Raw genomic sequence first — 139,213 nt, 5'->3', positions numbered from 1 at the left:
GGGGTGGGGGTGGGGGAGGTCATTTCAGGACTCTGGAAATATGCCAAAAACAAATCACAACTGACATATATTGAGGAAAAAAAAGTACTGAACTTTGGGAAAAACAGTGGGAGTCTATAATATTCTTGCCTGGGTATCCACTTGCCTGGTACCAGTTCAGATGATACGGTAGTTCTGCTATCAGGGCTGGCTAGCCAGGAAAACCAGCACTTTGACTGGGGGAGAGGGTGGAATTTATTTGAAGTGGAGACTGGAAAAATCTCACCCACTAGCAAACAGGAAAAGCCTACAGCTCTACTGGTCTAAGGTTGCAATTCCTGTAGGGACAAGTAGCACCAGAAGACAAAGAAGATATTTAACAATGAGACAGTAATTGAAGTAGTTGATAAACATTCAACTCGTCTCTAACTGTCCCGGGGCCTGTGTGCATGTGCGTTTGGGACCTGAGAAGGCCCCACAAAAAGTGAAAACAAGGCTGACCTAAAAACTGCCCAGACTTTGCTATGTGCCTCACACCAAACAGATTCACCAGCAGAGGGGGAGGGGAAGCATTATGGGCCGGAGGTGTTTGACCACATCTTTGTTTAATTATTGACTGACTATTAAGTTTTGCAAACGTAGGGTTCACTTCAAGGAAGTCTGGTTTTAAAAAATGTGTATAGGAGGAAGAATTTTTCCTCTACCTTTTTAGCTGGTCTATTAATTAAATTGATTTAAGACAAATCTGTCTTACAGGAGAAAAAAACAAATTTAATTGCACATATATGGGAGCCTTATTAGACTACGAGACCCACAGGCATTCAGGTAATTGAGGCTTATATGCCATCTTGAGCTAAGGAGAAGGGACCAGGGTCTGGAGCTTCAAAGGGAAGGAGCACAATTTACAGAAATATGGGAAGAGCAAAAGTTTGGTAAACAAATGTTTGCCATGCCATGCAGAGACAATGGGACACAGGAATTTTATCTCCATGCCCTACCGGAGCTTCCCCCCAGTTTACCACAACTAGCTTGTACTTTTTTGTAGTTATCTCTGGTGATAGTTCTCTTCCTGGGCTAGGTTTTCTTCTAAATTCCTCAGGCAGTTAAGGGGGAGGTAAAACCTTTTCTGAGTCTTTTAGGCCTTGATTGACTTCATCTCAAAGTAATCCACATGTCAAGATGACACATTTTGGGGGAGCTTGTTCTGAACCTTCTCAAATATAAATGAACAGATGTGAGCAGTCTCATACCACATAGGTGATAAATTCCTTGGATTAAGTCCAGGTAAATTATTTAAAACAACAACAACATCAACAGTCTAACAACAAAAAATATCAAGGAAAAAAACCTTCAGAGAAAATAAAGAAAAGAAAGTCATAAACCAGAGTTGCTAGAATATATTATCTAAAATGTTTAGTTTTCTACAAACAAAACAAAATAAAACCAGGAAAGTGTGAACCATGCTTAGGTAAGAAGTAATCAATAAGAAACTTCCTCTGGCTTGGCTCACAGCTTGGGTTTAGCAGAGACTTTTAAATTAGTTATTATAAATATGTTTGAAGAATTGAAAGTATCAGAGCATATAGTTAAAAATGGAAGGAAAATATGTTGACAGTGGTTCAAAAATGGAGAATAAAGAAATAGAATAGAAATAACTGAAGAAAGAACTGAATGGAAAATCTGGAGTTGGAAACTATGCAAATATCCTCGGGAATGTTTTTTATACTAGCCAAAAAAAAAAAAAAAAACAAAAAACAAAACAAAACAAAAAAACTGGAAGCAATCCAATTATCCATCAATTGGTGAATGGTTAAACAAAATGTGATATATCCATACAATTGATTATTATTCAGCAATAAAAAGGAGTAAACTTCTGAAACCCACTACAACAAAGATGGACCTTAACAAATATGCCAAGTGAGAAAAGCCAGACACAAAGACAATGTACTCTGTAATTCCATTTATATGAACATCCAGAAAATTAATATCTCCAGGGACAGAAAGAGAAGCAGTGGCTGCCTGGGACTGGGATGGTAAGGGGGTTGACTGCAAATAGGAATGAGGGAATTTTTCAGAGTGATGGAAATGCTTTACAATTGGATTGGGGTGATGGTTGCATGACCTCAGAAATTTACTAAAAGAACCATTGAATTCTATACTTGCAATGGCCAAATGTTACAGTATGTAAATTATACTTCAGTAGGTCTATTTAAAAATAGAGGGAAAATAGGCCAGTAAAGAGATCATGGGGGGACTGGTGGCTGAAGTGATGTGTGGCTCTTCCAGGTAGAAGTTTAAGAATCATCATCTGATTTGTCATGTCACTTTTTCTTCTGCCTCAGTGACTAGACAATAATATAGTCAGGGGCTGCTCTGTTAACCTTGGCCTTAGATTAAGACCGAAGCATGGAACAAAGTCCCAGCTCATCTGCAACCAATATGAAGCATGAACAAGAAATAAATCCTGTTTTTTTAAATCACTGATATTTGGGGATTACTTCTTACTATAGCATAATGTCACCCATTCTGATGTGTACATATTCCTTAAAAGATATTACAAACACACAACGAACCCCTTTGCCTCTATTTGATTACTCCTATAGGGTACTAACCTACAAGCAATATTGTCGGTCATTTTCCTTTCTAAAGGTAAGTTTTTAAAAATGCTCTTTATCTGTGACACAGATAGCTGAGTGGTGGTGAATTGATGTCTTCCCAAATCTCAGACCATCTTCATCTGTAATGGGCTACCTGGAATTAGCAGAGTCTGGATAAAGAGCCACCTGCTTGGGTGTGGTAGATATTAGGGAACAGACACAGCTGTAAGTTCTGGAAGAAAGTCTAGTTTAGTAGCAGAACATGTCCACTGAAGCAAGTTTCTTAATTGGTAGAAGTGATGAGCTATAGATGATTAACTTAGCATACCTAGCTTTCAGGTCAAGCATGAAGAAGCTGGAGCTTCTGGGCTGAGTGTATCTGTTCATTAGCCATTTCATCCACTAGCCCTATTTTTCTGTTCAAATATAACCACTTTATATGTGTGCTGTGATGTGAAAAAGATTGAGAAACACAGCTGTAAAGGATAAAAATAATCATATTTTAATCAAGTAGTTTTGAGGAGAGAAGAAACACAGGAAAATAGGGGGAGTATTAATTAAGGAAACAGAATGTCTCAATGCATGAATCCTATTAGACAATGAATTGCTAGCAATTTAGCACCTGCCACCAGTCTTAGCATTTCAGTTAATGCATAATCACATTTAGTCTCTATTGTGTGTGAGGAAATTGTTGCTAGTAATATTTTAAAGATGAGGAACCCAGAGCTTAGAAAGAATAAAATGGCTGGTCCAGAATTAGGAGTTTGCAAATGTGGAGAATGGAATTTGAATCAAGTTGTTGGACTGGAACTCTAAGTCATGGAATCCAAGAGCAGGTGATAATATGGACAGGATGTAGGCAGGCTGGTTGCCAATATCCATGAAATCTCTCTTCTGGCAACAAGACACTGTCACTGGCTTTGGGGTTAGTATGAGCTCCTAATAGGGGATAAGAGGAATTGGCATGCATCCAATAGGATTATCAATTCTAAAGGGACCGTAGCATTAAAGTGGGGCTTAGTCATGAGAGGAAAGGTAGAGGCTATTATCAGAACCTCAATTTGAGATCAGGACCAGAATTGCAGCTGAGGGAAGTGTTTTTAACCTTGGAGTGTCAGTTAGGTTGGAAGTTGTCAAGGTAAAGCATAAGAATTAGGAGACTGATGAGCAATCAAGTGGAGAGGATAGGAGAGCCTAGGAATCATCCAGCACCCAACACAGGGAACTTCAGGCTGCATTAAGATTAATTTTATAGCTTTGTCCACACTTCGTTATCCTGACCTTTGGAGAATTTTTGATGGCTTTTGTGAATGTCTTACTCATGTTAAGCTCAATTGACTAATGTTTGACTATGGATATTTTCAAGACTACACTTTAATTAGTATTTCAAGCTTCCTTAATGACCTTAATCTAGCAGCAGTTTCCAAACTTGAAAACACACCAGAGTAACAGGGAGTGTGCTAGAATAGACTTCTTGGGCCTAGCTGATGAAATGAATGAGAATATATCTGATAAGGTAGGAATCTGGAATCTGGATTTTTTATGGATTCCACAAGAGGAATGATACAACCACAAAATTGAGAGCAGGTATTCTAATGTGATTAAAAATGATAATCAAGTTTTTCGTTGTTGTTGTTGTTGTTGTTGTTGTTGCTGTTGTTAATGTTCTCCAATCATTTTCTTTCTCCTTAAATTGGCCCAAATTTACCAATGTCATTCCTTTTTACTTTTCTCAATTATATTACTCTCTTAAAATCAGAATTAAGCACACTTTGTCAAACAGAATGAAATATTTTATTCAGAAAAAATTATTTACTTACTTTTTAAAAAAGATTTTATTCATTCATTCATTCATGAGAGACACACAGAGAGGCAGAGACATAGGCAAAGGGAGAAGCAGGCTCTCTGCGGGGAACCAGGTAGGGATTCGATCTCAGGACCCCAGGATCATGCCCTGAGCCAAAGACAGATGTTCAACCACTGAGCCAGTCAGGTGCCCCTATTTACTTACTTACTTTATTTATTTATTTTTTTTAATTTTAAAGATAGAGAGACAAAGGGGGGGGGGGAAGGGGTAGAAGGAGAAGGAGAGAAAGATAGAGAATCCCAAGCAGACTCCACACCCAGTGCAGAGCCTAACTTGGGACTTGATCCTGTAAATCTGAGATCCTGACCTGAGGTGAAATCAAGAGTTGGACACTTAACTGACACTCAGGCCCCCAAGACTTTTTGTTTTTTTAATGAGACATGAAAAGAGGACAATATAGACTGTCATTTAGTACTTGTGGCCAATTTCCTTCAGGCCAGCAACTTTAAATTATTGATTGGAGAATCAGTAATTATTGATTGGAGAATACTTGGGTTGGCGTACTTTTTATTGCTGAGGATCATCCTTTTACAAAACTCTGGTACCATGGATGTAGTCTTTTATTTTGTTTTTGTTTTTAAATTTAGGTAAATTCTTAAGAAGTTAAGCTGTTAAGCTCAGACTAGGACATATGTAAATGTCAGTCATTCTTTCTCCATTGCTATCCTCGATATTAGAGAGTAGTCATGGGCTTGCTCAGTTTGATTTTCAGCCACTGTTTTGGAAAACTTAAGTAATGTTTATTCAGTTCCTATAGACTCTGATCTAGATAATTTATATCTTTATTTTAAAATAACTGTATATTATTTTATCATTTTCACTTTATATGTGAAAAAACTGAGACTTAGAAAAGGTAATTTGCCCAAGGTTTATAGAATACCAGAGTGGTGAAGAATTTGGACTTAATTTCACCCTTCATCTTGCTGGCTTAACTACTGTGCCATAGACTCATTAGTCTGGGGAAACTTCATGGTAATAACTAAACATAATGGGATACAATTGGGCTCTAAACAGTAACAAAAAAGATAAAAAAAAAACAGTATTTCAAACATTATTATGCTAGAAAAGATTAGAAAGGCTATCTACCCTAACTTCCTAATTTGAGAAAGCTGAGATCAAGATATGTTAAAATAAAGCTCAAAATCATACTGTTAGTACAAGACTAGATAAGCCAGTTCTCCTGATTCCTAATGTAGTTTCATTAGGATAATACTAACGCAAAGTAATACTTAATACTGTTTCAACCTAGCAACTTAGATATGTACAAGGTAATCAGTGTTCCATAGGGATAAATGGATGCACCTAATGAAGAGCTTTTGATTGTATAAATCAAGTTTGGTCGACATGTTAATGAATAAAGCAGATGTTTAAGGCCAATATGCATGTGATGGCTCAAAAAAGATATGAAAATTTCATGTTTTCTCATGGGATGTCAACAGTGAGAAAGAGCATCACATTCACTCTTACAACAGTGACACAAAAAGTCAAACTATAAATTCATAACTTTACTGTGAATCCATGAGAGGGCTAAGGTCTTAGGGCACCTAAATTACTTATAAGAGAAGTAAAGATCAACAACTTCGGGGAGAGAAGGATGTGAGCATTTGTTTACTTGGGCCAGATGCAACCTCACATTGAGAAAAATCTAGCTAAGAAGTTCAATTAAGCAACTGATGGAAGCTCAGTGAGCTGATAGATTGTAGAGCTTCCAGGGTCTATGGATATAAGGAAAGTTTGCACCCTCTTGCAGGTTCTTCTCCAGGAACCTCACCCAATTCTCACAAAAAAATATTGCTGAAATCTTGAGAAAGCAGCCTGATGGCTGTGGGGAGGGGAATAGCAGTCTCCAGAGAACATATGAAGCCATGTGTAGATCCTTCTTGCTTATCTAGCTTGTGGAATAAGAGTTTGGCACTCATGGCACTGGGAAAAACTATTCTAGCTTCGTATAGGGAACAGAAAAACTCTCTAGCCTTGGGGAATAGGCAGGTATATGTGTGGAGCCCAGCAACTAGAGCTTGTACATGTGGCATGAGCACCAAGGAGGCCACATCTTCAAGATCCAGGGACAGAGTACTTGCATACAACTGAGTGCTTGCATTTAACCAGAATAACAGAGACTTTCCCCCAAGCTAATAGCATTGAACAATGGATAACTGTGAGATCATGCTGGGAGAGCTGCAAGAGTATGGAGAGACAGACCCTCTCTGAGGCATAGCAGAAAGGAATGACCTCAAGCTAAAGGTAAAGCAGATATTAAGGGAAAAAAACCCTTTGCAAACACAAGGTACCTAAATACAAGATATCCCCAAAAGAATTTTTTTAAGATTTTATTTCTTTATTTGAGAGAGAGAGAGAGAGAGAGAGAGAGAGAGAATGCACCAGCAGGGGGAACAGCAGGCAGAGGGAGAGGGAGAAGCAGGCTCTTTGCAAAGCAGAACCTGACATGAGGCTTGATCCCAGGACCCTGGAATCATGACCTGAACCAAAGGTACCATCTTAGTCAGGTGACTGAGCCACCCAGGTGCCCCTCTCTAGAAGAATTTTAATGCTGTGGTATACTGATTTTAATAATAGCAATAACAACAAAAAAACCCAGACCCAACTCAGTTCCTTCCTAGACTGACTTCATTCTCCAATATAAATGTCTAGCATAATGAAAGGCATATGCAGACAAAAAAGCTGTTTGCCTCAGTTTCTGTTCCTATAAAAAATGTCCAACTTTGAACAAAAAATTGCAAGGCATACAGAGAGGCAAGAAAAAACAGCAAATTACCAAGAGAAAGGCAATCAATACAACCAAATTCAAGTATATAAAACTGTCAGAAAAAGAATTTAAAATAACTATGATTAATATATTGAAGGCTCTAAAGGAAAAGATTGACAACATATAAGAACAGATAGGAAATTAAAGCAGAGAGATGGAAACTATAAATGGAATAAAATAGAATTGTTAGAAATGAAAAGTATAGTAACAAAGAAGAAGAATTACATTATAAGGCTCATCAGGGAATTTGATACACTGAGGAAATGGTCAATAGGCTAACTGGCATTAGGTCAATAGGCATTACCCAAAATGAAGCACAAAGAGATCCAACTGTACTTCTCATTTATTGCTAGTGAAAAACACAAAATGGAACAACCACTTTGGCAAACAGTTTGATCATTTCTTACAAAGCTAACTAAGCATATACTTACCATATGATCCAAGAATCCCACTCTGAGCATTTACCCAGGAGAAATAAAAATGTATGTTCAGACAAAAATCTGCACATAAATATTTATAATGACTTGGTTTATTATTGTTCAAAATTGGACAAAACTCAACTGTCTTTCAATGGATGATTGGATAAACAAACTATGATCCATCCATACAATGCAATAATATTCCACCATAAAAAGGCATAGACCTGATACACACAAACATGATTGAATTTTGAAAGCACTTGGTAAGTGAAAAAAGCCAAATCCAAAAAATTACATACCATAGGATTCCATTTATATGACATTCTGAAAAAGGCAAACCTACAGAGTTGGAGAACTCATCAGTGGTTGCTAAGGGATGGAAAGGAGAGAAGGACTTTATCAGGACAACATGAGCAAATTTGGGGGGGTGATGGAACTATTCTCTATGATAATTTTGATGATGGATATAGAACTTAATGTCTTGTTCAAAATGCTCAAAACTCAACACCACAGAGAGTACATTTTACTGTGTGTAAGTTTAAAACTAAAATTTCTAAAAAGAGGTGAATTGTTTGTTTCTGCACCCAGCTTTTGCAGGTGGAGTAGTTTTTACAGCTAGCGATGTTTATCAAACATAAATATAATTCAAATTTGTTCTTATTTCTTTCTTTTTTTTAAAGATTTTATTTATTTATTCATGAGAAACACACACACAGAGAGGCAGAGACACAGGCAGAGGGAGAAGCAGGCTCCATGCAGGGAGCCCGACGTGGGACCCGATTCCGGGTCTCCAGGATGACACCCTGGGCTGAAGGCGACGCTAAACCGCTGAGCCACCCGGGCTGCCCTATTCTTATTTCTTTAAATGTCTGAATGATTTCAGGGTGAAATCTCAAGATTGCACTTTCTCAAACAGTGCTCCCTTACGAAGAACATTGAATTAGAATTTAAATAAACTCTCTTGCCTGTGACTCAGTCAGTTTCAACATAATGTGCATTTTAAAGTTTACTAATTTAAAAAATAATTGTTTCTTAGCTACTTAACATTTTGATTAATCTTTTTTTCTTCTTTACAAATATCAATCTCACTCTCTCCACATCATCTTAAGGAGGCATCAGATTGTTCATTCACTAAAGAATGCTTGTAGGCGTGTTAAAAAACTGTGAGGTATGTTGGAGACATATCGCCCTTACATAGGTATGTTGTTAGGACTATCTTCTGCTAAATAATTTGCATAAATCACATGGTTTAGCTATTCAATTTATATTGTCATGTTCTCCAAAGGAATAATGATGATGGTAATTTGTAATTATAAACAGCTTTACTTACAGTTCTAAAAATCTTTTGAAATGCTTCCTCAGTTACTATAATAATTGTATATACAGACAAAAGAATTAATAAAGTGATGAAAACTTGAAGCACTGTGGGACCTATTTTTCAACAAGTGCTCATTTTAGGATTCACTACTCAGAAATAGAGTTACCCTACTATCACTGATCAATAGCCTTGAAATTATTTTAGTCACTAACCTAAGTTCACCAAAGATATTAATGTAAGTGTTCCAGGCAAAGTATGGAGGAAGTTAATGACAGGGACCTGAGGTGGGACTCTTTCTTTCCCAATTCATAACATACTATTGTTACCAATAAGCTTTGAGAGAAAACCCCTCTAGCTAATATTTGAAGCCAAAGGAAATCATAGAAATCACTAGAAAAGGGTTTCCAATGTGCCAATGAGTTTCTGACTGATTGGAGCATAATATGGTTCTCTTTTTAATACAGAATCTGGTGTATAATACTTAGAATAGACATACACTTTTAAAAATTGAGATGATTCTTGGATGATTAAAGCAAATTTATAGTTGCTTAGCTCATTCAGTAGGCATAAAAGGACATACCAGTAGTACTAAAAGCTTGTCACATAAAAAGTAAGGATAAATTAGGTTAGAGCTGTATGTCCAACGCAGAATTTCTATCTTTCTAGATCAAATGTTCTCTTTACTGTTTTCTCTTTGTGTTACAGTTGCCTTCTAATTCACTTAGGCTTAAAGTCATCCTGTCTTTGACTCTCTTTTCCCTAGTTCCTTCACCACTGCCCCTGTTATTAATTTGTACTACTTCTGTATCTGCAGTATCTCCTCAATGAACCCATTCCTTCTGGATGCTCCTCCTGCCTCTATAATATCTGGCTCACAGTGCTTCTCACTTCTCCACATTAAGCTTTGCCTTGGTTTCTTGCAAACCAAGTGTGTTTTCTTCTGGAATCAAGGGCTTGCTAGACATCTTAGTTCTGATCTTAAATCTGTTCGTGTGATTGTTCTCCATTTCCAAACCTCCCCTGTAATATTAGCATAAAGCTAATCTCTCTAAATGTAAAGCCTGCTTCCTGATGCCTCCAACATCCACTCTTTCCTTCATCTATTACTGGCACTTCCATCCTCTTCATGACAAAGACTAGAAACCTCATAGTCCTCAGTGGCTTTACTGACTTTATTCTATGACCACTTCAGATAAATATGACAACATAAAAACTGGATCTCATTTTTTAGAGTTTCTTTTAATGCTAGGGTGAGAGGTCTCCCTTACTTAAGTGGCAGTAAAAGGATATTGGTGTTTTGTTTGCTTTAAGTAGGAAGGATATGCAGAAGTATGATGGCTGGATTTGGACAGAGACAGAAAGAGAGAATTACCAATCAGAAGGACATTATGATAGTTGAAGAAAAAGGTGGTGAAGCCCTGAACTAGGGTGGTGACAGTGGAAAGGGTGGGGGGGAAACCCCAGCAGACTGAAAAAATGTTAAATAAATAAAAATCTACAAGATGCTAGCAAGGACTTGTTTAAGGGGAATGATGAATAAGGAGGGACCACCGATTACTACAAGGTTTCTAGTCTTTGTGATGAAGAGGATGGAAGAGCTGGTAATAGATGGAGGAAAGAGTAGATGTTGGAGGCATCAGGAAGCAGGCTTTACACTTAGAGAGATTGGCTTTGGATCTATTCCTGGTACTTAATCCCATATGATAGCAAACAAGCATCTTCCTTTCTTTCTGCCTTGGTTTGAGCAATTATACATCATTGGTGTAAAAATATCTACCTTAAGAGGATGCTTATGAGGATTGAGCAAGCAACTACATGAAGGTCACCTGCCACACAATGAGTTTTGGACCAATAAATAGAAGTTATTGTTCTCATTATAATTGTAATTACTGTAAGAAAATAAGTGCCATCCTAATTGCTAGCCAGTAGTTAGTGATCATCTGTCTGCACTAGAATGGACATCATACAGCATTTACATGAGACATTGCCTGACTAATTAAGAGGAGCTGACCTAACTAATTAAGAATCTAGCAATCCATTCATGTAAGATTATCTGTCTTTGGGAAGAGACTTCCAGGATGTTTACTCAGGCAATCTGGTTTGTGATTCGAAGTAATTTGGAAAGGATCCATAAAAGGAGAAGGGAAATGCAGGAAGACGGGTTCAGCAACCTAGTCGGGAGCTGTCTGCGGAGGAGTCAGGAAAGGCACATGAATGAGAGGCTTCTTTAAGGTAGAAGCTGGGGAGTTGAGGGTTGAAAGAGAGAGGATTGCTTATGCCAGACCTAATACACTAGACAGGGTGTGGTAAGTGAGCTGTTGGCTGAAGAGGTGCAATCACCATAAAAAGAGGGAGGTGCCTGGGAAGGGCAGGAGGGTGGACACTGGGAGGGGCAGGACTGGGAAGGGACAAATGGGAAATTGCTGGGCCTACTGGGGTGGGTGTCTCCCAATAAATCATTTGCAGTTGTTGGAACTGGCTTGGGTGTCTTCCTTTGTATTGCAGCTCTACTAAAAGGGCAATGCTCCCCTTTCTGCGTTGGCTTTAGTCACTCCATTACTCACCCAGGACAGCTTGAAGGTTTCATGCCACCTGGGGAGTGAGAGGCACCAAGCAGTAGAGTCTGTTTCACTTGAGCAAGCAGAAGCAGGATTGCACATCTCTGGAACATGGAAGATGGTATCAGAAATGGGATAAGCATAATATTAGGGTGGGACCGAATTATTACTTGAATTAATTATATTGCAAAAATGTGTTGCTCATGAAATTATGCGCATGATACATACCTAAATATATATTTAGATTTTTTAGGATTTAAAATATTTTTTATTCAGTATTTTAAATAGTAATCTATAACACTGTGTGGTTGATATAGAAACTAGGAAGAAAGAGAAGACAGGGTTATTGGCAGTGAAGAACATGGCTTTGGTATATGCTAGAACTGGTTCAAATCCCAGCTCTGCCACTTAGCTGTGTGGCTTTCCACAGATTGCTTAACTAACCTCTTTAGGCTCTGTTTTCCTTACCTGTAGAGAGTGAAAAGTATACCAATCAAAGGAGTGTTATGGGGATTAAATTAAATGTACAGTGTAGCCAGACATAGTGCATACTCAACAAATGATAGCTGTTACTACTTATTATGTTCCATGTTAGGCGGGTTGTTGTTTGTTTAGTTTGTTTTTTTTTTTAATAGTTATCTCACACAGACTTCCAAAGTCATTGCGAGGCAGGAGTGAGATTCCAGTTTCACAGAGGAAGGGAATGAGGCTACACCAGTTAAGCTATTTGCTGGAATCATAGAATACTAGGTACCAAAGCTAGCATTAAAGTTCAAGTCTTTGAACTTCAAGCTCAATGCCTTTTCCAAAAATGACATATAGACACTATGAAGTCAGAATTAAGGCCAGTGGTCAGCATTTGCTCAGCCCAGTGCTTTATTTCACAGTGCATGGTGAAAAGTGCTCACGTATTCTATGTCTATGAAAAGAAGCAATATAAGTTGTGTTGGGTGGTGGTCATTTTGGCTTGAGAAGCTTTTTATAGATCCTCTTAACCCTGGAGCGCTGAAGGTCCAGAATGATTCTCCCACTTCACACACAAACAGAAGGGTGCCTCGGCAGACAGGCATACAATAGAAATGGCTGAAGACAAGCAATGGTGGGAGGAAGTATGGGTGGGTTGGGCTGGCAGTCAATAACTAGTTTGAAAGCAGATGGCTGCCTACAAGTATGCTTTTCATTTTTCTTCTATGAAATGACAGCATTGACCGTAATCCGTGTATTCTAACAAAGACATCCAGAAGGGTGCAAGGCAATTCTGTGAGGCCTCTGCATATATGGAAGCATAATCTGTCCTAAGAAGTTGGACATCAAAGTGGGCGATGATGGTTTCTAAATATCTCTTCCACCTCTACCATGTTGTTATCTTGCCCTTAGAAGAAAGTCCAAATTTTTTAATATTGCTAGAAAAAAACCTGCAATCCTGACTCTTCCTTAGCTTTTCATCCTCAGCTCTTGGTACTCTCCACCTCACACTTTATGCTCAGGCCAGATCAAACTTCTCCCAGGTTCTTATATGTCTCTCAATGTCTCTCTTGGAGACCTTCACACACACTGTTTCCTCCACTCTTCCCCTTTAGTTGGTAATTCTTATCCTCCAGAGAGTAGCTTGAAAGTCATTCCCAGTAGCCAGCCTTCCCAACCTTCTCCATGAAGTCTGTGTTGGGGTCCCTGGTGTGTGCTCCCAGGGCCCACTCCCCTTTCCCTGCTCTGGCCTCCTTCACACTTATAGTGGTGTTGTTTACTTAACTGCCCACCTCCATGAGACCCCCAATCCCAAGAGCAGAGCTCACAGCTCTCCTGTTCATCACTGTATCTGCAGAATTGAACTCTGTTTGGCACACGGCAGAGCAGGCTTTCCATTAGGTATTCGTTGAATGAATGACAGTATGCATAGAAGCATATTTCTACAGTTTGTGAGACCAGCTTCTCAGGAAGAAAATGGGGTTTATGGGCACAGTTTTCCAGCAAATTGTATTTAGTCATAATACTACAAACATGCATATTATTATCTCTACATTTCTCGGTTTTGAATGATAATTATTTTTGCTTCAATATGTGGAAATGAGCAATATTAATTTAAGCATGATAGTAGATGGTTACTGTTTAAAAGTTATGCCAGTAACATTCTAGAATTAAAGGGCTTAAGTGGGGACTTCTGTTTTAAAAATAATATAATGTGGAACAAGCAAGGAATTATTTTACCTTAAAAATAAAGAGTTAGGTTCATCTTCTAAGTATAAATTTAATGAACATTCTGTTTGGTTCATAGATGATTACATTTAGAAATAATTGTAAGACATATTATTGAGAAATTGATAAAATGCCAGCTAGGTAAACTTAGGGGATGTACCTTTTCTGGTTATAAAATGGATTTTTTTTCCCAAAATGCTCATAATTTGTCTTCTAAGATAATTTTGCTTCAGAAGAGTGTATTTTAAGTCAAGGTGGCTGAAATATTACATTCTTGCAATGTCTGAGATGAAAATCAGTTAAGCAAGTGTCATATCTGTCTCACAAATCATCTACCTGAGTCCTTTAGAATAGAGGATGGAGGGATACCAGTATTCATTGACAGAATGACTATGTTGGAGGAATTTCATATCTAATTTATCTTCTTGACAACCTTGCAGAGAGTGCCATGTCCATTTTTTATTTTATGGAAAAGAACACTGACACACAGAACAGATGAGTAGCATACTCAAGATCATAGTGTGAGTTTGCAAAAGTCAGGTTGGTGTAAGCACTTTCAGTCTTTCCAACACATCCAGGATATAGCAGTTGCCTCTCTGTGGGCTGAGCCCAGATTCCTGAGTCCCAGCTTATTTTTCAACACAACAGACTGTGTCTGCTTTATTCACGTAAGTACAGTTGGCTACCAGCAACATTTTTTCAAAATGGCATATTTCTAAAAGCAAAATTCTCTGTCCAAATTCTGGTTCCATCTTTTATTAACTGTGTAAGTCAAGCAAGTGATATAACCTCTCCCTACACTTCACGTTCTTCACCATGAAATAGGTGTTCACTAACTCATTGGGTTCTTCTGGGGATTAAACATCATAATGTGTGGAAATTGTTAAACCCTGTATTGACCACATAGTAAATGCACCTCAAAATCAGGTATTTTTCATGTAAAGCTTGATCACATGTTTTATTTATCCGTCATTTGTAGTTTATTAAATTGCATTCAAATAATATTTTACTGAAGAAATAAAAATAACAGATTTGTACATGCAGTTGACTTATTAAGTTACATAGCATGAAATGGAAACTGTGGGCTCTTGATTCAGAATCATTGATTGGTTACTGATACTTTAGAAGCTGCAAAATTGCATATTAATACATTTGCCATCTTTACAGTTTAGAAGAATGTTCATGTGAGGGATAGGAAGATTAATATACTGTTTAAGACAATGATATTCTATTTACAATATCTTTTGTTAAAGATTTTATTTATTTGAGAGAGAGAGAGCACTCGAGGGAGCCTAGAGAGGGAGGGACAAAGGGAGAAGCTGACTCCCCCCTGAGCAGGTAGCTCCATCCCAGGAGTTTGAGATCATGACCTGAGCAGAAGGCAGATGCTTAACCAACTGAGCCACCAAGGTGCCACGATAGTATCTTGTATACCTTTCATCTCTCCTTCCTATTTTCTAATGGAATCAAACAAAAATAAATGTTATCTTATCTTTCTTGAGCTACTTTTTCTTTTCACTGTGCATGCTTTGACAATTTTAATTCTGTGACCACAATACATAGCTATTAACTTAAGCCTAAATCATAGTAATTCCTATGAATGGTTCTACTTCTCAGAGTTTGCATACTCATCAAGAACCTCTTTCTATGAGATGCTGTGTATTAGGAAAGGTAAAGTAAAAAAGGACTTTTTTTATTCCTCTCAATTGAATTTTATATATAATCTCATTACAGGTGACTTAGATCCACTCAAAGAAATCTTATTTTACCGGCGGCCCAGGTGGCTCAGCAGTTTAGCACCACCTTTGGCCCAGGGCGTGATCCTGGAGACCCGGGATTAAGTCCCATGTCAGGCTCTATGCAGGAGAAGCTCTGCCTTTCTCTCTGAGTCTTTCATGAATAAATAAATTTAAAAAAAAAAAGAAATCTTATTTTATGGCTCAACACATAACTGAAGGCAGATAAGCATAGTTAGAAATACTTCTTCCAATGGCATCTGCAAAATTGAGTTTATTCTGAAAATGTAAAGTCAGAGATTTTAAATAACCAGATAATCTAGTTTCATTTTTAAGAGAAGTAGGGATCCCTGGGTGGCGCAGCGGTTTGGCGCCTGCCTTTGGCCCAGGGCGCGATCCGGGAGACCCAGGATCGAATCCCACATCGGGCTCCCGGTGCATAGAGCCTGCTTCTCCCTCTGCCTGTGTCTCTGCCTCTCTCTCTCTCTCTCTCTGTGTGACTATCGTAAATAAATAAAAATTAAAAGAAAAAAAAAGTAAACTTCTGTAGTTCAATACCTAGTTTCGTCACAAATAAGGTAGAAAGAGGGCTGGGTGAACTTGTTATTCACTTATAAATTAAATTTTCTTTCTATAACCTATTCTCAGATTCTAAAATGGTTTGTATCTGATGCTAGTAAGACACTGAGTCTTGATGCCTAGTCCATTTGCCTCACTTTTCCACCTGGGGGAAGTCTAGCCACTGCTAGAGTTTTCATTCAAGCTTTCATCGTATTTCATAACAACTATCTGAATGAAGGCAGCTCAGATATATTCATAAGCTAGGACAAATCCACGAATTTAAATTGAGAACAACAGCAACAAAAATAGCTGAAATAAAAATGATGTAAAGGCCTGGTTTTCCTTTTAATTTTCATTTTGAACTGATAAAAGTTTATAGATGTGTACTCCTTCAATAGGCCATGGACTTCTAGCACACAGAGAACTCATAACATAAAGGCCCAAAGTTTCTTCAGGTGGTGGAAGAGTCACAAATGGAGGTCGCTTCCATGTGAGCTTTGCTTGCTGTGTATTTTCAACTTCACTATCAAGCATTCTCATATAGGGTCTGTTTCCTCCAGGAGACAAAGAAGGAAATTTTCTCTGCTAAACTATTGATGAAAGCTAGTGTAAATAGAACTATCAAAGTCTCATGATAAGAGACTTCCGGAAGTTCTCAGAGCTTAAAACTTTCAAGACAAATCCAGTAGTGTCAAGGTAAACTTCAAGGCTTTTGATATGGATACCAATCTCTAGGAAGCCATTCTGGGATCCCTCAATAATAATGATTAAACCACCACCACCCAGCTGAGAGCTTGCAAAATGCAATCCAGTTATTCCAGATTAATCCAGTTATTCCAGATTATCTCAGCTAGCAATCAGAACTTTCACCTGGGTTTAGTCTGACCTCAGAAGACTAATGGGGCAAGCCTCAACAGGGAGGAGCTGTGGATTGGGTACAAGGGTGGAGAATTTTCAATGGACGGCTGCACAGAAACCACCCCTAGCAGGACACCTGGAGGGACGTGCAAGTAGAAGTGATTGTTGCTTTGCTCTTTAGACAATGGATACTGGCAGCAAGCCAGAAATATAACCTGTGTTTCTCTTCTTAAGTATTAATCACATGCCCAAAGCTTGCACATATGCATGTGCTATATGCATGTGTCAGATATTTTAACTTTTGTAGAATCTAAGTGCTATGCTTCCGGAAGGATCTTTACAACGTGGGGTATATTTAGGAAAAGTGCATTTTGATTCTGACCAGACTACTAGCTTTAAACTTCAAAGTGGGTTTTAATGTGCCAACAGAATATTTTTTGCTAGGTGAGAGATGTGACCTATTTTGCTGACCTGGCAACCCTGGATTTGTCACCACTTCTTAAGCCTCATAATGAAGTTAATCATTGATGAAAGGAACACCAGAAGTCAGCTGGAGTCTTGGATGAAAATCAGGTTTTGTCTGCTTGTATAAACCTAAAAGTCAGTGTTAGATTTCTGAGTTCTTCAGAACAGAGGGATATTTGGACTTGAAGAATAAAGACCCAAGAGATGAAGAAGAGAGATAGTGATATTAGAGTTGCTCTGATGTCACCAGAGGAAATCTTAGACCTGTACAGAAGGATCAACAGGCAAGAAAGAACATTCCTATGTGATTATCTTATTGAAGGCAATTTATTGCCAAAGTCCAAAGTTTAATTTTCAGAGGGGAATGTGATTCTTGTTGCATGCTTCAAAAGATGTGACTTTGACTCTCATTCAAAGTAAATGAAAATTAGAGGCAACATAACCAACATCTTGTAGAATTTACTTTGGTAAAGTTAATTTACCCTAAATAAAACACATGGCTATTTCTCTTCTTTCTTCCCCATTATGGGATTGATATCTGTACAATAACATTAATTAGCATAAAATGACAGTATGGTACTGCTGTGTGTTATTAAGGGTGCAAGAAAGAGTAAACACAAAAATAATCTAAAAGTTGTTTAAGAAATGATTTGTAATATTACCACCTGAAACAGCAATCACAATTTGATATTTAATTTAAAGCCATTTCCCAATGGGACACAAAGTAAATATACATATGGTACAATTTAAGACATCAGAGAGCAATACAAAAGTTTAGTGCCTTTTATCACAGATAATATTTTCAGGTTGAAGACAGTCCAACCAATACAAGGTTCTGGGAAATTACATGTGTTTCCAAAATAAGATCTTTCTTTTGAGAATACCTTAATTTATAGTTTGTGACTTTTATCTTTTCTCATGATGATAACCGAGGGAGAGACCAAAGAAAGAAAAGCAAATGTATGTTTCAGTTGAGAGTATGCCAAATACAGTGACTCACAGCGTCCTAATCAGATAGGCGTAACACCTCACTAAAAAAAAAAAAAAAAAAAAAAAAAAAAAAGAAAAGAAAGAAAAGGCTCACCACACCCACCTTGGAAACTTCTTTGCCCAAAGCTTAGCGTATTGACAACTACTTTCTAGACATGTCACTAGGCTTTTTCTGGATCAGCAAGGAAATTATATGAAAATACTGACCAAGGCAGATTAAATCATTATATGACTCTAATTCTGGCCTCTTGGACTCAGCTATGAGTATGCGTATTTTTTTGATTCAAGAACTAATCTATTTATGGCTTTTTGATTTGTTCTACATTTTCCAGCATTTTTACATAACCCATATATTTTTGAGAAAAATTGTAATAAATATTTCTATTCACATTTCTTTTTCTCATCTAAAATCCTCATTTTATAGACGAGCAAAACAGAGGCCTTTTCTACTGTCACATAGGATTGGGTTTTTGAGAGGACAAAAATCTAGTCTTTAAAGAAGTATTAGAAATACTCTGATTAAAAAGAAAAGAAAAGAAAAGGAAGAAATACTCTGATTTTGGGGGTGGCCTGGGTGGCTCAGTGGTTGAGCATCTGCCTTTGGCTCAGGTTGTGATCCTGAGGTACTGGGATTAAGTCCTACTTCAGCCGGCTTCTCCCTCTGTTTATGTTTCTGCCTTTCTCTGTGTCTCTCTTGAATCAATCAATAAATTTTTTTTTAAATAAACAAAATGTTTTAAAAAATACTCTGATTTTTATTTTTTAAAAAAAGATTTTATTTATTGATTCACAAGACACACACACAGAGAGAGAGAGAGAGAGAGAGAGAGAGAGAGAGGCAGAGACACAGGCAGAGGGAGAAGCAGGCTCCATGCAGGGAGCCCGACGGGACTTGACCCGGGTCTCCAGGATCACGCCCTGTGCTCAAGGCAGCGCTAAACCTCTGAGCCACGCGGGCTGCCCAAAGTACTCTGATTTTTAAAAACAGATCTATTTCATGAGTTATATAAAATGAATACACTTTATAAATTATTGCTAATGGAATCTTCAGGAAGATTAGGCATTTGCGTTTAAATTCATGGTTTCCAAAAATGACAGTGCTTCTGAATCACTTGGATAATTAAAAAGAAAAACCAACAACATAAAGTACTCAAGAGACCAAAAAACAGATCTACTGGCTCAGAATCTGATAAGGTTGGCATTAATATATTTAAAAAGTCTTTATAGATATTTCTCAAGTCGTAAGTGTAGATCAATGTTAGAGAAATAGCGGATGTTAAATGTGGTTCCTTTCCAATAGGGTTCAATAGAGAGTAGGCTATAATATTTAGCTAGAGTAGGAAAGTATCCAGCCATTTAAAAGAAAGCAACTGTAAAATTTTAATTTGAGGAAATCCCAATAATTTTCAATTTCAAGCTGTTTCTTTCCAAGATTTTGTTGTCACTATTTCATTTATGGCATATTTAAGAGAACCTCTGAGTTTCATTAAAAGGCATGACCACTTAATTTTTATCTAGAAACAATTGACTCCATGATCAAAGTAAGTGTTGGATGATTTAAAAATGAGAGCTCAGTGTCTTGATTTAATACTGAACAAATGCCCAATAAGAATTAATGAAGGCTACATACTTTTTATTATTAATAGTAGTTGTTATAGAAAGATGTTTATAGCTGATTGGTATCCAAGAATAGTATAAAAAAAAAGGAAAAAAAATACCAGAAGCCATGGCATCTTAGGCCATGTTATAGATCAAATGGCATTATGGGTGTTGGGCAAAATCAGGCCAAGTTTCATATGCAGAGTATACATTTCATATAGGATTTTATAAACCCCAATATTACAAGACCTTTTCATTCATTCTTTTTTTTAATTGTACCCTGATCATCACTTCAACAAGCTATATAATTAAAGGACCAAGAAAAATGTTTCTGATGGTGTCATATTTTGATATTCCAAATAGGCCAAAGTCAGACACCTTCACCTGTATTAAGGCAATTATTAGTTATAGAGGACAACTCTAGCATGCTCTCCTTAGCACTCCCCATTCTCCAGGGAGCAGCACTCCCATTCCTTTGGGAATCCATCTCCCTTTCCTTTTGTGCCTATATTTTCAGAGGGATATCTTAATTCTGATATCCCTTGAACCCGGCCACACAGGTGTCTACATGACTCAAGAACAACTATACAGGGTCTTCTTGGGATTAATTCAAGTGTCAGTTAAAAAAAAAAAAAAAAAAAAAAAAAGCCTCTCATCTCTGCTGGTGAAGGCACAAGACAATGTTCTGTAGAAGAGAGAGAAGGTGAATGGAGGGACATATCACAGGGCAAGGTAGAGAGTCCTGGCAGTGCTGGAGTCCCTGTCTTATAATCCCATGAGCCTCCGACCCCTCCTCCCTGCGTCTAATTCTTTGTTTTTGTGAATCAATAAGCTTTTCTTCTTGGCCTCAAAACCCAGTTTGAACTGGGTTTCTATAACTTGCAATCAAAAGTTTTAATTCAATAAAAATTCAAGATCTCTTAGGTTTCATATGCCATTTAGGAAAACTATACATTATTTGACTCTCTTATATAATGTACTTATGGAGGAGAGGGGATAGTAGAGGCAACTTTATTGCTGGATACTCTCTGGAAAACAGAGAGCTAAGATAACAATAGCTTCTTAGAAAAACTTAGGATTAAGCCAAGAGAGGGAAAAACAGATATGAGAGCAGATTTCAATAGTTATTACTAAATATATTTTATATGTATTATTTTAAATAAATGCAAATACTTGCACATCTCAATTTATTATAGGCTAAATTTAGCAGTGTATTTTAAGTTCAAAATACCAGTGATTTTGAGTCTATGTGTTGTTTTTTAATTTTTTAAGTATGTTCCATGTGTAACATGGAACTCGAATTCACAATCCTGAGATTGAGAGTCACATGTGCTGTGGACTGAGCCAGCCAGCTGCCCCAAATTACTAGTGATTTTGGAAAAAGCTTCCCAAATAAGGTAAATTTACTGTTCATACATTTGTATGAACATTTGTTCTGATAGTATATGAGATATATTTTTCTCCAGTTTTAATAGATTTTATCCATTGGCTAGTATATTATTATAACAAAATCTAGGTGACTTGAAATGATCAATGTTCTTGTGGGAAACTGTTAAGTTCATCTCACCTTAACTATAATTGTAGTTGTGGTTTATATTTGGCCTAACATATTTTTTTATTTTTTTTTTTATTTTTATTTTTTGGCCTAACATATTAAATAAACATTTTCAGGCTTTCAAACAACAAACTATTCCAAGATGTTGTATGTTCTGAATAACAATTATAATTATTTTTCACCTACTTATATTTTTTATTAGCTGGTCAGGCTTCCCTTATAGTAGTTACCATAATGTTAGTGTATATTTTGTTTATATTCATCATCAGCTGGTTGACACAGCCTTTCGTAGTAGTTTCAGTCTCCAGAGTCAAATGTTTGAGTCATTTTCAAAGGGTCATTGCATTTCTAGAGTTTGCTGAATGCCATGTTTCTTGCCTCCTGTGAAGACATGAAAAACACAATGTGTGGCCACAGGTGGTGCTGACTATAGTATCAATCTTTATTTATGGTGAGTATGGGGAAATCTTTGTGGAAATGTGTCTGCATTTCTAGTCAGGAAGTACTAGTTGACCAGTACTTGTTGACTCGTTTAGTGCTCAGCATTTGAGATAAAAATTGTAGAAGAGTCAAAATGAGTGGAGGGCATGGTCCCTTTGAATTAATATACTTGAAAAGGCCAAGGACTAAATTCTATATCTCTTGGAAAATATAGGAACTGTACAGTACTAAAATGAGTGATGTGCATAGAGAGAAACAAAGGAGACATTCCCAGTACTGAGTTAACACTTTCTGAGGTGGAAGCCTCCTGCATAACATCCCAATCAGATGATTAACCCACCTATATTTGTCCTCCTTACTGGCAAGACATACTGTACCTTGTGGGGATACTAATCCCATTTCAGTTTAATCAGAAGTTTCTTATGTTTACTTGAGTTTAATCTGATCTGACAGCTTTGGCCTCACATGGTAGCTGGCTTGCAACCACCTGCAGACTGCTCACACATTCTGATCCCATGTCAGGAGGAACTGACCCCCTGTCTTCTCATCTTATATTCCTCCAAAAGAGGAGTGTTAGAGACCTTGAGGCTTCCAGAATCATTAACATTTCTGTGCCACTGATGACTCTATAAGGTGAAAAAGATGCTCTCACTTTCCCACATGTCTTTGACTAGAATCTACCCTAGACTTCTCTCTTGGTGTGATAAAGGACAAAGGGAAATGAATGGACTGAGACTTGAACTTCTTGAGAATTTACCATGGCTCTTCGAGGATGTGTGTGTAATGGGCAGGGGGTACTTTATTAAATTACATTTCGTCCTCAGAACAACACTGCGAAGTGGGTATTATTATCCAAATGCTGTATGAGAAATTGAGGTTTAGGGAGAAGGAGCAGAACTAAGCATTCTCTCTTTACACACTGTGGTTTTCCATTTCTTTCTTTTCAGGAGAGGTCTTTAACTCTAGAACAATGCACCTAAGGTGATCTTAGTGATCATCTATAGATTCTCATCCAAACTAAAACACTTTTGAGATTGACAGGGATCAATGTTATAATTACATCCCAACCAAAAGTATAAACTGGGATTGTCTGGGCAAATCTTGACCTTTGGTCACTGTAACTTAACATCACTCCTCAGCTACCAGGAGGTCTTGGCTTGGAACACTCTAACTTAGCTTAGGGTCTTGATAATAGTCATTGCATCTTTAGGACCCTGTATCTATGCACAGTATTGAGAAAGTATCTTCCTATATCAACATCCACTCAAAAAGTTTTCTGCTTTTATAAGGGTTATATTTTCAGCTAAATTCACTTGAGTTCTTGACAAAATTCCAAACAAAGGAGGACTTACTCTAACTCTTCCAGGACAAAAATTGAGTCAGAGCACTGTCTTGCATAGCCTTGTGCCTGCTACTGGTAGGATATGGGCTCACAAAAAAAAAAAAAAAAAAAAAAAAAAGAAATGGGCTCACTTGGGGCCTCCCATCCACGTAATTTCTCAAGGCTTGAACAGGTTGAAGCTGCTCTCCAACTCTTTGCTCAGTACTGTGCGATTGCTATCCCTACATATCACAGGAGAAGGTGAAATTAGTGATGTAGAATCCCTTTTGAGATCCTTGATAAAAAGATGTTTTGACAGTATAAGATATTATTATGGTAAACAGACCCCAGGATTGTGTCCTTGAGGTTAGAAATGATACTCTCTCAACATGAACCTGAGAAGAGATGAACTTCAAACATCCACTTGGTAGCATCTTTTAATGATTTCCATTATTTTGAATCAGCAAATGTCTTCTCAATACACGGTGAGAAATGTGTGTGGTTGTTACTTAACAAGAAACTTAAACTTGTTCTACATGCACAGATAGACTGACTCACATTTTGAGTTGGGATAAGCACTACAGGTAGAAACTTGTTCAATTATATGCCTTGGAAGAGCCAACTACCAAACAGAAGAAAATAAATTTGTCAGCATTATCCAAAATGATTCAAGATTGGATAAAGCCAAATTAATGGAATCCTGTCCAGTTTTAGTTTACTTTCTCAAAATCTGCAATTTGTAAGAGGAATGCTAATTGTCACTTTATGTTAAACTAAAAATCAGAGGTGCCTGTGTGGCTCAGTTGGATGGGAATCTGCCTTCAGGTCAGGTCATGATCCCAGGGTCCTGGGGTCAAGCCCCACATAAGGCTCAATGCTCAGAGGAGGGACTGCTTCTCCCTCAGCTCCTGCTCTCTATCCCTCCCTCTCTCTCTCTCTCACACACACACATTCTTTCTCTTTCTCTCTCTCAAATAAATAAATAAAATCTAAAAAAAATAAATAAAGAACAAGGCAATTGAAGCTGACTATACTCTATTAAATAAATTAATTATCATGCAGTTTAAAGACATAAAATTCAAGGTGGGAAGTGATTTGATTACTCAGTTTGCCTCTTTTTCTTAATTCGCATCAATTTACAGATTTGGGACATCAGGTTTTTGGTGCAAATATATTTTGGATGATCTGAAGTGTCCTGGTACTGTAAGTAGTAGAATTATATTAGCTTAGCAACAGATAATTATGCTTACAAATATTTTTCATAGCTTGGCATGTGAAAATCTATTTTATGCCACAATGCCTATTTCAAAAAACAAAATACTTATTTCAAGGATGTACAGTGAGATACGTACACAAACATTTCTCAAATGAAAGAAGGGATATACGTAGGGCATCTAGAAATACTAGCAGAAGCTATTGTAAGAGTAGACTAATGATTTTTTCATTTTGTAAAGATGTCTGCTTATAGATTTATTAGTGTTAGGTTAGTTATACCAATCTTTTTAAGGTTTAACTTTGGCTCTCTTTCCCAGGAAAAGAGATTTTTCATTTTGCAATCTGTTAACCACATCAAAGGAAAAATGGAACTATGAGGTAAACAAGCTCATCCTGTTATCTGGTCCTCAGGACTGCAAAATCTAGGAAAAGAGAATCGCTTTGTAGTCATTTCAGTACTGTAGACCAACACCAAAACTGCACACGCAGAAAAGTTATAAAGCAGCAGTTTGCAAACTTTGGTGTGAACAAATATTACCTGCAGTTCTCGCTAAACGTGCATTTTCCTTGATCCTTTCCTTCCTCCATCCTGGGACAGATTCATCTAGACTGGAACAAGATCAGGAATTTCAGGTTTGCCGAACACTTGGGCGGTTGTTTCCCAATGCTGGTAATCCAGACGCCACTTTAAGAACACTTACCCAGATTATCGGGCACCAGAACAACGGCTGGAAAAGTGGAGACAGGCGTGGTAAAGGTAGTCGTAGAATGTTTCTGGTAGCCTGGTCTGGGGACATAGTGAGGCATGGATAGAAGCCAAACTATCAAATCGCATTTTCCACCATTTCACTTTCTTATCAATTTCTCCCCCAAATCTACTCTCTCTACCCCATCCATCCTTCAGACTAGACCTTATTTCTCTGAATCTTTCTTGGAGGATAACTGATAATGAATTTACAGTGAGTTGCTTTTCAAAAGGAATGGTTTCCCTGTAATAGTATACTTCTGAAATATATTTTTCACTAACTGCTCCTTTCTCTGTGAGAAGAAATTTCATGTAGTGGTTACAGCCAGGCTACCTGGATTAAAGTTCACCTCTATCATGTAGTCACTATGTGCTTTTAGACAGTCACTTAATGCTTTAGGTTGTGCTAGCCTTCAAAAGGGAATAATACTATCTAGGTCATAGGATTGGTGATGATTAAATAAACTAACAGATATAAAATAGCATGAGGAAAATTTTAAAGCTATATAAATATTATAAAACTTGAGTAAGGTTTGAGTCTTGGGTTTTTTTTTTTTTTTTTAAGATTTTATTCATTTATTCATGAGAGACACATAGAGAGGCAGAGACACAGGCAGAGGGAGAAGCGGGCTCCCCATGGTGAGCCCAGTGCGGGACTCAATCCCAGGACCATAGGATCACACCCTGAGCCAAAGGCAGATGCTCAACCACTGAGCCACCCAGGAGTCTCGAGTCTCGGGTTTAAAGGAAACAAGAACATTCTTTTCACTAGTCTTCAGGAACCATTGGCTTCTCCATACAAACATAAATACATAAGCAGTCATAATAACCAAGTTAAGCATGAGAGAACTGTGAAAACCAGAAATGGGACTTCCATGAATGAAGCTGAATCTCTCGTATTGATGCGTGCATCAGTAATAAAAAACTGTTTTTTGAAGATACTCAAAAAGCCAGTTGACAATTTGGCATCTCTCCCTAATAACATTATTGCCATTATTATTTTCTTTGATCTAGGCAGAGAAGCACATTGTGCTAACATTTACAAAGTTCTGCAGCCTACCCAACAAGCTCCTATCTGTCTTATTGTCCTAATCAGGGTCCCTACAGGTGTTTGACAGGTGTGATGATGTTACCTGAGTATCTGGCACCAGAGCTTTGCTTAAAGAGAAAACTGTCATTGTTTAGGGAAATACCATGGTATGGTTGGTGATAAAGCCTGAGGACTTGGAAGCAAAGACTGGATGGAGATGAGGAAACAGAGAAATGGAGAGATCAAATTATATTAGAAATAAAGATGAATTTTTAAAAAATATTTTATTTATTTATTCATTAGAGACACAGAGAGAGGCAGACACACAGGCAGTGGGAGAAGCAGGCTCCCTATGGGAGTCCGATGTGGGACTCGATCCCAGGACCCCAGGATCATGCCCTGGTCTGAAGGCAGACGCTCAACCACTGAGCCACCCAGACATCCCAGAAATAAAGATGAATTTAGAGGAGAAGAGAGAAGAAGGCAGGACAGAATGGGAGAAGTGAGGGAACTCAGACGGCACAGCATGGGCCAGGGCCCGAGCATCAGAGGCTGCTAAAATATTCTCATCACTTGGTTGGGTAGATTACTGTGGGGTTTTAAGAGGAGGTGTTTCTAATATTATAATGTTTTGTTTTATTTTATTGTTTTTGCTTCCTAGTTTCTATCACCCATTTGCTCATCTCTGTAAACCTCCAGTGAAGCCCAGTATGCTTATGCCTTGTCCTGACTGGGGGGAGGGCAGGGTCACCTTTTCCCTTCCCAATTTGGTAAATGTTACTATATATTGAGCATATACTACATGCTGTGCACTAATTATGTACTCAACTCATATTATCGCGGAAGCCTCACATGAACCTCTCAGGTGAGACTACTGTGCCTTTTGTGCAGACAAGAAAACTGAGGCAGAGACAGGCTAGTTCACCTGCCCAAGATCCCTCAGCTAGTCACCAGCAGAGCCAGGTTGCGAAAAATGCTGGATCTAGAGCAGAGCCCTCTTAACCACGATGCAGGAACACTTTGATTGACTTTAGAGATGGAAGGTTGATAGCTGGGTTATCCTGAGAGCAGCAAAGTCGAGAGTTCAATTTGATGACCTGCGAGTGGAAACCCAAGTAACAGTTGTAAACAGGAGGGCCTCGCTGGGCACTGAGAGCTGGTGGTAATGGGAGACAGCTAAGACAACAACTCTGCGAGTGCCAGAGACAGAACCTTGGCTCCCGACTTGGATTTTGCTGCTCCACGTAGAACGATGTGTTCAAAGCCCTGTTCCATTTAAAGCATGTTTTCATAGAGTAGAAAATACCTCACAGTGAAACATGGCTTTTCCATTTAATTCAGAAAGGAAAGAAAAATGCTGCATCTCACTATGACTCAACATTATGCTTACAAGTGTGATATAATAGAAAAAGAAAATTGGAAAGGATTAGAAGAGAGTAGAGAAGAACGGTTGCTGTTTGTACATAACATTTTAATCAAAGCCTTACTGAGCTTGAAATTAGTAAACAACTAACAGAGGGTTGTTTATTGGTGCTTCCAGGAAACTTTGTGAAACACATCCTTATAATTTATTTTACAGAAACATTTATGGTAAGCTGACTACGGTTCCCATTATAGAATATAGGTTTAGTTAGTCAGCTCTCACCTGAGTCACTCTTATAAATTCTTTTGCCATCTTTAGATGTTTTTGAGTTTAACCCTTAAGGTATTGTTAACTATACACACAAGGTCTGGACAAGTCAAAGTACCAATGCCCAGAAACTAAGCAGCACCAACTAGTATTTCTGTCCTGGTGGACCTTTGTTCAGAGCAAATGTGCTAGGTCTCAGAAGAAAATGTAAAATATTGCTTATCGAAGTGGTGAAAAGGTAAAGAAATCTGTAAAAATCAATATTTTAAAATATAAAGAGGACCTTATTAAAACCCTTCTCTCCCCCCTCTCCCCACCTCTCTCTTTCTCTCTCTCTCTCTCTCTCTCTCTCTCACACACACACACACACACAAAGACATAGAGACTATGAGGTAACTCTCCATGAAATAGAAAAAGAAGCTCTTTCTTTTAACACACACACAGCTTCGTACCAGGGCACACACAGCTGATGTGAGTAGGCTATGCCCAGCTTTCACTGTTTGCTCACCTTTCCCTAGCGGCCTTTACTCAGGACACAACTCAAATAAGCATATGTGGTAAATTTTTGGAAAAAAAACTTATTAGCAGCAACAACAATATCATATCGTATCATATTGTATCATATCATATCGTACTGTTATGCATTTCTGTGCATAATTTCTATGCATATATCTTACCTAAGTAAGATATATGCATAGAAAATTGCCAATATTTACTGATAAATACAAGACAATAAATTAAGAGTCATAGCTTGTAAATATCAAATATTGTAAAGACATCAACTATCTGTGCAAATATTTACAGACTTTGGAAACTTTTGTGTTTGGAAAATACTGTGTTCTGTGGCAAAGTCAAGGTGGGGGATCCAGGGGTGTTTCTTAGAAAACTCATTCCTGAACATGCCACAACCCCACAAGGAATGTATGTCCTCTTCAGCTTTCCAAGTTTGTATAAACAACACTGGCTCCCTGATGGAGAAATCTTATTTATGTTTAAAAATTTTTTAATCTATTTATTTGAGAGAGAGAAAGCATAAAAAGAGGGAGGATCAGACAGAGAGGGAGAAGCAGACTTTCTGCTGAGCAGGGTGCTGGTCGCAGGCTGATCTCAGAACCTCGAGATCATGACCTGAGTGAAGTCAGACACTTAACTAACTGAGCCACCCATGTCCTCCCCCAGTGGAGAGCTCTTACATGCAATAAAGAAAGAGGGAAGAAAACTGAAAGGCTAGGCATTTATTACAAATAGATAGTTACTATTCAGAAGATAAGATGGAACTAACATTAGCAAGTGTATCTAAGTAACACTGTTTATTTTTACCACAACTATCACCATCCTCACTACCTTCCATCTTGAATTTCCCCAATCTTTTACTCTTTTTTTTTTTTTTTTTTTGAGGACTTTGACCAGTCAACCCCATTCATCACTGCCATGAGTTATAAATCACCATAATTCAGGCCACTTCTTCCTTCGTACAACATTTAAAAAAACCAATATATTGTTCTTGGATTTTCCCATTGGGAGAAATTTCCCTTCTCTATCAGCACCACCACTGAGTGGGGCTATAATATGGCAGCAATCCACTTACAATTAACCTCAACATATTGTGTTGACCCATTTGGGAGCCAGGGACAGGTTTAGTTTCTATTTTGTTCTTCCCTACCTCATCAATCTATCATAATTGCCCCTGTGAGGTAACATGGGTTAGTTGGGGAAGAGACATGAATACAAAAGAAATAAGTGCCACAGGAATCTGCATTGTCTGGTGATATAGTGTACTTATATCTTCCGGGCCTTCTTGGACCCAATTCCAAATATACAACATTTATCATCTAATTAAATTTTTCATGCTCTCACAAGTGAGACAAAGATCTTATGTCTTGGCATATTTTATAATATCCAGACCATGAGGGAAAAACTGCTGCATTACGGGACCCTTCCTCAGGGAGAGCCAATTTACCCTTCAATCAATGGATTCTGCATCTGTAAGCTTACTTGCATCTAAAAACTGGACAAGGAACCATAAATATTCTGTTATGATGGCTATTAGCCTTTTTTTGGTCACCTTTTGATAAAATAGTACCCTGATGGGAGATCATATATCTCTACTCTTAGAACACCATAAACTATTATCTATCACCACAGATATTACTGGGTCCAGGCACCTTAATTGCTACTCCAGCCTTGCTACTCATTATAATAACTATGTCAAACTTACATCTGGCCTCTGCCATCCCCAAATCTCATTATCTCCATCACCAGTAGGAAGTTGTGGCATCATTGTTTACTATTAACTCCAACCTATAGAGGATGATTGCTATCAATTTCCTTGAAGTGCAAGTGTACCTGCACCAGGACATAGCTCATTTCCTTAGTTTAAGTACTACACTCTTGGGCCTCTCAAGAAACATAATCAGATGATCGGTTCTAACATCTCACATAATAAGTTCATTAAAATATTCCCACTTCCCCAACCTTGCAGCCTCCAACTTTCAGCATCTCCACTTCATTTACTATAGACCATTTCCACGTCCAAATTTCAAGGAATATTCTCAGCAGCATATTAGGATCAGCTCCAAGGACACTTCCTGGACATTAAATCTTTGGTCAAAGAAGAATGCTCTCAAATCAGAAACTTCTTCCTTATCCAGTTTTATGTTCTGTCTTCTGTAGTCCCACACAAACTTCCATGTGTGATCTCAGAATTCATTCCAGTCCAAATGGACCAACTTTTTCAGTTCCTTTGGTGTATAGGCTATTTTTCTCCAGAGCAGAGATTTTATGTCCCCAGAAGGCTATGTTGAGATTTGTGATGCCTAATCTTCTATGTCAACTTGGTAGGCTATGGAGTCATTTGTTTGGTTAAAAAGCCAGTCTAGATGTTGCTATGAAACCATTTTTAAGATGCTTTTTAGATTTATTTTTAGTCAGTAGACTTCAAGTAAAACATTATCCTTCATAATATGGGTGGGCTTCATCCAATCAACTGAAGGCCTTATGAGCAGTGTTTTCCTAAAGTAGAAGAATTCTTGTCAACACTGCAACATAAAAACCCTGATTGAGTTTCTGCAGATCTGAGTTGATCTGCATAATTTGAATTCAAGATATCAACTCTTACTTGAGTTTCCAGACTGCTGGTCTGTTGTATGGATTTCAAACTTGTCATGCTCCACCCCCAATTACAAGAGCCAATTCCTTAAAAGAAATCTCTCTATCTTGTCCTCTCTTCACACACACACACACACACACACACACACACACACACACTCTATTGGATACATATTAGTTCAATTCATTCTGATTCTCTGGAGAACTCTGGCTAACATAAGACCTAAACTTGACTATAGTCCTGAAAGCAATGAGAAGATAGGGGTAGATCTTGAAAGAGGCTGATTGCTTCCATCAAGGAGCATTCATTCTGAAGGTTTGTCTTCCAAGACTACTTCATATTGCTTTGGCCTGGGTTTTTCCAGAGCAGAGCCTAAGGCAAGGTAGATAGATCCTTGAATGCTAATTGTTTATTTAGGAAGCAATGTCAAGGAGCAGGAGTGAAGGGCAAGGGAGATAAATAGGAGAGAAGGAAAAGCCAATACACAGATACATTACTGCATCTGTCACTAGCACAGGTGACTGATGCACAGGGAGCCTTATGAGATATCTCCCAGAACTTTCTGGCTAAAGGATGAAAAGGGAGAATTATTTATCTATCAGTTGCATCTTCAATGTTCAAGATTGTGCTCCCTATTATGCATATGTGGGCACCATGTGGATTCATTACTTCCATAATGAACCTGAAACTTGTCACCCAGAACTACTTGAGGGGTAAAATAGTAAATGGATTCTATTCTCTGATCATAACTGATCTCCTATAATTCAATCCTCTCTCTTTATTACCATTATTTTATGTGCTTTCCAACTCCTAACCTTTGATTCTTATATTTTGTCCCATTCACAGTGCTCTACTCATTTCAAGTAGGTTCAAATTCTGTGTCTGCCAAATGCTAGTTTTCTGACTTTGGGGAAGTTACTTAAATTCTCTAGGCCTCAGTTTTCTTGTCTATAAAATGTCATAATAACAACACCAGCTCTATGGAGTTGCAATGAGCATGATTTGAGATAATGCATATAAAACTTTTAACAGTGTCTGATACATAGAAACCAGTCAATAAACAGAGCTGTTCTGACTCTAATGGTGATTATAATAATGATGTTATTTGTCCAGCTCAGATACTTCAGTTCATCACTTCATCTACTCTCTTAACCTTTGACCCTTGGGTTTCTGCTGACCTTGGCCAATAAGATTCAAACCTGATTATAGTCTCTTCATCTCAGTTGGACTATTGAAATATTTTGTAGTTGTTCAAACTAAAGATAAATAAAGCAGTAGCAACAAGGGAACAGAATAGGAGGAAAAGAAAGAGTCAAGGACAATTTTGGCTTATGCATTATACTAAGACAGTATAGAGATGTGAACTGATTTAGGTGTGGAAAATGATATAGTCCATGTATCCAGGCCATATAATGGCAATTTCTATTGTAGTATTCTAAAAGTAATTTCTATCTCCTTCTTTCCCTCTACATCTCCTAGAGTTCATAGGTAAAGAAGGATTGTCTATTTACCCCCATTTATTTATTTAGCTAGTTAATTTACATCAATATGAGCTTATGATGCTTATTTTATCCTTTGGGTTATAGTCTAATAGTATGTAATCATTTTGTTGCTCAAGTTGTTCTAACTTTAGCTATTGGGAGTTCTTTTAGGTTGGCTTCTGTGTCCTTTGGCATTCCACCATCCCTTCCTTTTTTGAGCATTTCCTTACTTTTTGGTATCATGAGATGTGCTGGCCTCATCTTGTATTTTTCCTGGCTCAAATGTGCAATTAACTTATTTTCAAGGACTTCTGGATTTTTTTATTGGAGATTTATTTATTTATTTAGTAAGATTTATTTATTTATTTGTTTATTTGTTTATTTATTTATTTATTTATCGTAGAATGAGAGAGAGAGAGAGAGAGAAGAGGAGATGGGCAGAAGGAGAAAGAGAATCCTCAAGAAGACTCCTTGAGGAGCATGCAGAGCCCGACATGGGGCTCAATCCCAGGAGCTCAAGATCAGGACCATAAATCAAGAGTCAGACTAACAGACTGAGCCACCCCAGGTGCCCTTTAAATCTAAATGGACATTTAGAAACTGAGATCTTCTGAGCACTGGATGAACTCATTGCTACTGGGGTATCAAAAATTACAGGAAAAAAAAAAACATACAAAAGAGACAAAACTGACAAAGAAATTTCCCTTATGATATTGATGAGCACTCCTGGGAAGTCAGCTGTGCTGAGGGCCTAGAGCTCCACAAGGTCAGTTTGGGGCAAGAAGATAGAAATTTTCAGGAAGAATTTCTGCAAAATATGAACAGAACTGTGTAACTGCTATATATGTCTCACCTTATCAGTAGTCAAAATAAGGCAGAAACTGGACATTGATTTAATCTAAATTTACTAATCTAAACTGGACATTTGATTTAATCTAAACACATATTTTCTATTGTAGAAAGTCAATAGTTTAAATTTTGAAAATAACAATTTCTGTACAAACACAGTATTTAGCCAAGTGATGGTAAATAATAGAACAAATAGCCTAAAAATTGAATATAGTTACTTTTAACAGTAAGAATTGGGATATGGCAGGAATAAGGCAACAGTGATATTTTTTGAGCAATGTATTTGAGATTTACGTACTTCGTTGTTATAAATAATATATTAACTTTAAGAAAGAAAAAAGAGTATAACCACAAAAGTTAAAATGGATAAAGATAGATGGAGCTGCATCTATTCCAGGTAAAATAAATTCAGAGACGCACATCTAAAAATATATTTGCAAATATTTCCATTTCAGGACCAGGAAAAAAAAGTCCTGAAAGAGTATGCAAAAATATAAAAATTAACAGAAAACAAAATAAGTTTAAGGAAAAACAAACAAAAGCTGTGACCCAAGAGTATTATACCCTAACAAATTGCCTACCTTGTGTGAAATCAATGGAAATTCAATTTCAAATATTTTCAATTTTGTGCCTACTCTGAAAAAAAAGCATTTTTATATTTGATTAAATAGGAAATTTCACAGATTAAGTAATTGATTTGCAGAGAAGTTGTGGTTTTGTGTTGTTTGGGATTTTTGTTGTTGTTGTTTTTCTTTAACTTACTCAAAATATGTAAGTGTAAGAAGTAGAGCCAGCATTTAAATCCCTGTTTAGGTGGGAGCATTATTCCAAGAGATTGGCAATGTTTCTTCTTCCTCTTTTTCTTCTCTTTATCTTTATCCCTCTCTTTTTCTGCTTGGAAAACAAAACTAAAGAAAACAAAAAACTTCTGTAACAGATTCTTGGAAAGGAGTTTTAAGCTCAAGATACAAAAATCTGTCAATTTTTCCTAAAAGAAAAAAATAACATATCCATCATGGGTTTTTTTTTCCCTGGTGAAACTACAGCAGCAGCAAAAGGAGACACAATCTGTGTGCTGAGCGCTGTGCCGGATTCTGGGGATACAGTGATGAACAGGACTGATCAGGTCTTGTCCTAAGGGAAGGCGCATTCTCAGGGGGAATATAGGTAAAGAGACAAAAACCAAAAGACAAAAAATAAGTAAAATACAGTGTTAGGTCATAGTAACTGCTAAGAAGAGAACAAAGAAGGAGTTAGCAGACAAAATAACCGGGACCAGGGCATCTACTTTACACTGGGTACCCAGGAGAAACTCTCTCATATGATTTAAGCTGATGCAGGGTAGATGAGAATGAGGAGCCACGTACTAGGTGGTGAAGAGGCACTCCCGACAGAGGGACAGGGAGTGGCCAAGTCAAGAAAGACTTCTGAAGTATGTGGTCCTGTGTAGACAGTTATTTCTCAATACTTAATCTTGCTTTTTTTCGCTCAACAAAGACTGGCTTTCCTCTCTCTGGGAGGCATAATTCCAGCCACTGGGAATACACAATCCTTGAACATAAAGAATTTATCATCCAGGAAGGGAAGCTTACAAGTCTACAGGAGGTTACTTACCAGAGTCAAGAGTACTGAACATCAATTTAGATGGGGAGAACAGAACCAGGAAAAAGTCGCCTACAAAGTGATGTTTAAGCAGATACCTTAAATAGAAGCTATATGTAACAGTGTATAAAAATACACAGGCCATAACTAGTTTTGTTTTGCTTTGTTTTGTTTTTATCAGATTGAGAAAGTGGAATAAATGACTTCAACATTGTTATGGAATTGTGTGCTCCCAAAATTCATACATTAAAGTCCCAACTCCCAGTGCCTCAGAATGTGATCTTATTTGGAAACAAATGTGATTAGTTAAGATGAGGTCATTAGAGCACACACTAATCCAACATGACTGGTATTTATAAAAAGGCAAAATTTGGACACAGAGACATATAGAGGGAAGACAATGTAAGGAGACATGTAAGGAAATGTAAGGAAAAGACAGCAGTCTATAAATAAAGGAGAAAGACTAGAAAGATCCTTCTCTCAGAAGGAACCAACCCTGCTAATACTTTGTGAACTCTGAGACAATAAATATCTGCTGTTTAAGTCACCCAGTTTGTGGTATTTTTTAGGGTAGTTCTAGCAAACTAATACAAACATAAACTTGAAATTTACCTATAATATTATATTAAATGAAATAAATATACAGAAATGCATTGCCTCATCTGTAACTTGACAATGTATCACAAGAGCACACATAAACAACACATGCACATACACACAAACATCATGCCCTGGGGAGAAAATATTTGCAAAAGATATATCTGACAGAGGATTGTTATCCAAAATATGCAAAGAACTCAACATTTAATAGTAAGAACACAAAGCAGCCAACTCAAAAAATGAGCCAAACAACTTAAGAGGCCTCACCAAAGAAGAGCCACAGATAAGCATATGAAAAGATGCTCCATATCAAATGCCACTGGGGAGACACAAACTAAAATATCAATGAAATACCATTACACACCTATTAGGATGACCAAAATCCAGAACGCAGACACTAACAAATGTTGGTGAGAATGTGGAGAAATAGGAACTCCCATTTATTGCTTGTGGGAACACAGAATGGTACAGCCATGTTGAAGACAGATTAGCAGTTTCTTACAAAACTAAACATACACCCACCATATGATCCAGCAAGGGAACTGAAAACTTATGTCCACACAAAAACCTGTACACAGCTGTTTATATCAGCTTTATTAATTATAATTAATTCTATATGTGGGCGGCCCGGGTGGCTCAGCGGTTTAGCGCTGCCTTCAGCTCAGGGCCTGATCCTGGAGACCTGGGATCGAGTCCCACGTCAGGCTCCCTGCATGGAGCCTTTTTCTCCCTCTGCCTGTGTCTCTCATTAATAAATAAATAAAATCTTTTGAAAAAAATGCATAAAAAATAATTCTATATGTAGTTATAATTAATAATTGCCAAAACTTGGAAGTGACCAATCTGTCCTTCAGTAGGTAAAGAGATGAACTATGGTCCATCCAAATAATGGAATATTATTTAGCGCTGAAAATAAATGAGCTATCAAGCCATGTAAAGACGTGGAAGGAACTTGAATTTATATTACTAAGTGAAAGAAGCCAGTTTGAAGAGGCTGCATGTAGTATAATTCCAATGATAATGACTCTCCGCAAAAGGCAAAACTATGGAGACGATAAAGAGATCAGTGGTTGTCAGGAGTTAGAAGGGAAAGGGGATGAAGAGATGGGCAGGGAGGACTTTTAGGGCCTTGAACCTATTCTGTGTGATACCATAGTGGTAGACGTATGTCCTTGTAGTTTGCCCACATCCATGCAATGCACACCCTTGGGAGTAAACTTTAACATAAACTATGGACCTTGGGTGATAATACTGTGTCAATGTCTCCTCACTTGTCATGAATGTAACACTCTTATGGGAGATACGGATAATGTGGAAGGCTAAAATGTGAGAGGGCAGGGGGTATATGAAAAATTTCTGTACTCTCCTCTCAGGATTGCTGTGAACCTAAAACTACTCTAAAAATAAAGCCTCTTAAAAAAACTCTACTGCTTGTTTTATAAGGCCTGTATATGTAGAATATACCACAAAGTATGTGAAAGCAATATAAATCCTTCTAATTTGGTAAACATTAAGTGTGACATTTTTGAACAGACATTTTTGTCTGTTCAAAAAAACATATTTATAGGTAAATATGCCAGATTTGTAAGTTGCACTTGGTAATTACATTAATTCTATATTTTATTGCATAAGTGACAATGGCATTCACAGTCACTCTGAACCAGAAGTAAAACATAATCTGTTTTTAAAAGATAAGGTTTTCTCCAACTGCCCAATTTGCTGTCCTTTGCCAGGTTCTCAAATCATGAAGATGGGAGCAACTTCCTTGGAGACTTGATTATATCCTTTTATTTATTTAGATGTTTGTTGGAATTTATTAAAATTAAAGGAGTGTATTTTCTTTGTAAGACTGGATAATGTAAATAGAAAGAAGTTCTTAAACAGCAGGTAGATATCCATATAAATAGGATAGGCTCAAGTTTAAATTGCTAAGGGGAATGAATGAGATGTCCTTAGAGATTTTATTTTATTTTTAAAGATTGCATTATTTATTTATTCATTCATTCCTTCATTTGAGAGAAAGAGTGCAGGAGAGTGAATGGGCTGGGGGAAGGGCAGAGGGAGAAGCAGACTCCCCCCCTGAGCAGGGAGCCCAATGTGGGGCTCCATCCCAGGACCCTGGGATCAGGGATCATGACCTGAGCCAAAGGCAGATGCTTAACTGATGAGCCCCCCAGGCGTCCCCTATCCTTAGAGAATTTAAATACTCAGATTTATTTCCTCCCTTCCTGCCAATTCTCTATCTGTCCAAAAATGACATGAAATGTCACAGGGAAGGAAGAGATTCATCTCTGTAGCCATCAATGCCCCAAATTTGCTACTTTTTTTCCCTCTGAATTTCTGTAGTATCCACAGATTGGACAATAGGTGTTTTCTCATCATGATTTCATTGGTTCCTGTTTCAGAGTAGTATTCTTTCAGCTTATTATTAAGGTAAGGCTGGTGATTCTCACTCTTGATAAAATCACCAGGAAGTTCTGTTGGTTTTTTATTTGTTTGTTTTGTTTCATTTTAATGAATATGCCTGAGCTCCAACCCCAGAGGTTTGATTTAATTGGTCTTAGGTAGTACCAAGACATCAGCATTTTTTTTTTTTTTTTTTAAACTCGACAACTGGTTGAAGTGTGTAGCCAAAGCTGGAAATGCCTGATCTAGGCAGTCTTTCTCATCCTGGCTAATCACCCAGATCACCTGGGGGCACTTATCAAAAATACAGATTCCTAGGCCACTCCCTCAAGAACCTGATTCCATAAGTGTGAGGTGGACCAAGGGAATCTGTTCTTTAATGAGCACCCTGGCTGCTTCTGATAACTAGCCAAGTTTGAGAAACACTGGAGACATCCAATAAAAATGCAAAACAAGCTAGACTGGTCTGTTTTTTGCTTTATGACAAAATTTCCTCAAACTCATCTTACCACAGGCTCTCACTGAAAAAAAATTTTCCTTTTAAAGTTTTCTACTTTTTTCTGTGTATGTGTTTGTGTATGTATGCTTGGTTTAGCTATCCATCAATCCCTTTCAGAGCATTCAAGAACCAATTTGCAATATTTACTTTATACACACACATTCACATAACATATAACAACAAACTAAATAGTGGTAAAATATTCGTGTATATATAATTACTCTAAACACCAGGAACACTTTTCTAAGTGATATTTTTCTTTGGTGAGCATTTCTTCTCTACAATCAGAGCCTTCTTTCCTTACCAGTTCTGAATCATCATTTTCTATCCAAACAAGTTGGAGATTCTTAATTGACATTCTTAGAGTCTGACAACACTGGGTCACATTTTCCTTCAATTTTCAATTCTTCCCCACCAGAACATCTTATGCTCCATTCTCATTTTAGAGATAATACCACTAATTGGGGGTGGGAAGGGAGTTCCATTCTGCTGACGAGGCTTTCCAAGTGGCTCTGCCCAGTAGGACTCTACAAAGCTGCTTCTTGTTAGACAGGTGTCTTTCAACCAGGGATCAGATTGCAACTACCGAGTCCAAGTAGGTGGCGTAGGAGTGGAAGAACTCTGATATTTTCATAGCTTAAATATTATATACAGCATTTTAATTCACAGTATCTGCTATGTACATTTGTACTTCTCACATCAGCCTGAGGTTCTAGAAATACATTTCACATAGAAAGATCACTTTGCAACTTGTGTTCAGTAAATATCAAGTTGCTGCTCCAGACGCAGAAGGATTTCCACATTTGGGGAACAAACAAAACAAATACAAATGAATAAAACAGCATCATCAACAATAACAGGAAGATAATACATTTTGAGGCAGTAACAAATGAGGTTTTCTTTCTTTCTTTCTTTCTTTCTTTCTTTCTTTCTTTCTTTCTTTCTTTCTTTCCTTTCTTTCTTTCTTTCTTTCTTTCTTTCTTTCTTTCTTCCTTCCTTCCTTCCTTCCTTCCTTCCTTCCTTCCTTCCTTCCTTCCTTTCTTTCTTTCTTCTTTCTTTCTTTCTTTCTTTCTTTCTTTCTTTCTTTCTTTCTTTCAATTTCTTTCTTTTTTATCTTTCCTTTCCTTATTCCCTGTAATCTTCCCCTTTTGCCTATGGATATTTTTCACTTAAATCTTCAAACTCTCTGCAGTTAGAATCTTTTACTCAGGCTCAATATTTTTATTTTGTTTTAATTCTTCTTTGAAAAAATTAAATGTATTAATGTATTTTCTTTCTCTCTTCTTTATTTTTTAAATTTGCAATTGGAAATAGAATGAGATTGTCCAGGTCTAAAAACAAAACAAGATATCCAGGATACATGATCAATGCTTTACTTGTTGTTTGTTTACCAATGAACTCTCCAAAAAAGAAAATTAAAATTAAAAAGAAAACCCCTCTGAGTTAGAACATGTGATGATTGCCATGGTGTAAATATTGCCACCATAGCTCATTTTGAGCTACCAACACGATATCTCTTAGTGCAGGTTTTAGAAAAGATATGCACTGTTGACTCTAGAGAGCCAGGAAAGGAAATGCAACTTTAGCACACTCCTGGCAGGAACTTTACTGGCATTTGCTCACTTGATATCTATTATAATCTGATAAAATAGAAGAAGAAACACATAATTTAAAATCAGAGCAATTGGGTCTGAGTCTTGATCTGGCTACTTATTGGCCATGTGAACTTGGGTAAGTAACTTCATTCTCTCTGATCCTGAGTCCTTGGAAATAATGTATTTAAATTTTGCTTTTTAATTACCTACTTTTGAATGTTTTCTACTTCTTAGAATGTTTCAAGTTAATTGTAATATAAGTTATGTTGATAGTATGTACCCTTGGTAGGTTATAACAAAAATGGCACTTTACCCAAATCTAATCATAAAAACATCAGACCAAAGGGACACTCAATACCAGCTCTCCTTAAAACAGTCAAGGTCATCAAAAACAAAGATAGCCTGAGAGATTGTTATGGTCAGGGGAGGTTAAGAAGACATAATGACCAGATATAATGTGTTGTCCTTGATGGGGTGCTGGAACAGAAAAAAACACATCAGGTAAAAAACTAAGGAAATCTGAATGAAGTATATACTTTAGTTTGCAATAATATATCAATCATGAGACGCCTGGGTGGTTCAGTCCGTTGAGCATCTAACTCTTGGTTTTGGCTCCATATTGAATCCTGTTTTGGGGAGTCTGCTTGAAGATTTTTGCCCTCTGCTTCTCCTCCCACTTGAACTCTACCCCTCAAAATAAAAATAATCTTAAAAATAATAAGAATGTGTCAATCTTGGTTCATTAACAATAACAAATGTACCATATTAATGATAGTAGTAACTCATGATATTAATAATTATATACTATCAATCACCATCGTCCTCTTCTATAGGATGAAAATTCCCTTTTTCTTTAACCATTCTTTGCATAATACAACTTGAAATTTTGTCTCTGTCTAGGAGTTTCTGATCATTTGCTGAATAAGCATTGCTCTTTCATGCTTTTTTGGTTTTGATTATACAATTCTCTGGAGATTGTCCTTCCTTTAGACCTTTCTTTCTGGTTAACTCCTACTCTACTAGGAGCCACTAAAATAGCACCTCCCTTGGAACACACCAGATCTAATAACCTTGCCTTCCTTATCTGCCATGCTGAATGACTTTCTTCTCTGTGCTCACAGCATTTGTTCATAGCTGTATTTCATCATGCTCTGCTGTAATATTTTTCTCTCCGTTTCTCTTATTACACTGTGAGTAGAGGCCATGTCTGTATGCTGAAAACTTAGAGAAGGACCAGATCCATGGACAGGACATGCTGAATTATCGGTTGAAAAAGCTGGTCCTACTTGGACTAGCTTTTCCTTCTAAGCCATTTTGGTCAGTTCTCCTGCATCTCTCGTTTCAGATGTTATCGAATTCCCATCTACCTTTCATGTCTCCATTTATGGGATATACTTATCTCTCTCTGAAACTCAGTTTCATTTATAGTTAACAAGACGCCATTGAGTTGCCTCTCCTTATTTTAATGTACTTTGGTTGGTCTGAGTTCAGGACTCTTGTTTTATGCTATGCTAGGCTAACTAAAATGCTGATTGTTTGATTTTCTGATTAACCTATTCTTCACTGAATGTCCTTCCTCTAAATGCTGGGAACACTTCCATTCTGTACCAATTTTTAATATGCAATCATGTATTTGTTGTTCTGTTTTCTTTTTGATATAAATACATTTTGTCTGCTTAGCAACATTGTAAGCATTTTTAGGCTATAATTGTTCTTCCCTGTTAGCTATGTAACAGATACTTAGTAAATAGTGGACTTACTGTAGACTTATACTCTCCAAGGACCTGCTAAAATATTGGGTCTGAATCCAAACTCTGTTAATGGAATCTGGAAATTCCTAAACTGCATTTTCTAGACTAACTTTCCCTGAATTATTCTATGGCAGGGAATAGTCTGTTACCAATGCATTGCAGAAGCAATACTTATAATGCAATACTAATTTGAGCCCAATGGCTAATTGAAGCTAATTCTTAGAGGGAGTGTGCTTTGAAGGGTGTAGTTTCTTTTGTTTAATGTTAGTCACTCTTAATCCATTTACACTAAGAAAACCACAATTATCATAAATCTAAAGTATGGAAATGTATTTTTAATGTAGTTCAATCTAAAAATATTCATGGGCTTTTACTGTCTCTTTATCTGTAACTGTTTTATATATTCTATACCTAATCTGTAAGGTAAAAGTTCTTATATACTTTATTAATGAAAATAGAAATGTGGATGTCCAAGCAAAGACTTCTTTCCATTCTATGTTTTATCTATTTGTTTTATGATACACCTAATGATATTAAAGATTTCCCCAATATTTGCCATATCTTTTAACTTAAATTCACTAAGAAGTTTACACAACTTAAAAATCTGAATGATATATACTGGGATCATAAAGCACCTAACATCCAATTCTAGAAATTATAACTGTGAAAAAAAAAACAACCTTATCTTATAGCCTGGATTTTACTATTTTTTCACTAATTTACTGCTCAAATCAGTAAGCCAGATATGGACTTAGAGGCCACAGACCTAGATCTGGCTGCATCCAAGGTCAATGGTATAACCTTGGGCACATTCTTTTTCTCTCAGTTTTTTCATCTAGAAATGGAGGATTAAGTGAGGTAATTTGTAAGAAAGGTCTCTATAAACTCTAATATGATATTTTAATACTTTAGAGAATATACTCTAAATTATAAAATTTCAAGAAAAAAAGTAAAACCTGAATAACTAATAACCTTGGAAGCTCTATTTTTCATGGTCTTTAGAATCAAGGACCAGAAAATCCATTTAACAAAATCTCCTGTCCTTTTTGGTGAAGGCAATTTTATATCCAATCAGATTTTCACAGGTAGGTCAGGACACATACAAGGCACACAACCCACAGGAATTATTCCCAGGTGATTTATAGTATTTTTCTTAATCAGGTCTAAAAAATAAAAATCTGTTTTATTACCCTTTCTTTGGTTTTAGCAGTGCTTTGATCAAGTTACAAATCTTGAGCTCTCTCTCGCCTTTGTGCCACTGTCTATTGCCCTGTTGACACACAATAACTTTCTCTCTTTCTCTCTTTCCTTTTTTATTGATAAATTCCTCTACCTCCTTCGAGATTCATTTCAAACATCCTTCTGGAAAGATCTCTCTGCCTCTTCTGCTGTAGATTGGTTAATTATGACTCCTTTGTGCCTCATCAGACAGTGAGCTGATTGTAGCCATGTCACTTTGCACTTCTCTTTGAGCAAATACTAATCTAGTGCATGGTACCTAATAGGCATTCAGTACAGCAGGTTGAATCAATCATTCTATCCTCTTCTGTCTCATATCCTGTCTCCTTTTCTTTAGCCCTAGTCTTTTCAACTCTAATTCATTTTTAATATTTTTGTCAAGCATATTATTTTAAAATTATAAACTTGGGTATTTTCTATCTTTTTTTTTAGTATTACTACCATTTTTAAATTTGTGCCACAGAATTTAAAAATCCTAGGTGTTGTGGTTTTGTTTTGATACATTGATATGTACGCAATTATTTCATTTAAAAAAGAATAAAATTGTAGAAGGCTTTGCATTCTATTTTTCAAGTAGTACAACTCAACTATTCCACAAACCTGTATTCATTTTCTAGTATTGATTTTCTAGTATGACAGGTAAACAGGGCATTTGTCAGGCCCTCCATGAGTCAATGTAAGCTGCAGCCTGCTTCTCCTCTGTGATCTGGTTCCTTCTATGATTTTCTTCCTAGACTTAGGTTCTCATTCTCTCTCCTTCTCTCTCTCTCTCTCTAGTATGCAATGTATGATATAATATATATTTTTAAATATTTAAATTATAAATATATAAAAATCTTACAATATCAGAAAAAAAATAAAACAATTCAAAGTGTGAATATTCGTGCAGCCCAGGTGGCTGAGCGGTTTAAAGCCACCTTCCTCCCAGGGTGTGATCTTGGAGACCTGGGATCAAGTCCCACATTGGGATGGAGCCTGCTTCTCCCTCTGCCTGTGTCTCTGTCTCTGTTTCTCTCTCTCCTCTCTGTATATTCTCATGAATAAATAAATAAAATATTAAAAAAAAAAAAAAAGCGTGAGTATTCCTCTCAAGCCCAGGACAGAAGAAAAAGGAAAGAAAAGAACAAAGTCACCAGAAGTTATTCATTGATTCCACATCCTGGCCTGGCCTGGCCCAATATCCTGTCTTCAGTTGTTCATGGTGTGACTCTATATACCCTCCTCTCCATTAAGATCAATATCCACCCTCCTCACCTGACCAGAATAGTCCACAGGACATAGTGGTGCGGCAACACGTTCTCTCGAAGTCACCACCAGGGCTTCAGCAAAACATGCCATAATTGTGCTTTCCTTTCAAAATAGTGGTAAAATAGCAAGACACTCAGCCTAACAGTCTCAGCTACGTGAGGTAATATCGAGCTCTTTCACTATACCTGAGACCTGTAACTTGTTTTAAAGAAATACAGTGTGCACATACACATCACCAAAGTAAAGGTCGACATTCTCAGACACACTCTAGTTCAAATTCATTTAGGGAAACTTTTACTGAAAGACAGCATGATTTACAAAATATTTCTCTCTCCACACAAGAGAATGTGTGTTGTTTGACAATGCAGAATGGTTTCTGTTTCCCATTCTCATCTTTCTAATTATCTTCCAGAATATAAGACACAGCAGCGTTTCATGGCAAGCCATTTAAAGGCTTGCAGTCTAATTCTTCACCTGCACCTTAGACTCATTGAAGCAGCAGAGAATCATTGAGATGACAGTATGTCCCATTGACCTTAGGTAAGAACAAATTCTTAGGGATATTTCATGAAACATGGTATAGAATCTCATCAACAGACAATTTATTTTTGTTACACCCAAAAAAAAAAAAAACTGCAGGAATCTTGGGGAATGGCTTTTGTTTTCAGATCAGTAACAAATTAGAAATAATTCCTTTGAGTAGGTATCACATTGCCTGTAGAAATGACATCACTGGGACACTTGACTAGTTCAGTGGTTGAGCATCTGCCTTCTGCTCAGGTCATGATCCCAGGATCCTGGGATTCAACACTGCATCTGCTTCTCCCTCTGCTTATGTCTCTGCCTCACTCTCTGTCTCTCATGAATGGATGGATGGAATCCTAAAAAGAAAGAAGAAAGAAAGAAGAGAAATGAAATCACTTACATTGCAATCTAGACAACCAAACAACTTATAAAGCTGTAGGTAAATTTGTGACTGTTACTTCAGAAAATTCCAATAGTTTCTCAGGAATATTAGCATTTCAAAGAACTTATAAGGCAAAATATTTTTGATTGTCATCAGATTAAATCACAAATATATAAAAGGCTAGAAACTAAAAGTGCAACAATCTTCTTTCAGAAGAAGCAGCTTCATTGAAGGAATTTAATGTAGTTATTGACATATCTATATAGGGCTTACCATGATATGAGACAAATGTTTGTTTTATAAAAATTATTAAAGGGGGGCACCTGGGTGCCTCAGTGGTTGAGCATCTGCCTTTGGCTCAGGTCGTAACCGCGGGGTCCTGGAATCAAGTCCCTTTGGCTCAGGTTGTAACCCCGGGGTCCTGGAATCAAGTCCCACATCAGGCTCCCCAGAGAGAGCCTGCCTCTCTGTCTGCCTGTCTCTACTTCTTTCTGTGTGCCTCTCATAACTAAAATATTTTTAAAAAATTAATAAAGGGAAAATGTACGCTACAAAATTAAATTTCTAGCATGGTATGACAATGTTTAAAATTCTATACACAAAGACTAGACTGGAAGATATACAATGAAAGGTCACGTTTGCCCCCTAGTTTTCTATCTTAACAAAACTTAGGTAGTAATCATATATTCTTATCCATAAATACCAACATTTAATAACATTATTTTTTAATGCATAAATATATATTAAAATATATATATTTACTTAATATGTATTTAATGTATTCTGGCAGTAAGGTTGCATGTATCATAGAAAAAAAAACCACAATACACTTTTCAAACATTTAACTTTGAAGGTCAGCAAAGAAAATAAAAACTGGGAGAAGGGGATCCCTGGGTGGCTCAGCAGTTTGGCGCCTGCCTTTGGCCTGGGGCATGATCCTGGAGTCCCAGGATCGAGTCCCGCGTAGGGCTCCTGGCATGGAGCCTGCTTCTCCCTCTGCCTGTGTCTCTACCTCTCTCTCTCTCTCTCTCATAAATAAATAAATCTTTAAAAAGAAAACTGGGAGAAATTTCAGGAAGTGAGTAAAAGTCTAAAATAATCATTATGTTCATTTCATGAGGATTTTAACCCTAACTCTGTTGTATGAAGTACTTTGATTTTCAAAATGTATATGATATTTTAAGGCCCATGAGGGAAGAGATCATATTTTCTTCAGTTCTCTGTCATCACCACCATGGGTAGTGCTTGGAGTACAGAAGCTGTTAATACATGATTTGGTGCATTATCGGTATTGTTGAAATGATGATTAAAAAACGGTCAGTTTGGAGGATAATTTCTGATTTGCCTACTGAGCTACTAGTCCTCCTTTTTCTGTCAATAGCCAACAGTTGTTTTGGGCAACGACCTCTCCACCACTTTTTGCCTCTGTGGCCTGGCCTACCCCTTGACTTTAGACTCACAGACAAGACTGGGCCAGTGGGATTGTGTTTTGCTCAAACTATCAGAAGCAAGACATGCTTTTTCAACTATGGATTACCAAACTGGTAGAATATAATCTTAGAGCTTCTGGCAACCACCTTTGCCTCCACACTGAGGAAACTGAATGACAATGAAACCAACACAAAGAAAGACCTAAGACAAGGAGAGAACCAACAGCTGGGTGAGATCATGTGATCACTTGGCTCGAGCTATGCCTAAATTCAAGATATCCCTGGACTTTCCGATTACATGACCTAACAAATCCCTTCATTCCCAAATGTTTTATTTTGTTTCTCTTAGACCAGTTTGAATTAGGTGTGAAGGCTGAATAGAGTTCTAAATCATACAGAGATTTCTTGTGCTGACATTTCTTTTCATAGGTTTGCCAACAATTTTGGTAATGGGAAATGGTCATTTTTAAGGTAAAATTATTCCATGTTCTCTGCAAGCAACCTCAAGAAATCATTGCTAACTATTATTGGTACTTATGAATTAGTTCTAATTTTCAATGACCTTTTACCCAGATAGAAGACTATGAGTCCAATGGAATTAAAGGGGCTTTCCACTGCAGTATATGGACCCAAAGTGGCCTTTTATAGCTAAGACTTACTTTTTCTTTGTTCATACACTTCTACTACCCCATATTAAGATCACACACCCTCATTTACTCCTGTGGTTTCTGTTATCTTTGGTTATATATTTAACAAGTGCCTTGGTATGGGTCCATCAGTGTATACAGATTCCTACCAGTCCAGAGTCTTTTAAAATAAATTGGGTCACCTGACTGAGAGAATAATTCTATCAGTACGTGTATATTTTGAGGCTTTGAATTTGTCCATAAATAACACATTCTACAAGTTGGCTGTGCAGAAACATTTCTTAAGAAATTTGTCACTATATTTCCATAAGACACATTCTTAGAAATTGATAAGGCATATTTTCTCATCATGTCTTAAGCTAAGAACTAAAGAACTATAAAGGCCATGTGGGTCTTTTTTTTTTTTTTTGTGGGTCTTTATTTTTTTTTAATTAATTAATTTATTTATTCATGAGAGACACAGAGACAGAGAGAGAAAGAGAGAGGCAGAGACACAGGCAGAGGGAGAAGCAGGCTCCATACAGGGAGCCCGATGCGGGACTTGATCCCAGGTCTCCAGGATCACACCCTGGACTGAAGGCGGCGCTAAACCGCTGAACCACCGGGACTGCCCTTTGTGGGTCTTTAGACTGAAATCGTTCCATAAATCTGTGGTGGAAGACAGATTACATAATACTGACAGATTGAAATAACTTTTTTCTTCTACAGAGCTCTGCATTTAGAATGGAATCATTGTCTATTCTTAATTTCTCTCTAACTTGCTAATATATTCAATATTTACTGTAGTGTTTTCTTTTACCCTACATTTTGAACTAGAAAGAAAACTACATTTGTATTCCTCTCCAGAAAGTGATACCTTTTAAAAATTTAAATAAGATGCCTGTCTTCCTTTTTTCTGTATATGGTGCTTATCTTCTAGCAGAGGTGAGAATCCCATTAAAGGGTCATAAATATTTGTTCAATGAATACATCTGTTTGTGTATCTTTAGGTAACTTTTACATAGGAGACCTTGGATTTATAATAATTTTGTGTTTGCTTTGCTTGAAGTGCAGTCCCTCTTTTTATTGCACACTTAGACAATTATATGGTATAAAACATTAGCACTTGCTAGGAGCCAGACACTGTTCAAAGTGCTTTCTATGTATTATCACATTTATCCTCATAATAATCTATAAATTAGCAGCTATTATTATCCTCATTTTATAGATGAAGAGTCGGAGGTGAAGAAGGGTTAAGTAACTTGCCTAATGGCATATTGCTAATAAGTAGTAAAGGCAGGAGTTGAACCAGGTAATCTAGCTACAGAGTCTAAACTCTTAATCCGAAGAATCTAAGCTTTTAACCACTGTCAATCGTTCAGTTATGCTGGTAATTTAGACATAGATTAAAACAAAATGCAACAAACACACACATAAAAATGAAAACAAAATAGAGCTGTTTCTGAATAACATATAATATTATAAGCATAGTTAGATATATCCATATTTAAATATATACCTAGGTAATCATGCCTAAACATACACAGTCAGAATTACACTTGGATCTGCACATCCACACTCGGGTAATTATTCCTGTTTCTATATTTCTTTTTTTTTTTTTTTTTTTTAAAGATTTTATTATTTATTCATGAAAGACACAGAGAGGCAGAGACATAGGCAGAGGGAAATGCAGGCTCCACGCAGGAAGCCCGATGTGGGACTCAATCCCAGGACCCCAGGATCTCGACCTGAGCCAAAGGCAGATGCTCAACCAACTGAGCCACCCAGGTGCCCCTGTTTCTATATTTCCATTCTTTCCTTTCCTCCCAAAGTATCAAATATAAAGGTAGCCAGTTAAATGACTTTATTTCCTGAGAAGTGAAATTCCAATGCAGGCACAAAGCATATTTATCAGCAGCTATACCTTTGGCAATAAGATACTACAAGATATTTTTAGTTTTTGTGCCATGGTCTTTTATTTCCCAAATCTTCCCAGCTTCTACATGCAAAGCAGCAGTTATATTATTATTTCCACATTTATATGTGGGAAAGGAGTTCCTCCCACTGTCAAATAACCAAAAGAAAAACTTTCATCCTTCATTTCTCAGCAGCATTGGTATTGGGCTGTGCCTTTTCTTTTCAGTCCAAAACAAGGTGGATTTGGCAGTAGCAAGAGCAGGAAGAGTAATTTCAGGTATGAAAATTTATAAAATAAATGGTTTAACAACCATTTTATTTGATTATAGAATGACTCTCACAAAAAGAGGGCAGGGGCTCACAGTATTCCAGAATGATGGGCTGCTACTAAGAGGTGTAGGTTATGACTGCTTCTGAATACATTTTACTAGTCTCGACCTGGCTTATTTGGCAAGGCTGATTTATTACATGCCTATCACTTTCTGCTCCTTTTCAACAGATGGGTCTATGCTTATCACAGAAATAGCATGAGGGTGAAAAAGTAGCGTTTTAGTGGTAGTCGGGCCTGGGTCCCAGTGCTGACTTCTCCACTGTCTGTGGATCAGTGGGCAAAGGATGATCACATAACTTTCATCTTCCACAAGGGGCCCTGGCTGGGGCCGTTTGGGAGGATTCACTGAAATGCCTGCCATGGTTCTTGGTTTTTAGCAGTGGCTCAGGAAATATGAATTTTAGTTCCTTCTCTATAGGCCAGATGAAACAATTACCATTTGAAAGTATTTACCCTCCATTCCTAATGTCCATCACTGCTGATGGGTGCAATCGATACTGAACTCACAGTTCAGGAGAAATGAGGCTGCAGTCCCCCTTGCCAGCGTCATTCATTAGTGTTTAAAAGAAACTAAACTCCACGGAATATGGTACTTTTAGACTAGGATAGGCTGCGTGTAATGTACAGGTGATTAGGATGAATGGAGTGATTCGAAAGAGAGCAGGTCTCAGACCATAGTTGTTCTCAAACAATGATACTCCAGGAAAAGAATATGTTGCCTCCTGAGTAGCAGAAAGAATCCTATAAAAATTATATCCCGGCTATTTCTTTATTCCCTTTTATGGGGTCTATGTACACTCTGCGAACGTCTTTGTGGCATCCAGAAGACCAAAGCATCGTGGACACACGGTAACGGGGAGTCCTCGCAGCGAAGTGGCTGCTGGCGCCGCAGTGCAAGGTCTCCCGCGCAAGTGCAGAGCTGTCTGGGGCAGACAACACCTAAACGCTGAGATGGGGAGATAACTTCTGATGGCTGCGATTACACATGCCTGTGTCCCCTGATTTGCCAAAACGGCAGCTAAGGAGGCACCACTTCCTTGTATGGAGTTTGTGCACCATTCTGTTTGTACCCAGGGGCAAGGCAGGTTAATCAGGCCAAGAAGGAGGGGAGGACGTGGGAGTGGGTAATAACTGGGAAGCATCAACCTGGGGGGAAAGGGAGGAGGGCTGAGGATGGAGGGTGTTCCCTCTTGCTTCTGCCTATGTGTCAAGTGGCAGGAGAAATTTTGAAAGCTGTGAGGAGGAGCTAGTGACTGGGTTTTGGGGTGTTTTGTACCCCACCCTCCCCACTTGTAGGAAAACCTCTTCACATTCAGAGGTAATTGAATTGGAAGGAGGAAGGCTGACCTGGGAATAGGAGGAAAGCATTTCTCCTGCCTTTTGTCACCTGCCTCCTGACTCCTCCAAACCCAGCTCAGCTGCGCCAAGGTGGCAGCAGCCTATCCTGCACAGGTGCCAGCCATTGGGAATCTGCTTAAGCCACCCTGTACATCCCAAGCTGCCCTATTATCCAGCCACCATCCCTGACCATTGGGACCACTTCTGATGGCTGTGGCCTCTGCTGCCTCAGGGAGCATCTTCTGTAAGCAGCTCCTTTTCTGTCTCCTGGTGAGTAACAACCAAAGGATTAGGGAATTCTGAGCATGTCACTACGTGCTTCCTCCCTCAGTTTGGGCTTGAAAGAGAGTAGGGGTGGCAGTGGAAGGCAGAGAAGACAGACTGGGAAAACACAAACAGAGCTGAGAAAAATTCAAGAGTTGAGAGACCTGTGGCCTGGGGATGGCAGGTGTTTTGTTTATTCTTCACGTGCTCACTGCCAAGACATGGCAGTTTTTCAAGGGAATCCCCTGTTCAGTCTTCCTGTGGTGTTTCCTAAGGAGGAGTGGAATGAATTCATTCCTCGGGCATTTGGCCCAGCGGTTCTGAGGTTTGCTTTTGTTAGTGGTCATTAAATAAGCTGTAGATATTTTATATGCTTAGTTCCACTGAGCCGCAAGAAGAGGAAAAGAAGTCCAGGTGAAGATGCAAATTATCCAGGACTTTCACATTACCCACCAGGAGCTAAGAGAAGGGCAGAACTCCTAGGTTAAACAAGGGGTTTAACTTGAGAAAAACAATAAAGAAAAATGAGTCCGTCATTGAAAAAATTCCATTAACTTGGCTTCTACTTAGGTTTTTCAGAGCTCTGTAAGTGTGTCCTCAGGTGCTGTTTTTCTTTGGTCGGGATGAGAAAGAGGGAACTTGTTCCATATCTCCATCTGGCATTTTTGAGCTGGGAATTAGCAAAGTATTTTAGCTTCAAATTATGTTTTCAGAATTTAAATATTTAACTATATGGGGATAAACATTTTGTCCATATAGGGTTGATGGTTATATTCTCATTTAGTAACTGCCTGGGGGGAGAAAAACAACAACCTCAGAGACCACCTTCTATTAGTATCAGGAAAAATGCAGTGAAATATTTCTTTTCTTTTTTTCTTTAAGATTTTATTTATTTATTCATGAGAGACACACAGAGAGAGAGAGAGAGAAGCAGAGACATAGGCAGAGGGATAAGCAGGCTCCCTGCAGGGAGCCAGATGTGGGACTCTGTTCCAGGACCCTGAGATCATGACCTGAGCCAAAGGCAGACGTGCAACCACTGAGCCACCCAGGTGCCCAGAATGTGGCGAAAGATTTCTGAGGGATTCCTCAAGATTTCTTTTGCTTCTGGTCTTTGCTGTGTCCAGTATCCTTTGGTTCATTCCTTGCCCATCCATCCTTAACCTCCATAATAGCTAAAAGGATATCTGACCCCAGCTCCCTCCAAATTATTAAGCTGTTAATTTAACTTAAAAACTGAAACAGTACTTCTGGAGATCTCCATTGTCTCTGTCTACAAAGGCAGAAGCAAAGAAGTGGAGGTCCTAGGGCAGGAAGGAAAGATCAGTGTGGGAATGGGAATGTGACTATATCCTATGAGAATAATGTGGGTGTGTATTTATAAGTTAGATATATGTATACACATAGATATATACATATATGGATGTGTGCATATGTATGTATATTTTGTTAATTATAAAATACTCTTTTTTTATAAAATACTCTTTTTACATCATATAGTTAGATCATTAGTAATAGAATTTTTATGTTCAGAGAATTCTCAGGATATAATTTACTTTATTCCTTGGCACTAGGAATGAGTATATTAAAAAGTCAAATAAGTAAGAAAGTCTTATGTTTTAAACAGTGGCTATTTAAATTAAACTGAATACAATTTCATCAAATTTGTTCTGCAACTATTTGTTAAATATCTATCATGTGCTGAGCATTGAGTTTGTTACAGAGAACAAGACAGGTATGGTTTTTTGACTTTAGTAGCTTACAGATGGAACAGATGCCTGGAAACAGAAAGAGCATTGCATGACTGTATTATTAGCCTTATGCTACATTCCAGGAAGGAAATGTGGGGGAGTTGTGAAAACATGTAACAGGGAGGCTAAAAATAAAAATAAATTAATTAATTAAATTAAAAGGCAATTAATTAAAGTGAATACACATTGACTTTTTAAATTCCAGTTTTTGGTACTATCCTCGTAACAGATTTTTTGTAAAATTACAAACTATTTAAATAGGTTGACACAGTATGGCCAATAGAATTTGGTTGAGCTGGAAATGAAGTACACACTCTGGAGCATGGACGATAATGCCCTCTTTCTTTCTTCCAAATAATAGATCCCATAACTCTAGAAATATGTCCTCAGAAAAATTAATCATAAAACTGACCTTGTTCTGGGAAATCTAGCTCTGCTCTTTCTTATATTTAAGTAATCAAAAAAGCAGTCATTTTGATAAACAGAAGAGGAAGCAAATAAATACAAAATGCCAAGGAAAAGAAGCAAACTGTGTTTTGAAATTGTCAACATTTTAAAGCTAACAACTTAGTTTTTCCCCAGGTAATTTATCTTCTTTCCTTTAACTACCTAGCTTTCTAAAACAATAGCTGTGTCTTGAATTTAATTACAGATCTTTACCCTATCGAAAGCTACTCTCTGTATTTTGAATTATATTTTTTTAGACTAGTTTTTTTTATTCGAGATCACTTAGACTTGGAATGGCAAGCCAGTCCCAGGAGTGATCTGAGATAAGTGAAGATTTATGGGTGCTGTTCTTTAAGGGGTTAAAAAAAATCCTCATGATTTCTAGCCTTAATCTACTACAACCTCAAATTTTTGGGGGCTGTGGAAATGATGATTTGTGTACAAATATATGATCATTACATTCCAAAGTTAAATACTTTCTTCATGTGAAGAAATCAGAGTGACATTTATGAATGGCCTTAGCGATGACAATTTCTATGCAAAATCAATTGTTTGTAACCCATTTATTTTGAAATGATAACGATATGATTTGGGTTCTAAGAATTACTGTTCATTTTAATTTTTCACTAATACTTAATGACTGTAGTGCCCCTAAAGCCACTTCCTTTGCTTTTCCCTTTCAAAATGAATATGGGGGCACCTAAGTGGCATTGTCTGTTGAGCATCAGACTCTTGGTTTCAGCTGGGATCCTGATCTCAGGCTCCTGGCGTCAGGCATGAAGTCTGTTTGGGGCTCTGTCTCCCTCTCTCTCTGTCCCCCCCCCACTTTGTCTCTCACTCATAAAATAAATATTTAAAATAAAATAAATATGAGAAATATTGAAGGACTAGAAGATAAATTTGTTTCTAAAATTGACATTTTTATCAATAAGACAAAACTGTAATGTGAAAGTTTGAGATCAAATATAATTCCTGATTCTTTCTTTTTTTTTTTTTTTTTTTGAGGTTTTAATATTATCTTGTGATGCCTGTCAGAAAATTTCTCTTCAAGTTCCTTCTCATCTTCAGGCTGAAACACTTGTAGGCAAAGGTGAGAAACGGTGTTAAGAATTTCATAGTCTTAACTGCTGCATTTAGCTTCAGGCTGCTCTTGTAAACTTTGGGATATAGCCATGAAATAGCTACTTGGCATTAAAATTCAAGATAAAATGGAAGATGGACTACTTGTTTTTTAGTAGTGGTTAGAAACAATTAAAGTTCCAAGTTAGTTGTATACTTTTCTTGCCAGAAAAATTAGCAAACATCAAAGGGCTAAATTAGCTTAGTTCAAATGACTGAAAGCACAAAAACCAGAAGCATATTTTAATCCGTATCAATGAATCTGCTGCCAAAATTCCAAACCAATGCTCTTTAAGCAATTGATATAAAACAGACGTATCAAAATGTAAATGCCCCCAAATAATATTTATGCTTGAGGTTGTCTATGATGAACAAGTACCCTCCAAGAATTTATGTGATCTGTTATGAGGAATAGCTTGTGAAAGTCAAATAAAATTTCAACAAGTCTTAATTTCACTTTCAGCATAGGTTGATTGCTCTGAGTGCAAGAGTCACATCTCTTTTTATCAGGTTTTTCTTTGGCCTTGAATTTACACCTTGAATACAGAAGTGCTATCCTTTCCAAGACAGACATCATTTTGCCCAGTGCTTTGAAGTTTTAAATTAATCCATTGCCTTATATCTTCTGAAAATACTTAAAAGATAATACCATCTATACTCTATAGACACATAGCCAATATGCTAAATATGTTAAATATGAATCTGTAAAGGAAACGTTTTGACAAAAATATATAATAAGTATTACTTAAGTATAGACTGTTTTTCTTACTTTTTGCAACAGATGTAGTTATCAAAGATTACTGCAAACATGTTTTAAATCTACTCATATCTTACAGTTACACTTTAAATAAAATGGTAAATTTGTTTGTATATATGTATATATATTTGTATGTATATATATGTACATATATATATACATATATCCATAAATAAAAGTTAAAGCAGAAACAATAAATCCAGAGACACTAAGAAAATAATTTATATTTATTCACAAATTATCTTATGATTAAAATAATGGAAACTATGACCTCATTTATTTAATTATTTAATTTTCATGGCCGCTAAATCTCAGAGTAGTAGGTACTCAACAAATTCCAAGCATAACCTCCATCTTTATGCTTGTCATCTACTAACTCTCAGTTGTCATTCCTGTAAAACTTGTTCTCTCCCTCTTTTATTTTACAAATTACTGTGGCTGTCTTCCCTGCAGTGAATCTGAAGGAGTGCTTCCAGTCAGCCAGCCTTATCCTGTCCAGCGATCCTGACTTCAGGATTCTAGAAGATGGCTCCATTTACACAACACATGACCTCATTTTGTCTTCTGAAAGGAAGAGCTTTTCCATTTTTCCTTCAGACAGCCAGAGCCAGGAACAGAAAAAGATAGAAATTGTACTGGATGTGAGAGGAAAGAAGGTATACAGGCCAAGGATTTAAACATAACAATCTGCTTATTAGAGTCTTTCATTTCATATGTTTCCTTCCACGTTAAATTCATGGTTCCCAAATTCTTGCTCATTTGTTTATTCCACCTCTAATCAACCTATGGAAATACCAGACTGTTTAAAAGAGGAGTGGAGCTATTTACAAAATGGTGTAAGAAGGAACAGGTCTGTAGCCAGGGAGCAAGTTCAGATTATCAAATGTTTCAGATAGTGGTTTGAGGTGTGGCAATTAGAACGACCAACCTGAAGAACAGGTAGGTCTAAAAGGCAGTGAAAATTGATTTAGGTTGGAGATATGGCACTCCACCCTCAGTGGCTTTCTCTCGAGTGTCTGTGGGTCTCAGTCTCTTTAAAGAAATAGTCTAAAGCTTGCTCCCCTCTTCATAGAAAATGCCACGAGGTCCCTGTCTTCAGAGAATGAAATATAGCCAGTCCACAAGACTGATTTGAATGTTCCAGCTCTAGGCTTCTTTTCTTGCAGTGAGTGGTAGCGGTCAAGGTGTGGGAAGGGAGAGGTTACCAAAATTCACGCAAATCTCACTTTGAGCAAACTCTGCACAATCAATTAAGTCTTGTGAAATAATTTATTAATAAGTAACTTAATTTATGAGAGACTTCTCCAGCTAAATTCCTTTTGATTAAAATAATTCTTCACCACATTTAGAATATGCCTGCATATTAATATGCATTACATATATTACAAATTTAGGAGAAGGCTTATGAAACATTATATAATATTGTAGAGTTTCCACATCACATAAAATAGAATATACCTGAACGAATGCTGATCTCTGTCTTTGTATAGTTATACAAATGCTTTGCACTGTAGCTAGTGTTAACAAATACTCATTGTACCACTCCTAGTGGAATAAAATCAATTCTTAGGTATTTATTAGTGGATTATCTATGTTTAGGGGATTTATATGTCTCAAGATGGCATCTTTCACCAATGCCCCACAAAGTTCTGGTTGTTTAACTGATTAAATCAGATGAAACTGGTTCTTACGTGTCGTGTATGTATCTTACTAACAAAGAATGAAACAGTTTGGGTATTATCTATGATATCATTATGTACAACCCTTGCTTATTTTCTTCATGTTGATATACATGCGAAAATCACATTCCTGATGTTAGGCAGTGCTATATTTCTTTATCTCTCATCATATGCAGGTTCCCAAGAAGAGGCACACCAAAGACACAGTTCTCAAGCGCAGCAAGAGACGATGGGCCCCTATTCCCTGTTCACTAATGGAGAACTCATTAGGTCCATTTCCACAACATGTTCAGCAGGTACACTTTACCTCATTTGATGTTATGTAATAAAGGTTTTGCTTATTTATTTTTAAAACTTTCCATTTGAATTGAATGAGGGCTTTAACCTGTTGGTACTCATAAGGATCATCCATTCACCAAAACTAGAAAAAAAAAATCAATGTATTTTGTCACTTTCCTCCAGAAATCATATTTAGCATTTAGAAATAAGTTTCATATTTTGGTTTCTGATGCTCTTAAATCTATATCCAGAGTCTCCTGCATACCAGAATTTAGCATTCTTGGACAGAGGAAATGCCTACAGATTTTACATAATTCAATTGTCCCTTTACTGAACACTTGTCCTCATAGAAAAAGACCAGCATTTTTGTTTATCAAAAAGATGGCATCACTGCTAGATAGGTGGAGTGTAAAAAAAAAGGTCGGCTTTGAAATTATGAATTAATTGTGGATGGAAAATTGCGTTATTTTTGCTTTTTTTAAATCAGAAATGTTTCCATTCCAAATAACTCAAAACCACTGAAATTGTCACTATACTTTATAAAGGAATAAGAATTAGGTGAATAGGAATTGTGAAGGTATAGTCAACTCCAAGATTTTCCATAAATATACAGATAATTCAATAGAATTTGAGATCAAATAGATGATCCAGCCTGTGGCTTTGCAGATTGCAGAATATGAATTAGAACTTGAAAAATATGGGAGATAATGGGTAAATAAGCAGAGGAAAGACAGACTAGGTGAATAGGAGAGAGAGCAAGTGATACAAATTAAAGCATCGCCACAGTAGGTTGGAGATGTTTATTATAGCATATTTGTTCTTTTACTAAATCGTCATTTAATGTTATAGGTCCAATCTGATGCTGCGCAGAACTACACCATCTTTTACTCCATAAGTGGACCAGGAGTGGACAAAGAGCCCTTCAATTTGTTCTACATAGATAAGGACACGGGGGATATCTTCTGTACAAGGAGCATAGACCGTGAGCAATATGAACAGTTTCCAGTAAGATTATGGGATTATTTATTCAGAATTCTCTTTTTAGTTACTGTTTATATATTTTCAGTGCTGCATATTTATATATTGGAAGGATTAATTATTTGATTTGATGTTTTACATATTGTTAATGGATAGTGTAAACTTCAAATTTCTATTAGTGCAACTGATGAGGAAAGATAATAGTTATAATAAGGGAAGAAAAGGGGAGAAAAGCTATATAAAATATAATGACAAAACTTTAAAGGACAGGCTTTTATCTGTAGAATCTTGGGACAATAGCAGTGAATTTTGTTGAGTTTGAAGTTCCATATAATAACAGATTTCAGTTACTCTCAAGCCTGACTGTACACGTGAGATCTTTTTAAAAAATACTGATGCTTGGGGTAACTTCCCAGAAGTTCTAATTTAATTGTTCTGGGATGAGGCCCCAACAACTGAAAATTTGAAATCACCCAAGGTAATTCTAAACATATCCTAAGACTGAGATCCACTGCTTTCACCTCTTGAATAATATTGTGCTTTTCTTTTATTTTCTCTGATTGTTCTCCAACCATGAGAACCTTGGATACTGTATTATTTCTTTAGTAATCCAGAATAGGTTTACCAATTCCTCTTATTCTACCTAATTTGACCCAAACAAAAAGTCTAGCCCTTCTGAAAATTAAATCCTTTTTTTTTCTTGTTTCGAACTTCACATACCTCCTTTGTGTTCTGATGTCTAATCTGACATACAGGAGAAATTCACAATGAGTTTCAGGAAGATGGTGAGTTAAATTGTTTAAGCACTTGGATTCTTGAATTATAAGTGAGTATAATTGAAGAGCTCTTTGTTAAAGGAGTATATAAAAGGGAAAATCATCTCATACTTGGACAGTCCAGAAAGTAACAACTTAGCAGTTATTTGAAAGATAAGTAGGAACTGGTAGCCACTCAAAGGCAGTGATGAAAGAAGTTCATGATTGTGTGGGGTATGGGGAGTGAAGACCCTATCCTAAGGATGTCAAAACAGGGTATAAGGTGGTGAAATTTTTAGAACAACATAAATGTCCCACTTTAGGGATTTCATAAATAAATGGTTGGATTAGAATGACATATTTTCTTTATAATTTTATGCTCCCACCCAAATTCTCTGAATAAACATACTTTATTCATAATAATATCAAATTATTACTTCAGAAAATAACTTACATAGACTCAAATAGGAGAAATATGTTAAGCATTATCGCAAACATTTTGATCAAGAAACCAAATAAATGTTTGATAAATGTATAGTAGAGATTACTTTTTAAAAAAAGTTACTTTGCTACATTTTAACAACTTCTAAAGGACAAAAGGAATAAAATAGTTTGGAATTTATGCTTAAAGCTTGGCTCATGTTTCTCTAGTTCCAATGAACATAGTTAAGATTGAGTTGATATTAAGAAATACCACTTGCAAATTCATAAGATTCATAAGGGAAAGTATAACAACCAGATGTAAACATGAAACAAGTTAGGAAATCACTTGAGGCAATAGAGAATGGGAGTCTTCTCTGTCAACATAGAGGTATAAATTAAAATAATACATCTTTGCTTTTCTATCAAATCAATTTCTTTTTTCTTTTAAGGATTTTTATTTATTTATTCATGAGAGACACACAGAGAGAGGCAGAGACATAGGCAGAAGGAGAAGCAGGCTCCCTGCAGGGAGCCTGATACAGGACTCAATCCCAGGACCCAGGGATCGCACCTTGGGCCAAAGGCAGATGCTGAGCCACCCAGAGAGAGGCAGAGACACAGGCAGAAGGAGAAGCAGGCTCCATGCAGGAAGCCTGATGTGGGACTCGATCCCGGGTCTCCGATCAGACCCTGAGCTAAAGGTGGCACTAAACTGCTGAGCCACGCAGGCTGCCCTAGAAAGCTTATTTCTCTGGAAATGAATAGAACCTCATATCTGCCACTTTTTCTGTTAGCCTTGGACAGGTCACAACCTTTAAGAATCTGTATCCTTCTCTGTCTCATGGGCTATTACTAATAGTTGTATTACATACCTTAGAGCTGTTGCAGTCATTAAAGACTTAAACTAAATATTGGTGAAATCAGCATGTGAACTGTACAGCTCTTTAAAAATATTCTAGGGGTAAGTCACACAATATACATATTCTAGGATTTTGCCCTCAAAACAGGATTTTGATGGGATTCCCCATTTTTTTTTGTATTTATATTACCTATATAAATGTTCTGTATTATTCAGTTATTGTTGCTTGAAATAATTTGATTTCATTGATTATTGGCACAGGTTGCCGTGGGTCTAATTCAATATATTTTGTGCTCCTGTTCTTTCTCTTCCCCAGGTTATATCGTTTACTCTTGGCTTGTAAATATTTTTCTGGATGAGTCACACCATTATTGCAGTTTGAGGAGTTTGTTTTAAACCATTGAATTCATCTAATCTTTCAGGGATGTGTATGAGGCTATTTTTTTCCAAGTTTTTCATAGAATAGTTGTATAAGAAGAGGATTTTCTTCAATAATTCCAGTTTATCCTATGAAAGAAATCAGTTAAACTTATTTCTCTTTGAGTGTTGAGGAGAATCTGTATATTTTGTAAATACTTTGGGAAAAATTGGTTTCAGTCTAGTCCCTTACCTATGCAACCAGAGCCTTATTATCTTGTAACATATGTTTCTTTTCAGCCACACAGGTCTTCCTACTATCTTTACATGTATGTTGCTAATCACATTCTGTACCTACTCAGCTTTGGTGCCACTGCTCTCCCTACCTCTTCCCAGTCTAAACTGGATATCTTTCTTTACAAGGTCAAACTAAAGTTCTCACCCCAGTTGGCAACTGTTTGGATCTTCCAAAAAAAAAAAAAAAAAAATCAGCAAACTGCTGTGAAAAAGGATTAAAAGAGATAAGATTCTTCAAGCTACAGAAGAATTCAAGGGATACACATGTATCATATGTTTCAAATATATATATATATAAATCATATATATCAAAAATACACATGAAATTTAAATAATGCTCTTCTAACTCAGCTAAAAATATGACTAATTTTAAAGTGTAATATTCTTTATACTTCTTTAACAATACTCAAATTATGATTATTGCTTTCAGTATTAAATAATGTGAACGTTACTGTAAAACCATTACTATTATTGAGTTTACTTTAATGAGTAAATAAGAAAGTATTTTTAATTATGTTTCTTTGGAACATAAATGGATTCGCCTAGGGAGTTAGGCTATACTTTGAAGTTTATAATCCTAGTTTAGTTCATCCTCTTTATACTAATGATTTCTATTTTGAAATTGAGATGGAGATACTCAGCTAATTATTAGTAAAAAATAAAACCAGGTACCTGAAGGAGTACCTGAAACAAAATCACCTCATCTGAATCCATGGATTTTGAGATAATGGTATTTACTTGTTGTTAAACACCAGGAAACACTATTATTTCAAACTACAAGTGATTATATGGTGGGAACCAGAGATCTTCATTTCTAATGAAGAGAAGCATTAGCAAAAGGTTGTGTAAATTATAGTAGGATGGCCTTAGTTTAGATAGGAAGAAATTTTAATGCCAATGTGAGAAGGTAGAAGAATTCATTACAAGTGATTCTATGGAGAATGTTCATAATAATTTTTACAAAGGACCTATATAAGGAGTAGTTTGTCTTTCTAAAAATGAAAGATGAATGAAATTGAATATGAAAAGCTATTTATTGAAGAATTACCTACCAGGGCACTATGTTAGGTGCTTCAGCACACAAATATCAGTATGTTTCAGGCTTCATCTCTGAGGACAATTGTAATCTTATAGAGACATAAAACAATTTCATAGTTTTCTGTAGCTAAAAATCTCAAAATAGCAGCAGTTTAAAGAACGAAAAATTCATACAAAACATGAGGGGAAAAGAAGAGGTTGAGAGGAAGGCTGAAGAGTATGATATCTGGACATGATGGTGGTGATGATAATCATGGTGCTGCTGGTGCGGGTGGTGAACTGGAATACCCCTGTATTCCATCCCTGAGTTCAGAATTTATTGAGAAATAAGATTCAGTGATCAGACTGATGGAAATTGAAGTATGAGTTTTATTACTGAAAAAGCCTCCCGAGGGGTTATTTGGGGAAAAGTAAATCGGGTAACAGAGAGAACATGGTCATTTCAATATCTCCCATCCCAAAGATTGGAGTGGAAGTTTCTTCCCCTCCAGATGAATGGTGAAGATGAAATGTTCATCTTTTAACACAACAGTGGGGATTTTGTGGTTACTTTCATAGATGATACATAAATCACTAAGAAATCTGATTAGGTAATACCATGATTAAAATTGTGTTTTGTCGAAATGAATCTGACTTGCTACAGAAATTGGAAAAGTTCAATTAGAACAATTGCAGGAAAATTGGTAGGATAATATGTAGGATACATTTGGAGTCTCATGAGAATGTTGGCATTAGGAATAAAAAAGAGATAATGAGTGGCAGAGACACAGAATTATCATAATCTCTAGAGCTTGGCAACTGACTAATAAGGCTAATGAAGGACAGGAAGGAGGTAGATACCTGGAATTTTAACCCTGGTTCATTTTGGAAGATGATTACAGAAGGAAAATATGGAAGAATTTATTTTGGTGAAGGATTGAATTAATAGAGAATCCATCTTGAGCATGTTTAGTTGGTGCTGTCAGTAAAGAAAATCTGTTTAACTCAACAACTCTTTATTGAGCACTTCTGCATAAACCACGTAAGAAGAGTGCAGAAATAAATTGATGGTCTTCAAAAAAAAAAAAAAAAAAGGACATTAAATCCTGGCCTTTGGGACCAAGATATATCATTCTGAGATGATATCTGGAGTGTGTATATGATTTTATAGGCACTTTTATTACACAAGAAATATGTTTATGATAGAAAAATGAGAAAATGCAGGTAAAGAATTTTTAATTGATATCAACCATCACTGAAGATGGTTGATATCTATTTACCTGTACGTGCAAATCCATAAATAAATGGAATCATATCTTTTATAAATTAAAAGAATACTTGTTATTAGCACAACTGACAGAAGTTTACATATATTCTAACAAGCAGAAGGGCAGGCGGGTAATTCAGAGAACAGAGCAGCCTCATTTAGCTGGGGTGCATGGTACTTGGTGGGGAAAATAATGTGAACGCTGTAAGAGATTGAAGCCATTTGACAGCATACACTATGCTGGTGTGTTGTAGGTCACATAAGTTCTTAGTCACATATTCTTTTGTGGATGACTTTTTAAACACTATGTCTTTCCCCAACTGCTAGGCTTAATTTTGTATATAATTTGTCATTTGAGAACAAGCTGACGGTGTTTGTCTACCTTTCAGCTCTACGCCTATGCCACAACAGCAGACGGTTATGCCCCAGAGTACCCACTCCCCTTGCTATTCAAAGTTGAAGATGATAATGATAATGCTCCATATTTTGAAAACAAGGTGACGATCTTTAATGTGCCTGAAAATTGTCGAACTGGTAAGTTCATATCTTAGGAAAACACTAGATTTTTGCTTCAATTCAATTCCTCACTAATGTTTTAAACACAATTATGCAAAACATTTAAAAATGCTTGAGTGTCAAGGATATTCTATCTAAAACTATTCATATACTCTTCAAAGGCAAACCTTTCGGTGTTCATTTTTGCTGTTCACATATAGAAGGCAGCTAATACATGAAGTTATTAACTTTGTTAGATTAATCCACAATGCATATGAATGTGGACAGACAAATGCTATTCATATTTTCTGTTTTAACCGTGTACATAGGTGTCACAGATTCATTTACAAAGCAATAAATTAAAAAAATAAAAATAAAAATAAATAAAGCAATAAATAATGTGAATCTTTACAAAGTTTCAATATGTTTTCAAGGACCCAGAAATACATCATCTCATGGATGTATCTGACTTATAACAATATACACATTGCTTACTTGGCATGTTTTCCAAACAAATTTAAAAAATTAAACTGGTTTGATGTTATAGGCAGCCAAGATTGTGACCTAGGTGCATTAATGGGCGTAAGCCTATCCAGTTTATCTTAAAAATAAAAAAGTTACAAGAAATGCCTCCTCTATTCTGTTGTCATTTTGTATGTATGCATGTTTAATATTGTTCTTTCACAGTCAGTGGTTTGCTAATACAACATTTCTCATACTTGGATTTCTGGGCTGTAAATATTGTCCAAGTGATACTGAGACAGCTACACAGTGTTTGTCTTTCATATATTAATAATTACTTGCATATATTAACAGTTCAGCACATGTATTAAAATATCAAGGTGTAAAATCTTGGTTATCATACTCAAAGCTGTGCTATTCCTCTAACTAATATTATCAAGTTGGCTTGTAAAAGAAATAAGACATGCAGAGAAGGTCCCATCCAAAAGTGGCCTGTGAACTAGGGTGATGGGTTGAGGGGAAGAATTTGAGAAACATTCTTACCAAGGGTGGGGTGGATGTTCTCATACATGTGGAATATAAATCATGTTATTCAGAATACCCACATAATTGAAGTTTCCCAGTGAGGGGAGCTTGGAGTTCGGGAGAGCTTTTAAGACACTCTGCTTATCTGTAAAGTCAATATACTTGTCATTTTGGGGAGAATATGCTACAAACATACCTTGTTTGTTTGTAATTCAGTTATATTGCTCTTTTAAACTGTTGACAATATGGGATTTATCTGAACAGGAACTTCAGTGGGACAAGTGACCGCCATAGACCTTGATGAACCTGACACTCTGCATACTCGTCTGAAATATAAAATCTTACAGCAAATCCCAGATCATCCAAAGCATTTCTCCATACATCCAGATACAGGTGTCATCACCACAACTACACCTTTACTGGATAGAGAAGTAATGAACTGATTAACTAATTTTACAGTCACTAAACTATATTTAAGTTGATAATGAACTCCCAGAGGAGTTTCGCCACCTCTCCAACTCGCTTCTATACAGGCCGTGCTTAGGGCTTCTCTGGATACTTCCTTCATCTCTACAGAGCTGTGGGGGAAGGTACAAGATATTAGACAAGTTCTCACTTAAGATCATTGACCTGATCTGATGTGTCGATATGAAATAGCTTTAAATTTTGAAATATTATGTTAGACATATCAAGTTTCTATTGTACTGACTAGCCAGTCTCTTGTTCTGTGTTTACATTTAAATACCTCTTTTTTGGTAATAAATAAATAAAAAATGAATGTGAAATAATCAGAATTTAAGCAATGGCTATGAGAATTTAAAGTTACAGGAAATAAAAGCGTTCATCAATGTACCTTTTTCTTTTCTTTTCAGAATTGTGATACATACAAGTTAATAATGGAAGTGCGAGACATGGGGGGCCAACCTTTTGGTTTATTTAATACAGGAACAATTACTATTTCACTTGATGATGAAAATGACAATCCACCATATTTTACTGAAACTTCTGTAAGTGTATCTTTGTATTCATTTCTCTAAGTTCATTTACTTTTTCAAAAAAACACGAGGAATTTGATAGTTCTGTGAGATTACATATTTTGGTTTCTTGAGAGCTACCACTTACAGATAACATGCCAAAAATATGATTTCTGTAAAAATAATTGAAGGAGCAGTTATTTCTAAATGTTAGGATAAAAGCTACTCTCTTGGTCATGGAAGAGCTTGATACTGTTATGTATTCATTGTTTTCTTGGATGCCAAGGTCTGTTATTGGATGCCTTGGATTTAAGTTTATTTTATGGAGCGCAAGAAAAGAGGCTCTCTCCCTGGTATTCTTTGCACTTCCACTTCCTAAGATGAAAAAGAGACTAGCTGAATATCTTCTGCTTTGCTGGGACGTCAGTAGTACAGTGTGGCCCTCCCATTATTTATATGCAGAATCTCTCAGCATCATGTATGAGTGAACTTTTCCTTCTACACAAAACAAGAAATATATATATAGGATGATACTTCCAGGAAATGGCTCTTCTTTCCTGAACTTTTAGTAAGTAATCTTCATTTTTTCATCAATCTCTACCAGAGAACAAGTTAAGGAAGAGAACAAGTTAAGGTGGTGCCTATCACCACCTCCAGTGATAGGCACATTTATTCAATGTTTTATATGAATCCCTACTGCTTGTAAGGATATGTGTATCCCATATTTTATTTGGGAAAATGAAAAGTCAGTTAAATAACTTGCTTATGATCTCATGCATATAGACCATGTAAGAGGAAAAACTGGGATTAGAATCAAGATAATCAAGATTTGTTGTACTCCAATAGCCATCAGGTTATCATACTTCCATGAATTCATCTTATCTCTAGAAGATTATGATTTACTACTTTTAAAAGTCTTTTAATATAATATGCTTCTTAACTGTATTTCTTTTTTGAAGGGAAAACGGGAAAAATGTGATTTAATTTCTCAAAAAAGGAAACACTTTTTCCTTAAAATGTTTGCTAGGGATTCAGAAGGAAATTAAAAACAAAAATTGGCATAGTAACAAGTCAGTAATAATAAGAAATCAATGTAGGTTTTAATTATCATAAATATTAAAGGCTTAATATGTTAATATAAAAGGGACCATAGACTGTAAATACTGAGGAGATTCAGATTAGAGACAATTCTGAGGGCTTGAATGATTTCAGAGAAGTTTAGGAGTTAAGACATGAATTAGTCTTTGAAGAATGGATAAGATTTGAAAAAGCAGTTTAGGAGGAGAGAAGTAAGCAATGCATTACATTTGTAAATTCTTTCCAATATATGATTGCACCTTCCCATATCACTTTATTTCCCTTTTCTTTAAGTGTAAGTTTTAGAGTAGAAAATCAGATTGTTAAAGCTATGAATTTATAATAACCAGAGGAAATTGTTTTAGTATTTTGCAGAAGTAGAAGAAAACAGAATTGATGTCGAGATTTTACGAATGGCGGTACATGACCAGGACTTGCCAAACACTCCTCACTCAAAGGCTGTCTACCAGATTCTACAGGGAAATGAAAATGGAAACTTCAAAATTAGCACAGACCCCAATACGAATGAAGCAGTCTTGTGTGTAGTCAAGGTAAACAACAACAAGAAAACAATCAGGCAAAAAAAAAAAAAAAAAAGAAAACAATCAGGCAATACTTTAAAAAATACTAATGTATACTTGGGCATATCATCTACATATCTATATCCTATGTACTGTACATCTCTATAGTAATTTCTGTAAATTTATGACTAGAGAATTGCAATGAAATGGTGAAATTATTTACAATGGTTCACATAAACTTATTATTATTATTATTATTATTATTATTATTATTATTTTACCCTCATCTTCTTTCTTAGAAGATGGACACTGCAGGCACAAAACATATTGTTCTACACATGCGGGAAATGAAGGCAGATAAATATTGTATTTATAATCAAATATTAGTCTTAGGAGGCATCTTAGACACCCACTTGTCCCTTATTTTATGGAAAACAAGACAGAAATGGAAGAATCACTACTGGAAATCAAACCTCTTGACTTTTCAATTGCCTTCATGCTCTTATGATGTAGAAGACAGACTATTTATTAAATATTCAGCAGCTATTCCCATTAATCCTCCCATATTTGAGGTAGCCAGCACTTTGTGATTTTAAAAATTCAGCCGCAATTACTGGCACTCACAATGAAAAACTAAATCTAGCTCCTTTCTCCTTTCCAAGAACCAACCAGGCTTGACCCTGTTTACCTTCTGAGATCAGATAAGATCAGGCATATTCAGGGTGGTATGCTGGTAGACACTTGGTTCCTTTCTGAGTCCTTCTATCAGTAGCTCTTTCTAACCTTTTATGTATTTTCCTTGATTAATTTCTTAGGGACAATGTATTTTCTTAGAAGCTGCATGCACAAGTTGTACTTTCCTCCTAAGATTTTTAGAGAATTTCCTTTAATTATTTTACTTATTTTTTCAGTCACTTTCTCTTTTACTTACTGGAGTTTTTGTTTCTTATTGATTGTTTTTTAGGGGGTCTAAGTTTCTCCTGCTGTCCTTTTTTTGTTATCTTGATAGATTCAGTCTCTAATTGTTTAACTGTTGTTTCAAGATTCTTATTATTCAGTTCAGGACTGAGCACTGTGATTAGGAGCTATAAAAACCTATGTATAACAATTTTTTTTTAAAACCCCTAAATATAATGTGCTTCCAAAAGATGCTGCTAGATAGCATCATTATAATTTTTATGCATACACTCAGGGTAACTGCTCCCTTATAACCAAATCTCGTGTTGTAATAATCTAATTATTTTATATATTTCTTCTCATACTCTTTATGTACTTCTGTTGTCTTAGTTATTACTGTTATCCCACATGATACTTTGGAGTTATTCAAACATTTATTCTTTATTTCTATTAATATTTAAACTTGTAATGAAAAAAAAATGAAGGCAAGAGCTTCCTGAAGAAAAGTGAGAAGAAAAATTGGTTGAATCGTCAACAATTTTGCATTTGATAGTGTTTATTATTATAGGAAGTCAACTATTAGTCTTTAACTACATTAGCACCTGCTTTTTGGTAACATTTTATAATAAAAAATGATATTCCTTTTTGTGCTCAAACTTGGAATCATAATTATAAATCTTCCATAAATAATGTTACAAATTGACTAACCAAAGTATGTTTATTGAATAGCCATTGAACTATGAAGTCAATCGCCAAGTTGTTTTGCAAATTGGTGTCCTTAATGAAGCACAATTCACTAAAGCAGCAAATTCAAAAGCTCCTACTATGTGCACTACAACTGTCACTGTTAAAATTAAAGACAGTGATGAGGGCCCTGAATGCCAACCGCCAGTAAAAGTCGTTCAGAGTAAAGATGGCCTCCCAGCTGGAGAAGAATTGCGTGGATACAAAGCGTTGGATCCAGAAACACTTAGTGGTGAAGGCTTAAGGTAAAATATTCTTCAAAATGATATATTTTGAGATTTTGTCCAATCTTTGGTTTGAGTATTTACATTTGATTTCTAAAAATTAGGTATAAGAAGATAGGAGATGAAGATAACTGGTTTGAAATTAACGAACACACTGGTGACTTGAGAACTATAAAAGTACTAGATAGAGAATCAAAATTTGTTAAAAATGACCAATACAATGTTTCTGTGGTTGCGGTGGATACAGGTGAGTGCAATTTTCTAGAAATATAGGATATATTTTTAAGGAAATCCTGGGGTGAACTTTGTTTATTTTCATATCAAAATTTAATGGAAAACATGTTTGCATGGATTGCTCAATTTATTGGAGGCCACCCAATGTCAGCTTCAGTGCATCAGTAATACAAAGCTAAGAGGTGATGATGAATGGCCAAAGACACGGTGGCATCCTCCAGGATCTCTATTGTTTTCAGGAGTATGTATTTAGAGTATTATGGTTTGAACTTGCTGAAAGGGTTTTGCCCTCCTAAAGCAGTTGGGTTCAAGGTAGGTCTGTTCTGAGCCTCTCTTAATGGGGAACAAAATATATATCCTATTTCTTAAGAAATGGTAAAATGATGACTCTTTAGTCTTTTGCTATGGTTTGCAATCCTTCTCCAAGGTTAATTCTAGAGCTTACTTTTTGGAAAGTATAAAATAGTAATTGCATTATGTTCAAGGTATCAATAGGAAGTTGTAAGTTAGCCAAGAAATACCAGGAAGGTCATCAGGTTCTCAAGATGAATATGACTTAGCTCTTAGGACTAACATGTTCACAGTACAATGAGTCAGCAATCATCAAAGTGTTCTGAGAAATCAAAGGAGAATATTGCTGCCATTGTCCATAGAAGTTATGACAAGTTTCAGAGGAGGTGATATTTGATATTTGAGTGGGTTCTTGAAGGATAATAAAGTATTATCAGGCAAAGAGAAAGAGAAAAGTATTCCCAGCAGTGGCAACAGAATGTACCAAAGCAGAGAGGAAAGAGTGCACCTAGTGGGTTTGATGAGAAGTTTTACAAAGTCTGAGCAAAGAGTATGTGAGGAAATGAGTCAGAGGTGGAAGTCAAAGGAAGTGATTGATGACCAAATGTGAAGTCTTTGTACATTCAAGATGAACATATGCTCTTCACAAAGAATGATGTAAGAAATCAATTTTATTTTCAACTGGATATTCCGTAGTAACATCACTCATCATCTCATACCTTTTCATTTTAAAAAGAGCCTCAGGATATCACCTGATACAGCCATTAAACTTCAAGGAAGAGTGACATGTTACTATTTTGTACTTGTAGCAATGATATTTGTGATCCAAAAGTGTGTGAAATTCAAGTTCAGAAGGCTAGTAGAAAGCAGATGCCAGCTGTTTAAGGTAGATATATTGAAAATAAAATTTTAATTGAAGGATATCTTATTTTTAATCTTTCTTAGATGGCAGATCTTGCACGGGAACATTAGTAGTTTTATTGGAAGATAATAATGATCACCCACCACAAATTGAAAAAGAAGTGACAATTTGTCAGAATGCTAAGGATTATGCTGTTCTCAAACCTGTAGATCCTGATGGACCTGAGAATGGTCCACCTTTTCAATTCTTTCTGGATAATTCTGCCAACAAACTTTGGAATTTAGAAACAAAGGATGGTATGTAATTATGCTAAATCTTCTAATCAGTAGGAAGTTAAACTGGCTGATGGTTTTGACATTCACCTTAGTTCATTATGGTAAATATTCATTTTAGGAAATTATTTTATTGATCCCCCCAAAAGGATAATACCTTGCTATTTATTATTATTATTATTATTATTATTATTATTATTATTATTTTGAAAAGCTCTTGTTTGCATCTAATGAACCTCCCTCCACATGGCTTCGAGCTACCAGGACACAGTCTTGTCCTCCCTTCCCGGCCCCCACAAATGCCCTTTAATCTTTCCTGCTCTCCCACTGAAGAATCTGGCCTTCACAGTAACAGGCCGTTTGGGGAGATTTCCCTTCCCTAAAACTTTGCAGTAGCTGGGTCACAGCACATCAATGATAGAAGCAGCTCCAGTCTTGTTTTTGTCAGCAGTTACCCATGTCTTATTACTGACCAAGGTCCACAGTTTGTCAACAGTTGGGCAGAAGCTGTTTCCTCTTTAAGTGCTAATGCCTTATACCAACTTTTCAAAAGTCATGTAGGTGATATTTGTTGAAGTTGATCTTATGGTAGTGCATTCCGCCAGCATTACACTGGCCTCCTGGGTGCTTCATGTTTGCTGATGCAGATGTGTCCATGGCTCCCGTGGTCCCAAAGTTTCCAAGTCTCCCTCAGTCTAGATGGTGTGTTGGCAGCCCAGATGAAAGGATAATACCTTACTTTTTTTTAAAGCAGTGGATAATATATTTATGTTCAGACTCTTATTCCAAATATCTTTTAAGAAAACATATAAATCCATTTTATTATTTTATTTTATTTTAAGATTTTATTTATTCATAAGAGACACACAGAGAGAGGCAGAGACATGGGCAGAGGGAGAAGCAGGCTCCCTGACTGGGATCCTGATGTGGGATTTGATCCCAGGACCCTGGGATCTCCTGAAGGCAGATGCTCAACCACTGAGCCACCCAGGTGTCCCTATAAATCCATTTTAATTTAATATTTGAATAACATCGTATATATTAGTCTAATGTAAGTGTAGAACAATATTAATTAATTTTCCTGGTTTTTCAAGAAATCTAAGTCATTTTTAAGAAATAAAAATGAGGGCCACCTGGGTGGCTCAGTAGGTTAAGTATCTGTCAGACTCTTGATTTTGCTTTGTCATGATCTCAGGGTTGAGAGATTGAGACCTGCATCAGGCTGTATGCTGCCCCTTCTCTCTCTCTCTCTGTCTCTCCCTCAAACAAACAAACAGGCAAACAAATAAACCCACTAGACTTTTTCCTTTAAGCTAAATTCTGCACCTTCCCTCCCCTTTGCCCCCACTCCACACCAATCATACTAAGTAGGAATAATATTGCTATTGAAAGGTCATGTAAATATATATTCTGTTTTTTCCTCTCTAGGTAAAACTGCCATTCTTCATCAGCGGCAAGTTCTTGATTATAACTATTATACTGTGCCTATCATAATAAAAGATAGACATGGTTTACATGCAAGACACATGTTAACAGTGAGAGTATGTGACTGTACAACCCCGTCTGACTGTAAAATGAAAGTTAAAAACGTGAGAGATGTTAAGCCATCAAATGTAATACTTGGAAGATGGGCTATTCTTGCCATGGTTTTGGGTTCTGCATTGCTGTTATGTAAGTATGATTATCGAGAATGTGTTAGTTGAAGGCTTATCTAATATTTAAAAATATATATATATTTGGTACTTCTTTATTTAATAGCCTTGGTAAATGTGTCCTTCTAAAAATCTTGTGTGTACTATATGACTGAGGGTTCACAGAAGAAGACACATATCAGTAAGAGCAGATTAAATTTAAAGTAATTTTCAGAAGTGTACTCTTAGTTCTTCCAATAAGAAGCTGTGAGACACTGGATAGATCATTTTCTCTTCTTTGAGATCATTTTTCCACAAGTAAAATACAGAGTTTGGTTAAGATTCCCTCCCATACAAAACATAGTCTTTTAATCAGCCAAATTTATGCACAGGAAGAATTAGTGAAGAATACTTCCAAAATTTGCCTAGATCTTTATGCTCACTGTTATTAATGAAGCAATTTAACCCATATCCTAAAACTCTAACAAGTACACCTGGCTGGTTCAGTCAAAACAGCACATGACTCCCGATCTCGGGGTCAAGAGTTTGAGCCCCACTTTGGGTGTAGAGATTACTTAAAAATAAATAAATAAACTTAAAAAAGAAAATTGGAATTGTTAAAAGAAGAAGGAGAAGGAGGAGAAGGAGAAGGAGAAGGAGAAGGAGAAGAGAAGGAGGAGGAGGAGGAGGAGGAGAAGAAGAAGAAGAAGAAGAAGAAGAAGAAGAAGAAGAAGAAGAAGAAGAAGAAGAAGAAGAAGAAAGACTCCTGTTAGTGGAAAATGATCATATGGTGGGCCACTGGAAAAGTAATGCATGAAAAAAGTGTCAAGATTTTGCATTCTGCAAACTGCTTTTTTCAAGATGCAAAAGTGATGGAAATCGTTGCCCACAATTCTTTTATCTCTCCTTCCCACTCATACTTCCTCCTGTTTTCCTTTCTTTTTTACCACTTTAACTGACTACAGAACCTGTAGTTAGTTTAATTGACAGACTTGCCCCCAGAGTCTTTACTGTGTCCTAATTCATTGAGTTGAGGTTCAGGTTAAACTGGATACTCCCTGTAGCACTGTGATTAGTGAACATGCACTTTCAAAACTGAGCACAGATTTTATGTAACTATCTTTCAAGTTTGTGCTTATGTCTAATGCCCTTTGAGCATGTTCTCTATGGATTTGAACTATCAATAATACTAGCTGAAATTTCAATCAAAGGGAGCTACTATTCCAGTGTGGAAGAAACAAGAAAAGCATTTAAGTTAATCCTGGACTTGGGAAGTGACCTGTTAATTAACTATGCTCACTTCATCCTTCTTACTTTTTATTGATTCCTTTCTCATTTTGCCTAATAACATTATCTCAGTAAAACAGAGCTGCTCTATATACTAAATGTTTGTTAATATTCTGTTTTAAATTTCATGCCCCGAAGAGATCAAATTTTTTAAAATTCCGTGAAAAAACTTTTAAAAAATCATGACTTGGGTGATTTAATATATAGCAGCCTGAAGAAAAATACTATTTTACTTACATAATTTTTATTTTTTTAGGCATTCTCTTTACTTGTTTCTGTGTTACTGCTAAGAGAACAGTAAAGAAATGTTTTCCAGATGTAGCCCAGCAAAATTTAATTGTGTCAAACACTGAAGGACCCGGAGAAGAAGTGATGGTAAATTAGATTTCACTTTCGTATGAATGGTACAGTGATCCAATGATAACAGCTGATTCTTACATAATAATAGTAATAATAATAATAACAGCTAATGTTTATTGAGCACTAACTCCACATGTTCTGCATGCATTAACTCATTTGAACTTCATAATTCTATTGTATTGGTTTCATAAGACTGCAAAGAATCACAAAATGGTAGTTCCCAGACTTATGGAAGCACAAATCAAATTTTCATATTGCATTCTTCTTAATGGCATTTCACCTTGCCCACCCTAATTGAGTATGGTCTCATTCTAATTTAACAAAATGCGTATGTAATGACCTATTTTCAAACAAGATCACATTCTAAGCATGGAGGATTAGGATTTCAATGTATGAATTTTGTTGAGAAAGATAAATGAAAGCAAATTAGTTACAGTGTGATTCATTTATTTTATAACTCTAACTTTATTTTTAGGAAGCAAATATTAGACTGCCCACGCAGACATCCAACATTTGTGACACAAGCATGTCTGTGGGCACTCTTGGTGGCCAAGGAGTCAAAACACAGCAAAGCTTCGAGATGGTCAAAGGTGGCTACACTTTGGATTCCAACAAAGGAGGTGGCCATCAGACCTTGGAATCTGTCAAGGGAGCAGGACAAGGAGTAACGGATGCTGGCAGATATACATATACCGACTGGCACAGCTTCACCCAACCTCGGCTTGGCGAAGTGAGTGCCAGTGTCTTCGAGTTCATATTACATAAAAGTTAAAGACGATTATGCATAAGGATTTCCCCAAAGTTTTATTCCTCAGGCACTTGGAACTCATCACCTTTTTAGTGTTTCATTATATCATAGATACAGATTTCAGGTCCAAACCGAAAGGGAAAAATTATCTTTTAAGGTTTAATGTTTAAAATAAGGTTCACAAAACTGCAAAACTATCTAGATGCGGCATATGTAGACATGTTTAGGAAGTATAGAAGGCTTCCCCCCCCCCCCCCGCCAAATTACCAGGGAAAGTCACCTGGAGTGAAAGATTTGTATAGAGTGACGCATGGATCATAAATTACAAACATTTTTTTTTAAGTATACTGAATTCTCTGTGTAGTTATGAAGACCTGGCTATCAACATCAACCACATAGGCTGTTTAGCTTTTATTTGGGGTTTTAGTTCCTTGTTTTATGTTCAGAGTAATCAATATTGGTTATTACTAGCCAGTTACATGTATTACATTATTGCCACCATATAACCATATATAAACAGAAGAATCATAGCCTCTATTGGTTCCCCCAAATATGTGAAGAAGTTACAAAGATACATTGGAACTGTACAAATATTATGTCCAAATGGGGATATTGTAAGTTAGCTTTGTGATATGTGTATATCTTTAATTATCATAAATGTGTTCACTAGGAGCATTTATATATCTGCTATATTTTCAGAATGAATATAATACAGACCAATCATGTGCATTTTTTATATGTAGGAATCCATTAGAGGACACACTCTGATTAAAAATTAAACAGTAAAAGGTAAATCAAAGACATTATTTTTATGCTAATATGTTTAGGTGTCTTTAAAAAAATAATAAAATGTGCTCTTTTTTGATACAGAAGGTGTATCTGTGTGGACAAGACGAGGAGCATAAACATTCTGAAGACTACGTTCGTTCGTATAACTATGAAGGAAAAGGATCTGTGGCTGGCTCTGTAGGCTGCTGCAGTGATCGGCAGGAAGAAGAAGGGCTTGAGTTTCTAGATCATCTGGAACCCAAATTTAGGACGCTAGCAAAGACATGTGCAAAGAAATAAATGTGTGTTTTAAAAGAGAAACATCTACAAATTCATATGTAGGAGTTCATCGAATATAAAACCATAGCAGCATCTGCTAATATATTTGTTTATTGGAGGTAAACTTTGAGTCATGTATAGATAAGAATACTATAAATACAAAGCTCTGCTAAATTCTCCTCGTCTGATATAACTTCCATATTCTCTAGAAAGAAAAGTTTCATGTGTTAATTTTCTTTTTTTTTTTATGCATGTATATATTGCCCTTTACAGGACTCTGCAAATGTCCATTCTTGCATCTTCTCTTTGAAAACTTACTTTGAATGCTATGAAAGTGTGTGGTGGGAGAGCTGGGTATTGCCAAGGCTAATGAGCAATGGATTTTAATTTGAGATGAAAATTAAATATTTTCTTCAAAATTCCCAGGAGATTGCTCTTAGAAATGCTCTTAGAAATATTGTTCTTGGTGCCAGAGCATTGAATCCTCTACCTGAGCGGCTATGTATTGAAGGACACTTAAGTATTCTTTGGTGCAAAATTCAGTTTGGTAAATAAATATTCATTTCTCACTATACTTTTCACACTGCGGAGGTGCTCCCAGCACCGTTTGCGTTTGCTTTCAGGAACCTTCAGCGCTTGGTCCTTGGATCTCTGCCCATATGGATGCATAATCAGGTTCCTACAGTTTCTAGGATTGTTGGAAAGAAACGGACCAGAACAAGCTCACAACAATTTGAGCCACAAAGATTTTGTTAGGATCAGATGGAAGGATTTACAAGAAAGAATTGCAGCCTTGATGTCCATGGTTTGACTTAGACTCACAAATAGGTTTTATTTGCCCACCCTGATATACTACTACCTTTTTAAAATATAAATACCTTGGCCAGAACATGCACTGTCTACTTTGACAGAGGCCTACCATCTTCAAGCATTTGTGAAACCAGCCTGGCAGGCATTAGACTTGCAACCCTGATCCACAGTGCTTAGCCTTTTATAAATATGCTAAAAATGGAATGAGCATTCATATTGGAATGTAATACTCTGACTACCTTGGTAATTACTTTAAGAAAATGGAAAATCAGAAAAAATGCATTTCTAGCATGTAAATGTTAAAATATGGAGATTTATGAAAGCAACACTTAACCAAACATTTGTTAAATGATGGTTAAATGAATGAACGTGAGTTAATAATTTGTTTTGAACATATAACATCTTAATGGGATATTATGTTGTATTCATTTAGAAAGAAATATATAAACAATATTTTAATAATCTTTTGTGCCAAACTTTCTAAATTTACAAACAGTAACAGTATATATCATATGGAAATTTCTCATTCAGACAAAAAAAACTGTTTCATGTTTAAAAATCTATTAACTAGTTCATTACTGAAAAAAGAGTGGTTGATTTTTTAAAAATTTTGTAATTACTCTTTTTATTCTCAATTATAGCTTCTGATTAAAACTGTTTCTTGATGTGAAATTGGACATTAGAGCAAAATAAAAAAGTAGCTATAATAAAGAAATATTTCATTGTATAGGATGTTCACAATGTATGATTTTTATAGCAATTGTGAATAAAATAATTTTGGGGGGAATGCAATTTCTGTTGTTTCACAATGGTACCAGTTTGGAGATTTTTAAGTTTAATATTAAAAATTTGGAAATAAGTCATGCCATGTTATATTCTTGAATGTAGATATAGAACATTCTCTGAGCAACTAAAAATCATTAGCTGAATATTAATATCTGTTTGTTTTCATTTCTTATATTTACTTAAATAGGAAAGAGAAATTTTATATCTGAACATTAAGTACAATTAAAGGCCAAATTTTAGCAATCCAGAATCTTTAGGAAGTACAGAAAATGAATTTGTATTAAGTAGTTTTGGCTATTTTAAATAGTTTCAAATATTATTAAAATTTATCTCAGAGGAACTATGACTTGTCTTTTATTTAGGAAATTCACATTCTGTTTACACTCAAAATTAAACATTATTTGTACAATTGATAAAATTCATGAAACTCCACTGGCCTATTTACCAATTTAGTTTGTTAATAAAATATTGTATTTTATGGATTATTTAATATAAGTTAATCATCAAATGTCAATAAGTAAATCATTATGAATTCTTCTTATTTTATTAAATCTGTAGTTAGGGAAAACATACAATTAAGTTTTTCTTGATTCAGATCTGAAAAATATTTCATGTAAAAAAATTCCATGGGAACACCAGAGTGATGAAAATTGATATAATTATTATAAATTAGCTTTATTAAATACCTCCTTAACTTTACTGAGCTTTCAATTCTCCTAAGTTTATTAAAATATTTTATAAAACTTGATATCTATGCTTATATTTACTTTAAGAAAATGGAATGTGCTCTTATTTGGAAATTGTTCACAATAGATGTTCTAGAGTTGAGGATTTTTATTCTCATAGAAAAGAAAAGCTAACTCCATTTTGTGGTGTCTCAGCTATAAAAGTCCTGTACCAGTTGAAAATCCTCAATTAGATTAGGGTAATGAAACAAAACAAACTGTATATTTCTTATTTCTGCATGCATCTGGTCTCTTATCTGCTTTTCTAATAAATCTGGAAGAATACTGCATTTGGCCAGACCCTGCATTTGTCTTTCTACCTACACAGGGAAAAGAAAATAAAACTGTAGCAGGAGAACGTGTTGCCAAGAATGGATAGACCCTTGTATATTTTGTAAGATTCAGTAAAATTAAGTGAGCATCACTTTTAAAAACCCTTTGAAAGGATAGTGTTACATAAAACAAACAAACAAACAAAAAAACCCAAACACAAAAACAAAACACACTCAATCTCAAAGCCTTACTACTAACAGTGAAATAACCATTATCGGGGACCCCTGGGTGGCGCAGCAGTTTGGCTCCTGCCTTTGGCCCAGGGCATGATCCTGGAGACCCGGGATTGAATCCCTGGGATTGAATCCCGCGTCAGGCTCCCTGCATGGAGCCTGCTTCTCCCTCTGCCTGTGTCTCTGCCTTTCTCTCTCTTTGTGTGACTATCATGAATAAATAAATAAAATCTTTAAAAAAAAAAAAAAGAAATAACCATTATCAAATATAGGAATAGACTTTACAAGAAGCATCATAAAAACAAATGTGTGATGTACATTCATAACACACACTTTGTAAAGATGGATCGAATTATTTTAAAATCCTTACTGTTAAAGAACAAAAATTTAACTGAGTAGATTTGAAGATGTAATTGGCTTTGTTCAAGGACTCATGAATCTATCAGCATCCCCTCTAGTAAAGACAGGTGCTGGAAGCAGTTTGTAAAAGGGTAGGCTCTTTCTTTCTTTCTTTCTTTCTTTCTTTCTTTCTTTCTTTCTTTCTTTCTTTCTTCTTTCTTTCTTTCTTTCTTTCTTTCTTTCTTTCTTTCTTTCTTTCTTTTTCTTTCTTTCTTTCTTTCTTTTCTTCCTTTTTTTTTTGTATTTTGTTTATTAATTTGAGAGAAGAGAGAGAAAACACAGGCATGTGCATGTGCGGAGGGGAAGGGGAGAGGGAGAGGGAGAAGTAGGATCTCAGCTGAGTGGGGAGACCAAGGCAGGGCTCCCTCCCAGAACCCTAAAATCCTGACCTGAGTTGAAAGCAGCCCGTTAACTGCTGAGCCACCCAGGTACCCCAAGTGGAAGGTTTTTACAGGCAGAAGGGGCTGGGGACAAAGTCATTAGCAAAAGAAAATAAAGGATTGTTCTGGGCCAAGCATTATTATACAGATTATCTCACTAATGCTGATAGGAAATTTCAGATTGATTCTTTAAAGATCACACATATCTGGGAAAGTCTGAAAGTGCAATTAAGTCGTGGATTGCCATGGGGGGGGGGGGCAAATGGCACCATTTAGGGTCTGTTGTTTCTTTCCCAACACTATTTAAAGTAAGTCTTTTGATTGATAGTAATAAAATCCCCTTTGATAAAACCAATCTACAGAGTTAGATGTTGTTTATTTCCAAACAGTAGAGAAAAAAAAAAAAAAAAAAAGAAACGAGTGTGGAGTTCCTCTGTATTTGGCCCAAGAAGACATAGGATTTCAACATTTTTTTTAAAGATTTACTTATTTATTTGAGAGAGAGAGAGAGAGAGAGAGGGAAAAAGAGAGAGAAAGAGAGAGAGAGAGAGTAAGACTGAGAACCAGAGGGGCAGAGGGAGAAAGAGAATCCCAAGAGGACTCCCCCACTGAACAGAGGCCCAGGACCCTGAGAAAACACTTAAAATTTAGTTGTCAATGTGCTATAATTAATACTTGTAATTTTGTAGTGTTTTTACTTGTCTATATTTAGGGACCTTTAAATGCAATAATATGGAATTATTAATGTTAGAAAGAAACTTCAAAGCTTCCTTTGAGACAGTTGAGGTTTTATGTAGAATTCATATCAAAAATTCACATAGCTTTATTTCCTGCCAGATATAGTTCAAGAAAAGCTAAAAGGAACTCTGTAATCCAAAGTTAAAGAATTTCCTTGCTTTGGCTTTGCCTCTCCTAATGTATATAGAAAATTTAGGAAATAAGGGTGGATGGCATTCATATAGCTTATGTATCTAAAATTTAAAATCGAAATTCACAAAGACATTTTGTCCATAGCAGGTATTCTCTAAGATGGATATGCTACTTCTATGCCTTCCATATTTCTTACCTATCTGAGATCTATACTGGAATTCTATTATCAGTGCTTCTTGAAACCTGATTCCTGGACCAGAAGCATCCACATTACAAAGGAACTTGTTAAAAATGCTAATTCTGGGGTACCTGGGTGGCTCAATGGTTGAGCAACTGCCTTTAGTTTAGGTCTTCATCCCGGACTCCTGGGATCGAGTCCCATATCCGGCTTCCCGCAGGGAGCGTGCTTCTGTCTCTGCCTCTTTCTATGTCTCTCATGAATAAATAAAAATAATAAAAAGAAATACTAATTTTGGAGTCCCTCCCCCAGTTCCTTTAGACAGGAAAGGGACAGTGAGGTCCTCTGGGCATTGCTTTTGATTTAACAAATTCACAGTACTAGTTCTTTGCTACTCTGCTTCTTCGCACCACCTGAGAGCTGGTGAGGACCGAGGGTTCAGGCCCCACCCCCAGACGTGTTGAATCAAAATCTGCATTTCAACAAGATCCCCATGAGGTCTACAGGCACTGGAAACTTTGATTAGTGTGTGCAGTTGGTCCCCTGAGAGGAACCTGCAAAAACTAATCTGTGGACAACACAATTAGCCAATTAGAGCAAGCTACACAAGTAGCCTCAGGAAGCAGGTCTGTAGCTGCCATCTGGTAGGGAAATTGTCGCAGTTCACCTGGTGGCCTAAATTCAAGCCCGCTTGCCTCTCACCACCCAGAAAGCAGAACCTCCCACTCTGTGTTCTTGTGTACCTGGGTAATCGACAATCTGTGAACTTTATACCGAAGACTGCTTTGAATTGGAGAATATACAATGATGCATAAGGCAACCAAATTTAGGTAGATGGCATGTTTCATTGTCATTTTATTTACTAAATTTATTTTGCTAACTCAAAATTTAAAAAAAATCACGTTTTGATATTATTTTTGATCAAGCCTTTCCAATAAATTTACCAAATTGTGCTTAAAAATCAACCTGAATAATTCTGATATTTTAAACAATACACTCACAGTTTCCTGATTTCATTTTGGCAAATATGTGTCTTGATGCATTCTTTTCTTCCTGAGCCAATTTATCTCCATGTACATTTATAACGTTTTATTTTTCTGGGCGTAGCCGACTTTGAGTATTATAGGTGTGGCTGAGAACCTGTCAGAACCAGTGATGTTATATTAAGTAACCAAAATCTGTCATAATTATTTCTTTTTGTTTCATATTGGGTAGAATAAAATTAAGACAAATTCTCAGAGTTGTTTTAATTTTAATATTTTATTTTAATATAGTGCATTATTAATATTAAATATATACCATAGAAATATAGAATATAGTTATTACATGTGTTAAATATTAACTGTTAATATTAAATACTAATTTGACATTGATGTTTTTATATTAAATATGTGTGAAGTTAAACATTAAGTAGACTATTGACACTTACAAACACATGTCCCTTGGTATTTTGTGAGAGTCGTGTCAGAGACTGCTGGCTGTTTACCAACTATCTCCTAACTTAGTTCTTCATTGGAGATGGAGCTCTGATTTCATTTGGGTTGGCTATGTGCCTCACTGAGAGACCACTATTTCCCAAACCCCTTGAACCAATTGTGACAACCCCTAAATTCTGGCCAGTAAGAAGTGAAATGCTATGTATAATATTTTATTTCTGAGTAGATGTCTTAAAGATGTCTTAATGGAGCTGATTCAGCTGGAAGAATTTTTGTTCTTCTCCCAATTGCTTTTTGTTTCATTTTGTTTTTTTAAGTAAGCTCTTACACCCATTGTTGGGCTTGGACTCAACAACCCCAAGATCAAGAGTCCCATGCTCTACCGACTGAGCCATCCAGGTACCCCGGATTCCCCCAATTGTATTTCATGATGCCTAGAACACGGATGTGATGCCCCCCACCCCCACCCCATGCCCAAACAACCTTATGATCTTCAAGTTGGAACCCATCAGCCATTTGTTGAGAATGGAAGAGCATAAAGATAGAAGGAGGTTGAATCCCTGGTAGCTTTGTGGAATCTCCAAGCCTACCCTGGATTTCCCATGTCTAGACTTTTTCACTCAAGTGAAAAATCATCGTGTGTTTAAGCAATGAAATTTTAAATTTTCTATTAAATGTAGCTGAATCTTGTCTGATATAGGGAGAAAACAGAGATTGAGTGGAAATAATTAATTCACCTAAGTCATGATTCAATAAACTGGAAAATCATTTTCTTTGGGCTAAGATTTTAGAAAAGTTTAGTCTTGAAGACATTTCAGAGTTTTCTTTTTTTCTTTCTTTCTTTTTGTTTTATTATTTATTTATTTATTTATTTATTTATTTATTTAGAGAGAAAGAGAGAAACCATGCTCAAAAGCAGGGTGGGGAGAGAGGCAGATGAAGAGGGAGAGAGAGAATCTCAAGAAGACTCGGGCCTGAAAGCAGAGCCCCTGCAGGACTCAATGGCATCACTCGAAGATTATGCCCAGAGCTGCATACAAACACTTAACAAATTGACACTTAACACTTAACAAATTGAGTTACCCAGGTGCCCCAAGACACATTTTTAAAAAAATTTCTTTAGAAGTTTTATTTATTGAGAAAGAGAGAAAAAAGCTAGAGAGAGAGCATGACGGGGGGGGGGGGGGGTGGGATGGGGTGGGGGGTAGAGGGAGAAGCAGGGAGCCCGATGATGGGCTAGATCCCAGGACCCTGGAATCATAACCTGAGCTGAAAGCAGACGCTTAACCCAGTGAGCCACCCAGGTGCCCCAAGACACATTTTTAAATGTTGCGTACTACTTCTACCATTGCATCCTCCTAGAAAGCCTGAAAGATTCAATATTTTCTTCCATTCTAATAGCCTAAGACATGTTCTCGTGTTTCAGTTAATTAATATGTAGGTAAATACAATTTATTTTTCCATTAATCCAATGAATTTCTATTATAATCTAAAACTGTTCTTGTGCCAACTCAAATAGACCTCAAAATGAGTAAAGATGTGTTTGACAAACACAGGAAATTACAGAGGTTTCCATATGTGACAAAGACAATGTTATGGTTTTGGTATATGACAAATGATGATTCCATATGCTAATAGACTCAGTTGAAATTCAGCTTTTTTTACATTAGTGGCTATATAAAAATGTATTTTAAAAATGATCTTAGTGAATTGGTTAGGACTTGCTTTAGAGCAGCACTTGGTAACAGAAATAAAGTGGCTTAGACAATATAAAATTTTATTTTCACTAATGTAAAACAAGCTCAAAATCTTGGACTGTATGGATGCTTCTTTTAAAATTTTTTTATTGTTTTTAAAACATTTGTTTTAGAATTGCCATGACAGGAAAACTTTACAGATTTGAATCCATTAAGTCTAAACATTTTTTCCAGAGGAATAGATACCTGAAACTAAGTAAAAAAACAAGAAAATTAGGGAAAAAAAAGCATTTGTGAGAGACAATATATTACTGTTAGTAATATACTAATGAATTTCATAAAATGATATGAAAATAATAAATTCCTTAGTAAAATAGGTAAAGAATATAAACAGATCATTCATAGAAGAGTTAGATTTCATTTGAACAAATGAAAATATTCTAAACTCACTGATTTAAAACAATGAAAAATTAAACATGTTTACTACTGTATCACTTTCATTCAAATTAAACAATTTTTCAGTACATATATTCACAATAAATTATGGAGGCATAGAATATCTCATAAAATACTTGAAATTGTTCAGAAGATTTTTGGTAGGTTACATAAAAATGCTTTGATTAATGGTTACATTTTACAAGTAGGACTTGTTTTCTTATGAGAAAGAAATGTTTTCATCATGTACTCTTTATTCTCTGTATTCTTTTTGTCATGTGAAGTATAAATTTTGGGGTTTGGGACTTTTTTGTTGTTTTGTGGGTTTTTTTTTCTTCTGTGTGGATGCTTCTTAATGTCCCAGGAACCTTTACTTTTCTGCCCAACCATCTTTTTGTACAAATTGCTTCCCAGTCACAAAATGCGTAATGCAGCTCCAGCCATCACATCTGGGTCTATAACAGGAAAAAAGAGGAAGGAGGAAGACTGTTTTTTAGGGAACATTTCCAGAAGCTCTCTCCAACAACTTCTCATATACTTGGGAGAACTTAGTCACATGTTCATCCCCATCTGAAAGAAAGTAAGAAAAGTGATTTTTCAGCTGAACAAAATCAGGGCACAGTAACTAAGGAAGATGTTTAATAGTGACATGAGGTAATCTGGGGACAAATGTGCAGGAGGAATATTGATTCTTATTTTTAACCAATGTTACTCTGCCCCAGATCAATACGATTCTTAGCGAAATGTTTATTCCTTACATAATCGTTAAAGGACTGTATAGTGGAGAGATGCACTCTTTCAATTGCCAAGTTTTACAAAATACTGCAGAACAAAAACCTATTTAAAAAAAAATCACATAAGTAAAGCTAAAAGTATTTTTTTAAAGATTTATTTATTTATTCATTCAGAGAGAGAGAGAGAGAGAGACAGGCAGAGGGAGAAGCAGGCCCCATGCAGGGAGCCCAACGTGGGACTCGATCCCGGGTCTCCAGAATCATGCCCTGGGCTGAAGGCGGCGCTAAACCGCTGCGCCACCGGGACTGCCCAAGCTAAAAGTTTTTTAGAGATTAAAACTTAATTACATCTGCAGGCCAAGATATAGCTAGCAAATGTTTTGAAAATAATTATAAATACATTACTATATTCCAATCAGGACATTCTTACCCAAAATGTAAATTTGTGACTTCTTTTAAAAAACTGGCAGTTCTGGTGACACTGAATCTATATTCCAATTGGCTGGAAGGGAAAGTGGCATTCCTGGTGCCCTCTGCCAACGCCAGCGCCCTCTGAAACTTGCCATTCATGATAGGGAGGCTTCACCTAACATTTATTAGGACCCTTAGACTTTTCTTTCTTCTCCCTCTCTCCCACCCTCCCTCTCTCTTTCTTTCTTTTAAAATATGGAACGCTTCATGAATTTGCCTGTCATCCCTGTGCAGGGCCATGTTAATCTTCTCTGCATCGTTCCAATTTTAGTATGTGTGCTGCTGAAGCAAGCACTGTACTATTATTTTCTGAAGGTATATTTAAGAAAAGAAACAGATTTTTTGGACTTCTATCTTTTTCAAAATAATTTCAGAATAATTAAAAAGGGCTGCTTTGTTTCAACCAACATGACTTACTTATTTTAATTTCTTTCCTGACCCCTGCAGGCATTGAAGTTTGTAGCTACTTGCACTATATGAGTTTCAATACAAAATGAATTGTGTTGCCGTTTGACATACTAGATCATTTACTTCTTCCCTGTGTTCATTGTTTATTGTTTTCTCTCCTCTCCCTGCATTGGAGTGTAAGCTCCACCAGAACTGTGCACAACACCTTAAAGAGAACTGAATAAATGTTTTTTGAAGAAATTTATTAAGTGCCTACTATGTGCAAGCATTCCAGAATGCTCTTTTCACAAATATTATTTCATTGTAAGTATTTACAGCATACTTCCAATTTATATATCATTATTCCTACTTACTAATAAGAAAACTGAGGCTGAGAAAAGTTAGTTGACTCAAACAAGCTCAGATTGCTAGCTAGGTTTCCAGAGAGCCAAAATTTAAATGCGAGTCAGACTAATGATTGCATCCTGAACATTTCTCTTCAAATGGCTCTCAATATCAGTAATACAATGGAAAAAAATGTTTTTTACTTCTTAGTTATAAAAGAAAATTATGCTTCCTGTGAATCTAAGTTGCTCATTGAAATGTAAATTTTAATCGTCAGCTGGTAAATTTCTGTGGGTAGGAGGATGACAAAACATAGTCTTTCTTACTTCAGAGGAATTCTCTCCACACCAGAATCTATGGGTTAAGTAGATGAATTGTTTCCATTTGGAATTGTGCTAGTTATGCGTATATTGATAATAATCAAGTTTGCATCTCCAGATTGGATGTCTCTTGAATTCCACATCCACATTCCTTACTAATTATTTCCAGCTCTATGACTCACAGAAACATCAAACTCAGTATCTTCAAAAGCAAATTATTTAGTGCCTTCACAAACGAGCACTTTGCTGCTCTCCTTATCTTTGTTACTATCGGTATCGTCCACTCTTTGTCCAAATATCTATCAAACTGCAATTATCTGGGCATATGAAGAATAGAAAATTAATGCATGCCCAGAGGAAACAGATTTATAAATCAAGTAATTACAACACTTGGGTCAGATTACAGATAACAGAGGCACATGTCAAAGCCTGTATGCACACAGAAGACCTGGAAGTCCTTTTCCCTACAGTTAAGGAAGACTCCATGAGCAAGGTGGAAAGAGGCACTCTAGTTAAGGTGGAAATAAGGATTCCCAAAACAACCAAAAGCAAAACAAAACAAACAAAAAACAAGAATGACTGGAGTTCCCCAAAAACACAATTTGAAAACCACTATTACAGAGGATGGATTGGAAGGCTTGTAGAGCTGGAAGACCAATGAAGGTGGTCCACATGAGAGATGAGGAATTAAATACAGTAATTAACCTGAAGACTGATGGATGTGAGCATGAGGCAGAGACAGTGTCTAGGATGACTCCCTGGTTTCTTTCTTGAGTAAGTGGGAGGATCATGAAACCATTAACTACAAGGAAGAGAAAAGCAAAGTGGTTTTGTTATGGAAAGATAATGGCTTTGGTTTGAGACATTTTAAACTTTAAGTATCTGTGGGAATTCCAAGGAGGTATGTCCTGTCTCAAAATTGGAAAGGACATAGTTGATGCTCCCCACCTCCACCTCCCACCTTTTATTGCTTAATATCCAGGTTATCCATCCCTAAATATTGGGTGTTCATTTAGCGCAGGGGCCACTTTTTAAATTAGCTTTCTATCTAAGTAACTAGTGGTGTAAATATTTTTTTTTTTATCTGTACAAATATTCAAAACTTCTTGTCTTTCTTCTGCTCATCAAGGAACCGCTTAAGCATTTCCCCCTTAACACCTCTTTCTTGCCTCCCTTCCAGTACCCTTTCACCCTCTACACTCTAGGATTTGTTGTGAAAATCAAGCCAACCAGCAACATGCTAGTGAGGATTACTATTGAGTGAAGTAAGATGAATGTGAGAAAGAAGGTTGTGAATTATGTCTCAAGAAATGTGTTATTAAAAAAGAAAGAAAAAAAGAAGAGCTCAAAGAATGAGGAGGTAGTTTATTTTAATTTATGGTGATAGTTGTTGAGAAGTAGAAAAAAGGAAAAAGTTATATTCAAATTTTCAGAGAGCAGCTACAAACTGAACATAGAACATTGAGAAGGAAGAGAAAAATTTTAAAGATGGTTGCAGCATAATAAGAATACCTATTGAGAAGGCTAGAGAAGTTCTTGAGCAGGTTTGTGTCTGACCATGTTCCCATTTGGCTGAGGCTGGACCTGATGTGGGTGGCTAGGAGTGCTGGTACAGTCATTGGCCAGACAAATGTTGGGGGGATGATGGCATTTGTTTTTGGTTTTGCTCTTCAGTTTTATTGAGGTATAACTGGCAAATAAAATTTATATATACAATGTGATTTACTATACATATACTTTAATTACCAGAATCAGGTTAATTAACAAATCCATCAATTTTTAGAGGTAACTTGTTTGGTTTTGTATGTATGGTAAGAATACTTTAAGGTCTACCTGCTTAGCAAATTGCAAATACACAATACAGTGTTATTAACTATCATCACTAGGCTGTACATTAGATCTCCAAGCCTTATTCATTTCATAACTGAAGGCTTGTACCCTTTGACTGGCATCTCCATCTCTCCCCTACCTCTTAGCCCCTGATAATCACATTTTAATCATCATCAGGATAGTTATCTATATCTATAGCTCTATCTACCTATCTATCTATTCATCTAACTATCTCTATATCTACCCAATATTTACTAGTTGGCTTCCCCAAAACTGATTAGATGAAAAACTCAACCATAGTTAAATACATTAATTCCTGCTGTTACTGTCTCTGGAGCAAGCTCCACAGAGTTGTTTATATGGAATACAGCTTTGTTGCAAACCAATGCTTGTAGTTAAGAATCCCAGGACTTGTTATTTTTTATTTGACCCTCATGTTTCTGACCACTATGTTCATTAATGTTTTTCATATGCTTTCTGCAACTGGAAATTACATAAATCTCTCATGCCTACATTATCAGTTGTGTTGAAGGATAATAGCCTCTATATAGGATGACTTCTCAGATGCCTGAGTGTAAATTTAAGGTTTGCTTATAGCCGATATTTTACATATGTTTATCTCAAAGTAACATCATAATTTTTTAATAATTAGTCAATGGATTACAGGTTATTTGATAGCATATTATATTTGTTCAACCAATATTTACCAAGGGCCCACATTGTGACAGGCACAGCTGTAGCAACTGAAAGTGGAGAGCACTATAAAACCTCATGAAAATGCCATTCTAATAGACAGAGATAGACCAAGAAAGCAAAATAAGTAAAATATGAGAGACAGATGGTAGGATGGAGTGGTTTGTGGGAGACCAAAGCTCCCAAGACCAGCCAGATAAATTAAAAAGGTATCTGTTTTGAGATATCAGAAAGTTGCAGAATCAACAAGAGCAACAGAAGCTGATTACCGGGGAATGAGGAGTTTATCTTCCATAAGAAAACTTAACTTTTTCCCCAGGGAGCATTTGAAACTACTGGACACTGGCTAGCTGCTAAGAACCCAGGCTTTGTCAAAGCAGAAGGCCACTGCATGGGAAGAGAGAAACAGGAAGCTTTTAGCAACTGGGTAGGGCTAGAGTGACAGAGACACTCAAGGGATTGCACATACCTCTGATTTTCCCTTGGGGACATTTGCTGAGTTCTAAACCTACATGAGGCAGGAAGCTAACAAAAGCAAAATGCTCTGATAAACCAAAAGTCGTTTCCACCATCTAACAGTGCAGGAGACAAAACCTGCCAGGGGAGGCTCTTAGTTAAAATACATAGAAAGTAATCAGAGGTTTGAATTCCAGTAATGTGAACTGGGAAGGCCTCAAGGAGAAGGGAGCATGAGAGTCAGAAGCTGAAGGCGGTGAGAGAGGGAATAATGTGGCCATCTGAGGGAGGAGTGTTGTGTGTGGAATGTGTAAGGTCCTGTGGACCACTGGCCAAACTCTGGATTTGATCTAAACAAGATGAGAAGCCTCTGAGGAATTTTTTTTTTTTTTAATCTTTTACCTTTGCAATCATTTTGGAGGAGTTTGGGTAGAGAAATGTCATGATCTGACCTATTTATCCCCAGTGACAGTCTGGCTGCTGGATTGAAAACAGACTGAAGTGAGGCATCCTGGAAGCAGAAAGACCAATTAGGTGATTTTTTTTTCAATAACCTGGGTGGGAGACAACAGTAATCTGGATGTGGATGGACATGGTGGGAAAGGGGGGATTCTGAGTATGTTTTAAAGGTAGAGTTCATAGGATTTATGGAAGGAATGGATTTCGAGTAGAAGAGAAAAAGAGGAAGTCTGTAAGAAGTTTTGATGGAAACAAGTGGAAGGATGCAGTTGCCATTTATTGAAAGAGAAGGGACTGAGGGGTGGGCATCATCAATGGGGGAGAAGAGGGACTCAGAATTGGAAAGATTAACTTTGCAGTGCCTCTGGACATTTACGCAAAAATGTCACATGGACAGCTGGAGCTGGGAGTTTCAGGGAAAGGTGGGGTAGAGAGATTTGTTTGCCAATCAGCATGGAGATGGTGTTCCCAGTCAGCAACCTTGGTGAGATCAACAGGGAGTGAGCAGGGATGGAACCAGAAGGTCAGATCACTGAGTCCTGGGGCACTTGATCATTAGAGATCATGGAGGGGAGGAAGAATCAATCAGTGAGGCACAGAAGGGAAAAGAGAAACAAGTGAAGAATGTGTTTCAAGGACAGTGTGCAAACTCTCCGTAATTAAGACAATAATGTGAAGCTGAAAAGGTCTCTTAGAGCAACATGAAGTTTCTGCAACTCTTTGTCAAAACACTTTTAGTGAAACAATAGGTGAGAAAATCTGATTAGAAAGTGCAAGAGAGAAGGAGGAAAGAAATTGAAGACAGTGAACATAAAACATCTTTTCCTAGAGTTCTTTTCTGTAAAAGAAGAGCTGAGAAATGGGGCATGTTAGCTGGATGGAGAGATAGGACTTTGAAAGGTAGGGATTTCTGGTATTTTGGTTGTTGTTGCTGCTGTTTTTGTTTTGTTTTATTTTGTTTAGTTTAGTTTATATAGTGATGGATTAAGTTGGTGATGTTGGAGACAAGGAGCAGAACTACGCGAACAAAGCCCTTGAGTAGGTGGGAGGTGATGGGAATGAATGCACAGAGGGAGAAGGTGACCTTAGCTGTGAACAGAGGTAGTTCATCCATAGCACAGAAGAAAAGGCCACGTGGATGGTACAGATGCAGGCAGGTGGTGGGTGTGGGGCAGCTCGCAGAAGTTCTTGACAGTTCCTTTTTTCTCTGTGACATGGAAAACTAAGTCCGAATAAAAAGTGAGAATCGAGGGGGTATATAGGAGGTTGGAGTAGAGAAAAGGAGGTTTTGAAAAAAAATTGCCAAGGAAAATGGGGGAGTGGGTGGACAAGGCAGGTAGGGTAAGGCTGTGGGCAATATTAACTGCAGCTTAAGACACTGATCACGACCGTAACGTGAAACTCTTGAATTGTGTGTGAGTTCATCTTCAGCCACATTCGGTGGTGAGTATGCAGTCGCTGGAAAGCTGGGGAGTTCAATTTAATTGGGAAGTAACTTTGATAAGGGACAATCAGCTTCTGACTTTGTCAGTTCAACAGGTATAAAGGAATATTTTATGATTTTAACATGGATTCCCTAATTTTTAAAAATATACTTTGCAGGCTTTGAGATTCTCCTATTGTAAAATGCTTGGCCATATCTGCCCATTGTTTTTCTATTGAGGTTTCTGTCATGTTCCCATCGATGTGTGGGAGTTCCTTGCATGTTCTAGACATCACTCCCTTGTTGGTTTTAATCATAATTAATATCTTTCCCATTCTGTCATCGGTGTCTTAACTTTATTCATGGTGTCCTTTGTTGACTAGAAAGCCTGACTTTAATGTAATTGAATATATCTTATTTTATTACTATTCTTATATGATACATGTTTTTGGAGTATCATTTCAAAAATCTTTCTCTACCTTTGCATCACATATTCTCCTATATCCATTTTCCATGGATTTTGTGTCTTTGTCACCACAGGAAAGTTTAACCCACCTGGAGGCCACTTTGTATGTGGTATTTAGTAGGGAATCAATTACGTTTTTCTCCAATAACAATTCAGTTTTCCTAATGTCACCACTAAATAATCTTTCCTCTTCTCAATAGTATGTGCTGTCCCCATTTTATCAGATATTAAGTTCCCAGTTATGCATTGGTCTCTTTCTAAGTTAAAATTCATTAGCTTATTTGTTCTTGTGCAAAACAAAACAAAACAAAACAACAAAAAACTAGAAATTCTTGATAAGTCCATCTCACATGTTAACAAATATGCTAATACATGTTCATAATATATGAGATCAGATTAGGAACTCTCACCTTGCTAAATTTGATCCAAGACATCACTTTTATAGGCCAATAAATATTAAAATAGAGAAAGAAGAAACAAAGAACTACTGATCAAAAAAGTGCTCAGGCATTACTCATTTATTCATTCATTTACTCACTCATTCAAAAAACATTAGGTGTCTATGGGTCAGGATTCATGATGGATAGAGCTGGAGACAGAAGGTTGAGTGAGAAAAAGCAAGTCACTGAAATCATGAAACCGTGGAGTCTTTGATGAGAAACAAACATTAGTCAAATAATGATTCAAACAAACTTAATGTTGTAATTGTGACAAGTACTCTAAATGAGAGTTGCTGTTTAGTGAGGAAGGCTTGACTTCATACAGAGAATTTGACCTTGTAGAAGAGAGGTAAAATAAAAGGTAATATTTGTAGGATGGACAGGAGGTAACCAGCCTAGAGAGATGGAAGAAAGTTCCAGGTAGAGGAAAGAGCAGGTACAAAGCACCTGTGATAGAAAGGGCCTGAGTGCAAAGGTCTGAAAAATGCAGATATGTTTGTGTGTCGATATTTAGGATTCAGAGCAGAAGGAGCTAGCCAACGAGAATGTAGAAGCACAGCCAGCAAGGGAAGAGGAAACAGGACACACTGTCAAAGAAGCCAAGAGCAAGTATGCTCCAGGCTAGACTATCTCACAAAGCAGTGCATTTCTTGTCTCTAGGTCCTTTGAGGAAGAGGGCAACAGTTCATAATCCATGAACAGATTTAATACATGATGTTTATATTGGTGATTTTTTCATCTTTGTAGAGTGCTGTATATATATCTTTTTGCACTTAACTTGAGAGTAACCTTCTCTTTTCTTTTTACAAAAGAGTCAGCAGGATGTTTATCTCAGATGGTACTTTTTATCCTACTGGGTTATTTTATTTTTCCCTACGTGTTTCCCTTGAGCATGGCCCCTGTCTTGCTCACCAGAGCATTCCCAATGCCAAGAACTATGCCTGAGACATAGTAGGTTGTCAATAAATACTTGTCAAATGAGTTAGTAGGGCAAACAAATGAAAGTTTTGCGGTTTTACTGCAAAATTACTTTTGTAATTTTGTTCATAGCACTTCTGGGGGCCAAATACAAGTGGCATCTAGTAAAGGTGGAGCAGGTGTCATGAACCATCTCTGGTCATGTTCAACACAACTGCCTCAAAATTCACTGCCTTGTTTTTATGGAGGGTCTATTAAGTCAAAAGTACTGTAATAAGAATTGATTTATAATTTATTTCACACTCTAATTAGTTCAAAAATATACTTTGAAATGCCATGGAAATTGAGTTTGATTAGTACACCATGCTTTATTCAGGCCAGTTTTGAAAAGAGAACTTCAAATAAATATGGGCAGCATTGACAAAATGAAAATTTGATTTACTGGACAAAAAACAACATTTTAAAAACATTTCTCCCATTACATAAAAGGATTCTTTTTAGGAAAAAAAATGGTCTAAATTTTCAGAAAGTACACAGCAGCACATTGTGGCATCTCATCTTGGTATTGCATACTTGATCCATTTGGAGCAAAGTCTGGGGGTCATGTTGAGGGGATGGCGGTTGAAGAGTTTGAGTCAGTGAGTGACTTGACCCTGGGGGTTAGCCCTAGACCTGGATCTGAGGTGGGTCCTGGAAGAACAGGAACCGGGGAGCTGCGGTAGAGATGAGGTTGGGTGGGGGTACGAGGGGGTTGTAAAGGTAAAGTAGCCCAGGAGGGATACCAAACTAACACTTAGGGAATGCTTAGCACATGCCAGATTTTATTCTAGAGGTCTTTCTTTCTTCCTTTAAAAAAAGTGTTTTATTTATTTATTTGAGGCAGAGAGAGAGAGAGGGAGCATGAGCAGAGGGGAAGGACAGAGGGAGAAGCAGAGTCCCCACATCAGGATCCCTGCTCAGACTCAATCCGAGGACCCCAGGATCATGACCTGAGCTGAAGGCCAACTGAGCCACCCCAGCACGCTCTGCATGCCTTTCAAGTCCTTTAATTTTGCAACAACTCTGGGAGGTAAATGCTCTAACTGTACTCATTTTACTGAGGTTATCAGTTGTTTCCCTCTGTACCCACACCTCTAAAGTAACAAGAGATGTCCTTTATTCTTTTTTCTTTTCTCAGGAAGTCTGTGATTACTTTACTTTTTGGGTTCCATTCTGGGCCCTACACCACCCCCAGATAGATTTGCCCTGAGGGTCACCTATGCATGTGGACCCTCCTCCCCAGCTTCCAGTAGCGGGAAGACTGGCAGAAATCGTACAACTCAGGAAGAGCTATCTCTATGTTACTCACTTCAGTGAGTAACTGAGATGTTTTTGTCACCATTAATGTGCATACTTGCTGGTTTCTGAAATTAGAAAACTATGAAGCTGGGTGCCATAGATGTGCCCCCAGGGATCTGGGGTTGCTGTTTGTTCTTCTCTCGAAGGACTACTCTGATTCTGACTTTCCATGTAGAATGTATCAGCATCCATTTCCAGCTAAGCTTTTCAAGAAAGCAGCCACAGGAAGTCTAAGTAGTTTAATTTTACAAGGGGATGCTATAGATAGCAGCCGGTATTACTTTAATGATCTCATCTCTCTGCGACTCCCTTTAGGTTATTTCTGACTTTTGGTCTGGTGCACGCTTTGCTGCTGCACTTTGGGAATCCAGTTCAAGATAACAGAGTTATCTTCTCAGCCAAAAGACATTCTTTTTCTTTAAAAACATAAAAGATTATGTATTTATTTATTTATTTGAGAAAGAGAGAGACTGTGAGCATAAGCAGCAAGCAGCAGGGAAGAGTAGAGAAAGAAGCTGGGAGCTCAAAGATATGGGGCTGGATCCCAGGACCCTGAGATCATGACTTGAGCAGAAAGCAGAGGCTTAACCAACTGAGCCAGTCGGGAACCCTCCAAAAGACCAAAAGACATTCTTAAAAAAAATTCCTCTACACCCATTTCATTGTCTCTTCAAATTTATACCTGTTATTTCAAAATTGTATTATAGAGGAATCCATTTCAGTGACCATATGATCTAATCGAAATCCTTAAATAAATTGGGCCACTCGTTTATAGTAAGTCCGTTGTATTTAATTGGTTTGTTTAAAAAAAGGTCACAATACACTCCCACCCCCCCCCCCCATCACCATTTTAATACCTTCGATTAGGCACTTGGTGTGAAAGATGAAAATAAGTATCTAAGATGAATTCTTTTCAGATTGCTCTTCCACCCTTTTCTGGAATGAGGAAAAACACAAGCTACCCTCAAGGCATTAGGGGTTGAAAGGTAGGGAAGAGTTTGGAAATGTTCTATTGTCAAGTACTATGATGATAGACTGAGTAGATTTCTAGAACCTGAAACTAGCTTGCTTCTCTATCCTTTGGAAAGCTTCATGCTAGAGATCATGATGTCACTAATAGGATGAGGTGTGTTTATGAAATCATTGCCGGTCAAACACGAGGGTTAAAAAACATGGAAACAGAAGCGTGTCAAGTATAGACTCATGCCGATGACCCAGGCCTATTTTATTAGCAAAAGTTCAGTGACATATTTTGTGGCTATGGAAATAACAGAATAGCTCACTATGTGTCATTCATTAATAGAAAAGAGCATGGGACTAATACATAGAATGTAAGCCATGTAGTGCTTGACATTACTTTTGAGTTTAGCTACCTGTCAGTATTATAATAGTTTTGGCTCTGTGAATAATGGTATAGGATGGTACCTGTTTTTAGGAATGGAAATGGTGTGAGTGACATGGTAGGCATTTCAAACAGGTTTCTCCAAACATCCCAGGGGAGAGGAACCAAATGAAATGGAACGGACAGGTTTCTCCTTGTGGTCAGGCTTCCTGGTTTAAGCCAGTAGTTGAAAAGAGGTGCAGGAAGGTGAGTCACAACGCCCTGTCATTGTTTTCTGGAGGGCACAAGCGTATTGCTTTCATATTTTAATCGTCTAGGTTAAGGACTGCAGAAATTTAAGTAAACTGCAAACCAAACATAAATTGTGTCCCATTCTATTTCTTTTCTCACTGCAAATTCTGGTTTTGGTGGTAGGAAAGGAAGAGTGAAATATCCAGTTAGATGTCCAGCAGTTCAGTTTAGGGGACAGATACAAGGTCAGTGGGTGGCTTTGCCTTGGCACAAGGGAAGGTCTTGGAGTAGAGCCATAGCACACATTTAGTCAACATCTAGGATCTGGAGAGATGCGTTTTCTTGATTTTGTTACTTTTTTTTTTTTTTTTTTTGTAGCCTGGAATCCCTTAAGTAATTAATTAACGTCTTTAATTTATGGTAATTTTCTTGCATCTCTGCTCTATCGGCCGTGCAATTTCTAAAACCAAAAACAAGAGCCCCAAAGAAAGGCGTGCCACAGAAGAAAACCCTCTCTCCTGGACCGCACTGTGGGCGTCTGCAGGACGTGGCTCCAGCTGGGAGGCCTCCGGCTGCGGCGCATCGGAGATCGCGGCCCCCGAGCTCGCAGCCGCGGGGCCGAGAGGGCAGCGCGCGGCGCGGGGCGGCGCGGGGCGGCGCGGGGCGGGGCGGGGCCGGGAGCGCCCGGGGAGTGAGTCCTGCTGCAGTCAGGGCTCCGGCTGGGCAGGGCCGGCGGCTGATCTCCCAGGCGGACACCGGGGCGGGGGGGGCGGTGATGGGGCATATAGGTGGCGACCGGGGCTGAGAACACCTAGCGCAGGTGACTGGCTGGAGGCGACAGGGAGTTCCCGCCTGTTGCGCTCTTCCAGATGAACACTTGAGAGAACAGCAAGGAGGGGCCGATCGGTGTCCTTCGGCCGCGCCTGGAGCCCCACCCTCGGCCAGAGGAAAAGGCCCTTGGCTGCGCGGCGGGCGCTCGGAGAACCCGGGGGGAAAGCGCCCGTCCCCGCGCGCCGCCGGCGGGGCTCGCACTCCTCCGCGCTCGGGCCGCGGCCTTTGGCCTCCGCCTCCGCCTCCGCCTCCCTCCGCAGGGCCCCGCGGGGTCCCATGGCGCCAGCCCGCGCCACCCGCCCCGCCAGCGGAGCCCTCCGCCCGCAACTGCTGCTGACCCTCGCGGTGAGTGGCCGCGGCCGCCTGGGGCGCGCGGGGGGGCGGGGGGCGGCCGGGGTTACTGGGCCGCCGGCTGGCTGCACCCGGGGCGCGGTGGAGACGGGCAGGTGGCCAGCTCGAGGCGGGCGGCCTGCGCCGCGATCGCGGAGGCGGGGAGGAGGGTGTCGGCCGCAGAGGTAGTGGGCGCGGGCGGCGGGAGGCGCAGACGCAGCCGCAGACGCCCTTCCCAGACCGTGGCCTCTGGGTGGGAGCGGGCCGCGCGGCTCGGGGGGCGCCTGCCGTCGGCGGGGGAGGCGCGGAGGACCCGGCGGAAAGCGCTCGCCTGGGGTCCGAGGGAGGGCGGGGCGCCCTTCCATCCAGGGGCGGCTCGCAGTGGGAGTGCGCGCGTGTGTGCGGTGTGCGCGCGTGTGTGCGGTGTGCGGTGTGCGGTGTGCGGTGTGCGGTGTGCGGTGTGCGGTGTGCGGTGTGCGCGCGCAGGAGTGGTCTCGACCCTCTGCGCCGGGAAACGGTGGAGGGGCGGGCCCTAGGTGACCCTTTCTATGGTCCCGTTGTTCGTCGCCCACTGCGATTGCCTTCACCTGGACCTTTTTTTTTTTTTTTTTTTAAGATTTTATTTATTCATGAGAGACACAGAGAGAGAGGCAGAGACACAGGCAGAGGGAGAAGCAGGCTCCATGCAGGGAGCCCGAGGTGGGACTCGATCCTGGGACCCCAGGATCAGGCTCTGGGCTGAAGGCGGCGCTAAACCCTTGAGCCACCCCGGCTGCCCCACCTTCATCTTTTAGGGAAATGTTCGTCCGGATTTCTTGTGCACAGAGGCATCGAGATTCTCTTCCTAGGCCCTCTGGCTCTAACTTCTTTCCCATGTTAAAGAACACTGTAGCAGTGACTCCACGCACCCAATCTTCGGAGCGAGAAGGGGTGGTTTTATTTGGGGAGGGACAGTCCCCCTCCCTGGCAGAAGAGACTGGGATCTCAGGGCAGGGCCAGGGCAGGGGGAGTGAGAGGGAGGCAGAAGGTAGGGGAATTCAAAGCCGATGGACAGCCCCTGAGAGAGTTTGGGATCAGAGGTTTCCCAGACTGGATTTCCTGAGTCCCCTAGGAAGAGAAAAATTAAATAGACCAGGTGCCAAAGAGTGCTCAACCCGGTAGTGACCTTTCCTGTTGAGCCTCAAGCGTTCGAGCTCAAGTTCCCGGAAGGAGGGGCACCCGGGTGACTCAGGTCCTGATCCCTGGATCCTGGAGTCAAGTCCCACATCAGGTTCCATGCAGGGAGCTTGCTTCTCCCTCTGCCTATGTCTCTGTGTCTCTCATGAATAAATAAATAAAATCTTAATAAAAAAAAAAGTTCCCTGAAGGACAAGGGGACACACCTGAAGAACAGACAGCAGGAAGATTCCTTCTGGGAGTGCTGGAACAGGGGGGAGGAAATACTCAAATTATTTCACTTCTCAACTGCTCTTAGCTGACGGTGAATTCTTTAAATTTTTTAAGTCCCGAAATTGTCGTTGTTTTACTATCATTAATGTCTTTCTCTAGGAATCCTATGGACTCAAACCCTTTATTAAGTTTCCAGGGCACATTGGTATCATAGAAAGCACCAGGTGCATAGCAATTAATATTTTACCGTTCAGAAAACTAAGAATGGAATAAATAACGGTCGCAAAATATGTAGTCAATGACAAAGAAACAACTTTGGTTAGATCCCTAATAAAGTTGCCACTTCTTTTTAAACCACTGGCCATCATTCTTTGAAGGAAAAGGAGTAATTAAGCTTGGACAATAATACGTATGGGCGATAAATAGCATTGCTTCACATATGCTTACGCACAAAACTTTCTCTGTGTGATCTCAGATCCTTTTGAGAAGAAAAACAATAAAGTATATAAACGAAAGGGGATTCTTTCCTCATTCCTTGGCTTATTCCTAATTTATTCCTAATCCTCATTCCTTGGCTTTTCTTAGCTTCAAAGCTGGTTTAGCCAGAAGTGGGATAGATAGAAAAAAAGCGCTGGCTCTGGGTACACCCCTTATCCTGCTACATTCTAGCTGGAAGGTGTGGTGTGAGTTCTTCAGGTTGTTCTGGTGTTCGTGTGCATATCTGGGCAAAGTCCTGCCAGCCTCAGACGGTTCTTGTGGTTGGGAGCCTCAAGTATGATAGATGTGTAAAGAGCATTTGAGTAGAAGATATTATTAAATAAGAGTGAATAATTCCTATTCACTGGAGAAACACCCTTTACATTTCCTTCTCTCCAAGTACCCAATTAGTCCTTCACTATTCCACGAATGGGCTTCTCCTGCTTCCTGATATTGTTTTTACCTCACACATGTCTTAACCATTTGAACTCTGGTTTCTACCTAAACACCGAATTAGGCTGCTTGCTTTCTAAGGTCATAGGGATCTCCCTTGCTAAATATAAACCATTCCTTATAGGTTTCCACTGTGTAGATTGTGCCTTTATTGAAACTCACTCCCTTTTTTCTTTTGACCTTCCTGTTTCTGACTACTCAGAATCAGAATCTCTATTCTAGGTCCTGTCCTTGAATAGGACTTAGTATAAGTAGTATAAGTAGTATAGGTGCCTTATACTAATAGGACTTAGTATAAGTAGTATAGGTGCCTCCTTATACTAAATTTGTTAGTTGGGATGTCTTCCTCGAACAATAAGTCTATGTCTACCTAATATGATGTGTGACGCAGCAGTTATTATCTTCTCAAACAATGCTGCTTTTCTTGAGTCCTGTATTTCAGTGAATGACACTACCATACACCTTGTTGCTCAGGTAGGAAGTTTGGAAGCTGTTTGTTTTTCCTTCTTCACTGCTCCCCTCCCCAAATCCATCATTAAGTCCCATTAAATCTACATTCAGAGTTACCTTGCGGAAATCTCTGCTTCTATACATCACCTCTGCTATTACTTTTTGCCATTACAAATAATGTCACAGTGAATAAAGTTGTGTGTTGAACCCATACCTCATGTAGAGTACCACAGAAGAAGTCCAAACAGATGAAAGATTTGTATGTAACATATGATACCATACAGATAATAGGAGACATGGTGAATTCCTATTTAAGTTGGAGTCAAGAAGGCCTATCTATGGTTCACATGGCTTAGATTTCAAAAGCCATTTATTAATATCGAGAAAAGCAATTATATTGTTATAATAATTAATGTAAATATATTATTAATAATATAAATCAATTATATTAAGACATATACACACTTGTCCATGGCAAAAAAAAAAAAAAAAAAAACCCAAACCAAACCAAAGTATTAAAAGCAAAGTCAAAGGTAACTCAAATTGGAAAAAAAAATGCAGATCATATTTTAAAAGGCTTATCTACAAGTATATAAAGAGCTCTCATAAATTAAATAGTCCAGCATGAGCATGGATGTGAGAAGGTGCCATAAAGTAATAAAAATGGCCCATAAAAGAAGATCTGTGTCATTTCTGGGCTTCACGTATTCCATTTCTGTGTTTGGAACATATAAGCTCTTGGCATGGCTAATATATAGCCCCTCTTCTGGTGACCTCCTCTGGCTCTTAGATGAGGCTAGTTCCCCTGCTATCCTATAGCATCCTATATCTCTTTCTTAGAGCATTTATCCTCCTTTATTGAAATTACAACTATATTTTATCCTTGAACTCCATGTTTCATGAAGATTGGGTTTATTGCTCTATGTCTGATACATAGTAGACATTCAGTAACGTTAGTAAATATTAGTTAAATGCATAAATGAATGGATGTCCAGGATACTGTTCTCTAAAGTATTGACATAATCTGACATTTCTCACCTTCTCTGTCTGCTCTTTTTATCTTAGTCTAAGTCACCATTCTCCCTCTCTTAGATTTCTTTTTTCAAGATTTATTTATTTATTTATTTATTTATTTATTTATTTATTTATTTATGATAGACATAGAGAGAGAGAGAGAGGGAGAGACACAGGCAGAGGGAGAAGCAGGCTCCATGCCGGGAGCCCCACGCGGCACTTGATCCCGGGTCTCCAAGATCGCACCCTGGGCCAAAGGCAGGTGCCAAACCGCTGAACCACCTAGGGATCTCCCCTGTCTTAGATTTCTGTTGGAACCTCCCAACTGGTCTTCTTGCTTCTACTCTTGCTTCTCTGTAGTCCATTCTCATGGGGCCACCAGAATGAGTCTTTGTAAATGCTCACCACATTATGCCACTCCATAGCTTCTAAACCTATGGCTGCTTCTCTTTGCACTCAGAATAAAATCTGCACTCCCATTATGGCCTTTTAGATCCCACATAATATGTCCATGATTGTCCCTTTTTTTTTTTTTTTTTGATTGTCCCTTTAATATCATCTTGTATCACTCTTCCCTCACTGTGCATTCCTTCCATGACTGCCTTTTTGTTCTTTTAACACACCAGGTAAAATCCTCTTCTGGGGTCTTTGTTCTGGTTTTTCTTCCACCTGGAAGACTTTTCCCTATTTAGTGAACTGGTTTGTTTCCTTATTTCATTCAGGCTTCTGGTTTTCCCTTTATCACCTTTTCTCCCTGCTTTAATGTTTATCTTTTGGCATTATATGACCTTTGTGTATTTATTTTTTTGTCTCTCAATCAATATAAGGTAGTCTCTGTGAGGTCAAGGACTTTGCTTTGTTCACTGCTGAGCATTGCCTTGCACCTAGTAAGCAACCAGTAAATGGGGGTTGAATGAATAAGTAGATACATGCTTTCAACCACCTTGAGTTGGACTCTTCACACATCTCCTTTTATTCCTGTTCTAAGATGATACAGCCAACAAACAAACACTTTTCTCAACTTTTAATTTCCAAGTAGGCTCTTCACTGTGTCCATCCATTAATTTCCAAATGACATGTAATCACTTCCTATATAATTTAACTTGGATAATTAAATGTATATGGCATGTGTCATGGAAATAAAACGTGTCTTAGACGTAAATATTTTAATCCAAATTTTAAATTTGTGTTTATAGACTTTGTAAATACAGTGGCAGTGCTAGTCAGCTATCTTGCTTTTGGCCAAAAGCCTTTGCAAAACTATAGAATTGTGAATCTTTCAGAAGTGTGCATTATACAGTTTTAGAACAGAATTAAATTTCAGTGTGTTCAAATACATATAGTATTGGAATTGGTTGCCATAAATCACTAACTCATTTAAAAAATTTTAAGTGGAATGTTTTATAAAATGACCTTACTGATCATTTATGAGAAGATGTGCCTCCAAAATAAATTCATATTTCAAAGTTATGTGCTTGTTTGTATGGGGTCATAGATAAATAATCTCCAAGTTGCTCTGTGATAATGAGTTCATGCTTCTCTGTAAAGCATTGGGTTTTGTTTAAGATATTATTGATTTGGTACCATAGCTCATAGGCAATTGACAATTGAAACACTTTGCTGACTCTGGAAATTTGTTTTTGTTTCTCCTTCCTATTCGCATACCTGTGCTGCCTTTCTGAATTGTTACTATTCTCTCACACAGGGTGTCATTCGTTCCTGGATATACTCACTAAATTAGTCAGTGAATTTACTATTAATTCTTTTTTACAGAATAAGAAACAAAACCCAAGAGGGTAAGGAATTCCTGGAATTTTTTTTTTTTTAAGATTTATTTATTTATTCATGAGAGACACACACAGAGAGAGGCAGACACAGGCAGAGGGAGAAGCAGGCTCCTCACAGCGAGCCCGATGTGGGACTCGATCCCAGGACCCCGGGATCACGCCCTGAGTCGAAGGCAGATGCTCAACCACGGAGCCACCCAGGCGTCCCGGAATTCCTGGATTTTACATGCTTTGTGAAGGAGGGAGCCATGACCCGGGATCATGCCCTGAGCCAAAGGCAGACGCTCAACCGCTGAGCCACTGAGGCATCCCTTGGTCTATTGTTTTATTCTTTGTTTCCATACAATTTTGTCCTGATTTCTACTACAGTGTTATGTTTTGTTTTTTTAAATATTTTATTTATTTATTCATGAGAGACACACAGAGAGGCAGAGACATAGGCAGAGGGAGAAGCAGGCTCCATGCTGGGAGCCTGATGTGGGACTCGATCCGAGATCCCGGAATCATGCCCTGAGCCCAAGGCTCTCCCTCAACCGCTGAGCCACCCAGGCGTTCCCAGTGTTATGTTTTTAAATTTTATTTTTCTCATTGTATAAACTAATTTATAATTACACCAATTTCTAATTTATGTAAACTATATGCACATTAAAAGGATATTTTTTAAATGCATAATATTGATTTGATATTTTAGATCTTAACATTTACCTGTGATGCCTGCAAAAAAGTCATACTACATGTCCCCTCCAAACTAGATGCTGAGAAATTTGTCGGTAGAGGTAAGAAACTGATTAAATGTGTAATAAATCTTACTTGATATGATATTGTAAAATTAATGTAATTTTTAGAAGGATAACTATTGGAATTCATAGTTAAAACTAACATAATACATTATCATTTGTAATACATTTGGTGTCATTTCAATAAAAGGAATATTCCTTTTTTTGAAAAACATGATTATATGAAGTAGATAAAAAGATTTAGTTTGAGTAATAAATAATTATTAATATTTATACTAGATGCAAAGTACAGTATACGTGATAACATTCTTCTATGAAGCTGGGAAATAGTATTGAAACTATTTCTTGAGTTTAAAAGTGTTGTTTTTGGATTTAATCATAAAACATTTTGGCTTCTCACCGATATGTATTTCCACATATAGCTTTATATCATTTTTTTTTTGTGTGTGCACAAGAGAGAGAAAAGGAGAGAGAGAGAAAGAGTGCATGCACACAGTGCAGGGGAGGGACAGAGGCAGAGGGAGAGAGTATCCTAGGCAGAGGGCCTTGACACTGGGCTGGACCCCACGACCCTGAGATCATGACCTGAGCTGAAGTCGAGTCCCACATTTAACCAAATGAGCCACCCCTTATCAATTAGTTTTTTCACAAAACTCAAAATGTACAAGGAAAGAGCAGACCAGTGAGAACACAGAATATAATGACTAACAGTAGTTACAAAGAGTTAGTTTAAAAACTACTGATTAAGTCTCTAGATTCCCTTTAAGTTCTCACATGTGTGACTCTATAGTTAATTTCAGTTAATAAAGAAAAACTTTTTGGTTTGGTTTACATATTCAAAAACTGGACCTTACATGCCTTTATTTCAGGACAAATATCTTTTTTTTTTTTGAAGGATGTAAAGTAGGTATTAGAAGTGATGTATGTGTTTATGCACAGTTTAATTAACCATATAGTTTCATATGTGCTTTTAAAAATGCAACATTTACAAGAATCAGTGTAATGAATTTTAAGTTTTTGCCCCCCCCCACAAATGCATAGATTACTGTTAATACCATATATTGTTTTGTTTTTCCTTACAAATGATTGCTGTGTATATTTTCTACAGTTAACCTGAAGGAGTGCTTTCAGTCTGCAAATCTGATTCATTCGAGTGATCCTGATTTCCAAATTTTAGAAGATGGTTCAGTCTATACAACAAATGCTGTTTTGTCTTCAGAGGAGAGAAGTTTTAGCATATTACTTTCCAACACTGAGAACCAAGAAGAAAAGAAAATACTTGTTCTGTTACAGCATCAAACTAAGGTATGCCACACTATAAGGAATGAAGTATAATGAATTGTTTTCTGCAGCTGTAGCATTACCAGGGAAGATGTGGAATCAGAGAAGATGTGGGATAGCTCAGCTTGGTGAAGAATTGAAACCATCATGCACTTTAAAAGTGTTCAAATGATGGAAAAGTCACCACATCAGTTATTCTAGGTTGTAATTCCTTTTCATTTGGGACATGAATGGAGAAATGGGGATGCTGCAGCATGAGAACTTGAGATCAGGTACAAAGACACATTGCTTGATCTTTCCTTTCAAAACACACAAGTTTTGAAACTATCTCTGGAGGTCTTCTGTGTCTCAGACAGCATAATCTGTAGTCTTAAACAGTAAATGGCTGTGTTAGTTTGAGGTCAAGACATCACACATGCTTTCTGTATTCTGGTACTAGAGATCCAGATGACTTCTGTTCAACCATTGGCCATTATTCACTGCAGCAGCTTGAGAGTTATCACCCTTTTTTTTCTCCTCATTCTGACACAGATCTCTCTTTTGGCCTGTGGCTCTTCCTAGCTGCTGGTGAGTGGAAGGTGCATATGCTGGATTTAGAAGGTCATTCAACTGTATATTCCTTTCTCTTGCATCTCTCTCCTCCCATGGTTTTGCATGTATGCAGTATGGCAGCAGTAACATTGGTTTTGTTTTGTTTTGTTTTTAAAATTTGCTTCTAGGCTTCCAATTCCATCTCTTTTTCTTCCATATTTGTACCAAGTTATTTTCTCAAGAGGATTGATGTAATAACAGTTATTATTTTTTTGTTACCTTTTTGCAGTGTTGATATTTAGTTTGGTTTTCAAGCACGACCATGGTCTTACACCTTCCCAGTTAATCCTCATGAGAGATGTGTCAGAATTCCAACGTTTGTGAATAAAGTAATCATTGACTTTATTTTTTTTTCCTGTGTTCTAAATTGAGGTACTAAAGAAAAGACATTCTAAAGAAAAAGTTCTAAGACGTGCCAAGAGAAGATGGGCTCCTATTCCTTGTTCAATGCAGGAGAATTCTTTGGGTCCTTTCCCACTTTTTCTTCAGCAGGTACAATTTACTATCCTTTCATTGTGAAAGTCAGTGATTTCCTTTTTTTTTTTTTTAAATGTGGACAATGAATATGCAGTTATTTTAAAAACAGTTGCATATGAATACATGAGTATGTGTATTATATGTTTCAATAAATGGATATAAATATATATTTTTATACTAGCATACAGTTTTTTGTAGTTTAGTCATGCAAAGACCATTTATGAAATTGTAAAACCCGTCTAGCACTCTCAAACACATGGTTCCTTAATGAATTTTCATGTTAGCAAGCGTGTTGCCTGGACATAGTCTAGCAACCCCCATATTCCATAATAGATGAAATTGCTGACACAAAGACAAATGCCATGAAGGGGAAAAGACACATACATCCTTTCTATTGTTTTTCCTCAAGTCCACTACTTAAATCATACTGGATCCATATTTTCTCTCTCTTTTAACTTTTAGAAGCAACCTCAGCAAATCTTGCCTTCTTCCAATATCCACAGCCACTACCATTCAATCTTTGACTTAGGTTTCTTTTTTCTCAGTTCTTGAAATTTGAGAGAGAACTCTTCTTTATTTCCTACCAACAAATTTAATGTAGCTGAGAGAAGAGCATATTAAATTTGGGAAAGAAATAATTTGAAAATAATTGTTAGTCATCCTGACATACAGTTAAGATCTTACTAAGAGGATCAAAAGAACGAGGGGAAATATTGGCTTTTACCAGAATATAACACTTACCAGGATATTATGTTATTTCTATTCTCACTCATATCCATTTCCACCCCTTCTTTCACCTCAGCTTCTATAGTAAAAAAGATGCTGACAAATAACAGAAACGAATTAAGGAAGGCATTTCCCATGTTTTTGTCCTGTAGACAGTAACTTTAAACTGAGCGTCTCAGATGTTATGTATAATAAAAACTCAAGCTTAAAAAATTGACAAAAGGGTAATTTTTCACGCTCAGAATACTTTTTCTCTGACAGTTAAAGTCTTAAATGTTTGGTCCACATAGGATCCATTTAGCCTTTAAAGCATTTCTCAGTTATTCTGGAAAACTAAGACACTACTACATTGTTGTCCTCATGCCTTGCTCTTGAAATTTCGCAGTTATGAGTCTTCCTTATTTTATTGCTATTTCTTACTCATACATGATAATAAAGGGGACAGTTACTTATTGCAACAAACATGGCGACATGATTGGAGAAATATATATAGATGAAAGTTTTGCTGAAATAAAAATTTGTCTCTTATGCATATAATATCTACTTTTTAGATTCAATCTGACACCGCACAAAACTACACTATATTCTATTCCATAAGAGGACCTGGGGTAGACCGAGAACCTAAGAATTTATTTTATGTAGAGAGAGATACTGGAAATCTGTTTTGTACTCGTCCTGTAGATCGTGAGGAATATGAATCCTTTGAGGTAAGTCTGAAGTTTACATATTGTATTAATGATTGTTAAGCTTGGCTATTTAATCTCTCATTCTCAATTTATTTACCTTTTTCTATTCTCTGAGTTTGTTGTCTATGCTCTGGTTACATCTGATAGCACAAATTTGAAACAAAAAGAAATACCATTAGTTTCTTAGATTGATCTTGGTATGGTAATGTTACTTTTTAAAAAAGATTTTATTTATTTATTTATTTTAGAGAGAAAGAGAGAAAGAGAGAGAGAGAGAGAGATCCTGAGTAGGGAGGGGGGAGCAGAGGGAGAGGGAAAGAATCTCATACAGACTCCACACTGAGCACAGTGCCCTACACAAGACTCAATCTCACAACCTCACAACCTTACAACCCTGAGATCATGACCTGAGCTGAAACCAAGAGTCAAATGCTAACCAACTGAGCCACTGAGGCACCCCTAGAATTGAACATTTAGTTTAGAATTGCTACAAGATGGCCTTCTAAGTACTTGAGATATTCTGCTTTCTCTCAGAACTGTTATGAGAAAAATTGGAATTGAAATTCATATTATAAAATTAAGAGAAAGAAATTGCATTCCACACAAAATTTATAGCTGTGCATTTATTCTATTTCTGACTTTCCCTTTTTAAATTAAAAAAATCCTCTGACTTTCCCTTTTTAAATTAAAAAATCCTCATGAAGAGAATTATCTAAATATAACTACCAATATGCATAAAATTCTACTTACTAAGAATAGTAAGATAATATAGTAAGTAATAAGATAATATTCTAGTTAACTGTACCTGGGGAGTTTGGAGTTCTAAGAATCCAAAGTTAACAAAGATCCAGAAAGTGATATTGAAAATCTATGCACCAAAAAAAAAAAAAAAAAAAATCTATGCACCTGAAACTTTAAAACAAAACAAAATAATAGAGAAATGGAAAGATTTCAGGCTCATGCGTTGGAAGAACAAATATTGTTAAAATGTCTATACTATGCAAAGCAATCTATAGATTTAATGCAGTCACTATCAAAACACCAGCAGCATTTTTCACAGAACTAGAACAAACAGTCCGAAAATTTTTATAGAACAACCAAAGACCTTGAATAGTTAAAGCAGTCTTGAAAAAGAAAAAAAAATCCAGATTTCAAGTTATATTACAATGCTGTACTAATCGGGGCACCTGGCTGCCTCATTTGGTGAAACATGTGACTTGATATCAGGGTTGTGAGGTTAAGCTGATGCTGGGTGTAGAGATTACTTAAAAAAATCTTTAAAAATAAACAAAGTTATCCTAATCAGAACAATATAGTATTGGCATAAAAATAGAGACATATCTGGAGATCCCTGGGTGGCTCAGCGGTTTGGCGCCTGCCTTCGGCCCAGGGGGTGATTCTGGAGTCCCGGGATCAAGTTCCACGTCGGGCTCCTGCATGGAGCCTGCTTCTCCCTCTGCCTGTGTCTCTGCCTCTTGCTCTCTCTGTGTCTCTCATGAATAAATGGATGAAATATTTAAACAAATAAGAAACAAAACAAGCATGCAAAGGGAAAAATAAAAGAGAGGCAAATCAAGAAAGAGACTTAACTAGAGAATAAACTGACGGTTACAGGTGGGTGGGAGGTGAAATAAGTAATGGAGATTAGGAGGGCACTTGTGATGAGCACTGGGTGTTTGTATGGAAGTGTTGAATCACTATAGTCCACCTGAAATTGATATCACACTATGTTAACAATGGAGTTAAAATAAGAAATTTAATAAAACAAAGCAAAAAACCCACAAAATAATCTTTAAGACTGTTCTGGGAAAATAATAATAAAAGCTTTAACACTCATCAACAGTACAGCACTAGTAAAGAAACCAGAATTGCCTGTGTTATTATATTGGATAAACTTAAACAAAATGCTATCGTACACCATGAGATTAACTACCTCCTGTGACATTAAGGTTATGTCCACATCCCCAGACAATAACAAATGGTGAAACTCAGACTGCAGTGCTGAACAGTCTCCAAATTAAAGCCAAAGGAAGTTGGAACCATATTTTGATTTTGCTTTTTTTCCTTATTTAACTCTTCACAGCTAATTGCCTTTGCCACAACTCCAGACGGATACACTCCAGAACTTCCACTGCCACTGGTAATCAGAATTGAGGATGAAAATGACAACTACCCGATTTTTACAGAAAAAACTTATGTTTTTACAATTTCTGAAAATTGCAGAGTTGGTGCGTATCTACCTTAACAATGTGTGCAAGTTAGTGTTTTAATTCATAAGTTGAATTTCACTTTGGCTATTGGGAGGAAGCATATCCTGCTGGCAAGAATAAGGGACTTGCCAATCAGGGCTGCTGTGGGTGGAATTTGTTCTGCCTTTCACTAGCTGTGTTCTGTAACACTGGTCAAGTTTCCTGGTCTTGACAAGCCTTATTTCCTTATCTGTAAAATGGGTTATTGATATGCAAGATTGTTATGAAGATTAATGACACATCATAAACCTGAAATGCCAAGCTTAGTGCCCGAAAACTAGAGAAATTACTTGATACATGTTATTTTGCCTTTCTGTGTGAGATAAATACTTTTAAGATCACACACTCTGAACAGAACGTCTTTGTGCAATTGAAGTCTTAGCCTTGAAGAGATCTATTGATATTCTGTACTGGTTAAGTGATTGACAATATTCTGAGCATTATCATAAAGATCATTGAAAATAATACAAATGTTTTCTTAAGCTTATGTCAATGGACCATAACAGCTGGAAGTCAGAATGCCATTTTTGAGTCTCCCAGAAAGATCTAACTAAATTAAGAGTTTTGGACAAATTTTTGACCATTTGATCAAATTAAGGGCAGACCTACAAATAGCAAAAGGGTAAAGAGTAGTTAGAATTCTTTTGTCTACAGATACAAAGGCAATGGAGGGATATTATCAACATTTATAAAAATCATACATTAAATACAATAAATACAGATATGGTCCCCAAATTCAAAAATGTTACAATGCTGGGATAGTTTTTAAAAATAATACTTCATATAGAAGTCTGCAGATGGCCCAAAAGCTTTTTGAGGTAAATGGAAAGGAGTGAAATAAAAGGAGAGTTGGAAAGGTAAAAGTTTTGGAAATTGAAAAGGATTTTTCCCATATGTAGGTTCTACGGTGGGACAGGTGTGTGCAACTGACAAAGATGAACCTGATACGATGCACACACGTCTCAAATACTCCATCATCGAGCAGTTGCCAGCGTATCCCACACTATTTTCCATGCATCCAACTACAGGCGTGATCACCACGTCCTCATCTCAGCTAGACAGAGAGGTAACATAAATATTAGCAGCCAAAACCTGATTATCACATCGCCATTTAATTATATCTGTATATCTCTGTAGAGCACCTGTGGATTTGTTTGTGAAAAGCATGTTGTAAATCTAATTTTAGAAAAGTTATATTTTAAGTATGCAGATGGAGGTCATTAATTTTGCAATGTGCCAATTTTGAACTGCTAATTTGTTCTCTCTTGAAATATGTATGTTTTACAAAGTCAAGTTTCCCAATATTAACATTTTTATAGTATAGTAGTAAAAACAAGAAACATCAAATGTGAAAAGAGAAACTTTTGAAAATGTGCAGAAATTTGTTATTTACAGATAACAATGTTTCTTTTGTTTTGCCTGTGTCATCCCTTCCCCAACAATCTCATCTATATTCTTCCCCTTATATATTTGATTAAAAGTAAATTTATTTCCCTTTTATCGCTAGTTTACCATTTTCAACTGACTATTTGAAATCCTTATTTGGATGTTTACAGGTACCAAAGCTGCAACTCATGTAAAATCGAACTCTTTTTTTCCTTCTAAACATATTTTCTCCTTGCTATGCTTTCTAGTTAAAAAGACATTAATACATTCTTTTCTTGTTGATAATTTTTATATTGACACCTTGAATTTACATTCTCAAAATTGTATTTGATGATTCCTCTTGTTCCCTTGATCAGATCACTTACTTCCAAAATTGTCTTTGTTTATATTCTGTCCATTTCCACTGTAACTATCCTAATGTAGTGAGTCATTCACATGGTTATTCAACTTTTGCCTCTTCACCAAGCATTTATTGATCTGAATTCTTATAGCAGTTTATCTGGCCTACTTATTACATTTATAATCCTTAAACTATAGTAATACATGTTTGTCAGGTATTTCCTTGATTCCTAAAACTTCATACCAGATTCATTTCATTTTCCTCTCCTTTACCCTCATAGATTAGAGTAGTGGTCCTCAAATTTTCTGATCTCAGGACCTTTTACAGTCTTATGGAAGATTCCAAAGATCTTTTGTTTATGTGAGTTAATATTTATTGATATTTACTCCATTAGCATTTAAAGCTGACACAAGTTTAAAATATTTCTTTATTCATCCATTTTAAAAATCATAAATATATTACATGCTATCATAAATAACATTTTTATAAAAAAATTACATTTTCCAAAACAGTAAATAATTTACTGATAAGACTGAAGCTATAATGCATTTTTCCAAGTATCTTTAATACCTGACTTAATATAAGACTGGTGGATTCTCTTATCTCTTTCTGTATTCAGTTTGTTATAATATGTAGCTTTAGCTAAAATATATAAAGAAAACCCAACGTGATACGAAGTTAGAAAAGAAAGGAGTATTTTTTTGTTATTCATAAGAGACATAGAGAGGCAGAGGCAGAGGGAGAAGCAGGCTCCCTGCAGGGAGCCTGATTCAGGACTCAATCCCAGGACTCTGGGATCATGATCTGAGCCAAAGGCAGGCACTCAACCATTGGGCCACCCAGGCACCCCAAAAGAGGAGTATTTTAATAGTAATTTCACATCATTGTGGCTACTCTTTTGATACTACACCAAAACTTGACAAGTTTTGTTTTGTAAATGCTAGTTTCATAAATGTGTCTTTTGCAGTGGGCATTCTGAAGCCTGTTGTCAATGAGCTTTCATAATTTGTTACATTAAAATCCATGGGTCTATCTTGTACTCTGAGTCGACAATTTACCCATGTATGATTTTGTAACATCATGTGTTGACCATTTGTAAAATAGTTTCACTGAGTTATGTAGATCTTCCATATATTGACACATTCCATTAAGCAATATAGGAAAAAAGTCACCTTGTCACCTCTATTGATACTACAATGGCTGATAAAAATTTTCAAGAAGTCTCATTTTTGTTTGAAACTCCAATTTATAATTGGGAACAAATAGTTTTTTTCCTTGAAGTGACAGATTCACTTTATGTGTAACAGAATGTCTTCCAGGGCAGCCTGGGTGGCTCAGCAGTTGAGTGCCTGCCTTTGGCCCAGGGCGTGATCCTGGAGCCCTGGGATCGAGTCCCACATTGGGCTCCCTGCATGGAGCCTGCTTCTCTCTCTCTGCCTATGTCTCTGCCTCTCTCTGTGTATGTGTCTCTCATGAATAAATAAAATCTTAAAAAAATGTCTTCCAAATATACTAGTCTGAATAATGATAGATGTCTTTTATGTAAAAGTGGTATTTTATGGAATAAGAACCCCAAAACAATGGCTAGTTCAGCTCATAAATAACCACACAAGTACTTCCCTTGAGAAGAACATCATGCTATGTTATGTAGCAGAACTGCTTTATTCATACCTCCCATTTCTTCCCTAGACTAATGGGTTGAAATTTAATAAAATTTAATAAAATTATAATTTTTCACTGCATCTACAAGGACATTTCTAAGTAAATTTTATTTTATTTTATTGTAATTGTATTTTATTTATAAATTCATTTATTTTTACTGTATGTGCCAGTGACGAATATAGTATCATTTACAGAATAAATGAATGAATGAATTGCTCTGTATTGTAGCTCCAGGAACTATACAGATTCTTCATAGAATTTATGTGCTTAGGAAAAGCAGAATATAGACCAAGTCCTCTTTTATTATCAAGTCTTGAATATCCCTTTCTAATAAGTCAGTTGAAAACATTGGACTAATGAAGGAATCTTGCGGTGTTTTTACTTAAGAGTGCTCTGGAGACACATACTGATGCCAGGATTCCAGCTTTCATCTCTTCACTTCAATCCCTTAAGTGCTTTAAGTGTCACAATTTTTCTTCCATCTGAAGATCTTGCAAGTGAATATTTATGTCCCACACTTCATTTCTTTCGCTTTTTTATCAGCCAGTTGATTATTTTGAGTAAATCTTAATTAAAAAAAATATGTATTTTCTCCTAAAGTATACTAGCATGAGTTTTTAAATGAGGCCAGTATTTTTCAACTCTGCAGATGTGATTATGAGAGAAGAGTAAATCAGGAAAATTATGTGTCAAAAGCATAGACATAGAGAAATTTTAGTTTTATTTTAGGTAAGACATAAGGGATAAGAAAGTTTAAGAAGTGATGAAATTAAGAGAAAGGTAAACGTTCTTGGTAGAAGGGTAGGATGGTTTTTTACATATTATTTTGTCCTTTGAAAAGAGATGAATTATATGGGAAAGGTATTAGCATCATCATTTTATAGAAGAGAAAATCTAGCTTAAAAAGACTTTTCCAACTGCCAGAAAGATTACATTTGTTATTTTTAGAGTTAGGAAAAGAACCCAAAGCTTCTAAATTCGTCCAGAGGGCTTTATTATTAGAGTTGCTTTTAATCCTTTCATGCCTTACTTAGGATAAATGAAACCATTATGAGGAGAAACTATTTTTTTTTTCATTAGCAATGAGACTTCCACAATTCCTGATGAATATAAAACCCTAAGAACCAGATTACGTTTTCCATAGAGAGAAAAGAAATTACAGTTCATCTTTCTATAAATGTAAATACTTAAAATCTGCCCTTTTTATGAGAGAGTATTTTACCTCATTATTAAAAGACTGGTATGAGAGTCACTGCTATGTAGTTTTCAACATGAGAATGTATTTTGGATAGGAAATAAAGATTTTGGTTAACTGCTAGGCACTTTAAAATGTGCTCATTTACTCACCAGAAAGAGTAAAACCAAAACCAATTTTTCTATATTCTATATAGAGTAGCACTTTAAATTTGAAAAACTAATCTATTTTCATAAATTAATAGAAAATGACTAGTGTGAGGAAATTATTCTTTTGCCAGTACCTGAAAACTATGAAATTTAATGGTGTACTTCTTACATTTTTAATGCAAGAAAAATTACAGAGTGTAAATTAAGATTTCATTTATAATGTTGCTTTCACTCAGTAATGAAATTCTCTCTTTTCAGCTAATTGATAAATACCAGTTGAAAATAAAAGTACAAGATATGGATGGTCAATATTTCGGTTTGCAGACAACTTCAATTTGCATCATTAATATTGATGATGTAAATGACAACTTGCCAACATTTACCCGTACTTCTGTAAGTACATGACAGTAATAAAAGAAAAATGTATGACCCAGTGTTAATTGTTAAATATTCATAACTCCATCCACATCCCATGATTTCAAATGCAGTATCCCCAACCACGTGACAGTTACAATCATGTAAACATAGGCCTTGGAAATTAGAAAGACTGAGTTTGTTTCCTAGAGTGTTCTATTTGTAATAGTTACTAATTAAGGCTCTTTTGTTGTTTTTATTATTTCAGTATGTGACATCAGTGGAAGAAAATACTGTTGATGTCGAAATCCTCCGTGTTACTGTTGAGGATAAGGATTTAATGAATACTGCGAATTGGAGAGCTAATTATACCATTTTAAAGGGTAATGAAAATGAGAATTTTAAAATAGTAACAGACCCGAAAACCAATGAAGGAATTCTGTGTGTGGTTAAGGTAAGAATAAATTAGTAAATTAGTTCTTTGTATCTTATAATCTCATAGATAAGCATAATAGAGCTTAATAAAAAAAAAAAGGGAATTCTGGTAAATAGAGAAATAAAATAGATATACAGGTAAATATAAATGCTATGTTCTCCATATCTATATTGAGATGAGTATATTCAAATTGGAGAACCTTTTATAAACTAATGATATTTAAGATAATATTATGTATGTGTGTCCAATAGTATCCACTTTGAAACCAACATCTCTTAATTAAAAAATGGGCATAGCTTTGATGCCCATGGGACAGTGCCAAATTTCTGCAGCCCATTCTTTCTGTAGCTGGGTCAGGGTGCCTCCACTTATTTATTGAATTTCCCAAATGGTGAGTTATTCCTGGTGAGACCCAGAGGGGCAACATTTGTAGATCTGTTCATCTATACCTAGCATACATTACAGCCTTAGCTTCTGGGTTGAGAATGGGAATCCTCAACCATTCAAAGTTGCAAATATTTGTAAAACCTCCTTCTAATACTATTCTGCAACATCTCAGAAGATCCCATTGCTAATTTAGGAGCCAGTTAGCCCCTAAAGCCACCTGAGCTCCTTTTGCTTTGGACACAGTCATAGTCTTATTTCTGCTAAATCTTTAACTAGGGATCCCTGGGTGGTGCAGTGGTTTGGTGCCTGCCTTTGGCCCAGGGCGCGATCCTGGAGACCCGGGATCGAGTCCCACATCGGGCTCCTGGTGCATGGAGCCTGCTTCTCCCTCTGCCTGTGTCTCTGCCTCTCTCTCTCTCTCTCTCTCTCTGTGACTATCATTAATAAATAAAAATAAAATAAATCTTTAACTAGAACATGATTCTATCCTGGGTTCATGCAGTTTCCCTTTTGTACCTATTCACAAAGAACATGAACTAAAAATGACAAATTCTTTTTCTTGTAAGAAATTGTAATGATGAAAATTAACTGCAGTTTGTGGGTTCATTTCTCTGTTTCAGAACAGCAAAGAAATATCCTTTGAATCCTATCTCTTTCCTCACCTAACTCCTGCCCTAACCCTTCATATCCTAAGAAACAATTTTATCTCTGTGAAGTCCAAGACCTCACAGGATTTCTGTCTTGCAGGAAATGCCTTTTACCTATTCTCATTACAACTACATATCAGGCAAGATAAAATAAAAACCTTCCATTAAATTTGGTACTGCCAGTTCTTTGAAAAGTAACTGAGATGGAAGAGCTGAAAAAGGAGAGTGTAATGTCCATAAGCTTTCTATTTTTTCTCTCTGAAAAACATTTGATAAAATTTGGCCTACATTTTCTACTCCAAACCAGGTACAAATAATTTTATTCATTTCAGAAGGATAGGATAAGCTGTCCCAAAATGAATGTATAGTAAATAACTTTTGGTTAGGGTATGTAGTGTGTGAAGTTATCTCTCAAGGGTTAACCTTGAAACACCTTTTTATTAAATAGTTTTTTAATTCATTATCAGGACCTCTGACATAACTGGCAGTTGAGGAACAGTTTTGGTTTGGTTTGGTTTGGTTTGGTTTTTCTGGTTCCACCCAAATCCTGAATCAGTTGGATTCCCCTCCTTCAATCACCTCCGCGTTTCTGGGTATATATTTAATATTCTCCTGACTATTCTCAAGATTAGTTATGCATGCCAGTTAGCATTGCCAAATATTAGCTGTCTTGAGCTCATTTTCCACACAATTTTTTTTTCTTGTAGCCCCTGAATTATGAAGAAAGAAAACAGGTGGACCTACAGATTGTTGTAGTTAATGAAGCTCCATACTCGAAAGAGGGTAGCTTACGATCTACCATGAGCACAGCAACAGTTACTGTTAATGTAAAAAATCAAGATGAGGGCCCTGAGTGTAGCCCTCGAGTACAAACCATTCAAACTAAAGAAAATGTGCCAGTGGGGACAGAGATTCAAGGATACAAAGCGTATGACCCCGAAACAAGAAGTAGCAGTGGCATAAGGTATCCTGTTTTAGTTAACTCCAAATTTACCATGTTTTTAAAATTCATAATTTGCTGCCAAAATTATAATTGGGCCTATGATACAGTTGTTATTTTACTTCGTTATTAACAGGTACAAGAAATTAAGTGATCCAAAAGAGTGGGTCAGAATAAATGAAAACACAGGATCCATTACAATTTTCAGAAACCTGGATCGAGAGGCAGAGATGATCAGAGGTGGTATATATAATATTACAATTCTTGCATCAGACAAAGGTAAGAACTTTGTTTCTAAGCCAGCTACATCAGTTTCCCCCTACTTTCATCCTCAGTTCTTAAGCCAACCACATTGATTTTAAGTCAGCTCCATGTATTCTCGAAATATATTTCTCCCTGGAAGACATGGAGCAATTGAAAGGTTTGATGTAGTTTATTAACACATGGATGTTTCCTAATAACACGCTCAGTTTTATGTAATTATAAAATTTAGTAATAGAAATACTGGAAACCATAATTTATTAAAAGTAAACAATCATTGAAAAGTGAGAAAGTTACTCTAGTAAAATTAGCTTCAATTTATCTAGTCGTATCTTTTAAAATACTCACTTTGGCAGGAAAGTTCGTTGCAGGGAGCACATACTTATTGCCCCATAGCGCATTCCTAGAAAACTGTTTTTGTCTTTTTACAGGGAACTATCAGTGTACGTGGAGGTTAGAATTCTGATTAAGAACATTATATAAAAATAATCATAGTCATGATTAACAGTACCTTATAAAATTAAACACTGTGAATCCATAAAACCATATAAAGTGTAAAATGTTCTATGAGTGCTACAAAATGGAGAGAAATGTGAACACAGTGGTTATGAGATCCATTTAGTGTATGAGTTACATTTGGCCTTTGTGCATCCATAAACTAAATATGTTGACTACAGTAAACATCAGTTATTACACTATAGCTTACAACATTAGAGTCTAGAAGTGATTTTGGAAGATGTTTTAGGTATTTCAGTGCTCTCTAAAGTGAGAAATGGTTTATATCCATTGACTGAATTGGTAAGGGTGTGATTATTATTAATTCAACTTTGATTCATTAAAGACTGTCCCTTAAGGCCTCAGCTTCCTTTATCCCTTTGTCAGGACATGCTTTTTGGTCAAAGGCAGATGAAAATCAAATCTGTTCTTGTTACATTTTTTTTCTAAGATTTATTTATTTATGATAGACATAGAGAGAGAGAGAGAGAGAGAGAGAGAGAGAGAGAGAGGCAGAGACACAGGAGGAGGGAGAAGCAGGCTTCATGCCGGGAGCCTGATGTAGGACTCAATCCCGGGACGCCAGGATCGCGCCCTGGGCCAAAGGCAGGCGCCAAACCGCTGAGCCACCCAGGGATCCCATCTTCTTATGTTTTTAACAGCACATGACAAATAGCTTGTTGGTAGGTCAGATAAAATTACTGTCTGGAATTAGAGATTTGGGATATAATTTTATTCTACATTTTCCTTTGTTGCAGAGGAAATAAAATACTTGAGAGATCAAATATTTGTATGGAGTTTAGATGAGCTAATCATCATTGTAGAATGTAATAAATATGTCATGGGACCTTGTTTTTATCTTTTCTAAAATCTACACTGGCTAATTTCATTTGGACCCTCCCTACTGCTCTTAATGAAAGATGCTGTCTTGTGAGCACTGAATTCGGGCCTATTCTCACTCTCCATCCTCCTGCTTTTCTGCAGCACTTGCTTCCTCTTTCTAAAACCCTTTTGCAAGGTTTGTGTGTGTACAGGTTTCCACGCTTTCCTCTCTCGTCCCTGTGCTTTCTTTCTTTTTTTTTTTTTTTAAATTTTTACTTATTTATGATAGTCACAGAGAGAGAGAGAGAGAGGCAGAGACATAGGCAGAGGGAGAAGCAGGCTCCATGCACCGGGAGCCCGACGTGGGATTCGATCCTGGGTCTCCAGGATCGCGCCCTGGGCCAAAGGCAGGTGCTAAACCACTGCGCCACCCAGGGATCCCCCCTGTGCTTTCTGGTAGTACTTTCCACTCACCTGAGCAGAGCGATTTCTTCAGCTTTGGGTTCAGTTTCTCTCTTCTTTTCAGTATCTTCTCAAATTAAATTCTCTTGGCAGTGTCACTCAGATATCTCTTCTATATAACTCAGTTTTAGGTGTCTGTGTTGTTGTGTTATTCCTGCTTTGGAGAGGAGGAGTGTGCTTTCAAAATATTTGAAACATTGAGTAGGAGTGTACCAGCCACAAAAAATCATGAAACCATGTGTAGTTCATTCTCCATGACTTCATATTCAGAATTAGTAATTACTCACATAGAATCGCATTAATATTAGAGAGTGAGCATGGCATGCATACACTCCAGTGAATAAGAGTGTGATTTATTTAACTAACATGAGAAACAGAGCCGTGAAACTGAATTTGATGCCTAAGAGCTTTGGTTTAAATATTGTACACCAATACTAATCACAACGTGCCAAAAAAAAAATAGAGTGTATTGCATGACTCTAAACGTTTAATGGAAGGGAAGTTCAGGCATTTAGCACAACGGTAGAAGAGCAGACATCGTGGAGGTCAGTTTTTAAAGACAATGCAATTAACCGGATTCAGTGAGCCATGTGCTTTCAACTCTGTGGGTGGATTCCAATGGGAAGAGATGTTCAGGATGTTCCACAGCCCCGGTTTTCAGAGAGATCAAGAAAACAGCGTGTAGTCTGAGAACAAGAGATTTTGAGAGGTGAAATTGTTTTGCCCTATGAAAAGTATGCCAGCTGGAGAAAATACACATCCCCCTGCTCATCTCTCTTCTTTTAAATGGTTGAGATGGTTGTATTTTTCTTACATCTCATTTCTTCTAGTTCCCTTTTCTTTTTGCTGGTCTACGTCTTTTACTAAGTTCTTCAGATGGTGTGGTGTGGGTGATAAACCCTAAGCATCTTATTCTGGAAAATATTGTAACATCATTCTCATGCCTGATTTGAGCATTTGACTTGATGTAAAGCTTTAAGGTTTTTTTTTTTTTTTTTTTTTTTTTTCCCCTCAGCACTGCTCAGGTTGTCCTCCATTATCTCCTGGTATCTCCTGCCACTGGGGTTTATTCTACTGCCAATCTTGTGATTGCCCATTTGTAGGTGATATGTCTAGGCACCTTTTTTGGCTCTCTAGGTTGTCTTCTATAGTTTTAATACAATCTTTATGATGTGAGTTTATTTGTGTGTAGGTAGCACTGCAGTCAGAATATATTAAAAAAAATCCATGCTTCTCTTTAATTCTGGGATATTCTCAGCAATTATCTCTTTGAAGAGTGCTTCCCTGCCATTCTATTTATCCTCTTCTTCTAGAGTCCCTATTAGAGGAATGCTGCTGTCTTACTGTTACTGGAATTTAAGCTATAATTTCATTGTTGTCTACACAGGTACCATTTTGTTATGTCTTTGGAGATACTAAATATACAGGTTTCAGAAATGTCTTGCAGAGAGAGAATTCATCTTCTGAGGGTGGTTTTGTTGGTTTTCCTTTTAACATTGATCTTGCTCATTCTGGAATTTCCATCTGCAGGCTTCTGTTCCCTAGGAGGCGTTCGGTTTGCTTTCTGGTTTTATTCATTCCTCTCTCTCACTTCATCCCATGCAGTCTTTTTTTTTTTTTTTTAAGATTTTATTTATTTATTCATGAGAGACACAGAGAGAGAGGCAGAGACACAGGCAGAGGGAGAAGCAGGCTCCATGCAGGGAGCCTGACATGGAACTCCATCCTGGGTCTTCAGGATCAGGCTGAAGGCGGTGCTAAACCGCTGAGTCTCCCGGGCTGCCCAACGTCATGCAGTCTTATTGCTGCCTCCACCTTGTCCTTTTCTGTGGCCCACATTTCAGAACCAGTTCTCCTGTCCATCAGTGACACTATGAGTATCACAGATCCTGTTGTCTTGGTTGAGGTTGTGACTGCAGGGCTGCGCCTGGGGTTTCCGTTTTCCTAGGCTGGCAGCTTCACATAAGACACAGCCCCAGCCAGCAGCAGCAAGTCCATTTATCCTCTTGTCCATCCTTGATGTCTCAAGGCATCCTGATTAAGCAAAAAGAAGCAGCAATTTAGAGACAAAAGTCCAGGATTTGTGTTCAGCTTCAGACTTCACCACTGTGTGAGTGATTTATGGCCTGGACCCATGTCTGATTCATCTTTGAATCCCCTAGATTTTCCAGTATGGTGCCCAGTACAAAGTAGTTATTCAGTAAATTCTTATTAAATATATAGACAGATGCTCTCCTTAGGCTACAGCCATTGTGGTTAGTTTGGTTTACAAGTGATTTTCCACTTCTGGAGTCTTTTCACCCTTCAAACATTTCTTCTTTTTTTAAAAGATTTTATTTATTTATTTATTCATGAGAGACACACAGAGAGGCAGAGACACAGGCAAGGGGAGAAGCAGGCTCCGATCCCAGGACTCTAGGATCACGACCTGAGCCAAAGGCAGATGCTCACCACGGAGCCACCCAGGGGCTCCCCTTCAGATGTTTCTGTGTACTATTTTGTTCTCATCTTCCATATCCGTATCTTCTACCTTTCAGTTCCCCTGCTCCAAAGCCTTATGCACTTTCTATATGCATATGAAATTCCAGGTTCCTAGGTTGGTGTTCAGGGACTCTTGGCTCTTCTCTGCCATGTCAGTTCTAACCACTCTGCCTTCCCCTTCATTATGTCTAGAACATGGATATGTACCTTGGGATTTTCCACCTCCTCAGATTTCTCTGTGCTTTTAAAGTACCAGAAGTGCCCTTGTTCACATTTTCTCCTTTCAAAAATCAGTCAAAAATCAACCTCCATAAAAGTTTCCATGTCTGTTGCAACTATTTAGTGAATGAAGGACAAATCTTTTTTAATAATAAATTTATTTTTTATTGGTGTTCAATTTGCCAACATACAGAATAACACCCAGTGCTCATCCCGTCAAGTGCCCCCCTCAGTGCCCGTCACCCATTCACCGCCACCCCCCACCCTCCTCCCCTTCCACCACCCCTAGTTTGTTTCCCAGAGTTAGGACTCTTCATGAAGGACAAATCTAATAGCAGTTATGTCAAACAGCACAACCTATTGAAAGTGATCATTTTTTTTTAAACATTCCTTAAGGGAGTAGCCTGTGACTGTCTTTGTCACTGCCATTTCTAGGTTACAAGTGCCACATTCATTTTTAAAACTATTTTTTCAATGTATAACTTCCCAGTGAAAACTCAGAACATTAAAAATAATTATATTATTATGTCCAATTTTTCAGATGGGAGATCATGTACTGGGACACTGGGAATCATACTTCAAGATGTGAACGATAATGGCCCATCAATACCAAAACACACAGTGGTAATCTGCAAAACCGTCTTGTCACCATCTGCGGACATTGTTGCTATAGACCCTGATGAGCCTATCAATGGCCCACCCTTTGACTTCAGATTGGAGAATATTCCTGATTCAGACATAGAAAGAACATGGAGATTAACAAAAATTAACGGTATGTAAATATCATTAATACCAACTTAGCTCTTAGTCTGTACTTCTGACTTTAACCATGAGAGGAACTATGGTGACAGGAAAAAATGGAGGGGCCCCCTATCCATTTAGCTGCACCACTCCCTCCATCAGCTGTAAACTCTTTAGTGTCTTCCACATGTCCTGACTGTCCTATGCACTGGCCCTGAAGTCCTGGTCCCCCAGCACTCCAGCGTTCACAACTTTCAGATCTGCTGTAAACTGAGGGGGTTTGCCTTTAAAGTGTCCTTGAATGCGAATTTTAACCCCAGGCTTCCGATGAATATTCCTCCATTTTCTCTTAAGACAAATTAGAAAACTAAGTTGCAAGCCAGGGGAAGAAGAACGGGAAGGGAGAAGAAAATCGAGGATGCATAGAAGCCACGGTGACAAGTTACGGCCCCATGTCCCAAATCCTGCTCTGTGAATGGATAACATTTTCAGTATTTTTAACAATATTCTGGTGTGTGTGTGTTTGTGTGTGTGTGTGTTTGTGTGTGTGTGTGTATGTAAGGTTATCAACTTTCTTGAGAAGAACAAACTTTATTTTTAGATTTCCTGCTTTCTACTGATTGGGTAGTCATAACATCATTTCTTTTTAGATCATTTGAAAGAAGTTATTTATTTATTTATTTATTTATTTATTTATTTATTTATTGTTCCTACTTCATACAGTAAAACATTGGTAAGATTATGTTGGTCAAAACTTTGTGACTTTAAAGTTCTACTCATCTGTGAAATAACACAAAAGTCTGGGAAACATCAAGTTACGAATAATGAATCCTAAAGAGGCTTTGAAGTCAAGATAGGCTATGTTAAATGCCGGCTCCACTGTTTATTAGTGATATAAATATTACCGTGCTATTTATTCTCTTTGGGCCTTAATTTACTCATCTGTAAAATGGGATTATTTGGGGGAGTAAACAAGATAATTAATGCATCAGCCCATGACACATTATGCATCCTAAATTTTGGTTTTGTTAGTCTTATTTTTTACACATAGACTTACCAACTTAACCATGCTTTCTTTTAAAATGGACTTATTCACTGATTTCTTTGCCCGAACCCCCAAATTTATATTTAGAGCTTCAAACACCCTAAAAATAAATAGGACTGTCACACTAGGCCAGTTAAGTGAGGAGAGATTATTCTTAGGCATTGGCATGCAGCATTTATATTCAGAATAGTATTATATCTTTAGATCTGTACCCAAGACTGAATTAGAGATTGACCTGGATATTTTCTATCCTTGACCAAAAAAAATACATCAAAACTAAAAACTAGACAGTTGGTTCCAGGGTCTTATAGAATGATGAGATGGTACAGCAGCAGGACAACTCATGTCTGCCAGTATGTTCAAGGTTAGCCATGTTCTGAGCTGTCAGAATCAGGCTGACAGTAAGCCACAACTGTTTTTTATGTTTGTTTGGCACAATATATGAAAACAAAGTAAGGGGAAACATCCAGAATTTCAGACTGTTACCCTGTGATGAGCCATGTATAAAAGAAAATTGCACTGAAGGCAAATATTTTCAAAGATGTGGTAAAGACCAGTCTTTTTTTTTTTTCTGAAGATTTTATTTATTTATTTATGAGAGGCACAGAGAGGGAGGCAAAGACATAGGCAGAGAGAGAAGAAGACTCCCTGCAGGGAGCCTGATGTGGGACTTGATCCCAGGACTCTAGGACCCTGGGATCATGTCCTGAGCCGAAGGCAGATGCTCAACCACTGAGCCATCCAGGCATCCCCAAACCAATGTCTTAACAAGCCTATTACTTATGATAGAAGGTCTATTTATGGACAGAAAGATGTATTACTATAAAAGTCAAAGGACATTCATGTAAGAGGGAGAAGAGAGAAACTTATATACGTAGTATGTTTACCGTTGCTCTAGATTAGAACTTCCAGTCCACTCATCTTCTCAATCCTGTAGCAATTGTGCCTTCCCATCAGGAAGATACATTTGTTGGGAAATAGGGTGAATATCCTACCACTAGGAGGGATTAGTGACATTCTCTATCACTCCGTTTCATTTTCTTTCAGATACGGCAGCTCGTCTTTTCTATGAGAAGGACCTTCCATTTGGAACATATCGAATATCTGTCAGAGTTGCAGATAGACATGGCCGGTCACTCATCACTCCGTTAAAAGTACTTTTATGTGACTGTGTTACTGAAAATGACTGCACGCTTCGCACAGATGCGAGGACCGGTGGCGGAGATGTGAGACTTGGAAAGTGGGCCATCCTTGCAATATTGTTGGGCATAGCGTTGCTCTTTTGTAAGTTCCTTCACCAACTCAAATAAGAGCCTTTGAAATAACTTTCGAGACACATTCTTAGAATCAGCACTGCTATCTGTAGCTGTTCATTTGTATATAGTTCTATTTCTATTTAATACAACATATTTGTTTTTGTTTTTTTTTTAAAGATTTTGTTTATGTGAGAGAGAGAGGGAACATGAGCAGGGCCAGGGAGAGAGAGAAGCAGGTGGGGCTGGGTCCCAGGACCCAGGATCATGACCTGAGTTAAAGGCAGATGCTTAACTGACTGAGCCACCCAGATGCTTCAACACAACACATTTAATTTATATACTGAAAGTACTGTTCTAGTGTTATCTCAGCATAGACGTAAAATTTAGTGCAGAAATACGGCATTTAGCACGTCTTCGTGGGATACCTGGTTAGGGAAGACTTTCCTGTTGTGTGCTACTTCTCCACAAGCCATCCTATTTATGTTTTCTGGAAAATCATCTTTGTATTAGTCATCCTGAATTACAACTCCACATTGTTTTATGATAAACTGAAATAACTTCTTTCATCCTCCAGGTATCCTATTTACCTTAGTCTGTGGGGGTACTGGGGCAGCTAAACAGCCCAAAGTATTTCCTGATGATTTAGCCCAGCAGAACCTCATTGTGTCAAATACAGAAGCTCCAGGAGATGACAAAATAGTAAGTAGTTTGTTCTTTTTAAAATAAATACAAAGGACAAACTTGGTTTAATCAATTCTTTTCTGAGAGAAGTCCTTTTGATCAGGTGACTTAGAATATGTAAAATTTCATCAGCCCTATGGAATAGATAAAATGACCTTGATTCTCATGGTGGTGTGTGGCCTTTCAATGTGGTCATATAGTGTTCCTTAATAGTAAAAATCCTTTAGCACATCATTATTATTTCTACTTAAAATGTTTCATGATTTCAACTTTAAATCCAGTCTTTTTTAAATATTGAAACTGCTGTTTGTGCTGTAAAAATATTTCATTTAATTATTCACAGGTCATCAGCATAATTATTTTATTTTATTTTTTTTTCTGGCAGCAGCAATAAAAATGACTACAAGCTTTGATCAGTGTGGGAAGAACTTTAATGGAGTCTTCCTGGTTCTAATATGGTTAGAAAGAAGCCTGAGATCAAATATATGAAACAGCATTGCTAGCAAATGACTACAGAGCTCCAACTTTGATTTCTAGCCTACTACGTGGATGAGGAACATGTAAATTTTTTACAAAAGGCATAATGATAAGAACAGGAAAGATTTAGAAAGCAAAAGTGTGTTGACATTTAATAAAGTATTGGAAAAAAACACCTTAGACTTTCCTACAAAAGCACAGCATAGAAAATTAGTGACCAGAACGTTGGTGTTCTTATTTTCCCTGCTGATTTATTTGTATTTATTGAGATCACAAGGGTTTAATACTGAAGCTAAGATTTTTATGGCAACTCTTTTTCCTGTATTTTTGTTCTAGTCAAGGGAAATGAGATTAGACACTGAATAAGAATACTCTTCATCATTTCTGTTTCTGCTCTAGTCAGGTGAAGGAGTGAATTTAAAACAGGGTAAATATATGTGAGGCATTGATACTGGACTCCTCATTTTGAGCCTTGAGATTTTGGAAGGATTTAACAAACAACAATGTACAGTATTCTAAGAAATATTTAAAGAAGGAATATATATTCAGCTTTCTGATTTGTTTCAAGGTTTAGACCGCTTGATATCTGCAGTTTGCAGATGCATTGGATACTGCATCAAGTCCTGGGTGAGACTCAGGATTGTGAAGAGAGCAAGATTTAGTTCTTGCTCTCAGAGAGCCTACCTTCTAACACAAAAATGTATGACATTATCTGCATGTTATTGTTGTTCGTTTTACAATTTGTACACAAATTGTTTTCATTTCAGTGTTCCACGGATGGCTTCACAACCCATACTGTGGGCAGTTCGGCTCAGGGAGTGTGTGGCACCATGGGATCAGGAGTGAAAAATGGAGGGCAGGAGAGCATTGAAATGGTGAAAGGTGGACATCAGACCCTGGAATCATGCCGGGGGACTGGGCATCATCACACCCTGGATTCCTGTAGGGGAGGACATGTGGAGGTGGACACCTGCAGATACACCTACTCCGAATGGCATAATTTCACTCAGCCCCGCCTTGGTGAAGTGAGTTTGAGTTTCCCTGAGTGTCCTACGAATTTATTTTCATTTCTCTTCAACTTTCTAAATTACTACAATTTAGTGGCCTGACCTTTATTTTCCATTAAATATTAAATCTATTAATTGGAAAATTGTTTTTCCTTAATTTCAATTTAGTAATGCTCAGATATTAAGTGGGTATTTATTTTTCCTCTTATTTTGTTTGGTGTTTAATTCTTACAAAATAGTGTTAGATATTTATTTATTTATGTATTGGACATGAAATGTCATATTTATTTGATATAAGAACAATTGAAAAGAATCTTTATCCCAGTTTATATGTTTTTATTTTTAAAATATAGAAGCTATCTGTGGGATGATACTTAAATTATTTTTTTCCATGACTTTGTAATACTATTTCCCACATGACAAATCATATCACAGAAACCAGAAATGTGGTGCGAGGCAATTAAAGCCTTATGGTCACTAAGCCTATTGGGCTCATATCAACTTGGGTTCAGTTTAATGGGTGCATTTCACTTTAGACATGATTTTGAAAGGGAAACTAATGATTACTTAATATGAATCCTTGTATACTTGTTGCCGCGTGTGAGTTTTTAGAAGCATGCTGTATAGTGAATTTAGAGATGATTTATGATATAGACCAATCATGTGCATTTTCTATATGTAGGAATCCATTAGAGGACACACTCTGATTAAAAATTAAACAATGAAAGGTAAATCAAAGCAATTATTTTTATGTTAGTAAGTTTTGGTGTTTAAAATAATAATAATAAAATATATTGTGTTTCTCCCCTGGCAGAAGGTGCAACTGTGTAATCAAGATGACAAGCATAAGCATGCTCAAGACTATGTCCTTACATATAACTATGAAGGAAAAGGATCCGTGGCTGGTTCTATAGGTTGTTGCAGTGAACGACAAGAAGAAGATGGGCTTGAATTTTTGGATCATTTGGAACCCAAATTTAGGACACTAGCAGAAGCATGCATCAAGAGATGAGTGTATTCTGATAAATCTACAAAATCCAGTGACTTTATCTCCTTCCAACCACCACTTTTTTCATTACCAGCCAGATTTAAAAAAAAAAAAATACAAGATGTTATGTTTTGGGTTTTCCCCTCTTTATTTTGATGGGATCTCTTTAGCCAAATGCATGTTTACAAGATAAGGCTATAAATATGTATCCAAATTTCCCAAGTTTTACAAAGTTATTTATTAGTGTCTTCCACCCAAGGAGACCTACAGATAGGAAAATTAAGGAAGTCTGCATTATTGTTTACATTTGAGTCTAATGATAATAACCACTTTATAGTGCAATAAAATGTAATGAATTCAAGTGTATGTCATACACTACTTAAAGTATGACCTAATAGAAAATTGTCAAGAACTTGCTTTAATATTATTTTCACTTACCTAATTAGTTAATCGTGTGGTGCTTGAAAACTGCCATTCTCCTAAACATTATAAAATGTATATTGCATTCTTGATAATGTTTTCTTCTTACAACATTACCTTTCTTTTTAATGCAAAGAGAGAGTCCCAGGCAGGCATTAACTATTAATACAATTCCATTTTGGTGGAGTTTAGTTTCTATGTTTTATTCTATATAAAATCCTGCACTGAGTCTATGTTTCTTTCTTAACCTCTCTTGTCAGCAAAATTTAAGTTTAAAAACTGCTAGAATGTATTTTTACTTCTGCATGGTTTTGGTCCTTGATATCTCTCTCTCTCTCTCTCTCTCTCTATATATATATATATATATATATGTGTGTGTGTGTGTGTACTCCTCTCTCTCTCTCTCTCACTATCTTTCTCTTCTCTTTATTTTTTAAATTTCTACTTGGGTTGGAGAGTCTAGTATTTTAAAAAGCCATCTCTCTTCTCTTCTAAAGTGAGTGATTCTGTTTGTGTTTTATGTAAGTGTAGTATTCTCTGTTTATTGGAGTAATGTTATAATATGTTGACGTTATTGTTTCAGATATCTTGGTCATTGCTTCATTATTTCCTCAACAAAAGAACTTTAACTTTGCCATTGAAAATGTAAAAATAAGTCATGCTTTTATTAGATGCAATATTCTATGTTAACAAAAGGGTATTTAAAATTAGCATATGTGCGGTTAGTATATAATAGCATATTTACAGTTTATATCTTCAATGCAAGGGTATAGTTTTTAAATGAGAAATAATGATGGTTTTGAAATAAGCTTTGAGGTACAGGGATTGTGAAAGTTCTCCAGGAATAAGTATTTTACAACTTTTTAGATGAACTGCCTAGTCATATCTATCAGAGTTTTTTTGTTTCATATTTTAAGATTACAGTTTTTAACAAATGTAGAATGGGCCAATCTATTTATATTTTGAAACAATAAGACAAAATTAAACTTAACAGCCAACCAAATTTCAGACCATGTTTCACAGCTGATTTCAGCTAATGAATTTTTTATGTATACTAACTCCATGGACATTTTAAATGTATTTCTGATAGTTACAATTGTTAATAATGTGCCTATCTAAAATTCACAAGTTTGGCTTGTAACAATTATTTTTAAAGGTTAACATTGGGTAATTTTCCATTATCAATTTATCTTTTTAATAGTTTTATTATTGTTCGGTCAAAATACTATTTCTCAAAGTTTTAAATAAATCATGTCCACAATGTGTGTATTACTAGTTATGAGAAAGTAAATCAAGTAGTTTTAAAATATTAGTGTGAGTTTGTTAATCATGTGTCTGATATGACCTTATAAGATTGCATTTGTTTTACTTTGAGAAATGAGTCTGTTCTTTAGAATCGTGTTCTACATTTTTTAGAATTTTAGAGTTTGATGTGGAGAGATCACTGGTCCATTGTTATCACCAAATGTATATAATTTTGCTATTCTAAAGGTTGTGATGCTACGGGATATTGGTTACATAGTTTCTCTGTGTCTGTGTGTTTTTTTTCAAAATTTCATCATAAAATGGGGGATGGTAATATAATTCCTTTCCTAGGGTGACTGTAAGACATTGGAATAAAAAATAGCTTTTAAGCATGAAATTCATATAGAGTGGTCCACCTAAAAGGCACTCCTATAATACTAAATGATTAAAATATGTCACATGTACATCCTGATTCATATTAACAAAAATCAACTAAAATAGGGTAATTGAAAGTTGCTTTGCTTTACTTTAGAATGTCTGTTAATTTGAGAATATGTCTCTTCGTTATGATTACCTCATGACAGGGTCTTATAGATCCAGTGGTTCAGATCATATATTGCAAAGATTTCTGAAGCATCTGAGAAGGATTGCTTAATTTGAAATACTATGAAACTATTTAGTTTAAATTGGATGGAAAGGAGAACATCTACTTCTTAAAAATGGGCACTAATTCTAAAACCCTATAAAACTTACATATTCTTAAGACTCTTCCTGTCATGCCCTTTCTGGGCTTCACTTCTAGCTAGAGAGATTCCTTGTCTCTGAGACAAGCAGTTGCTTGCCAGGGAATTTAAGGCAGTTGGCAGTCACCATAGTAACCCTAAAAGTACAAAGACTCCAGAGAGTGCCTTGATGCGAATCCCAACTCCACCCTTACTAATTGTGGGATTTGAGTAGTCACTTAACTTTGAGTCTAATTTCCTCTACTATATGATCTATATTTGAAGGGATTGTAGAAGTCTATTTTATAGTTTTGTTGTCAGAGTTAAAAGAGTTAATTCATGGAAAGAATTGGTGCAGAAGGAGCACTCAATATACATTAGCTGCTATTATTATCATAAGAGAAGAAAATGCCTTAGTTGGGATAATCATAGCTTCAGTCTCAAGTTGCATTGTGCCTTACAGCTGACATTTTGCCATCATATTCCCATTCATCTTTCCCAGAAGCGTGACTTGTATTTTACATGTGATGGCCTTTGGGAACTTCATGGCTCATAATTGTTTCTAGATCTCTCATTCTTGGTATTCAGAAAGCTACATCTTATCCATAGACCACAAATCAGTGTGATAGGTCTTGAGACTTAAATGAAAAACAGATAAAATTTCTAGTAATCAGATTTTGCCTCCTTGAGAGATTTCCCCTAAGAAATGGGAAGGGCTACTTCAACAGGTGGAAGGCAACAGAGCTGTATTGTTAGTTCAATTTAGTCTGTATTTGGGTTATCCCTGAAATCATTTTCTGCTTTATTTTTTGGATCCCCTATCTTAAAGATATTTTTTTTTATCTTGTTCCTGATTGTGTTGTGCAGAATCTGACTTTGAGTATAGGCCTCCCTTTTAGTCTCCATCTCCAGCTTTTCTTGGGTTCCACATTGAAGTCTTGACACCAGACTTTGCCCTGGTCAACCCCTTAGGCAGCAACGTACTGGAAATCCAATATTTTTTTTGTGTGTGTCTACAGCCATCATACTTATAACTACCTTGAATAATTGAAGCTCCAAGACCCCATGCAGACATCATAAAACTCAATTCCTTTTTTATCTTGTTTGCATAGCACATTCTGTTTGTTGCCCCAACTGCTGAACTTTCTGAGAATTTTAAATACAAGTTTATTTATTCATTCATTTATATATGGTCATTTAATGCCTTCCCAGTACAGCCATATGAGGCCTTTGTAACACAGATTGTGCTGGTATGACAAGGTACAAGATGAATTAGCTACTCTTCCCACCCACACACTTTACTGCAAGACGTGGTACAATGTAGTTTTGAGTGGATGTGAATATGGAATGGTCCAATGCTTGTAAAACACATCGCATGATACTTGGCACATGGTAAGTGCTCAATACAAGTAAAGAAAATTCCAGATGATGCAAAAGAACTTTACTATTCTAGTGAGTCAAGTTGTTTCCATTACTCCCAAGTCCAGTGTTCATGAGCATGAGTACCCTACCTTTATTGTCCTCCATTCCTCTTCATATGTTTCTTCCACAGTATCCTTGCTCAGATCCTCAGCATCACTCAGCTCCAACAGTGGTTGTACCTCCAAACTCTTCCCTCTTCCATCCTTTCACCTGTTGCCACAGAACAAATATGATCATGGCATTCCCCTGCATAGGGCCTTCTGTGATTTTAGAGGATAAATTTGAAATGCAAATCACACTCAAATACCAGTCTTCCCTTGCCCCCCACACACATACTCTGTTTTGTGCCTTGCTCATAATAAGGCCTGCTTTTGCAGTGTCTACTCATTATCCACTTCCTTCTTGAAAAAATATGACTTTTTAAAAGATTTAGTTCAAAAACCATCTCTTCTAGCTACATGACATTTATGTGTCTAGGGCACATTTGCTCTAAACACACAAAATTTTACAAAATTTTCACTTATAGGTGTATAGTCATGTGTGTATATGCATGCGTAAGTGCATGTGCGTGTGTGTGTGTGTGTGTGTGTGTGTGTGTGTGTTCTTTTCATATGGGAAGCTTATTGAAGACAAGGAAAAGTGTTCCCATTTGTATGCACATCAAACTCTGGTCCATCGGTACATTCTGGTGAGTCAAATTGTATTGCCCACATCACAAAGGAAAAAGGAGGAAGATTACAAATTAAGTTATTTGATTCCTAGCAAACTAATAGTCCCTTGACATAAATTTTCTATTTGAGATGTGATGTATATTAGATTCTGCATTGAATTCTTTTTTCACCATTGGGACATTGAATGCATAGACCATCAAACATTCACATTCACTACTTAAAAAGTGAAATGGTGAGGTTTTGGAATGCCTTCTGCTTCTCCCTTGTGGTGGTGGGAGTGGAAAATTCTGGTTCAGGTTAGTTAATTCCTTCCTACCTCCAACAATTGCCTGACCTCAGAACCAGCTACATGACACTGAAATATAGCCCTTGATTGTTCTTTTTGTTTTGTTCACTGTTTTTTGTTTTGTTTTGTTTTGTTTTAAGTAATCTCTTTGCCCAACTTGGGCCACAACCTCACAACCCTGAAGTCAAGAGTCACATGCTCTACTGACTAATCCAGTCAGGCACCCTTTGAATTCTTGTTATTTTTGAAGTGGTGTTCTTCATTTTACTCGTATTGCTGCCAAAACAATCTCTTTCATTTTGCCTCCACAATAGCCAAGTACAAAGATTTATTGTGAATTTAAGAACATTGTCCCCATTTGTTCAACATTAAAAAAGGAAATTAAGGGAAAGAATGAACCAGAGGCCTTTGGTCAAACTTGGGGAAAAAGCCTTAGCATATTCCTGGCCAATTGCCACAATACTTTCTTCTGTGAATAGATGAATTTGGAAAACTGTCACAGGAGAGCCTGGTAGAGCAAGGCTCAGACCACCTTATCCTCAGGGAATCATTTATATGTTACAACAAAGGAATAGGGCAGAAAGTAAAATGTCCTATGTCTTCCATTATGTCATAAGAATTTGTGTGTGCTTATCACTTTCCAGTATCTCTGTAGAGAGAAAACCTGACTCTCTATTCACTGAGTGAGAAAGGAAAAGCTGAGATTGGGTAACATTGGTGTCCATTATCTTGGAAATGTTACAGAAAGGAAGGTCACAATAAAGGAGAAAAGATGGCATAGCCACATGCATATTGCTTGTCCCTTCCCAACTTTTTTTTTTTGTCCACCCATCCTGGATGAGAGGAGCGTGGGAGACAGTGATGTCCAGTCTCTGCCTAGACCTTTGGAACATTACAGCAGTTGAGATCAGATAATTCATCATTAGATGGTTGAAAAGCTGCCCCAGATAATTCATCGTTAGATGGTTGAAAAGCTGCCCCAGATAATACCCAATTGCTACTTAATGTTCTCTTGAAGAGGAAATAAAGAAGTTCTTATGGATGCCTCTGAGTTTGGAATCACTTATTCTGACACTAATCAATAATATTTATTACTTTGGGAGCCTGGCAAGAAGATTTTGGCCCAAGATTCTCATTTTAAAAGTAAAGTATTATAGTTAAGATTAGACCTTCCTCTGACCACCATCTGAACAGAACTTGGAACCTGTGAGAAACAGTCACTTTTATTGAACATGTTGAGAACACTAACTACAAAGTTAGTAGAAAGTGGGGGGGTGCTTAGATGGCTCGGTTGGAAGACCATGTGACCCTTCATCTTGGAATCCTGAGTTTAAGCCCCACGTTGGGTGTAGAGCCTACATAAATGAATGAATGAATGAATGAATGAATTAATTAATTAATTAATTAATTAATTTAAAAAACAAAGTTCGTAGAAAGTGACAACAAAATAGCTTTCCTGGTACCTGACTATATGCCTACTATGAATATTACTAGTTCTTCAGTTTTTGTGTTTTTGTTCTTGTAAATGTTCAGGTGGGATCCTTGCATTAGAGTTGTTTAGAGGAGTAAGAATCTGGCATAACCTTATGTGCAAGTTAAGACTACAGCTTACCAGTTAGGAAAGTGAGTAGCTTGTAACAGTGAAGGACAAACACAAATATGACACTTGAAAAAGTGCAGGAAAAGAACCAATTATTGTTGTGGCATTGGCTAAATAATTTAGTAAACACAAAATAACTTATTGATGGAAAACGTTGTCTAGTGACAGAAAGGCTTGGGAAACTGGGCAGCCTGAAAAGAAAAGACAAATCAAGAATAATAAATTGTGAGTAAGTAAAAATAATGAATAGGTAATTGATAATCAATAAAAAGAGTTAATAGCAATACATAAATAAAGGTTGAAGTAAATAATTTACTGCCTACAGGGAACTGGTGGGAAAAGCTACTTTTCTAGTCCTGAGCTAGTTGACAGGCATCTGATCTGGGGGATATGCTGCTTCCCCAAGCTGGTGTTGAGGGACAGTCCTCCTACACACGTGGGAGAAAAGAAGGCTGATGGGCCAGTGAATCAGAGGATGACGTGGAGATAAATGACACATGGGATCTGGAAGTCAGCCCACTCACACCTGTAAACCTTCATGCTTGAGCAATGGCCTTTGAACAGACAGATGCATACAATGAGCTCCTGGGGACATGAGAATGTCCAGGAGAAACTACAGCCTCGCCCAGTGGGAGGAGATTTCCATTCTGAAAGAGCCTGAAGCGAAGAATTATGGGATAATTCCACAATGAGAGGGACTAATATTTCACCCTGTGTCAGGGCTTTGTCATACTGCTTTGGGCCGGTTCCTGGGAGAAGTTATCAGCCATACAATGGCATTTTGTTTTCCGTGTAGAAATCACCATTCTTTCCAGTCCAGTGAGAAGTCACTAGAAGACCACTTGCCTGCCTTAAAAAGGACTGTTTGTAAAAGAAATTTGTAAGGGTGTCTGAAGATTTTAGTGGAAGAAGAGTAAATCCATTATACTAGTTCTTGAATCATTAATTAATAAGGAAAGATTACAAGGAGTCTTTCTGAGCCTGGCACATTCTATTTGGATTGGATGATTGTTATGGTGTTACTTATATTGGATAATTCGGAATTGGGGAAATGTACAAATGTCTGAATTTTGTACGATTGCTGCTGAGATTATAGTGAGAAGCCACACCTCTGTGGACAGGAGTGAGTTTTCTCCTGAAGGGAATGTACAGTCCCTCTGTCAATCACTCTGGGTAGAAATTAATCCTAGAGTATCAACCAAGGACCTGACAGACGCAACATAGAAAAGAGGAAGTGGACACTTCTTTGCCCTGTAAGGCCAGAGTCATTTTGATCTAGACTTGAGGTTCTCTTAGTTGCCTGGAGCATTTCCATGGGGAGGGAGAGATTGCTGGGAGGTGTACTTGCCAGGGGAAGACAGGAAGGGAGGGAGGCAGACAGGGATTCTGGGATGGCTCTTATCCTGGGCAGCAGTGCAGCATTAGAGGTTCTTCTTCTCCTTCTCTGCCTCCCTCCCCCCTCTCACCCCGTCCTCTTCCTCCTCCTTCTCCTTCTTCAATTTTATAGGTTATTCTTTACTTCAGTTGTCTATTATCCTCAAGTCTCTAGTAGTTTTTTGAAATGACCCAAAAGTCAAGGCTGTTCTCAGTGGTGTTCTGGGAAATTAGTGGGGAGCCCTAGTCACACTTTGGAAAGATGATACAGAAAAAGCAGTGTCTTCTCTTGGAACCTGAGTGGCTGTAGCAGAGATGGTTACTCTTGGAGGAAAAAGACCACTTGTTTCCCAAGTATGAGGAGGGAGTCTCTCTGAAAGAGTAAGGGGATAGATGAAGGAGGGCTAACTCCCAAAAATAAAGTCTGCGACAGCTCCTGGCATTTGAGTACACATTTAACACAGTATCCCTCACAGCTGATCCAACAAGTCATTTGTTCAATCACTGTTTATTACTATGACCATTTATTTTAAGCAGTATTCTCAAAGTGCTTCTGAGCTACTGTATCATGCAGAATTGATTTTATGTCTTAAGAAGGACTGTTCAAGATTAATCTTTTACTTGGTTTTAATTTAAGCTTTTCACCATTTCTCTTTCCCTACTAGCAAGTTCATTCCAAACATCATATAGTGGCCTTGGTTGTATTTTATAGGCAGGTTTGAGGAGACCCACACTGGCTATGTCACCGCCTATGTAAGCCACAGAGGTGAGTAGGTGTGTGAGACCAGCACCTGTTGGCATGGAGTTGTTGCAAGGCAGGCTTCTCAGTGGGCCAGGGGTCAGCTCCCACCTCTTAAGGTCATTACCCTTTCTGTGGCCAGAGATTCCTCCTAAGTATACACAACGCTTCTTAATAATCTTAAATTTGCTTTCTTCTGAAAATTTTAGAATTTACTGAAAATTGTAGAAGATAGAATTTACCAGAATGGATTCTTGAAGTTTTGTATTTCAGCCTAAAATCACTTCCCTTTTTGATTCTTTATTATTCCTGCTCTTACCCTTCAAACTGAGAAAGTAACAAGGGAAAATAATACATTTCTTTTCCATTTTTGTACATTATCCTTTTAGGAGTGGCTTCCAACTGTTTTGGTAGTTTGGGAAATGGGATATTAAAATAAAGACATTTCAGAATCACTCTTTATGCTTCATGATGTCTCATGATGACTTAAAGTTAACTTCATCATAGAAGATCCAGTTCTCACTATATTCAAACCAAGGCTCGTATTTTAAATAGATTTTCAACAAACTCATTTTATATTCTAATTTACATAGGAAAAATAAAAGCAATTTTAATTTATCCTCAAGTCACATCTATGTTTTAATTATAACTGCCTACAATGATTCTTCCAATCTATAAAAATATATTTTTCATTAGAACTTAGTCTAATCTACTTATGATGGACAAGCACATGCTAGAGCAAAACAGGACTCCAGTTATAAAGTACTCTTATTGCACCTCAAATTTGCCACATAAATTGAAAACATCCCCAATATGCTTTCTTGCAGTATTTCTGGAACAGACGCCTATGACTTTTATTTTGTAGAAGCTAAAAATGGAAGCTCAGAGTAACTGTTCCATAGTCAGGAGGCTTAGCAATCTCCTCAACTACACAGTATAGCTGAAACAACCAGTTAATAGCTATCTTATGGTTTTAGTCGTTTGGATGACAGTAAAAAAACGGTTAGATTCATTCTAGACGACAAAATCAAAATCATTGAAAAGTAGGGCTACTTAGAATAAAGAAAAACATTTCAAAGACTTTTATTCTGTATGAATTAAGGGAAAGCTATAGGAAGACACAACAGATTACAGATGAAGTTAACCAGTTCATTCACTCACCAAAAATGATGATTCCATAATTGTAGTCAGTAACCATTTTGCAGATTGTGTCCTTCATCTTTTCCAGGATGAGATTCAACTCCTCAGCCTGGTTTGTTTTAAGCCTATCTTTCTAACCTAATTCCCGGTCATAGGACTTCTTCTGAAATCCAGGGGTTCTGAAAAAACTCCCTTTTGGTTTCCATGCTGGAGAAGGCTGTTTAGAAGGGCTCTCTAGTGCTGCAACATGCTCCTGCCCTCTCCTTTTCTCTGTTGATTCTTATCTCAAGCATTAGTTCTCAGTTCTGGAGGCTGAAGGTCCAAAATTAAAGTGCTGGCCTATTTGATTTTTTTTTTCCTATTTGATTTCTAATGAGAACTCTCTGGTTTGTAGACAGCCACCTTCTCACTGTGTCACACATAGAGAGAGATAGAGAGAGACAGAGAGATAGAGACGGAGATGGAGAGAGATAGAAAGAGAGAGAAAGGGAGCTCTTCTCATAGGGACCCTAATTCCATCGGATCGGGGCCCCACCATCAGAACCTTGTTAATGTTACTTCCTTATAGGCTCTATCTCGAAATGCAGTCATACAGAGGTTAGATCTTCAACACATGAATTTTGAAGGGACACAGTTCAATCCATGGCATCATCTACATTACAGGAAAGCCATGATTCATGTGTTTCTAAAGGCTGGCTGGGGCCAGAGGAATCTCCCATAGACCTTCCCTGAGGACTTGGGTGGGGTGAAAATGACTGAAGCAGAGAGAAGTTTGGAGACCTTTCTTTGAGACAGAGGCCTCTCTGTCATACAGAGGCTTCCAGAGGTGAGACAGGATTTCTGATGTGTGCCCTGGATGCCTCAGAGATGGGACTGGATGCTGAAGTAACCGTCTAAATCCTAAGAGCCTATGAGTTTCAGGGAAGCCCCAGACTTCAGTCCACAAGCCTACTGGGAAGACCAGAGCCGGATGAATGAAGGTGGTGGCATTTTCCATGATTAATCTGGACTATCTGAGGATTCTGATGTTGGAACTCGGTACATCGATCTAAGAAGTTCTTTCTGAATCTTCTAAGGCTGAATCAGCAAGGGGCTTCAAGAACATAAAATTTCATCTAGAGAGAAAGCAACGTGCCTATGTGTTATAAGTGACCTCTCTATTAAAACATTTACCATTTTGGGCTAGGATGCTTGCCTTTACTCTCTTCTAGAATTTGGGTTATTCTGGGCAGGAACTGGGTTTTCTATATTCTCTTCCTCTAGCCCTTCACTCAATGCCTGACCAGTCTTGAGCCCTGATACATGTTTGTCGAGTGATACTGCATTGCAAGCCTCATTTTAGAACAGAGGGTTCCTGTGATACTTTCCTTTTACTGCAAACTGAAAAATGGCACCTTAGTACAACTACCACATAATCACTAAATCAAATATTTACATATAAGCACAAATTCTTTCTTAGAAGGTTCATGTAAGGTCACAAAATTGGCAATAAAGCAAGCTCTGGGGGCCCCTGGGTGGCTCAGTGGTTCAGCGGCTGCCTTCAGCTCAGGTCCTGATCCCCGGGGTGCTGGGACCAAGACTCACATCAGGCTCCCCACAGGGAGCCTAACCTGCCTCTCTCTCTCATTCTCTCTCTCTCTGTTGCTCATGAATATATATATATATTTAAAACAAATTTTTTTTTTCTTTAAAGAAGGCTCTGAATGCAATCACTCGAATTTTAGGTACTTAAAACGGTCAGATATCAGAGTTTCTTCTACTTGGTTTTAATTTCTAGTATACCACATGCCAGTTTACTCGCGCCACTTGGGATACCCCCCAACTCCCCCCCCCCCCCCCGCCCTTGTTTATCTTCCCAGGGTAGTCCAATTCGGAAAGGGTATATAAATGCTGTATTAACCAGGAGACACTGCCCGGCATTTGATGGGCGCTCAAGGG

At 37.1% G+C, this 139,213-nt stretch overlaps 2 protein-coding genes and 1 non-coding gene across 8 annotated transcripts; 2 read left to right on the top strand and 1 right to left on the bottom strand.

Moving 5' to 3' along the window:
- Positions 1-50,654: 50,654 nt before the first annotated feature.
- DSC1 (desmocollin 1) lies at positions 50,655-78,016 on the top strand. Of its 3 annotated transcripts, none has more exons than XM_077900346.1 (17): positions 50,655-51,042; positions 54,240-54,324; positions 55,564-55,766; positions 56,966-57,085; positions 57,918-58,073; positions 63,411-63,555; positions 64,768-64,934; positions 65,376-65,510; positions 66,920-67,105; positions 68,702-68,961; positions 69,045-69,187; positions 70,411-70,623; positions 72,028-72,270; positions 73,774-73,892; positions 74,353-74,607; positions 75,325-75,414; positions 75,496-75,633. In XM_077900346.1, the coding sequence occupies exons 1-16, from the start codon at positions 50,980-50,982 to the stop codon at positions 75,391-75,393; spliced, it is 2,562 nt and encodes an 853-aa protein (XP_077756472.1). In that variant the 5' UTR covers positions 50,655-50,979; the 3' UTR covers positions 75,394-75,414; positions 75,496-75,633. The 3 variants fall into 3 exon arrangements, with proteins under 3 accessions (XP_077756472.1, XP_077756471.1, XP_077756473.1); XM_077900347.1 differs by having other exon boundaries at positions 50,656-51,042; positions 75,369-75,414; XM_077900345.1 differs by lacking the exon at positions 75,325-75,414 and having other exon boundaries at positions 75,496-78,016.
- Positions 78,017-85,288: 7,272 nt separating this feature from the next.
- LOC144316658 (U6 spliceosomal RNA) lies at positions 85,289-85,394 on the bottom strand. Its single transcript, XR_013382582.1, has one exon. It is a non-coding gene; the product is annotated as a U6 spliceosomal RNA (small nuclear RNA).
- An 11,085-nt stretch (positions 85,395-96,479) lies between these two features.
- Positions 96,480-129,722, top strand: DSC2 (desmocollin 2). 4 transcript variants are annotated; one of them, XM_077900344.1, is made up of 17 exons: positions 96,481-96,923; positions 103,170-103,254; positions 104,324-104,520; positions 105,469-105,579; positions 106,842-106,997; positions 109,060-109,204; positions 110,125-110,291; positions 114,216-114,350; positions 114,580-114,765; positions 116,489-116,745; positions 116,858-117,000; positions 122,003-122,233; positions 124,295-124,531; positions 125,078-125,202; positions 126,429-126,686; positions 127,351-127,396; positions 127,483-127,621. In XM_077900344.1, exons 1-16 carry the CDS (start codon positions 96,855-96,857, stop codon positions 127,384-127,386), a joined length of 2,538 nt encoding a protein of 845 aa, XP_077756470.1. In that variant the 5' UTR covers positions 96,481-96,854; the 3' UTR covers positions 127,387-127,396; positions 127,483-127,621. The 4 variants fall into 4 exon arrangements, with proteins under 4 accessions (XP_077756468.1, XP_077756467.1, XP_077756470.1 ...); XM_077900343.1 differs by having other exon boundaries at positions 96,482-96,923; positions 105,460-105,579; XM_077900342.1 differs by lacking the exon at positions 127,351-127,396 and having other exon boundaries at positions 96,480-96,923; positions 127,483-129,722.
- The last annotated feature ends 9,491 nt before the right edge of the window (positions 129,723-139,213 follow it).

This window comes from Canis aureus, chromosome 6 (genome assembly GCF_053574225.1).
Source record: "Canis aureus isolate CA01 chromosome 6, VMU_Caureus_v.1.0, whole genome shotgun sequence".
Lineage (NCBI taxonomy): Eukaryota > Metazoa > Chordata > Mammalia > Carnivora > Canidae > Canis > Canis aureus.
This window is presented reverse-complemented; position numbering and strand designations above follow the sequence as displayed.

Coding starts and splice junctions, on each gene's coding strand:
- DSC2 (XM_077900341.1), top strand. CDS start 96,855: ATGGCGCCAGCCCGCGCCACCCGCCCCGCCAGCGGAGCCCTCCGCCCG. Junction 105,580..106,841: donor TCCCACTTTTTCTTCAGCAG/GTACAATTTACT, acceptor TCTACTTTTTAG/ATTCAATCTGACACCGCACA. Junction 125,203..126,428: donor CTCCAGGAGATGACAAAATA/GTAAGTAGTTTG, acceptor TTTTCATTTCAG/TGTTCCACGGATGGCTTCAC.
- DSC1 (XM_077900345.1), top strand. CDS start 50,980: ATGGCTGTGGCCTCTGCTGCCTCAGGGAGCATCTTCTGTAAGCAGCTC. Junction 58,074..63,410: donor AGCAATATGAACAGTTTCCA/GTAAGATTATGG, acceptor TCTACCTTTCAG/CTCTACGCCTATGCCACAAC. Junction 65,511..66,919: donor CATATTTTACTGAAACTTCT/GTAAGTGTATCT, acceptor AAATTGTTTTAG/TATTTTGCAGAAGTAGAAGA.